The sequence below is a fragment of the Schistocerca piceifrons genome, chromosome 4 (assembly GCF_021461385.2).
Source record: "Schistocerca piceifrons isolate TAMUIC-IGC-003096 chromosome 4, iqSchPice1.1, whole genome shotgun sequence".
Taxonomy (NCBI): Eukaryota; Metazoa; Arthropoda; class Insecta; order Orthoptera; family Acrididae; genus Schistocerca; species Schistocerca piceifrons.
The window spans coordinates 372599845-372744023 of NC_060141.1; the positions used below are offsets into that span (position 1 = coordinate 372599845).

The following is a 144179-nucleotide window of genomic DNA, read 5'->3' on the forward strand; positions in this document are numbered from 1 at the left end:
GATTGGGCTGTTTGGGACATGGATCATCAACTGAGAAACCTAGCACAGCTGGCCACAGCACTGGAGTCGGCAAGGCTTCATATTCCTATCTGTACATTCGGGAACCTCAGTGACTCTCTTTCTATGTGTTTCACAGCAGTCAATGCTCCAAAAGGTGGTTGTTCAGTGTAATGGGCTACCCTCTTCTAACATTAACTTTTTTATGGAAATAACCGATACCATGTATGCTATCGATTCTTGTATAGGAGAACATTATATCAGCTGTCTAACTGAATGAACTTCATGTGATTTTGTATACAATATGTTATGCTTCAGGATAAAATATGTAAAAAAAAATTAATTTGTTAGAATTCTGCACGTACAGTTAACATTACTCTTCTTTTAAAAATATTTGAAATTATGAAATTTCTGGCACATTTAAAATTCATATTATTAATTGTACCATTTGACCCAAATTATTAAATTTGTTTCTGGATTCATTTACAAAATAGTGTTATATCTTGGTGATGATTTTTCTTTTGTTGAGAAAGTTGTAAACTCTTTTGTTTTGTAAGCTCTTTGGAATATGGTGAGTAACACAGAATATAGGTAGTGGTAGGCATGCCTCTGCTGGAAGTAGATGAATTTCTAATCTTATCAACAACAATGCGATTTCATGTTCTGAAATGGAATTGTAAAGTCGGTGTGATATAAAAGGATGGGATAAAATAAAAAAACATCCACAGCAACAGGCAAATCTCCATCAGTTATTCAGTTCAACAGGAACCCACAATGTTATAAGCCCAAGAATGTACCCTAGACACAAGACAACAAGATAATGAAGATAAGTAAAAAGTTTTTCTTTTGTGTATCTTACACCTCTCGAAGCTTTTGGAAACATTGAAGAGACTAAGAGAATTTTAATAGTGATGTGTGGGAGGGTAAAATTATATCAGGCTTTTGGCAGGTTGTTCATTAATGTGACCAGACAGTGTCTGTATGCTGCAAATCAACAACTGTGCTAAGACCCTACAATTAAGGCTAACAGCCCTTATCACTTCTGTCAGTCTTTGGAAACAAGAGAAAATAGTTCCAGACCTCAAACTACAATGTGACAATCTGCAGCAGGCTGCAACCCTCTTTAGCGATGAAATTATTTCACTTGTGGCACTATTTCCCTAAGAAGAGCCTCTACATACCTGATATTCAAATTACCAACAACTAGCTATCTCTTCTTTCCCATTTGTGGCTGGCCATAAGTCTATGAAGCTGAGTCCTCTGTTCAAGTTGAGAAGACATGTCCCACAGCCTTGTGTTATTAGGAGTGAGAGGAAATGCCTGAAATGTATTTATCAGATCTAATCACCTTATGATTAATGGGATGTTAAACCCCTATCTCCCTTCCTGTTTGTCAAAAGTAGAGGAACTGCCAGTTGGCCAGGCATGCTTTTGATTTTTTTCTGATGTAAGGAACTAAAATCTACAGAGTAATAATTTTTATCTTGTATTGTAGTCATGTATGTGGCAGTTAATCTGAAACTGCATTTTATTACTGGCCAAAAATGTCATTTAATAGTAAATGTATTGGTCTGTGAGTCCATAAGTTTCAAATGTCTCTGAGAAAGTTTAATTATCCACTTCAGAAATTTTTATTACTGCTCACTTTCATAGAGGAGTATTTTGTTGAATTTAGCCATATTATTGACAAAGATAATTATAACACTTAATATGCGGTATCAAAAGGAAAATTCAATTAAGGAAACTATAAAATTATGAGTCAGAAAATTCTGGTCAGTACTCTCCTTCAGGTTGTGAAATATTTGGCACTCCTGATAGACATAAGTAAAAGCACACTGTACTATCCTAGCTTTCAAGACTATTATAATAATTCCTTCCTTGTGGATGGCTGAGGGAGGTCAGAAAGGAAGAGCAGACCTCATGATGAGAGGGACTCACCTGTTCTGAGGTTGAGGCGAGACAAAAATCTCTCATCCTCGGATCTGATTTACCTCCATTTCCTTTTAAGCTTCCCTAACATTTCTCTATCCCAATCCAAAGAAGGAACTAGTACCAAAACCTAGAACAGTGTCATGTACTTTTATACATTTCTGTTGACAGTACTAAACATTTCACCTAATGAGGGTGAGTACTAGCCAATAGTTATATCTCATAAGTTTACTCTTACAATAAATTGAGTGTTTTTGTCCAGCTTATCAATGTATTTATTCCTCAGTAATATGTTATGTGTCTGAAAACCAACAAATATTGGACTTGGGGTTTCATTTTGTATGTGGCTGTTTATGGAGTTTCTTGGCCCTGTGTGCCATTCACTATCAACAAAACTTGCATATAGTGAGCTTTTGCAAGGTTTAAACATAAATGTTTTGTTGTTAGTGGTAGAAAAGGTAAGGTTGCACAGCATGTTTGGCTGGGAGACCCCGAGGAGCAAGTTCAGCCTCCTAATTGGAAAGGTTTTTCCTATCCTCCGTGCACATTAGCACTTTCTTTAATGATGTGTGAGGACAGGTGGACTACCATAAAGAGTGTCACATGCCCTCACTCAATGAGTTGCTATGGAGAGGTCTGGAATTTAATCCAGGACATAAGTGCAAAGTCTGATGATCATGAACTCTATACTACCAACTAACCTCTCCTTTGCTGGAAAAACAAAGGGAAAGCTACCGACAGCATGTGCCATACCTAGGCAATTACCCATCCAAGTACTGGCCATTCCTAGTAGTAATTACATCCCCCAGTTGAGTTATAGCTCTCCTAGAAGCAGCGGCAGTGCATCAGAGTAATGTGAGTTGGCACAGCTTCTCGTAAAGAATGACTTACTCTACATTTCGTCAGTATTCTTTAGCTTCAACTCCTACATTTCAGGCCATTTACGAGGACATGTTTAGTATGGGTCGGGGCTGTGATTGCCATGTTCAGATGTGAACTGAGTTGATGACTCTTTGCTCACAGCTCCAGGTGATGTGGACTTCGGTCATGCAGCTTGAGGCTATTGCTAATGGGCATCACTGTGGGAGCCAGACGGAGCAGCCGAAGAGAAGTCCTGCATGTCCCCACACGTCCCCAATCAGTCCACTACTGTGGTCATCCTGGTATTGCCTGTACTGAGGTAGATCCCTTAACGATGGTCAAGTGGGAGGTTTTTCCAAGGTGAGGCTGGTGGTGAAAGACTTTCCAGGGAACCAATTGGAGGTCCTCTCCAGTTCATGTGGTAAATGGTTGCGAAAGCATACTTGACCTCTTAGCAACAAATAATTCTGGACAAATAGGGAGTATCATGGCGAATATGAATTAAATGAAATATAGCGTGTACTTCAATGCGAGATGCTTTTAATAATTTCCACAATGAAACTCTGTCTCAGAATCTAGCAGAAAACCCAGAGAGATTCTGGTCATACATAAAGCACACCAGTGACAAGACGCAATCAATACATTCACTGTGCAGTAACAATGGTGAAGTCACTGATGACAGTGTCTCTAAAGCAGAGTTTTTTTTTTTTTTTTTTTTATCTTACGGCTGAAAACACGTATTTAACATGCATGGGCAATGTTACAGTAATTACATTTAGATTATTGATACACAATATATATATAGATTACACGCTATTAAGTAAAAGATCATTTAAGTATATTTAACACAGCACTCCTGAGGTCAATCATGTCGGCATCATACTGTATGGGCACTTCAATATAAGCCATTTTTTTAACTCATTTTTAAAAATTCTACCAGAAAGCTGTTTCAGGTTGTTTGGCAGAGAATTATACAATATTGCTCCCTTAATGAATGGGGTATTTGTTGTTAGATTCAATCACCATATGAAAGTCTAATTTGTGTCTTGTATAGTAATCATGGATTTCCATATTCCTGTTTGTCACTTTTTTGTCTTTTTTCACCAATAATATTGATTGAAACATATATATTGCACAGATAGTCATAATATTAAAATTAAACATTGTTTTCTGAAAATCATTCACCAAAGAAGATGAAGTAAATATTCCTGAATTCAAATCAAGAACAACTGCAAAGATGAGAAACATAGCAGTAGATAACCTTGGTGTAGCAAAGCAGCTTAAATCACTTAATAAGGGCAAGGCTTCCAGTCCAGATTGTATACCAGCCAGGTTCCTTTCAGAGTATGCTGATACAATTGCTACATATTTAGCAATTATATGTAACTGCTCACTCACAGAAAGTTCCATACCTAAAAACTGGAAAATTGCTCAAGTCACACCACTACCCAAAAAGGCAAATAGGAGTAATCCACTAAATTACAGGCCCATACCACTAACCTCAATTTGCAGTAGGGTTTTGAAACATATACTGTGTTCAAACATCATGAATTATTTAAAAGAAAACGATTTACTGACACATAGTCATCATGAATTCAGAAAACATTGTTCTTGTGAAACACAACTAGCTCTTTATAGTCATGAAGTAATGTGTGCTATCAACAGGGATATCAAAATCTTCCATATTTTTAGATTTTCAGAAGGCTTTCAACACCGTTCGCCACACGTGTCTTCTAACCAATCTGCGTGCCTATGGAATATCAACTCAGTTTTGGGACTGGATTTGTGATTTCCTGTCAGAATGGTCACAGTTTGTAGTAATAGACGGAAAGTCATCGAGTAAAACAGAAGTAATATCCGGCATTCCCCAAGGAAGCGTTATAGGCCCTCCATTGTTCCTGACTTACATTAATGACATAGGAGACTATTTGAGTAGCCCATTAGATTGTTTGCAGATAATTCTGTCTTGTAAAGTCGTCAGATGACCAAAAAAAATTGCAAAATGATTTAGATAAGATATTTGTATGGTGTGAAAAGTGGCAATTGACCCTGAATAAAGAAAAGTGTGAAGTTATTAACATGAGTACTAAAACAAATCCACTAAATTTTGATTATGCAATAAGTCACACAAATCTTAAGGCTGTAAATTCAACTAAATACTTAGGGATTACATTTACAAATAAACTAAATTGGAACAATCACATAGATAATGTTGTGGGTTAAGCAAACCAAAGACTGTGATTCACTGGCTGAACACTTAGAAGGTGCAACAGGTCTCCTAGTGAGACTGCTTACATGATGCTTGTCTGCCCTATTCTGGAGTATTGCTGTGTGGTGTGGGATCCGCATCAGGTGGGGCTTACGGATGACATCAAAAAAGTTCAAAGAAGGGTGGCTCATTTTGCACTATCGCAAAATAGAGGAGATAGTGCCACAGACATGATACGTGAATTGGAGTGGCAATCATTAAAACAAAGGCAGTTTTCTTGTGACAGGACCTTCTCATGAAATTACAATCACCAGTTTTCTCCTCCAATTATGAAAACATTCTGTTGGCATTCACCTACATAGGGAGAAATGATCATCACGATATAATAAGAGAAATAAGGGCTCACACAGAAAAATTTTAGTACTCATTTTTCCTGCACACCATTCGAGAGTGGAATGGTATAGAGACAGCTTGAAGATGGTTCAATGAACCCTCTGCTGGGCACTTTATTGTGAATAGCAGAGTAATCATGTAGATGTAGATCTGACAAACAGATTTCGGACACTATCTGTGACTGATGAAATCCTTGAGCCAGATGAAGTCATTTGCCCTGTTCCAGGGAAATTCTCTCAGCCTGGTATTCACAGATGGTGGGATTTCTGGTAGTTAATAATAAGGCTCCTTAGTGATGTGGCTGCAAAGGAGGGAAATGAATCAAATGTGCACTCTATATGCATCCCAGGAGTCATCCCAGATGTGGAGCAGGTGCTTCTGGATGCCATGAAGAGCACAGGGTGCAGCCAGCTGCATGTGGTGACTCATGTTGGTAGTGACAATGTATGTCACTTTGGATTGGAAGAGATAATCTGTGGTTGGAAAAGAACCAGAGCTCCAAGTGCTAATAGAAAGCACTGAAACTCAAATTGTTGTAAAAAGATATGGAAAGCTGGCTAAAACTGGAAGTAAGTTCAACTGAAATGTTTGCAAATGACCTAACCATGTTCAGAAAGGATAGATTAAATACAGTGGTGGAGTGTTTATTGCTGCCAGAATTAGTTTACCTTGCAGTGAAATGGAAGTAGATAGTTCCTGTGAGTTAGTATGCATAAGGAATAAATTAATAATTGGTTCCTTTTACCAACCCCTCACTCACATGATACAATTGCTGAACATTTCAAAGGAAACTTGAGTGTCATTCAAATAGGTACCACACATATAGTTACAGTTGGTGGTGATTTCATTCTACCCTCAATATGTTGGTGAAAAAAAATGTTTAAATTTGGTGGTGGGCATAAAACATCACCCAAAATTGTACTGAATGCCTTTTCAGAATTTTTTTTTTTTTAACAACTAGCTCAGGAGCCTGCTTGAAGTATAAATGGTTGTGAGAACATACTTGACCTCTTACTTATTTACTTACTTCTTGGCTCTACAGCCCTTGAAGAGCTTTGGCCTGCATCACAATATACTGCCATTCTACCCAGTCCATGGCTTTCCATCTCCATCCTCTGACACCCAGCTTTTCATGTCTTTTTCAGTTCTGTCCATCCATCTCTTTCTGGGACAACCCTTCTGTTGTTTGCCTCCAGCCTTGCTATCAAAAATCCTCTTACATGTTCTGTCTTCCTCCATTCTGACCAAGCGTCCTGTCCACTACTGTTTTCTTATTTTAATGGTGGTCACAATGTCAGATTCTTCAAAAAGTTGTTCTAGTTCTGCATTCATACAGATCCACCAACCCTCTTGATCATAGATCTCATGCAGAATCTTTCTCTCCCAAATATTAAGGATCCTTTCCTCAGTTGCAGTCGCGGTCCATGTCTTGACACCACCACAACTGATCTTCTAATTGTTTTATAAATGAGCATTTTAGATTTTCGTGACAGAATTGAGCTCCTAAGCATGGGTAGTGTGGCAAAGTAGTTTATGTTGTCTGCTGCAATTCTAGCTTTCACCTCACTGCTGATGTCATTTGTCTCTGAGACAGTTGATCCAAGGTACTTGAAGTCTCTCACCCTTTTAAACTCCTGATCAGCTATCCTGAGATTTTGTAGGTCTCATTGGTAGGTCACTGCCATAAATTTGATCTTTCTGACATTGACTGCCGTGCATCTTGCGACTAATGCCACATCGCCTGTTTAGGCTAAGTACTGCAGTGAGCAATTAAAAATGGTTCCACCTCTATCTGACTAATGACTGTTACTAGGCAGAGATTGAATAGCAGTGAGGAGATATTATCACCCTGTCTCAGTCCCTTCTTGATTTCCACTCCTCTAGAGATTTCGCCCCATATATTTATTTTACCATTGCTTTCACTGAATGTCATCATAGTAAGTTTAATGAGCTTCTTAGGTATTCCAGCCTCTTCCATTACATTTTGCAATGCCGCTCTTGAGATGCTTTCATATGCTTGTTCAAAATCGGTGTAAAGCTGGTTTATGTTTATATAATGTTCATAACATTTTTCCAAGTAGTATGCACTATGTGAATATCTGGTTGGTTATTGACCTATTTCTTCTAAAGCTGCTTTGCTAGTCTCCAATTCTCTCTTACAGATAGGGAGTAAGCCTCCCAGTTAGGGTCTTGGAGAACACTTTGTACGTAGTATTTAGCAGGGAGATTCTACAATAGTTCCAGCAGTTTAATTTACCTCCTTTCTCACATGTGGGGGACATTACAGCCGTTTTCCACTCCATGGCATGCCCTCCTCCTGCCAAATGCTCAGTATTACTTTATGTATTGCTTTCCACAGTGCTTCTGCACCATATTTGAGAAGTTCCATCCGGATCTAATCTTCTCCATGTGCCTTATTGTTTTTTAAGGTCTTAATAGGTCTTCCTCCAGTGTGGGTTCTCATGTTAAGACCTCTCATTGATAACAAGTTATTTCTGCCAGTTTTTCTCATTATAGCCCTTCTACTTCTGGGTTCAGGAACTCTTGGAAGTATTCCGCCCATCTGTCATGTATTTTATTACTCTCCCCTATCAAACCCCCTTTTTTACTTCTACACGTATTTATTCTGGTTTGAAACTTAACCTTTCCTTCTTCAGTCTTTCATTTCACATATTTGCTTCTCTTCTCCTAACTGTTCAATTTCTTATTTTCTAGTGTCTTTGCTTCTGTCTGCAAATCCTATTAACAACACAGCACTTCTCATTACATTTGTTCAGGTTTCTCTAGTTGTTATCTGAAATAATTTCATTTGTGCTATGTTTTGCTCATTACTTCTTCTCATACACTCTCCATCAAACCAGTTTGCTTTCTTTTGAGCACATACGTGTCCCAAAATCTCTTCAGCTACCTGTATCACTGCAGTCTTACATCATTTCCACATTATTTCTATATTTTCATTTAACGTGTCTTTACTGTTCCTAACCCCTCTTCTATTTTCATCTGATATGCCCTCCATTCTTCTTCTAACTTCAGTTTCTTAATGCCAAAACTCTTTTGTTTGTGGGCTTTTTGTTTACTCATTAGTGATATCCTTCACCTCTACTTAATTCTCACTAGGTGATGGTCTGAATTGCAGTCAGCTCCATGTTGGCTTCTAGCATCCATCATGTCCAGTCTGTGTCTTGGATCAATCAATATACGGTCCATCTGATTTCTAGTTTGTCCATCTGGTGTTATCCATGTCCGTTTGTCTATCTTTTCATGTGAGAACATGTACTGCTGACAGTCATATTTTTCCTTATTGCAAAATGAACAACTGTACGTCCTTTGTCATTTGATATTTCGTGGAGGCTAGGTCTTCCTACAGTTGGGTGATATGCAAGTCTCCTACTAATATCTTAACATCATGTTTGGGAGCCTGACCATACAACTGTTTTATCTTGCTATAAATCTTAGCCTTCTGTTGTTCATCTACCTTCTGTGTGGATGCACGTACATTTATCATTGTTATGTTGAAAAATTTTCCTCTTAATCTTAACATGGACATCTGTTCATTGATTGTTTCAAAGCACATCAACACAAGTTTCAGTTCTTTAGCAATCACAAAACCTGTTCCACATGTATTCGTGCTCCCACCACTATGGGGCTGTTGGTCTCCATTGGGTGCCTCCCCAGGTGGCAAATAGGAGAATGGTCTACAGATATGGAGGGTTCCAGGGAAATAAAATACCTGGGATGGACCAAAAACAGCAGGTATGAGGGCCAATGGCTTGGAACAAAGGCAGAGGAGCCCCAACCATCAACTTGATCTCTTAGCAACAAATTATCCCAACCAAATAAGGAGTATGATGAAAGATACAGGGATTAGTGACCACATGGTTGTTGTAGCTAGACTGAATACCATAATATCCAAACACACCAAAAATAAATGCAAAATACATCTATTTAAAAAAGCAGGTAAAAATTTGCTTGACACCTTCCTAAGAGACAGTCTCCACTCCTTCTAATCTGACCATGTAATCATAGACCAGATGTGGTTTAAATTCAAAGAAATGTTATCGATGGAAATTGAAAGATATATACGATGTAAATTAATAAGAGATGGTAATGATCCCCCACGACACACAAAACAAGTCAGAACACTATTGCACGAGCAAAAAGAAAAAAACATGCCAAATTTAAAAGAACACAAAATCCCCAAGATTGGTGAAGTTTTGCACAAGCTCAGAATTTAGTGCGAACTTCAATGCAAGATGTTTTTAATAGTTTCCACAACAAAACTCTGTCTTGAAACCTGGCAGAAAACTTTAAGAGATTTAGGTCATATGTAAAGTACATCAGTCACAAGACAATCAATAACTTGACTGTGTGATAATAAAGGTTGATGAAAGCACCACCAATTTAAAGTTACTAATCACTGTTTTCCGAAATTCCTTCACAAAAGAAAATGAAGTAAATACTCCAGAATCTGAATCACGAACAACTGCCAACTTCGAAGCAGATATCCTTGGCGTAGAGAAACGGCTTAAAACACTTAAGAAAGGCAAGGCTTCTGGACCAGATTATGTACCAATCATGTTCCTTTCACAGTATACTGATACAGTAGCTCCATATGTTGCACAACCACTTGTTTGTAGAAAGGTCCATACTCAAAGACTGGAAACTTGCATAAGTCATACCAATACCCAAGAAAGGAAATGGGAGTAATCTGCTGAATTACAAACCCATATCACTAACGTCAGTTTGCAATAGGATTGAGGAACATACACTATGCTCGAACATTACGAATCACCTCGAAGAAAATGATTTATTGACAGTAGTGAACCCAGATTCAGAAAATATCTTTCTTGTGATCCACAATTAGCTCTTATTCTCATGAAGTAATGAGTGCTATTGACAGCAAATGTCAAACTGACACCATATTTTTAGATTTCCAGAAGATTTTTGACACTATTTCTAACAACAGATTTCTAATTAAATTGCATACCTATGGAATATCATCTCAGTTGTGTGACTGGATTCATGACTTCCTGTCAGAAAGGTCACAGTTCATAATAATTTATGGAGAGTCATTGAGTAAAACAAAAGGGATATCTGGCTTTCCCCAAGGAAGTGTTGTAGACCCTCTGTTGTTCTTGATCTACATAAATGATTTGTTTGCAGATGAAGCTGTTGTTTACTATCATGTAAAGGCATCAGACAATGAAAACAAATAGCAAAATGATTTAGACAAGGTATGTCTATGGTGCAAAAAGTGGCAATTGACTCTAAAAATCACAAAAAGTGTGAAGTCATCCATGCCAGCACTAAAAATAATCTGTTAAATTTCAGTTCCATGATAAATCACATAAACCTAAGGCTGTAAACTCAACCAAATACTTAGGGATTACAGTAGCAAATAAATTGGAACAATCACATAGATACAGTTGTGGGGAAAGCAAACGAAAGACTGTGATTATTGGCACAACACTTAGAATATGTAACAGGTCTACTAAAGAGACTGCTCACACTACACTTGTCTGCCCTCTTCTGGAGTATCACTGTGCAGAGTGAGATCCGCATCAGATAGGACTGACAGATGACATTGAAAAAGTTCAGAGAAGGGAATCTTGTTGGTATTATCGTGAACTAGGGGAAAGGGTGCCACGGGTATGATACACGAATTGGAGCGGCAGTCATTAAAACAAAGACTTTTTCACCACGGCAGGTCCTTCTCATGAAATTTCAATCACCAACTTTCTCCTCAGAGTGTGAAAACAATTTGTTTATGCCCACCTACACTGGGAGAAATGACCATCATAAGAAAATAAGATAAATCAGAGTTTGCACAGAAAGATTTAAGTGTTGGTTTTTCCTGCACGCTGTTCAAGAGTGGTATGGTAGAGAAGTAACTTAAGTCAGTTCGATGAACCCTCTGCCTGGCACTTAATTGTGAATTGCAGAGTATTCATGTAGCTGTAGATGTATATGGCCAACATTGCTTAACTTCTGTGATCAGACAGGAACTGGAGCACTCAACAAAGCGAGGTCACTGGCTTGTTTAATAATAACAGATATAATAGTACCCACAGCTAATACATCACTGTTACATGTGTGGTTCAGTTTGGGCCATTTGCCTAATGAACTGAGCCATCAACATACACAATTATACTGGCCTTACAACACAACATTTCAACATTGTATGCTAGAGAAGCCAAGTGAGCAGCAGTCATTCCCTATCACTCACTTTCAACACTGTTTGGTCCCATTCTCTTTCATGCAGGCAAGCACTCACAAGTTGTGACTCAACAGGTGTAGGCCCCCTTCTTAGATACATCACAACACAAGGTGTAGAGGAAATGCTGTGTGCACAGCAACTTCATAGCCTAAATGCATTTGCATGTGTTCTGCATGGCTATGCAAACCACAAAGACTGCTATGTCATTAGACAAGATAGTGTCGGTCATTATAGTAACTTCTGCCAAGCTGAGAAAAGTTTATTCACTGTCTTTCTTGAAAATCACAAACTGAGTGAACACTGTGGATCAGGCACATACCCACACTTCTTCATTATAGAATTTGTGGTACTTGATGACAGCTGAATTGTTTGGCTGCTTCAGTCAGATAAGTCATTAATACTTGTGGTCTCATATTCTGCCCTAAACATTACATGCCACATTAGCAGGTAATGCTGTATACAACCCAGTGCTTATACACTTTAAGGAACATTGTTAGAAGTCCAGAAAGCAAACACACATCAACAGGTGAATTTGATACCAGGTAATGAACAAAAGAACAAACAAGAGTGAATTGTCAACAATACCCCATGGCCTGGTTGAATGTAAACATTGGACAGATCCAAGACCATAAACAAAAGCAATTGAAAGAGACACTATGTAACTCAATGAAAGTCAGTGCATAAAAGTGGACTCGTCAATCTAATTGATTATCCGAAAATATATCTTCTGCAAGTCATACCAGCAAAACACCAGGAATCACATTAATTATGGCTATTATAAATGATGATGTTTTCCTCCTTCCCTGTTACCTCTTTCTTCACTCTTGTGACAACTACGTTATGAACTCAGTCATGTTAGTTCAGCTGAATAATTAGAAGCATAGAAAACTTTTGCCCTCCACTGTTCTATGAATGTATAGCCTCTGTTTTGTGAGTTCAATATTTTTATTCAGTTACGTAATATTATTATTTGAGGGATCAGGCAAGAACCAGTCTACTGAAATCCTAAATGGATATGAAATATCTGCTTCAGTATAATGCCCATGTTTATTCATACCCGGTTATTGGTTGTCATCCTAACCTTGCTTCAGCACTTAGCATCTGAATCTGTTACTTAACTAACTGTGACTATCATGCAAGTACTTGTGCTGAAAGAGTTCACAGCACTAGTATTTGATAAAATTATTTATATGATATTATAAGCTTTCATATAATTATAATAATGCTTGTAGGAAATGCTATGTAAAGAGTAGCCCTCTTGAACAACTTTTTATTCCAAACAGTACTGATACTCAAAATATACAGTCCACTGGTTACATCGATATTTAAAAGTGCAGAATGATCTTCAAATTGCTTGCAGTACATTACATTTTAATATATTATCACAAAGGTGTAAATCTGAACATTAAGAGATAGACAGTTACCTAGAACTGGATACCAAGAACTATATTTACACATATCTTGAATTTTTCATGTATGAAAGACTTAAGGAACTGTTGATAGTTTTACTAAATAGACTACCAAATAAAACAGACTTTTTTTCAATTGCAAGTCCTACTCACATGTGCATAAGAATTCAAATCAAAATCTACCTTTTTGCCAAAAGAGGAATGACTCAGGGAGGTTTCTTACTGTTGCATAGGAAATATTTTTTTCTAAAAAGAGTTTAAAAGAAAAGTAAGAAAGTGCCTTTATCTATATTTCCTTCATGGAACCCCAGTGACATACTTGGGAAGGCCTGACTCAGCAACATGGAGCAATGTTTAAGGCACTGAACACACATTCGGAAGGAACTGGGTTCAAATCCCCTTCCATTCATCCAGATTTAGACACTGTTAAATTAATGAAGGTGAATGGTTGAGTGCCTTATGAAACAATGCAGCTCATTTCTGTGTCTTTGTTAACCCTAGGTCTGTGCTCCATCTCTGATGAATTTACAATCAACATGATTATCTATAAATATGGAAATGCATCAATCACATATGACACTATTCAACACATCTAGGTTATTGAAATGTGACATTGGCATGGTGAAATCTGTGGAAAACAACAATTTCTGAAATGCCAATAAGAGTTTTACTTCTTACACTGCAATCGATTCCCAATACATCTCTGTAACAGACATTAATCTATTCTGTTGAACAAGGGGTCATAGGTCTTTGAAAAAAACGATTGATCATATCTGTGAGAGAAGCTCCATGTAAATTTTGGTTGCCGTTGTAGTAAAAATTCTCTTTGCTCCATTAGACTTCTCAAGGATGGCTATCAGAGTGGGTTCACGGAGAAATTAAGAGACAATTTCAGTTCCTCGTTTATAACAGACAGTAGCCAGAGTTTTATATCTAATGAAACTAACATTAATGCAATACTACATCCTAATAAAACAAATATCTTCATTTGTAATGGAATATTTTGTCTACAGATAATACAGCAAGCAATGAGTACATTACTTCAAAGCTGGTTTCTTATTATGTACATAATGACCCATCCTTCTCCTACATAATATAATATATAACAATTTGATTACCTTAATCTGTAGCTCAAATTAATTTGGAGTATTTCACAATGAAGGTATAAAAACAAAATAAGCTACAACAATAAGAGAGGTATTACCAAATGTCCTGATTAGAAAGTAGAAAAAATTACTGGGGAAAAAAGTGTTGCTCACAGTATTAGTGCCTGTAGAAACAGCATATATATAAAGACAGCAAAAGCACTCCCTATACAAAAGATAACACATCTGTCTGTGAATCATGGCAATCAGCCTGTGCACTACAAAAAAACATATGTCTCAGATTCATGTTGTCTCAACATCTTGCAGTTAGCTATGGCATAGATGCAAATGTGAGTAGGAAAACACCTGCAAAATATGGTAAAGAGGAACTCACTGTATGTACATGAATTCCAGGACAAAAAACACAGTCAGCTGTACCTATAACATTCTTCCTGATAATACCGCACTGCAAATAATCTTATGTTATATGATTATAAAATAATCTTATGTTACATATTATGAAAATATTTTGTAGTGTTAAAACATCGGTATCTGAAGTTTAAGTGTGCGTACATATTAAATTACATATGTTCAGGTACATAAATTTTACCTTATTAAGAATACTCCTTTGATTTTTACAAGAGAAATTTAGCTGACATAAAGCTACAAGAAGTTATAATCTATGTACAGATGAAGAGACACTGTCTAAGATGTTAACCCTGGAGAAATCTTAACAGGATGAAAAACAAATATTTATTCTACTGGTCATATTGAGAATATCTGTAAGAACTTCACTGAATAAGTACAGTTCGATCACAACAAGAAAAAGTTCAGAAAGACATTTTCAAAATTTATGATAAGAAATTCAACAGAAATAAGTGGTTTCCAAATTGAAAAATCTCTGTCACCATCCAAGTAATTTAATTAACACCTGATACCTATCATTGTAGATTGTTTGCATGCACAGTAAGTACTAAATGGTGTATTAAACAAATTTATTTTAAAAGAATGTGATATTATATTTTCTTAAAACTGTGATTGTAGCACAAAACAAAAATATATAATTTCTTGTCATAAAATAAACAGTCATTGATAACCATCTCTTCAGTGTAGGAAGCTTGATTAGAACTATCAAACTGCTAATCGTCATCAACATTTGATAAATTATTGCATGGAGTATGGAATTATTCCATCTGTATTTTACCAGAAATATGTAACACAGTAGCATATGGCAGTAAATATGGAAAACAAAATGACAAACACATCAATCATATAAAAGTTAATTTAAAGGAACAGCTTCCACATGATCCATTCTGAAAGACACTTCAACTACATAAGTTAACACACGCACACACACACATACACAGTACTATCCTCTCAGGTTGGAGGAGCTGAAGGGAAGAGGGGGAGGAAGAGGGGGTGGGTGAGGGAGTGGGAGGATGGATGGATAGATAGATAGAATGTGGGGAGGGAGGGGGGTGGGGGGAGGGAGGGTGGTTGGTTGGTTTGGGGAAGGAGACCAGACAGCGTGGTCATCGGTCTCATCGGATTAGGGAAGGATGGGGAAGGAAGTCGGCCGTGTCCTTTCAGAGGAACCATCCCGGCATTTGCCTGGAGTGATTTAGGGAAATCATGGAAAACCTAAATCAGGATGGGCGGAGGGGGGAGGGAGGGAAGGAGGGAGGGAGGGATGGGGGAGGGGGGGAAGGAGGGACGGAGGGAGAGGAGGGGGTGAGATGCTAGTTTTTCTTAACAAGAAAAATGGATCCTTTTCATACTCCAAAACACACAAATCCTAATTATATTCTCTTCTGCCTTCCCTAACATTCAAAACATTTTGTTTCAAAGCACATTTTTCACCACTTAATGTGACTGATAACAGCCAAAACCTTTTTCCTTTACAATGTCTGCAAAATAACATGCTCCTCCTCCTAGTCTATCTTATGTGAATCAAGAACTCATAAAAAGTTACACATAATAAAATTTCCTAACACCTACCACAGCAGTTCATTGCAAAAAGTTGACCACAACTCTTGGAATAAATCACACAAGGAAATTACTGCAGCAAATAAAGACGCTTTTTTTCAAAAGTACAGTCATATCTATCACATTTGTCCAGTTTCAGGGCATACTCTACCATGAATTGTTTCTGCAGGTTCTACACAATATAATTTAACACTACCTCTAAACAAACAAGCATCATAGTTCCTATTTGAAATGCAAAGAAAGGTATTCAACAATCACAGACTCATTTCTGTTAACTCTTGGTTTTCATCAAGCATTAAGAAATGCTTTACTAAAAAGGAAAATTAAGGGGAAGAGGAGAGAGCAAAAACCCCTGAAAGCCTCTGACATAAGTAAAATAGAAACATAAGGAGAGAAAGAAGACCATTTAATGATAGTTAAAATGCACAGGAAGACATCTGGAAGAAGATTGGAAAGCATGCTCCAAATACAATACACTAAATATCAAGAAAGCACTATTGCTTATTCCACCTGAAAGTGGTTGTACTGTCCAAAACTGAATGCCAGAACATAATGGGCCTAAATAATCATATAAATGGTGACTTCTCAAGTAATTCACAAGAAAAACGAAGGAAGAATGCCATATCTAAACGTCACAGATATAAGTATTGAGTGATTTAGAACAATGGATCAATACAGAATTTAAAGGAAAGAGAAGAGGAAGTACTAGAAGTGATGACTGGTTTTACAACAGTTTAAGTATCAAAGGTACAATTACTGAAATAGTTTGGATCTCTTAACACTCAGCGAAGTTGTGTGTAGAATTTGGTTAGCAACTAAGTTAGTAAGTCTTTTAGTACTATTCAGTGCTATTCGCATAATGGATAGTCAACAAGTCTGGCAAGAGACATCTGTGGGGTCATCACTGATCATAATTCTCAGTTAGTTCTGAGCATACAACAGAGAAAAGGTTACAAATGAGGTTAAGAATTATTTCCTTTCAGCGAATTAGGTTATCATATAGCTGCACCTACATTCCTTTTTTTTAATCAGTTGTTAATAATTCTGACTAGCTTTAATTTTTTATTAAAAACACTTAAGTTTCACTAATTAAAACAAAATGTTATAATAGATCGTTGGTACATAAACAGCAAACATCTTTCAACAGTTTGTTGAAACAAACATGTTTAAATATAATTTGTGCTTGCATGACTACTTTTTCGTTTATAAGTTACTGTACAACAGTATGAAATATAGTACCCTCTGTAGTAAATTACACCATAATGTGTTCCTTGATTAGAATAGCACCCATAAATCTTCAATTACATGCATCAAAATATAATAATAATAATAATAATAATAATAATAATAATAATAATACAATAATCTCAGGAATGTAAAAAAAATCAATCACTAAAAGAAATAACCTTGGGAGAACACATTTTGGAATGGAATGGGTGCATGGAATGGAAAAAATGAAGATACAAATGTTGTAGGAAATTTCTTGTACAATTTAAATACTTTAGGATGAAAGGACACCACTCACCAAAAGAGGATAACTCTGAAAGCTAGCAAGTTTTCCACCTTTTGTGTGTGTGCCTATAGACAACTCAACACTTCCGCTTCTTGGCAAGTGTCTCCTTTAACACTGAAGTATTTGCAAAAATTAGGATACTATTGTTACAATTGTGAGAATAAACCAGGAAAAAACACCACTCCATCAAAAGGAAAATACAGCATAATGAGAGAAAACTAAAGGTATGGCAGTTAATGTTAATCAAATAAAAGCTAATCACAAAATCTATCACCATTATGTTATTAGTATTTTGTGGCACTTTACAGATCCTTCTAAGAAAATCCAAATTTTCAAATGGACATCTTAATATTCAGATGGATTTAAAAATGGCCTCCGCTTAAAAAGAAAAATAGGTTCCACACGTATGTAACAAGAGGTGAAAATATCCTGGTTTAACAATATCTGTTTTCGCTGTCATTCTATTATGCATACTGGTACCTTAACATTTAGAGTCAGTTTTTTATAATTTTACAATATGACTGATTCACAATATATGAACACCGGCAAAAAATTGAACAAAGATACAATTACATCAAAAATGGCTGTAACATCAAACTATTATTTCATCTGACAGTTGTATACGTAATTACAGTAGAAACGTGATTTAATACATCTTCAATGTAGAGATTTAATAAGGTTCTGTCACAGTAACTGTAGCTCAGGGTTTTTAGGTACTATACATGATTAATTTCTCCCAGAAACATAACTCCAGTCTCCCGGCTGGGGGGAATGTGCTTCCCCTTTAATTGCATGTCTGAGTTGAATATGCACTCAGACGAAATATCCAGACATACCGTAGATGATCAACACATGGTAAACCATCGAAGCCATTGTAATAAGAACGGTGCTTTAAATTGTCTAAACCATGAACTGTACTAAATTTCCAACAAAAATGTGTTGAGCAAATGGTTTAGTTTTGACATTACAATGACATTTTCTCAAAACAAAATCATATGAGTGTGTGTGAGGTAGCAATAAGAAACTTCTTTGTATCAACAGTAGTAGAACTTTTATGTATCATGTAGGTGTAATGTAGAGATTTTTTTGTTGAAAAAACAATGTTTTTTTTTTCAATAACAATGTTAAAAACAGCATGAAAGTTAACACTACACCTGTACAAATCACTCTAGTTTAAATGGACAAACTTTTAGATCTAAATTTAATCTTTTGATGTCTTCATTCAGTTCTTTCAGTTCTGCAGATCCATCAGTGCCATATTTTGAAAACGCTAATTCTCTTATGCTTAAGCAGTTCTTAGCAAGATACACAACTGTACACATTTTTATATCACAGCCTAACAGTAAATAAAATTTTTTCAGGTGATGAAGAGGATTATATTTTAGGACATGGAAAAGAATAGGCTCTATTGGATCAAAATGGTTTCTCTTAAAGATGGACAGTTTTTCTATGTGTTTGGCATTAATCAGAAGTAGAGGAATGATGTCTTTAGGTATCCAGTCAGTACCTTCAATTTTAAGACATTCTAAATTACTGAAAAGCACTTGACTGCATGTTGTAAAACTGCTTGGCATCTCACACACTCTGCCTAAATATTTCCATGTATCTTTCTCTCTGAGTGAAAGGCTTTTTAAATTTGGGCAAGTCTCTCCAATTATGCGTACATGCTTAGGGTGTAAAATATTTCCTGATCGCAACCTTAGGCTATGTAGAGCTTTTCCTTTTTCTATCAAGAATTGAACCATCTCATCACAAAATGGGAACTGGTCTAATTCAAGCACAACTAATTGAAGACTACTGTTTGTTAAAGTATTTAGAATCTCAGGAGCAATAATGTCACTTTGCACCCCCAAGCACAAATGATGCAAGTTAAGACACAACCTTGCAATAGCTTGAGTGTGTTTAACATCAGCAATGTAGTCACTGATACAGGTAAGAGGTAGATAGTCAATGTCATCCATTTCTTCACCAAGAACAATACCCATGTAATTGTAGGAAATGGATTGCAACTGAGGAAGAGACTTCACGAGGCCTCTTATACCAGCAGGTGTCATCATTTTGCCACCAACATGACTACGAATTATCTTGTTCATAGTGATGTATTTCAGAAGTTTACAGTTTTTCAAATGATGTAAACCATCATCTGACACAAAGAATTTTAGTTTCAATGCATTAAATGGATAAGAATTTATTTTTCCTTTGTCTGGTTCCAACCTTGACACAATATTGATTTGTTCCAATTTCAAGCAAGTTCTGCCCACAACTTCTAATATCTCATCTGTACAAGCTAAATGCATGTCCAGGACCACAATGTTTTGTAATTTGCTTAACTGTGTTACCCAGAATGAGTCACCCGATCCAATTTTTTTCTCATCAGACGTCTCACTTATGAAGAATTTCCTCATATTTTTGTGTATGTATATGGAGAGACTTATTCGTGGATCATAATTCTGTGTGCTGTGTGCTGAAAACCTTCTGCGGTCGCATATGTCATCCAGTAAAATGCCTGGAATGTTTAGCAGTAAGTAACTCTGCAGCTCCTGGGCAGCAATTCTGCAAAATTCGTCATCATAATTTCCATATCTGTCATGAATATTCTGACAAGAATTTGCTATTAACAATTCTGCTTCCTCCAAGCACAGTTTATACAACGTTTGAGGTAGTTTACGACGTGGCATTGTTGACATACAACTCCTGCAAAAAAATGATTTTGAGTCAAAGCTTCCTGTGTACAAAATACAAATTTATCTAGTTCTATGAATAATAATTAATACTGCATATTCTAATTTTGTAAACAACAGCACATAATAATTACGTTGTTACCACAAATGATTTATGAGCTTTTGAACACTGGAAAAAATGTCTCACCTGACTAATCGTCAATCTAATGGCTGGTACTCAATAAAAAAAAACAACAAATGAGGAATGTGTGCATAACTATTTAGCACATCACATCTTGAACATTTTAAACCATTTACATAGATTTTGATGTGTTATCTGCCTTTCCAGGAGACAACTTACGTGTATCTACACCCTTCATAGTTGCACGAAGCCAGGTTCCTGCAACAAAATAGTATACTGGAGCAAAACACAGCAAAACGGGTAGGCATGAGAATCCGATGATGATTAGTTAAGCATATTTACTGTTACATGGCTTTGTTATATAGCTACGAAGGTTGCAGCGTTTGCCGCTCAACTGCAACGTTAACTTTTATTCCTTTGAAGACTGTCGCATTACAGTCATTGAGTTGTTTGATAGAATGTACGCTTAACACTAGATAATTTCATAATATGGAAGTCACAGAGTTGTTGCCACATACTTGCTCGCATTCACTAGAATACTGAAGCCAGTATTTCGTGACGGAAGATACCACATTACTTCACAATATTGAAGAATAAAGGAAAGCCATATTTCATCCATCATTTCAACGCTCTATTTATTTTTAGTCACAAATCAAAACAGTCATCTGCAATATGGGAAATTGATTTATTAGGGGTCTCTACAGGAGGGGCACATCTTCAGTAATATGTTTTATTTGGGCGTATCCGAACACTGCAGACACAATTCGGACTTTTCATGTAATATTTTGCCAGTCCGCGAACAGTAATTCAAAGCGGCTTAGAATAAAAGCCACACATATCAACATCCCCCCTCCAACAACTTTCAGCAGAATCACGATTGACGATACACAATTTGTTTTTGTTTTGATGTGAGACATAAATATATCTGAACAAAGATACTGTAAATTACCTGTATATGCATAACATCTGTGAACCACACACTCATCCACATGTAGTACTACCAACACTATCTTCATACTTAAACAAAACACCGAGACTACATCTCTTTGTTTATAAACCGTTAAATAGTACTGTTTTATCCATACCAGTATGAGAATACTGCGGCTGTTTCCATAAATATCACAGACTGATTTCAGAGTGAAATAAATCACTTATTCAGAAAGTGCTGTTGCTCGCAGCTTGTTTTTCTTCGGTGAGCCATCAGTAGTGTAATGGACGAGTGATACTATTTTTAATTACTGATTATACTGCAAAATGACTTGTTGGAAATAATAGAACAAGGGAATAAATTTTCAACTGTTTTCCCGTGACGCACTGAAAATGGGGTATTGAATTTCGACCATAGAAGGTCGAAGATACTCGCAATATATATGTAATCTGTGATTATGGCGGGAGATTGTGAGGTTGAAATGGACAAATGGTAATATGAGGGATTGAAGAAGCTTAAAAAATATAGTTGGAAGGAAGAATGTTGTGGAAAAGCCAATGAAGCCCAAAGACATTGATACATTACTGTTGCTTGGGTCACTTGATGTCAATCATTCCATTTTTCTTTATCAGGTTCGGTTTACAAATTTTATATTGAGTCATTTAAGTCTCAAATTACATATAGAAGGAAATTTCCACTACATGCTCTTCTCTTTTCACGTAAAATAAGATGCTGTGTGTGAGTTGACCTGTTTGTTTGCGAAGACGGACAGCGTTAATTTTGTAGTGCAATGTAGTAATTTATTTACTTTTCAGTGCTACACTGTTTTTCGGCTTACTGCAAGAAAAATTCCCACCATGTATATTGACATAAATAAATACGCAGGCTATTAACGAAGAGAGCATAGGTACTTGGTCGTGCCCGTGGTGAAGGAACGATCGCGACATTGGAAAACCAAAATTAGGACGACTGGACACGAGTATGATCTTACAGTATCGGAGGCCAGTGCCTTACCAAATGACCTTGGTAAATGTAGATCCAAATGAGCTCTTGTTCTCTGATCATCTGTCGTAACTATTTGTGGCTTATTCATTGGTATTCACCATAGAGCGTGTAACTGACTGCTAGATGAATACACATGACACAGCAAGGATACCCAGTTGTGTTTTAAAGATTTCCTGAACTTCACCACTAGTTTTGAATTACTTTTCTTATGGCCTTTCCTGGAATATGAAAATTATTTTGTGTTGTGCAGTTGGTCGCCATAAAGCATTGTCATATCTAAGAGTAGTAGAATGTATGCAGGAATGGTATGCCACGACAAGGCACTGCCTCACTATTGGACCCTAAAGGAGAACGTGCTGATGAATTTTTCATTGCAAGCATCTTTGTGTTTATTCCATATCAGTTGCCAATCAATACTCAACCTGAAAAGTTTTTATTTGCGACACAGTTTATAATTTTTTCATTTGTTTAACATGTAGTAATGTACTGTAATTGAGACTCAGTGTATACAGGTATAGGCAGAACTTTTCTTTGAAGAAAATTAATCCATGAAATAATTTACATTGTGTGGATTTTGTCATCCAAAATATTGAAAATTTAACAGCTTGAAATTAATTTCTTACACAGTAATTGATAATGAATTTCCTTTTACCGGAATTATATTTGTTTTTTAGCCTTAGCTAATTATTATTTCTGTATATGTGGCTTGTATAGTACAGAACTTCCTAAAATTAAGTAACCTGTTTTAATTACTGTATAAAAACTTTTATTTTGTAAATAGTCTTCTAGTTTTGTTTTCAAACATCAAGGAAATATTAACCTGCTAGCAGCAGATAAACAGCAGTTACCTGATGTAACTGGGGAAGCAGCAGCATTTTTTCAAAGTAGCAGCTTTCATTCAAATTTACATGATGAAATTTATCCTGCAAATATACGAATATCACTAGACAGTATACTTACATTTTATTTTTGATGAAATAATCCAATTAAGTTTCTGCAATTTCCTTGCCCTTTTTAAATGTATGCCTTGACTTGTTGCACATCCCTGTAGGTTCTGCTCTTTGATGAGGTCTACAGAACATGACGAATGGTTGATGAGTTGTGACATGGTCACAACGAAAATCCACCATTATCCAGAAAATGTATTTATTCCAATTACAGATGATAATATTTTACACCAGAGTTAGGACTAATTTCATTCTGTGAGACTACCTTCAGATTAAATAAAAGCAATTTTCTGATCACGAGGAGTCAGCATATGTAAATATGGTAAAGTCAATGTTATTAACCTAACAACCTTTGCCATTTGTATATGTAGAGAAGTAGGTAACAGATAGGGCACTCTAACAGACAAGTTGACACTTAACAGCATCTTACCACTTCAAAGATATATTGACTCAACATATTTGTTAGTATAGCGTGCACTGGACATATGTATATTGGTGTATAAAAATGACCAAGTTTGTTTAGCATATTATTTACACATGTTGGCTCAATGTGGAATAAATATAAATAAAAAAAGAATCATTAAATAAATGAATGAATGTGACAGAACTGTTTCCCCTAATTAAGCTGAAGTTTGTGTTATTTTTTCTTCATGTGCAATGTTAATTTATTACATGCTGACCTGTAGTAAACACGAACCAATGTTCCATTTGTCTTTTCAAATGAAAGTTCTGGTTTTTCATCAGTGGGTGTAATGTTGCTGTTAACAGCAAAGAGAATTTTTCTTCCTTGACATATGTTACCTAGGAAATTACTTATATATACTACGAACTGCATTAATTGATTCACTACAAGGTCTGATAATTGATTCACTATAAGTTCAACAATGTAGGAAGAGATAGATTGATATGCTAGTTACTGTAAAGGACACATCAGGTTGCCGACAGGCACAGTTAAGACTCTTGCATAAAAAAAAGGGATAATAGTGTGTGGGTGGGGGAGAGACAAACACCCTCTGGTGGAATGTGCAGGGACTAGAATGCAAATAGGTGCAGTATCAGGAGAGTGTGGGGCAGGGTGGTGGTGGTGGGGGGGGGGGGGAGAAAGGAGAGGAGCAGGGAAAGAAAGGTGTGTGTGTGTGGGGGGGGGGGGGGGCAGAGGTGGGAGACAAAAAAGGGGAGGAGATGATAGGACAGAGGGGGTTGAATCTGTTGGGTGGAGGATGTAGGTACAGTGTGTTTCCAGAGGTTGAGGCCAGTATAATTACAGGAGCGGAGAGTGTGCAGTTCAGAAAAGCTGGTGGTGGAGGGAAGGTTCCATCTGTCTCAGGTAGTGAAGCAGCCATTGAAATCAAGTATGTTATGTTGAGCTGGATGTTGTGCCACAGGGTGGTCTACTTTGCTCGTGGCCACATCCTGCTGGACAGCTGGTTGGTAGTCATACTAACATAAAAGGCTGTGCAATGATTGCAGCAGAGCTGGCAAATGACGTGGCTGCTTTCACAGGTGGCTCACCCCCTGATGGGGTTGAGATTGGGAGTGGCATGGGGATAGACTATGCTGTTGGTCGACAGAACACTACTTTAGGAGGGGTGGGAAGTATCATGGGTAGGATGCCCCTCATTTCAGGGCATGGTGATAGGCAATCAGAGCATTGTCAAAGGATGTGATTCAGTTGTTCCATTCTGGGGTGGTACTGGGTGAAAAGAGTTGGAAGTGTGAAGGGAAATGGCACAGGAGATCTGTTCGCGAACTAGGTCTGGGGATAGTGCCTGTCTGTGAAGGCCATGGTGAGACCTTTAGTGTACTAAGCAACAGAGTTCTTGTCAATGCAGATGGCCATCCCCAGGTGGCCAGGCTATAAGAGAGGGTTTTTTGGTGTGAAAGGGATGACAACTGTCGAAGTGTATGTACTATTGGTGGTTGGAGGGTTTAGTGTGAACAGAGTTGTGGATGAAGCCACCAGAGAGGAGGAGGTCAACATCTAGGAAGGTGGGATGTTGGTGTATAGGGAGGTGGCGTCAACAGTGACAAGTAGGTATCCAGGAGGTAAAGGGGAGGGGATGGTGCAGTGTTGGTGAGGGAAGTGATTGCTATTTTTGACATGAGATTCTGGGTGACGGGCGATTGATTGGAGGTGGTGTTCAGTGAGAGCCGAAATTCTTTCAGTGGAGTTACAATAATCAGCCGCAGCGGGGCATCCGCGGTTGTTGTGTTTGTGGATTTTGGAGAGCATGGAGAATGTGGGTGTGCAGGGTGTCATAGAGCTGAGGAGTGAGAAGGATTCAGGGGAGAGGTTCTGGGAAGGGCAAAAGGCCTTAAGCAGGGATTGAAGGTTAGTGGATTTCTGGGATGAGATCACTCTGGTAGAGCTTGTAGATGGAGGAGTCAGATATTTGGGGGAGGCCTTCTGCCAGGTAGCCACTGTGATTCATAACAACAGCGCTTGTCTACAACTTAATGTATCTTCTTTATAGTAAGTAGCTATCTATCTTTTCCTACATTGTTGATATTCCTACCTGGAGTTTCCATTGTTTCACAAAAATTTCAGTACTATCTGAAATTTGATCTGTATCTATCTTTTCATCATATTTTCCAGATACGACTGGAACAACTCATTAGTTGTTCCTTTATCTATCGCTTCTGTCAGTGGAAGACGTAGAATGTAATAACAGTGATATGGAAAGAATAGATTGCTGCTCGCTACATAGTGTGGCAGACAAGACACAATGAAAATTACAATTAGATATTATTCTTCTATCATACGTCAGACATTTGCAACAAAACTGTCACACGTTTACTCAAGCACAGCTCTCTCTCTCTCTCTCTCTCTCTCTCTCTCTCTCTCTCTCACAACACACACACACACACACACACACACACACACACACACACACAAGGCCACTGTCATCTCCATGTGCTAAGACTTGATTGCAACTACATGTGCAGTGTGGAGTGATCTTTGTTAGGGTGGGTGAAGAAGAGGCATGGTGTGGGGAGGGGAGTAACAGCAGGCAGAGGAGGGGGCCGGGGGTGGGGGAGATGTTAGTGCTGCCTGTGGGAGCATGCACACATGCACAGAGACTATGCAGGTGCACTTGCGGGATATAAGGTGTGTGATTATGGGAATGAAGTCTGTGTTGCAGGGAGAATTCCCACCTGCTCCATTTAGAAGACCCAGTGTATTTGATATAAGGAAATATAATATACAAAGGGACATTACACGTTTAGGCAGCTACCCAAATGTGGATATTTCCCATAATTGCTTACTCAACAGTATTTGTATGACTTGACTTCCTTGCATATGTTTCAGTCTTGCTAGTAAAAATTGTGTGGTTGAATAGTTTTAAATTAGTGACTTCTGCTTTAAAGATACATGCCACCATGGAAGTATAGCAACCTGAAAACTGTTAACACGGGAAGAAAATTTTCTGACAATGCATAGCCTTATTGTTTCACCAACTATATGTCAGTGTTTTGTATTGCTTATAAAGTCGGAACATGATTGAGAAGCAGTACTTTCCTTTTCAAATCCTTGACAGAAACTTTTCATAAACAGACTTTCAGTTTGTTGTTTTAACTACTTTTAGTTTTTTGTGGAGCTGAAATTGGATTACAAAAGTAGCTTGCATCTTTTTAAAATATGAGAGTATTAACTATATATATTTTTGTTTCAGTTTGCAGTTCATTGGGCACAGCAAGGGAAGAAAGTTCTTCATATCTCGGTGAGACGGTACTCTCGAATTCCACCACAGATTCATGGCCTGTGCAGTCCAGGAACTGAAGTTTTTAGCTTAATTAGATTTGTGTAAGTTAAAGAGCAAATATTGTTTCTGTAGTTGTTGTCTTCATTCTGAAGCCTGGTTTGATGCAGCTCTCCATTCTACTCTATCGTGTGCAAGCCTCTCCATCTCCGAGTAACTACTGCAACCTGCATCCTTCTGACTCTGCTTCCTGTATTCATCTGTTGGTCTCCCTATACGATTTTTACTCTCCACGCTTCCCTCCAGTACTAAATTGGTAATCTTGTGATGTCTCAGAAAATGTCCTACCAAGTGATCCCTTCTTCTAGTCAGGTTGCGCCCTAAATTTCTTTTCCCTCAGTTCTATTCAGTACCTCCTCATTAGTTACATGATCTACCCATCTAATCTTCAGTATTATTCTGTAGCACCAAATTTCAAAAGCTTCTATTCTCTTCTTGTCCAAACTATTTATTGTCCACATTTCACTTCCATATTTGGCTACACTCCATACAAATTCTTTTAAAAAGGACTTCCTGACACTTAAAACTATACCCGATTTTAACAAATTTCTCTCCTTCTTAAACAGCTTTCTTGCCATTTCCAGTCCACATTTTACATCCTCTCTACTTCAGCCATCATCAGTTATTTCACTGCCCAAACAGCAAAACTCATCTACTACTTTAAGTGTCTCATTTCCTAATCTAATTTCATCAGCATTATCTGATTTGATTCGACTGCATTCCATTATCCTTGTTTTGCTTTTGTTGATGTTCATCTTATATCATCCTTTTGCAACACTGTCAATGCTGCTCAACTGGTCTTCAAGGCCTTTGCTTCCTCTGAGAGAATTACAATGTCATTGGCAAACCTCATAGTTTTTATTTCTTCTTCCTAGATTTTAGTTCCTACTTCAATTTTTTGTTTCCTTTCCTGCTTGCTCAAGACACAGATTGAATAACATCAGGGACAGGCTACAACCCTGTCTCGTTCTCTTCTTGAACACTGCTCCCCTTTCATGCCCCTTGACTCTTATAACTGCCATCTGGTTTCTGTACAAATTGTAAATTGCCTTTTGCTCCCTGTATTTTACCCCTGCCACCTTTAGAATTTGAAAGAGAATATTCCAGTCAGCATAGCCAAAAGCTTTCTCTAAGTCTACAAATGCTGTAAACATAGTACCAGTTTTTCTGTCCTTCTGTAAAGAATTCTTGTTAGTGTTTTGAAACCAATAGTTCGGCCATTTTTCACATATGCCTGCACCTGCTTTCTTTGGAATTGGAATTGGACGTATCACCTGCCTTATATATCTTGAAGAGTTTTGTCAAGGCTGCCTCTCCAAAGGCTCTCAATAGTCCAAATGGAATTTTGTCTACTCCCAGGGCCACGTTTCGACTTAGCTTTTACAGTGCCCTGTCATAGTCTTCGCACAGTATTGTATCTCACATCTGATCATCTACATCCTTTTCCAGTTCCATAATATTGCCCTTTAGTACATCTCCCTTTTGTATACCCTCTGTATACTCCTTCCACATTCCTGTTTTTACCTTCTTTGCTTAGGGCTGGTTTTCCCACTGAACTCTAGAAATACTTACAGGTAGCTCTCATTTCTCCAAAGGCCTCTTCAATTTTCCTGTAGGTGGCGTCTGTCTTTCCCCTAGTGATGTATGCTTCAAAATCTTCACTTTTGTACTCTAGCTTTTTGTATGTAGCCCTTTTACACATCCTGTCAATCTCATTTTGTAGGTGTTTGTATTCCCTTGCTCCTGCTTTATTTACTGCATTTTTTATTACCTCCCTTCATCAGTTAAATTCTGTATCTTTCATGTTGCCCAATGATTTCTACTAATCCTCACATTTTTTTATGTACTTGATCCTCTGTGCTGCCTTCAGTATGTCATCTCTCAAAGCTACCCATTCTTATTCCACTGTATTCCTATACCCTGTTCTCATCAGTCATTCCCTAATGTTCTGTCTGAAGCTCTCTACAACCTCTACAATGTCAGAAACGACAGATTGCTACGTATTGTAAAGAAGACAGGTCAAGTTGCAGACAGGCACAATGAAAAGACACTTACTTGAAGTTTTCGACCACAGCCTTCATCAGTAATGGGAGAGGCACACCATTCACACACACACACACACACACACACACACACACACACAACCAGGCACACCTCACGCACACATGACTGCCAACTCTTGCATCTCGGGCCAGAATGCAACTATCACATGTGATGAAGGCAGCAATATGGTGGGGGTGACAAAGGTGAAGGGATAGTAGTGTGTTGGTGGGGAGAGAGACGAACACTGTCTGATGGAGTGTGCAGTGACTATACTGCCAAAATGTGCAATGTTAGGAGTTTGTGGGGGCAGGGAGATGGAGAAAAAAGGAGAGTAGCAGGAAGAAGAAGGTGTGTGTGTGTGTGTGTGTGTGTGTGTGTGTGTGTGTGTGTGTGTGTGTGTGTGTGTGTGTGGGGCAGAGGGTGGGAAACAATGAGGGTGGGAGACAAGAATGGGGAGATGATAGGACAGACGGGGTGAATACTGTTGGGTGGAGGATGTAGGTACAGTGTTTTACCATAGGTTGAGGCCGGGATAATTACAGCAGCGTAGAATGCTTTTTAAGAATAACTCACATCTGTGCAGTTCAGAAAAGCTGGCGGCAGAGGGTAGGATCCAGATGGCTCGGGTAGTGAAGCAGCCATTGAAATCAAATGTGTTATGTTGAGCTGCATGTTGTGCCACATGGTGGTCTACTTTGCTCTTGGCCACAGTTTGGTGGTAGGTGTTCATGCTGGTGGACAGCTGGTTGGTAGTCATACTAATATAAATAGCTGTGCAATGACTGCAGCAGAGCTGGTAAATGACATGGTTGCTTTCACAGGTGGCTCGGCCCCTGATGGGGTAGGATAAACATATGACACGACTGGTGTAGCAAGTGTTGGGTTGGTGAATTGTGCAGGTCTTGCATCTGGGCCTTTTACAGGGATATGACCCATGTGGCAAGGGCTTGGGATTGGGAGTTGAGTGACAGAACACTACTTTGAGGGGGTGGGAAGTACTCGGGTAGGATGTGTATTTCAGGACCTAATGATAGGCAGTCAGAGCACTGGTGAAGGATGTTGTTCAGCCCTTCCATTCTGGGGTGGTACTTGGTGTAAATCGGAGACTTCTTTGTGGCTGGTTCTTGAGAGTGGTGGGAGAGTTGGAAGGGTGAAGGGAAATGGCACAGGAGATCTGGGGATAGTGCCTGTCTGTGAAGGCCATGGTGAGACCCATAGTGTACAGAGCACTACAGATAGCCACCCCCAGGTGGCCGGGCTATAAGAGAGGGTTTTTTTGGTGTGAAAGGGATGACAACTGTCAAAGTGTAGATACTGTTGGTGGTTGGAGGGTTTAGTGTGAACAGAGGTGCAGATGAAGCCATAAGAGAGGAGGTGATCAACATCTAGGAAGGTGGCTTGCTGGATTGAGGAGGACCATATGAAGCAGATGGGAGAGGAGCTGTTGAGGTTGTGAAGAAATGAAGCCAGGGTGTTGTGGCCCTGAGTCAGATCATGAAGATATTATCAATGAACATTAACAGGATTTGGGAGGCTAGAAAGGTCTCCTCTAGATGTCCAAATATTGGGTTGGCATGGGAGGGTGCTGTGCTGTGGATTTGTTTGTGTATTTTCCCTTCAAAGGAAAAGTGTTTGTGGGTTAGTATAAAGTTAGTAAGGTGTATGAAGAAAGAGGTAGTGGCTTTGGTGTCTGAAGGATGTTGGGAAAGTTGGTTTCAATAGTGGTTAAGACCATGGGTGTGAGGGATGTTGGTGTATAGGAAGGTGGCGTCAACAGTGACAGGTCGGTATCCAGGAGGTAAAGGGGAGAGGCTGGTGGAGTGTTGGTGAAGGAAGTGATTGCTATTTTTGACATGATAGTCTGGGTGATGGGCAATTGTTTGGAGGTGTTGTTCAGTGAGAGCCAAAAGTCTTTCAGTGGAGTTACAATAATCAGCCACAGTGGGGCACCCGCAGTTGTGTTTATGGATTTTGGGGAGCATGGAGAATGTGGATGTGCAGGGTGTCATAGGGCTGAGGAGTGAAAAGGATTCAGGGGAGAGGTTCTGGGAAGGGCGGAAGGCCTTAAGCAGGGATTGAAGTTTAGTGGATTTCTGGGATGAGATCACTCTGGCAGAGCTTGTAGATGGAGGAGTCAGATAATTGGGGGAGGTCTTCTGCCAGGTAGCCACTGCGATTCATAACAGCAGTGCTTGTCTACAACGTAATGTGTCTTCTTTATAGTAAGTAGCTATCTATCTTTTCCTACATTGTTGATATTCCTACCTGGAGTTTCCATTGTTTCACTAAAAGTTCGGCACTATCTGAAGTTTGATCTGTATCTATCTTTCCACCCTATTTTCCAGGTATGACTGGAACAGCTCATTAGCTGTTCCTTTATCTAACACTTCTGTCAATGGAAGATGTAGAATGTAATAACAATGATATGAAAGAATAGATTGCTGCTCACCACATAGTGACAGACAAGACACAATGAAAACTACAATTAGATATTATTCATCTGTCTTACATCAGACATATGCAACAAAACTCGCAGGGTCATTCCATATCAAATCACCCAATAAAAAATAAATTTTACACCCACCTCCTTAGATTTTCATGAAATTTGGCTCAAATGGTTCTAATACCATCCTGACAACACCTGCATTTTTTTTGCTGTATCTCTTACAGTTTTTTTTTTTATAAATTTTTAAAGTTTTTATGTTTTGCGTTTTCTGAACCTTCGGAAATGGTCAGTTTAATTTGTATTCAAAACTTTAAATTTGCTTATCTTAAAAACTCTTTTAGATAACATCATGAATTTTTGCAGCAAGTTTATTTATTATACATATTTGAATATAAAAATGATGCTATTAAAATATATTAATATTTTCTATGAAAAAAATATATGTATATTTTTCTTTTTTTTTTTAACGGATGTTTTGTTTTATAAGAATTGCAATATCTAGAGTCTCAGACCTGATAGAATGCTCAAATTTGTTTTAATTTACTCTTAAACATATAGGCTACTTGATAAAACAAAATAATGATGGCTTTTTAACATGTTTATTAATTATAGTAGATTACATTAGAATTATGTACAAAGATAGTTTACTTACGACACTTATGTATAACCCAACTGATTGCTTGAAACATTGAATTTTTTGAGTAATTTTGTCTTTTTAATAAACATTAATGCTGATTCAAACTGTTTTTCCACTTCATCCAAGAGCTTTCAGTTCTTTTGATGCAGTCTTTTTTGAAGTAACACATTCTCCCAGTGCCGCTTGATTGAGGTGCGTCTACTACACAGACTATGTGCTCCAAAGGCACTATGCAGGAATCTTCTCTTTCAGGCCAATAAAATGATGCAGCTGGTCCTGAAGGATGTAGAAATAGAATTTCTGCATCTTCTTCATCATTGAATATTGTTTTTACCAGTCCAAAGTACCAGTTACCATCATAATTTGCAGCCACAGAGTTATTTATGGATGGTTCAACACGAACCCAATCAGAAGAAGAATGGGAAGAAAAGACTAAGGAGGGTTTTACACTATCTGTAGTCCTTCTAATTTCAAGGTTGTTTGTTGGAAGTGGTTTGAAGTTATGAAAACTTCTTGTTCCAGGAATGGTTCGGGTTGCTGAAAAACGTTTTTCTAGTTTTAACCGTAGCAAATCAGCTTCTTTTTTGTCAATAAAGTGAAAATGAATGTTTTCAATATTTTTTTCACAAAACTCATACACATCGATTGCTGTCATTATTTGTTCTTTGTCTGAAAGCTGTAGACTGGCTTTCCTTAAAATTCTTTTAATAGTTCCTCCTAGGCCATCACAAATTGACTTCCCATGACTTGTTGCAAAAAAAGAGTGTTGGGCCTTCAAATTAAAGTCTCTCAAGTGTTCAGTCAAATTTTTAAAACTGTTTCTATTTTTGTACTGCCCAGCACAACCATCTGTAAAGTAGTGAACTGAGTCAATGTCAGTATGATGTAATGACAGCCACTTTGTAATTTCTTTTTGTACAAAGTTAACAAAACCAGTGTCATGTTCTTGGTCATCACTAATAAAACAGTGGTTGGAAACAAAAACATTGTTTTCCTCATTTCTTAGAAAAACTCCAACTGGGTGTAGAGTACAACCACCTCTATTCCAGTGGTAACTTTGGATCTCATTTTGTATAACAAAGGAATAATTTTCACTGAAATCCATCACAATAATTGCTGTTTTGGGTGGTGGGTCTTCTTTCAATCTTTTAAAGGCTGCTGATTGGGATTTTGCTATAAACGAGTGTGGGGTGAGCTTTTCCAATGACCTAACCAATAAAGAAATGTAGTCTTCAACACTGACAGACTGTTTGATCATTTCTGCCCTGTCTGTGTTAACCCACTGACTGATTACAATTTCTTCTTCTAAATCATAATATTCACTTAGTTTTTCAGTTAAACACTCTGTTAGTGCAGTATTTGCAGGACAGCTGTTGCAATGATGTAGCATGCAGTTTTGGTTTTCTGTGTTGCACACAAGCATCTTAATTAGGTCTTTATAAGATTCTTCAATTTTCACAGCATCCAGTAATAGTTTAACATTCTGGTGGATACTGCATACACATACAGTGTGTGTGCCTGCAGCACCAGCAAGGATACACCATTTAGGTCTCAAGAAACAAAATTTTGAAAATCCTACTTCTACCTCGGGATTCTCCCATTTGAAAGAATAATAGAGTTCTCTCAAGTTACACAAAATGAGTCTTTTTTGCATGTACACATTTTTTTGAACGCTTACTTTGTCTTTTGTTCCAGGTAGCACTCTGGAACTTTCATCCTTTTCGTAAAAATCTGTTACAAGTCTTACTGTATTTTCAGAAAGAGTTTTACCTTTTTTTGGACCAGGAGTTTCCAAAATACCCATTTCAGATTTTAGCTTTCTAGCTTGTCGCACCATGTACTCACTCACATTAAATTCTTTCATCACTTTATTTCGAGTCCAAGAATCTGGAGCCAAGGTCAGAATCTGGATTTTTCTGGACCTCCCAACAGATGAAATCTTCTCTTTCATAAGAGAAATCATTACATCAAAATCCTTTGCTTTCTCAACCACACTTTTATCTTCTTCGTCATCATCAGAACTTGGTGCATCATATTTTAATGCTTTTGAAACCGCCTTTTTTGCAGTCTTTTCAATACTGCTAACCTTCCTTTTAAAATAAGACCCTTTACTTTGTTCTGACAAGCCATGAAGCTTTATCGGTGTTAAACCTAAATAATCAAGAGCAATGTTTGTTTGTGCGAGGGATTCATTTCTGGATTCCAATGATTCTAATTCAACCATGACTTCATCATCTGTTTCACTTTCAGTGACTTCAACTCTTAATTTTTCCTCACAAAAGTTACGGCATGTTGAGCAAAGCTTTTGTCCAGGTTTTATGCTAATATTTTTTGTCAGTAATTGCTTAGAAAGATTCAAGCCTACACTTCTCAACGATTTTTTGATGGGCTTTTTGTGTTTTTTTTAGTGGGTCTACACATGTTGTTTGATACTTTTCAAAAACATTTAAAAAGTAGTAGCTGTGGTGTGAACGTATATTCTTAAGTTCACACAGATTAATTCCAGATCGTAAGTGGATCAAATCTTTTTCTTCCTCACTCAATTCTGATACCAGTTGTAACTTTTTTGAAGGTGTGTAGGTTGTTTGGAAACAGTCAGATTTTTTAAATAACCCTACACTACAGGTTTGAATATCTGACATACTGATTTCACTTTTGGTCTGATTACTGTTCTGGTTACTTTTATAGGATATTGGAAGAGAGTCTCTGTAAACTAAGTAACAGTACTTACTGAGAGTTCGAATAAACTTAATAAAATACCATCCAAGCACTATTTAATACTGTAATAATTTTTTACTTCAAAACACAGGAGTAACAAAACAAAATCCAAGTGTACATTGTTACTCCAAGAAGACAAAAACTTATTTTCGGTGTCTAAGTCACTTGGTATTTTTTATTTTTAAAATATAATTAATATTATTTTAAAAATTAGATAACTATTAAACAGGTTAAAAAGCCAACATAATTTTTCTTTTATCTAATAGCCTATACAATTAAGAATATTTTAAAACAAATTTGAGCTTTCTATCAGGTCTGAGACTCTAGATATTGCAGTTTTTGTAAAACTAAACATCCGTTAGCTAAAAAAATAAATAAAAAACTTGTAAATTTTTTTCATTTGGAAGATTTTAATATATCTTTATGGTAATTTTTTTTAACATTTAGATATAATACACAAACTTATTCCAAAAGTTCATACTGATATCTTGAGTATTCTTTAATATACAAATTTTTTTAGTTGTGAGGAAACGTTTGTTACAATTTCCGACTGCTGAAACAACGCCAAATCTAAAAACTTTAAAAATTTATAAAAAAAAAAAACTATAAGAGATAGAGCAAAAAAATTTTACAAGTGCTTTCAGGATGATAAAAGAAGTAATTGTACCAACTTTCATCAAAATCTGACATGGTTGGTGTCAAGGCCTGCGTGACTTGACATGGAATGACCCCGCATACATTTACTGAGTGTCGAAGTACGGGTACTATTGGCGGTTGGTTGGAGTAGTATGAACAAAGGTGTGGATGGAGCCATCAGAGAGGATGTGGCCAACATCTAGGAAGGTGGCTTGCTGGATTGAGGAGGGCCACGTGAAGCAGATGGGGGAGGAGCTGTTCAGGTTATGAAGAAATGAAGACAGTGTCTTGTGGCTCCAAGTCCAGATCATGAACCTGTACCAGTTTAGGGGTTTAGTGTTTTGGGAAACTAGGAATGTCTCTTCTAGATGGCCCATAAAAAAGTTCGCATTGGAGGGTGCCATACTGTTGCCTGCAGCTGTGCCATGAATTTGTTTATATACCTTTGCTTCAAATGAGTAGTAGTTGTGGGTTAGGATAATGTTAGTAAGTGATATGAGGAATGAGATAGTGGGTTTGGAGTGTGAAGGACATGGGGAACCGTAGTGTTCAGTAGCTGTGAGGCCATGGGCATGAGGGATGCTGTTGTATAGGGATGTGGTGTCGACAGTGATCGGTAGGAATCCAGGAGGTAATGGGGTGGGGATGGTGAGGAATTGGTGAAGGAAGTGGTTGGTGGTTTTGACATGGAAGGCAAGATTACGGGTAACTGGTTGGAGGTGTTGGTCAATGAGGGCTGAAATTTTTTCAGTGGAACACAATAACCAGCCACTGTGGGGTGTCCAGTATTGTTGGGTTTGTAGATTTTGGGGAGCGTGTAGAAGGTGGGTGTGTGAGGTTTCATAGGGGTGAGGAGGGTCCAAATATTGGGTTGGCATGGGAGGGTGCTGTGCTGTGGATTTGTTTGTGTATTTTCCCTTCAAAGGAAAAGTGTTTGTGGGTTAGTATAAAGTTAGTAAGGTGTATGAAGAAAGAGGTAGTGGCTTTGGTGTCTGAAGGATGTTGGGAAAGTTGGTTTCAATAGTGGTTAAGACCATGGGTGTGAGGGATGTTGGTGTATAGGAAGGTGGCGTCAACAGTGACAGGTCGGTATCCAGGAGGTAAAGGGGAGAGGCTGGTGGAGTGTTGGTGAAGGAAGTGATTGCTATTTTTGACATGATAGTCTGGGTGATGGGCAATTGTTTGGAGGTGTTGTTCAGTGAGAGCCAAAATTCTTTCAGTGGCGTTACAATAATCAGCCACAGTGGGGCATCCGCAGTTGTGTTTGTGGATTTTGGGGAGCATGGAGAATGTGGATGTGCAGGGTGTCATAGGGCTGAGGAGGGAAATGGATTCAGGTGAGAGATTCTGGGAAGGGCCTGAGGCCTTAAGCAGGTATTGGAGTTTGTGTTGGACATGTGGGATATGACCACTCTGGCAGAGTTTATAGGTGAAGTAGTCAGATAATGGCAGAATTCTTCTGCCAGGTAGTCACAGCAATTCATAACAACAGCGGTGGAACCCTTGTTTGCGGGTAGGATGACTAGGTTAAGATTTGTTTTGAGATTGTGTATGGCTATTTTTTCCTCTCATGAAAGGTTGGTGTTCTGAGGAAATGAGGTGGGGAAGGATGTTAAGGCTAAGTTGGAGATAAGAAATTCCTAGAAGGTGACCAGTGGGTGGTTAGGAGGGGGGAGGATCACAGTTGAGTGGTTGTATGAACTAAAAAGAGGCAGGGTCCAAGTTGAAATTAGGGTGGTTTTTGTTGGTGGGATTGGCAGCAAAGAACTGCTTCCATCACAAGGATTGGGAGAAGGAGAGTAGGTCTTTGACTAGTTCAGCATTATTAGATTTGGGTGTAGGACTAAAAGCGCGGACTTCGGACAGGACTGAAACTTCTGTGGAGCTGAGGGTTTTGGTGGAAATGTTTACAATAGTGTTATGGAAATGTTTTGGCTCTGGATTTTGTGGAGAGTTGGTAGGGAGTTTTGGGGGCTGTGGCAAGAAGAAAAGGTCAACTACTCAGGGTTTAGCCACTATGAGAGGTGGACGAGGAGGAACACCTTGGGTACAAAAGGGGTTGGATAGTGGTGCCCCGAGGTGACAGTAGGATGTCAGCAGGTTGGGTAACTTATGGAGATGGTGTCTGGAATGCTCCTCCATGTGCTGGAGAGCAAAGGATTTAATTTCAGAGTTATTAATGGTGTATGGATTACAGAGCAGTTGTATCTTGCGAAGAGAGCCGAGGTGGTTCTGAGATGCCTTTGCTATGGAGGTTTGTTTTAGCAGTACCAGGTTTGTGAGGGCCAGGGATTGGTGATTTGGTGATATCAGAAAAGGTGTATGTCATTGTGAAAGGAGGGGTGGGATCCAGAGAAAGGAATCTTTATAGTTAGGCCGTTTAGGTGGTTTCCATGGTTTAGGCAGCATGGCAAAATAGGTGTTGATGGTTGTAAGAGGAGCTGGATAAGCAAAAAGATGCGTAAAGATGCCCAAAAAATACTTAGAAGACACACAGAAACACACACAGACACAAAAATATGTAAAAATACACAAAAATAGGTGAAACCATGTAAAAATACAAATTTGGTTTCGCACTGATGCCTTGGGGTACCACTAACCAACCCCTGACATACTCACAATGTTCCTCCTTGTCCACATCTCTTAGCAGTCAAACCCCGCCCAGTTGCTGTTTTCGACTTGCCACATCCCCCAACACTCCCAACCAATTCTCCACCAAAACCAGAGCAAAACATTCCCATAACACTACTATTACCTTTCCACCAAAACCCCCAGCTCAACAGAAGTTTCAACGCTATTGAAGGGTCTCACCATTTGTCCTACAGCTAAATTTAACCATTCTCGACTCGTCAGAGACCTTTCTTTTTCACCCGATCCTTGCAGTGGAAGCTCTTCTTTGTCACCAATCGCTAATTCCAAGACTGAACCCTGCCTCTTCCAGTTCATACCACCATCCAACAGTGATCACCCCCCCCCCCTCCCCGTCACCTAACCACGCACTGGTCACCTTCCAGGAATTCGTTGCCTCCAACTTAGGCTCACCGTCCTTCCACAGGTCCCATCCTCAGAACACAAACCTCTCAATAGAGGAAAGAACAGCCATACACAACCTGAACACAAATCGTCCTGTCTGCAGACAAAGGTTTCACCACTGTTGTGACTACCTGGCAGAAGGTGTCTGCCAATTATCCGACTCCTACACCTATAAACTCTGCGAGGATGATTCAATCCCACAAGTCCCTGCTTAAAGCCTTACGCCCTTCCCAAAACATCTCCCTTGAATCCATTTCCCTCCTCACTCCAATGACACCCCACACACCCACGTTCTACATGTTCTCCAGAATCCAATAACCCAACAACCATCGTTGCCCCATTGTGGCTACTTATTGTGCCTCCACTGAAAGAATTTTGGCCCTTATGGACCAACACCTCTAACCAATTACCTCTTCACAGGCTCTCCACCGTCCTCACCCCCTTACCTGATGGATCCCTTCTTGTCACTGTTGACACCACGTCCCTATATACCAGCTTCCCTCATACACATGGTCTTACTGCTACTGAACACCACATTTACCAATGTCCTTCAAACTCCAGATCCACTGCCTCATTTGTCACACATCTTACTGACTTTATGCTAACCCACAACTACTTCTCTTTTGAAGGGAAGGTATATAGTCAAATCTGTAACACAACAATAGGCACCCGCATGGCACCCTCCTGTGCTAACATTTTTATGGGCCATCCAGAGGAGACCTCCCTAGCCTCCCAAAACACAAAACTCCTAGTCTGGTACAGGTTCATTGATGATATCTACCTGATCTGGACCTAGGGCCAAGACATCCTATCTTCATTCCTTCACAACCTCAACATCTTGTCTCCCATCTGCTTCCCCCTGCGGGTCCGGGGTAAGAATAGGCCCGAGGTATTCCTGCCTGTCGTAAGAGGCGACTAAAAGGAGTTTCAACCGTTTCGGCCTTCTATGTGATGGTCCCCCTTGGGGTTTGACCTCCATTTTTCAAAATTCTACAGAAGTACGAGCCTTTTGGGGAAGGACACCTTACATGGTGTACCACTGGTCCTAAGTGCACTAAGACCTTGGCACTCAGCATTGCACCGGCGTTGTAACCATACCCACTATTCCTCAAATTGGGCCTAAACGCCTGATGGGTTGTTCAAGTTACGCCCATAGTGCATCTCCATCTGCACCAGCGATCATGATGGACTTTCCATGGCACCAGAAATCCAGCACGGTAGCCAGCCCGTTGTGGTGGGGTCGTCATGTACCCTCTAGGTTGTAGCCCCCTGACAACACAGGGATTGTACTGCCGATACCTGAGCTGCACCCTCCCCACGTTGGCCAAGGAGTAGATGCCCGTCTCCTTGGGGCATCAGGACTCCCGGCAATGGTCATCCTGCCAGGTGGCCCTTGCTGCGGCTGGGTGACGCCCGTGGGGAGAGCCCCTGGTCGGAGTGGGTGGTATCGGGGCAGACGTTTCGCAGATGAAACGTCAACACGTATCAGGTCGCTCTGCGGCCGAGTCTTTCAAAAGAAAAGGTACCGTTTCTAGTTCTGGTTCTCCTGCCCTTTCCCCCTTGCCCACTCCATGGGAGGAGGGACAGGCCCGCCGGCTTGGGGCGAAGTACTTCCCCCGCTATTTGGTCTGTTCTCGAACCGATGGGGGGACGTTCGCAACCTCCAAGCCCATGCTCTTTGTTCAGCACATTGAGGACGTCTTCGGGGAAATCGAGGCTCTCAGCAAGATGCGATCAGGGTCCGTTCTTATCAAGACCACCTCCGCCACACAGTCGGCGGCACTCCAGGCGTGCGACCGCCTAGGGGACATCCCAGTATCCATTGTCCCACATCTGGCACTAAATAGGACGCAGGGGGTTATTTTTCATCGTGACCTCCTGCTACAATCTGATGAGGAGCTCAGGGCCAACCTGTATCGCCGCGGCGTGCATTTCGTCCGGCGAGTCCAGCGCGGCCCCAAAGACCGTCGCATCGACACCGGGGCCTTTATCCTCGCCTTCGAGGGGGACGTTCTCCCAGAGAAGGTAAAGGTGATGTCCTACCAGTGTGACGTGCGACCTTACGTCCCGCCTCCTATGCGCTGTTTTAGGTGTCTGCGCTTTGGGCACACGTCGTCACGGTGTGAGGCTGAGCCCCTTTGTGGCGATTGTGGACGTCCTCTTCGTGAGGACCATACATGCACCCCACCACCTCGGTGCATTAATTGTCCTGGCATCCACTCACCTAGATCCTCAGAATGCCCCGCATATCAGAAGGAGAAGAAGATACAAGAAATCAAAACTTTGGATCGGCTCTCTTACTCTGAGGCCAGGAAGAAATATGACCGCCTTCATCCCGTGCCATTGACCACCTCGTTTGCCTCAGTTGTGTCCCCTCCTTCTGCGGTATCCTCACCCCTATCCTGTCCCCCCTCCGCCTCCTCCGCCCATCAGGGGGCTCTGCCTCCGCCTCCCAAATCCCTCCCTTCCAAATCCTCCTCCCCCGTGGCCCCCACCCCCTCTGCCCCAGGGGCCACCCTTCCTCCTCCTCCTCCCCCCTTGCCACCTGAGAAGCGATCCTCTTCTCAGGCGTCCCTTGGGGAAACGTTCCGGACCCCAGCTTCCGAGGTCCGGCATTCCAAAACGGAGCCCGCATGTGAGGACCTTCTTCGGGTCCAGCCCACCATCCCTGTGCCTCCTCGGCCTTCCAAGAAGGCCTCCAAGAAGAAGTCTCTATCCCCCTCTCCACCCCGGCGCGTTTCGTCTGACGCTTCATCCGTGAGTCGCTGCTCCCGGCCGTCCTCAGTTTCGCCGGGACGCTCTGCTGCCAGGCGCTCCGCCGGCCTTTCGTCGGCAAATGATGCGGCCCCTCCTACACAGTCAGGGACAGCGGCCGCAGCTGGCGACGAGTCGATGGAACCGGATCCGCCTTCCGTCGGTTGTAGCGTTGTTCCCTCGCAACCTGGCCCTCCGCGGCCGTCGAGGTGACCAGCTCTTCCCCCGTCTCGTTCCCCCAACCTTTTGACTAGCGATGGCGTTGTTTCATTGGAACATAAGAGGTATTCGATCTAATCGGGAGGAATTACAACTGCTCCTCCGCCTGCACTGTCCGCTCGTCCTTGGTCTCCAGGAAACCAAGTTGCGCCTGACTGACCGTATTGCCTTTACCCACTATACCTCGGAGTGGTATGACCTCACCCCTGTGGACGGTATCCCAGCTCATGGTGGGGTCATGTTGCTCGTTCGGGACGACGTCTATTACCATCCCATCCCATTGACCACCCCACTCCAAGCAATAGCTGTCCGCATTACTCTTTCTGCTTTTACCTTTTCAGTTTGTACCATCTACACTCCACCGTCATCTGCCGTTAGTCGGGCTGACATGATGCACCTGATCGTTCAGCTTCCCCCGCCGTTCTTATTGTTCGGCAACTTCAATGCCCATCATCCCCTTTGGGGCTCTCCTGCATCCTGTCAAAGAGGCTCACTCTTGGCGGATGTCTTCAACCATCTCAATCTTGTCTGCCTCAATACCGGCGCCCCGACTTTCCTCTCGGACTCTACTCATACCTACTCCCACTTGGACCTCTCGATCTGTTCTACCACTCTTGCCCGTCGGTTCGAGTGGTATGTCCTTTCTGACACCTATTCGAGCGACCACTTCCCCTGTGTCGTTCGTCTCCTGTACCACACCCCATCCCCACGTCCTTCGAGCTGGAACATACTGAAAGCTGACTGGGGACTTTGCTCCTCCCTGGCGACCTTTCCGGACCACGATTTTCCCAGTTGTGACAGTCAGGTCGAATACCTCACGGGTGTTATTATCAATGCTGCCGAACGTTCCATTCCTCGTACTACTTCTTCTTCACGTCGCGTTTCCGTCCCCTGGTGGAACGAGGCTTGTAGGGACGCTATCCGTGCTCGACGACGTGCTTTACGCACCTTTCGCCGCCATCCTACGTTGGCGAATTGTATTGAATACAAACGACTCCGAGCGCAATGCCGTAGAATCATCAAAGACAGCAAAAAAGCTTGTTGGGCCTCTTTCACCGGCTCCTTTAACAGTTTTACTCCCTCTTCCGTCGTTTGGGGTCGCCTGCGCCGGCTGTCGGGCATTAAGGCCCACTCCTCGGTACCTGGCCTGACCTCAGGTAATGAGGTCCTTGTTGATGCTGTGGCTGTCTCCAACGCCTTTGGCCGCTTTTTCGCGGAGGTTTCAAGCTACAATGGCCCCTTTACTATGCGGGAACTCGAACGTGCGCTTGCACTGTCCCGATCCTCTGCTCCGGGGCCAGATGCCATTCACGTTCAGATGCTGGCACACCTTTCTCCGGCAGGCAAAAGCTTCCTTCTTCGTACCTACAATCGCGTCTGGACCGAAGGTCAAGTCCCCAGGCGTTGGCGTGACGCCGTTGTTGTTCCTATACCCAAACCCGGGAAGGATAGACACCTTCCTTCTAGTTACCGCCCCATTTCTCTTACCAGCTGTGTCTGTAAGGTGATGGAGCACATGGTTAATGCTCGGTTAGTTTGGATTCTGGAATCTCGACGACTACTTACTAATGTCCAATGCGGCTTTCGTCGCCGCCGCTCCGCTGTTGACCACCTTGTGACCTTGTCGACATTCATCATGAACAACTTTTTGCGAAGGCGCCAAACGGTAGCCGTGTTCTTCGACTTGGAGAAGGCTTATGATACCTGTTGGAGAGGAGGTATCCTCCGCACTATGCACAGGTGGGGCCTACGCGGTCGCTTGCCCCTTTTTATTGATTCCTTTTTAACGGATCGGAAGTTTAGGGTACGTGTGGGTTCCGTATTGTCCGACGTCTTCCTCCAGGAGAATGTAGTGCCTCAGGGCTCCGTCTTGAGCGTAGCCCTTTTTGCCATCGCGATCAATCCAATTATGGATTGCATTCCACCTAATGTCTCAGGCTCTCTCTTTGTCGATGACTTCGCGATCTACTGCAGTGCCCAGAGAACATGCCTCCTGGAGCGCTGCCTTCAGCGTTGTCTAGACAGCCTCTACTCATGGAGCATGGCAAATGGCTTCCGGTTCTCTGAAGAGAAGACAGTTTGTATCAACTTTTGGCGATATAAAGCGTTCCTTCCACCATCCTTACATCTCGGTCCCGTTGTTCTCCCATTCGTGGACACAACTAAGTTTCTAGGGCTCATGTTGGACAAGAAACTGTGTTGGTCTCCACATGTCTCTTATTTGGCGGCCCGTTGTACACGTTCCCTTAATGTCCTAAGAGTTCTTAGCGGTTCATCTTGGGGAGCGGATCGCACTGTCCTGCTTCGCTTGTATCGGTCCATAGTCCGGTCGAAGCTGGATTATGGGAGCTTCGTCTACTCGTCCGCTCGGCCATCCCTCTTACGCCGGCTCAACTCCATCCACCATCGGGGGATACGTCTTGCGACAGGAGCCTTCTACACTAGTCCTGTCGAGAGTCTTTATGCTGAAGCTGCCGAATTACCATTGACCTACCGGCGCGACGTACTGCTGTGTCGGTATGCCTGCCGGCTGTTGTCTATGCCCGACCACCCCTCTTACAAGTCCTTCTTCGCCGATTCTCTCGACCGTCAGTACGGGTTGTATGTGTCTGCCCTGCTGCCACCCGGAGTCCGCTTCCGTTGCCTGCTTCGACAATTGGATTTTGCCCTCCCTACCACGTTCAGAGAGGGTGAGAACCCGACACCGCCTTGGCTCGAGGCTCCGGTTCATGTTTCTCTCGACCTCAGCTCACTCCCGAAGGAGGGTACTCCGGCTGCAGTGTATTGCTCACGGTTTGTCGAACTTCGTGCTCGCCTTGCCGGTCACACCTTTATTTACACTGATGGCTCCAAAACTGACGATGGTGTCGGCTGTGCCTTTGTCGTCGGGGCCGCCACCTTTAAATACCGGCTCCTCGACCAATGTTCGAGCTTTATGGCCGAGCTTTTTGCTCTCCATCAGGCCGTTCAGTATGCCCGCCGCCACCGCCATTCATCGTACGTACTCTGCTCTGACTCACTCAGTGCTCTTCAGGGCCTTGGAGCTCCCTATCCGGTCCATCCCTTGATTCAACGGATACAGCAGTCCCTCCATTCTTTCGCTGATAATGGTGGTTCTGTCAGCTTTCTGTGGGTTCCCGGACATGTAGGAGTGCCTGGGAATGAGGCTGCGGATGCTGCAGCCAAGGCTGCAGTCCTCCTGCCTCGGCCAGCCTCCCACTGTGTCCCGTCATCTGACGTTCGTGGGGATGTATGTAAGAGGCTTGTGTCGTCGTGGTGGGATGCTTGGTCATCCCTCCAAGGAAACAAGCTCTGGGCAGTAAAACCGCTCCCAACTGCTTGGACAACATCCTCCCGACCATCTCGGCGCGAGGAGGTCCTTCTGACCAGGTTGCGGATTGGGCATTGCCGGTTTAGCCACCGCTACGTGCTCTCCGGTGACCCAGCCCCGCAGTGCCCTTGTGGTCAGGCATTAACAGTGCGCCATGTTTTATTGTCGTGTCCCCGTTTTAGTCAATTCCGTGTTGTCCTGTCCCTGCCATCTACTTTACCGGATGTTTTAGCTGATGACGCTCGAGCAGCTGCTCGTATTCTGCGTTTTATAACTTTAACTGGCTTGTCCAAAGACATTTAACCTTTTTACTTATTTTATCTGCATCTCTGTCAGGTCCTTCTGGTGTCCCCCCATCCCCTTGAGTTTTAGCAGATTCCATGTGCTCTAACACCAGTGACTGGGCGCTAATGACCTCAGCAGTTGAGCGCCCTTAAACCCTACCAAAAAAAAAAAAAAAAAAAAAAAAAAATCCCATCTGCTTTCCATGGTCCTCCTCCACCCAGTGTGCCACATACCTAGATGTTGACCTTTTCCTCTGTGATGGCTCCATCTACACCACTGTTCACATTAAACTCATCAACCACAAACAGTACCTACATTTCAACACCAAAAAATCCCTCCCATAAAGACTGACCACACGAGGATGGCATATGTGCTGTGACAAAAACTCCCTTGCTTAGTATCTCACCAAGGCCTTACAAGAAAGGCATTACCCCCAGACCTAGTTGGCAAACAGATCTCCTGTACCATTTCCCCTCACACGCCCAATCCTCCTACCACCCCCAAGAAGCAACCACAAAGGATTTTCCCCTTCATCACCAAGCACCACACTGGACTGGAACAACTGAACCACATCCTTTGCCAGGGCTTTGATTGTCTATCGTCTGCCCTGAAATAAGGGACATCCTACCTGAGATCTTCCCTACACTGCCAAAAGTGGTGTTCTGTCACCCCCCCCCCCCCCCCCCACATACACACACACACACACACACACACACACACACATCCACCCAACTTCCATAACATCCTAGACCATCCCTATGCCACTCCCAATGCAACCACTTTCTACAAGGATCATATGCTTGTGTAAGACCCAGGTGCAAGACCCAGTACTTCCTATTCCAGTCATGTCACAGGTTTATCCTACCACATCATGGGCTGGGCCACCTGTGGAAGCAGCCATGTCATTTAACAGCTATGCTGCAATCGTTGCACGGCTTTTTGTATTGGTATAACTACCAACCAGCTGCCCACCAGGATGTGTGGCTACTGCCAAACTGTGGCAAAGAGCAAAGTAGACCACCCTGTGGCACAACATACAACTGAACATAACGCTTCATTTCAATGGCTGCTTCACTACCTGAGCCATCTGGATCCTTCCCTCTACCACCAACATTCCTGAACTGTACAGATGGGAGTTATCCTTACAACACATTCTCCACTGCTGTAATTATCCCGGCCTCAACCTATGGTAACACAATGTCCCTACATCCTCCACCCAACAGTGTCCACTGCCTCTGTCCTAGCATTTCCTCCCTGTTCTTGTCTCTCACCCTCATTGTTTCCCACCCTGTGCCACACAACCGCCCATCTTTCCCTGCTCCTATCCATTTTTGTTCCTTTTTTTCCTTCATCTCCCTGCCCCACAAGCTCCTGAAGTTGTGCCAGTTGGCAGTGTAGTCACTGTACACTCCATCAGACATCTCTCTCCTCACCCCACACACTACTATCCCTTCCTCTTGTCACCTACTTCAGATTGCTTCTTTCATCGCATGTGATTGTTGCATTCTGGCCCGAGATGCTGGAATTGTCAGTCGTGTGTGCGTGACTTGTGCCTGCTTGTGTGTGTGAATTGTTTGTCTTTCTCTTTACTGATGAAGGCTGAGGCTGAAAGCTTTTGATTGTGCCAATCTGCAACTTGACGTGTCTTCTTTATGACAAGTAGCAATCTGTCTTTTCCTACATTGATGGTATTCCTGCCTGGAGTCTCCATTGTGTGAGCTCTAGAACCTCTGGTTTTTCCAATTTATCCAGGTACCATCTCCTTAAATTCCTACCTTGGGTTTTTTTTCAGTTTTAATCTGCATTTCATAACCAGTAAATTGTAGTTTGAGTCCACATCTGCCCCTGGGAAATGTCTTAAAATTTAAAATCTGCTTACAACATTTCTGCAATACTGCTATATAATCAATCTGAAACCTTCCGGTGTCTCCAGTTCTCTTCCTTGTATACAACCTTTCATGAGTCTTAAACCAAGTATTAGCTATGATTAAATTATGGTCTGGGCAAAATTCTACCAGGTGGCTTTCTCTTTCATTTTTTCGCCCCAGTCCATATTCACCTAGTATTTTTCCTGCTCTTCCTTTTCCTACTATCGAATTCCAGTCCACCTTGACTATTAAATTTTTGTCTCCCTTAACTATCTGAACAATTTCTTTTATCTCATTGTAAATTTCTTCTGTACTTTATCATCTGCAGAGCTAGTGGACACACAAAATTCTTTTACTATGGTGAGTGTGGGCATCATGTTGATCTTGGATCCAATAATGGGCTCACTATGCTGTTCATAGTAGCTTATCCACATTCCTATTTTTTTATTCATTATTAAACCTACTCCTGTTCCTTCTGCCAATGAAGTTCACTAATTCCCACTATATCCAACTTTTACCTATCCATTTCCCGTTTTAAATATCCTAACTTACTTGTAAGATTAAGGGATCTGACATTCCATGCTCCGATCCGCAGAATGCTATTTTTGTTTCTCCTGATGACAACATCCCCCTGAGTAGTCCCTGCTTGGAGATCAGAATGGGGGACTATTTTATTTCCGGAACAGTACAGTAGAGCTGCAGCCTTCAGAAAAATTACAGCTGTAGTTTCCCCTTGATTTCAGCTGTCCACAGTACCAGCACAGAAAGGCCATTTTGGGTGATGTTACACGGCCAGATCAGTAATCATCCAGACTGTTGCCTCAGCAGCTACCAGAAAGGCTGCTGTGCCTCTTCAGGAACCACACATTTGTCTGGACTGTCAACAGATACCCCTCCATTGTGGTTGAAACTATGGTATGGCTATCAGTATCACTGAGGCACACAAGTCTCCCACCAATGCCAAGGTCCCTGTTTCGTGGAGGGGTCTTAATTGTATATTGTATTAATGGTGTGCATTTGGGTGTTGAGTCTAGTTTTTTGTTCCATTTTTTTGCACAACATTTTGACAACCAAACCAGTCATCTTGATCAGGAGCTGCTAGCTGTTTTGTTATGTGTTCTCTCTGCATGGACTACAACCAGACTGTGAAGAATTTTTGGTTTTATGCCTCTATTTGTATCAGAGATGGCTTCTGGCATCCAGTATGATCTCTGATTATCATTTTTTACTATTTTCTTATTGTATTTTTTGAAGACACACTGTTTTCTGAAACATCCATTCTCTCAGTATTTTCCAGCTCTAATACGTAGGATGGTTGATGAGATCATAATAAATTGAGTGATGGGTCCAAACTGTTGCTCAAATTGAAACTTCTGTCCTGATTTATTAGTTTTTCTGACAGCTTTACATAGACTCCTTAATTGTGCTTTCCCAGAAAGTTGGCATTGTTTTTGTTGTTATTGTTGTTGTTGTGGTCTTCAGTCCTGAGACTGGTTTGATGCAGCTCTCCATGCTACTCTACCCTGTGCAAGCTTCTTCATCTCCCAGTACCTACTGCAACCTACATCCTTCTGAATCTGCTTGGTGTATTCATCTCTTGGTCTCCCTCTACGATTTTTACCCTCCACGCTGCCTTCCAATACTAAATTGGTGATCCCTTGATACCTCAGAACATGTCCTGCCAATCAATCCCTTCTTCTAGTCAAGTTGTGCCACAAACTTCTCTTCTCCCCAATCCTATTCAGTACCTCCTCATTAGTTATGTGATCTACCCATCTAATCTTCAGCATTCTTCTGTAGCACCACATTTCGAAAGCTTCTATTCTCTTCTTGTCTAAACTATTTATCGTCCATGTTTCACTTCCATACATGGCTACGCTCCATACAAATACTTTCAGAAACGACTTCCTGACACTTAAATCTATACTCAGTGTTAACAAATTTCTCTTCTTCTGAAACGGTGTCCTTGCCATTGCCAGTCTACATTTTGTATCCTCTCTACTTCGACCATCATCAGTTATTTTGCTCCCCAAATAGCAAAACTCCTTTACTACTTTAAGTGTCTCATTTCCTAATCTAATTCCCTCAGCATCACCCGACTTAATTCGACTACATTCCATTATCCTCGTTTTGATTTTGTTGATGTTCATCTTATATCCTCCTTTCAAGGCACTGTCCATTCCATTCAACTGCTCTTCCAAGTCCTTTGCTGTCTCTGACAGAATTACAATGTCATTGGCGAACCTCAAAGTTTTTATTTCTTCTCCATGGATTTTAATACCTACTCCGGATTTTTCTTTTGTTTCCTTCACTGCTTGCTCAATATACAGATTGAATAACATTGGGGATAAGCTACAACCCTGTCTCACTCCCTTCCCAACCACTGCTTCCCTTTCATGCCCCTCAGCTCTTATAACTGCCATTTGGTTTCTATACAAATTGTAAATAGCCTTTCGCTCCCTGTATTTTATCCCTTCCACCTTCAGAATTTGAAAGAGAGTATTCCAGTCAACATTGTCAAAAGCTTTCTCAAAGTCTACGAGTGCTAGAAATGTAGGTTTTCCTTTTCTTAATCTATCTTCTAAGATAAGTCATAGGGTCAGTATTGCCTCACGTGTTCCAATATTTCTACGGAATCCAAACTGATCTTCCCCGAAGTCGGCTTCTACTAGTTTTTCCATTCGTCTGTAAAGAATTCGCGTTAGTATTTTGCAGCCATGACTTATTAAACTGATAGTTCAGTAATTTTCACATCTGTCAACACCTGCTTTATTTGGGATTGGAATTATTATATTCTTCTTGAAGTCTGATGGTATTTCGCCTGTCTCATACATCTTGCTCACCAGATGGTAGAGTTTTGTCAGGACTGGCTCTCCCAAGGCTGTCAGTAGTTCTAATGGAATGTTATCTACTCCCGGGGCCTTGTTTCGACTCAGGTCTTTCAGTGCTCTGTCAAACTCTTCACGCAGTATCATATCTCCCATTTCATCTTCATCTACATCCTCTTCCATTTCCATAATATTGTCCTCAAGTACATCACCCTTTTATAGAGCCTCTATATACTCCTTCCACCTTTCTGCTTTCCCTTCTTTGCTTAGAACTGGGTTTCCATCTGAGCTTTTGATATTCATACAAGTAGTTCTCTTTTCTCCGAAGGGCTCTTTAATTTTCCTGTAGGCAGTATCTGTCTTATCCCTAGTGAGATGAGCCTCTACATCCTTACATTTGTCCTCTAGTCGTCCCTGAATAGCTATTTTGCACTTCCTGTCGATCTCATTTTTGAGACGTTTGTATTCCTTTTTGCCTGCATCATTTACTGCATTTTTATATTTTCTCCTTTCATCAATTAAATTCAATATTTCTTCTGTTACCCAAGGATTTCTACTAGCCCTCGTCTTTTTACCTATTTGACCCTCTGCTGCCTTCACTATTTCATCCCTCAAAGCTACATCTACATCTACATTTACATTTATACTCCGCAAGCCACCCAACGGTGTGTGGCGGAGGGCACTTTACGTGCCACTGTCATTACCTCCCTTTTCTGTTCCAGTCGCGTATGGTTCGTGGGAAGAACGACTGTCTGAAAGCCTCCGTGCGTGCTCTAATCTCTTTAATTTTACATTCGTGATCTCCTCGGGAGGTATAAGTAGGGGGAAGCAATATATTCGATACCTTATCCAGAAACGCACCCTCTCGAAACCTGGCGAGCAAGCTACACCGCGATGCAGAACGCCTCTCTTGCAGAGTCTGCCACTTGAGTTTGTTAAACATCTCCGTAACGCTATCACGGGTACCAAATAACCCTGTGACGAAACGCGCCGCTCTTCTTTGGATCTTCTCTATCTCCTCAGTCAACCCGATCTGGTACGGATCCCACACTGATGAGCAATACTCAAGTACAGGTCGAACGAGTGTTTTGTAAGCCACCTCCTTTGTTGATTGACTACATTTTCTAAGGACTCTACCAATGAATCTCAACCTGGCACCCGGCTTACCAACAATTAATTTTATATGATCATTCCACTTCAAATCGTTCCGCACGCATACTCCCAGATATTTTACAGAAGTAACTGCTATCAGTGTTTGTTCCGCTATCATATAATCATACAATAAAGGATCCTTCTTTCTATGTATTCGCAATACATTATTTTTGTCTATGTTAAGGGTCAGTTGCCACTCCCTGCACCAAGTGCCTATCCGCTGCAGATCTTCCTGCATTTCGCTACAATTTTCTAATGCTGCAACTTCTCTGTATACTACAGCATCATCCACGAAAAGCCGCATGGAACTTCCGACACTATCTACTAGGTCATTTATATAAGTTATGAAAAGCAATGGTCCCATAACACTCCCCTGTGGCACGCCAGAGGTTACTTTAACGTCTGTAGACGTCTCTCCATTGATAATAACATGCTGTGTTCTGTTTGCTAAAAACTCTTCAATCCAGCCACACAGCTGGTCTGATATCCTGTAGGCTCTTACTTTGTTGATCAGGCGACAGTGCGGAACTGTATCGAACACCTTCCGGAAGTCAAGAAAAATAGCATCTACCTGGGAGCCCGTATCTAATATTTTCTGGGTCTCATGAACAAATAAAGCGAGTTGGGTCTCTCACAATTGCTGTTTCCGGAATCCATGTTGATTCCTACATAGTGGATTCTGGGTTTCCAAAAACGACATGATACTCGAGCAAAAAACATGTTCTAAAATTCTACAACAGATCGACGTCAGAGATATAGGTCTATAGTTTTGCGCATCTGCTCGACGACCCTTCTTGAAGACTGGGACTACCTGTGCTCTTTTCCAATCATTTGGAACCTTCCGTTCCTCTAGAGACTTGCGGTACACGGCTATTAGAAGGGAGGCAAGTTCTTTCACGTACTCTGTGTAGAATCGAATTGGTATCCCGTCAGGTCCAGTGGACTTTCCTCTGTTGAGTGATTCCAGTTGCTTTTCTATTCCTTGGACACTTATTTCGATGTCAGCCATTTTTTCGTTTGTGCGAGGATTTAGAGAAGGAACTGCAGTGCGGTCTTCCTCTGTGAAACAGCTTTGGAAAACGGTGTTTAGTATTTCAGCTTTACGCGTGTCATCCTCTGTTTCAGTGCCATCATCATCCCAGAGTGTCCGGATATGCTGTTTCGAGCCACTTACTGATTTAACGTAAGACCAGAACTTCCTAGGATTTTCTGTCAAGTCGGTACATAGAATTTTACTTTCGAATCCACTGAACGCTTCACGCATAGCCCTCCTTACGCTAACTTTGACATCGTTTAGCTTCTGTTTGTCTGAGAGGTTTTGGCTGCGTTTAAACTTGAAGTGAAGCTCTCTTTGCTTTCGCAGTAGTTTCCTAAGTTTGTTGTTGTACCACGGTGGGTTTTTCCCATCCCTCACAGTTTTACTTGGCACGTACCTGTCTAAAACGCATTTTACGATTGCCTTGAACTTTTTCCATAAACACTCAACATTGTCAGTGTCGGAACAGAAATTTTCGTTTTGATCTGTTAGGTAGTCTGAAATCTGCCTTCTATTACGCTTGCTAAACAGATAAACCTTCCTCCCTTTTTTTATATTCCTATGAACTTCCATATTAAGGGATGCTGCAACGGCCTTATGATCACTGATTCCCTGTTCTGCACATACAGAGTCGAAAAGTTCGGGTCTGTTTGTTATCAGTAGGTCCAAGATGTTATCTCCACGAGTCGGTTCTCTGTTTCATTGCTAGAGGTAATTTTCGGATAGTGCACACAGTATAATGTCACTCAATGCTCTGTCCCTACCACCCGTCCTAAACATCTTCAGTGTCCCAGTCTATATCTGGTAAATTGAAATCTCCACCTAAGACTATAACATGCTGAGAAAATTTATGTGAAATGTATTCCAAATTTTCTCTCAGTTGTTCTGCCACTAATGCTGCTGAGTCGGGAGGTCGGTAAAAGGAGCCAATTATTAACCTAGCTCAGTCGTTGAGTGTAACCTCCACCCATAATAATTCACAGGAACTATCCACTTCTACTTCACTACAGGATAAACTGCTACTAACAGCGATGAACACTCCACCACCGGTTGCACGCAGTCTATCCTTTCTAAACATCGTCTGTACTTTTGTAAAAATTTTGGCAGAATTTATCTCTGGCTTCAGCCAGCTTTCTGTACCTATAACGATTTCAGCTTCGGTGCTTTCTATCAGCGCTTGAAGTTCCAGTACTTTACCAATGCAGCTTCGACAGTTTACAATTACAATACCGATTGCTGCTTGGTCCTCACATGACTTTGCCCCGCACCCGTTGAGGCTGTTGCCCTTTCTGTACTTGCCCAAGGCCATCTAACCTAAAAAACCGCCCAGCCCACGCCACACAACCCCTGCTACCCGTGTAGCCGCTTGTTGCGTGTAGTGGACTCTTGACCTATCCAGCGGAACCCGAAACCCCACCACCCTATGGCGCAAGTCGAGGAATCTGCAGCCCACATGGTCGCAGAACCGTCTCAGCCTCTGATTCAGACCCTCCACTCGGCTCTGTACCAAAGGTCCGCAGTCAGTCCTGTCGACGATGCTGCAGATGGTGAGCTCTGCTTTCATCCCGCTAGCGAGACTGGCAGTCTTCACCAAATCAGATAGTTGCCGGAAGCCAGAGAGGATTTCCTCCGATCCATAGCGACACACATCATTGGTGCTGACATGAGCGACCACCTGCAGATGGGTGCACCCTGTACCCTTCATGGCATCCGGAAGGACCCTTTCCACATCTGGAATGACTCCCCCCGGTATGCACACGCAGTGCACATTGGTTTTCTTCCCCCCTCTTGCTGCCATTCTTCTTCTACTGTAGTTCTTTCCCCCATTCCTGTCAATTGTTCCCTTTGCTCTCCCTGAAACTCTGTACAACCTCTGGTGTTGGCAGTTTATCCAGGTCCCATCTCCTTAAATTGCCACCTTTTTGCAGTTTCTTCAGTTTTAATCTACAGTTCATAACCAATAGATTGTGGTCAGAGTCCACATCAGTCCCTGGCGTTAGGACCATGATATTAGTCTCATCATATATCAGGAAATTAGTTAATGTGAGAATGTGGTAAAAGAGTCCAGTTTCTGCAAATAGTTCCAAGGACACTTTTTTAAAGAGGAAGACCACGTCAAAACTGACCATAATATCCATATTCCATGACTTGGTTGACTGAGGCGGTGCACAAAGTGAATGGAGGTGCTAATGTTGGTACTCACTCCACCCCATTTATTTTCTGAGAATGCATTTCAGTTATTTTGTCTGTTCATGTATTTGTGTGCCAATATTAGTAACTATGGGACTAAAGGGTACCTTCCTTGGTACCTCAGGAAGCCCATATAGTCCTGATGACACTGCTGCTCGTGTTCTGTGTTGTGTCTAGACAAGACAGCCTAGACACAATGAGAGGAAGCCGAAAGGCACGCGGTTAAACTCACGCAGGCTGGCGTGAGGTCTGAAACAGGATACGTAATGAATGCTATAAAGAAAAGTACGTAGCTTCTGGAATACTTAACTTTAATCCATAATTGTAGAACATCGCTCTTGATGATACATGCTTCATATAATAAATATCAATTGAATACGGCACCTTGCTAGGTCGTAGCAATTGACTTAGGTGAAGGCTATGCTAACTATCGTCTCGGCAAATGAGAGCGTAGTTGTCAGTGAACCATTGCTTTGAACGTCGGCTGTACAACTGGGGCGAGTGCCAGTACGTCTCTAGACCTGCCGTGTGGTGGCGCTCGGTCTGCTATCACTGACAGTGGCGACACGCGGGTCCGACGTATACTAATGGACCGCGGCCGATTTAAAGGCTACCACCTAGCAAGTGTGGTGTCTGGCGGTGACACCACATTCTGCATTCCCCAGATTTTTCAAGGCAGGGGCCTATGTGTTAAATTGAAGTTTTTCAGAACATTAAAGCTGCCAAGAGGGAAAGGCAGTACCAGGTATGGAAACATCAAAGAAAGGAGGGACAGGGAGACATTTTGAAATGCATCAATGGAAGAACCAATTGATTCTCTACCCCAAGGCATTTAGACATTGTCCATCATGAAGGCATTAGGCTGTCAGTAGATGCCTGTCAGACCCACCAAGTTCTTAGTAATAGCACTGCCAAAATCTCTGGCATTTAGTGTGGTCAACTGCCAAAAATTTGATCATATATTCAGGAATTGACACATGCAACCAAGACTTTCTGGGGTAGCTTTGTTATCAGACTTCTTGCTACTGCAGCACAGCAAACTTTACAAAAGAGGATGTATTTTGGAGAGATCTTTAATGCGCTCTGTCACTGAAACTGCATATTTTCAGTATACACAAGAATAAATACAAAATCCACCAAATACAGCACTGTAGTATCAAGAACTGTGAAACAGATTGCGGTGGACAATGTGCTTCTCTTGGGCAGTCAGAACACAGGACACTTGATCTTATTAGCCAGTCACAGCACAGAATAAGAGCACATGACACATGATGTGATCAGCCAATCACATTTTTAATTGCATGACCACGCAAATGATGATGAAACCTAAAGCGTGAAACATGAATAGAGTATATGTCCCAAAGCAATACACAGAAGTGTACAGTAAGACACAAAATGATGCTTTGACATGCCTGTAATGGTGAGGAGTCCAGTTTCCATGGAAGGCACGGAATTGTAGATTATGTTTCTGCCGGGTGGGTGAATATTATCCACCTCAACAAAATAGTGATTTAATATTTATTTTGTGTGATATGTTCTATAGAACATGTTCTCAGATAGGTAACCCACTAAATGTTTGATCTTTCTAGCATAGTGTGAGATGACACCTCTGACATTCTGCCACATTCTCTCCACATTTTGTATGTGAACAGAACTATCTTTCAGAAGAAGTAAGCAAAAGGAATATTGGGTTCAACATCCCATTGACATCAAGGTTATTAGAGGCAGATGATCTTTCAGATCTACGAAGTTCACACTTTGGTTCACTCCAAGGTGCCGAAAAACGTTCAGTACCTAGAGTGTCACATGAACTGAAAGAGTTGCTAATGATTTTTGTCTCAGGAAAGATGTTGTCTTTTATTATTCTTACAAAACTTTGTTGGTCTGTAATTCAAAGGGCTCACAGAAGCATTTTTTTACAGCTTGTGTGTTGTTTTCATTTCCCAGATTTTGTGTCGCCTGTTTCAATGATGATTCCTGTTGTGAATTGATGTTGTCCACTCAATACAGTCTTCGTGACAGAAGGAAGACCATACAGTCACAATACATGTAGACATTTGTGACAAGTCTCAGAGTATTCAGATAACAAGTGGAGACTCAAGTGCTGCAGAACTTCGAGATTTTTCGACCATTGTTGGTGAATCACCAAATCAAGCACCAATTTGGGGAGTCGACTTGAATGTGCATTGTATGTTGACCATGCGACTACCCTTCCCAACGGAATGAATTCTCATTTCACAAAAAATTAGCTTGAACATGGCACTTGTGTTAATCTGCACTGTCTGGTAAGAAATTGTGGACCACCATTCATGGCCATAACTCATTCTATAGGAATCCCCAGCAAACATTAGTAACACTCCATTTTCAAGACTATACGGAACGCCCTATGCTTACAATGTTAAATTGAGCTAAAAGTTAGGAACATTTTCTCATTTGTTATTTGGACGATACTCTTGATTTTTTCACAGAATGCTGAGATATGTTCTGCTTTTATGCTGAATTATTAATTTTGAAAAAGTAATGTATAGTTTTTCAGATATTTTATTTTTTGTAAATGTTAAAAAAGTTATACATTTTAACAAGTATTTTAAAATTTACATCCATTAATACAAAGTAATTCCACATATCTTTTAATTCAGATATATTAGAAGGTCTTAAGGAACAACTACAGAAAATTTCATCTTTCTACTATAAATAGGTCCTGAGAAAATGTACCTTATACATAAAAAAACTAAAGTTATGGGAAATTAGCTTCAAAGTTTTTCCTTCAGTACAAGCCTGCTCCATAGCTTGTATCATCAGAATCGTCCAACAGCTTCCTCTTGATGGCTCTGCTATGCTGTCTAGCCATCTTTGAATATACTTTTATGTCATTATCTCAAGACCTGAGCCGTTCCTTGTCCAAACAAAGCATAGCTGCGGCAGTTCGTAGTCCTACACAGAGCCCCAACTTCTGCAGAACTTTGCACTTTGTTATATTGCCCTGATTGAATGATGAAACAGCATCATAAACGCCAAAGTGAAGTGTGTTTATACCCACAAACACAGTTTTAGGTAGTTTATTCCGTATCACATGGTTCACACACTCATTTGGATTTTGTTTCCGGCCATGAAGACATTTCTTTAGTAGACTAATATCTGCGAGGTCTCGGAATATTGGTTTTATTTCATCCATTATGGCAGATGGCAGGTGATGAGGGTGATTGTATTGTTCCTTAGTTACCTCGCCTCTGTTGTACTTGCACCAACTATCGTCTCCTTTTGGACGTAGCCCATGTTGGGGATTCTCATTGTTTGAAGCTGTATGAAAAAACAGAGCCCAGACTGCTCTTCTCATTAATTCTGCATCTGCTGTATTCTGTCTTATTGCTAGACCATAGCACTTCTGAATATGATCTCTTGTAGCATCTGTCAGTCTATTTTTCCCATCTAAAGTTTTTCCATCGCTCAATTTCTTGCCTTTCATGCTAGCCTTGAGCCGTCGAAATCTTGATCCCTTCCTTTTCTGAACATGGCCAACACACTCCAGTTTGGAAATTTTCACATCATTACCATAGGGTCTCAGTTCCTCAGTTTCTTTGAAAGCCTTTGAGTCACCATCTCCAAGATAATTTATGTGTGGTGTCACCGCCAGACACCACACTTGCTAGGTGGTAGCCTTTAAATCGGCTGTGGTCCGTTAGTATACGTCGGACCCGCGTGTCGCCACTGTCAGTGATTGCAGACTGAGCGCCGCCACACGGCAGGTCTAGAGAGACTTCCTAGCACTCGCCCCAGTTGTACAGCTGACTTTGCTAGCAATGGTTCACTGACAAATTACGCTCTCATTTGCCGAGACGATAGTTGGCATAGCCTTCAACTACGTCAATTGCTACGACCTAGCAAGGCGCCATTATCATTTGCTATATATCTTGTGATGCATGTACCGTCAGACCGATGTTCACCAATTATGGATTAAAGTTGAGTATTTCAGAAGCTACGTACCTTCTTTTGCTAGTATAATTACTTTACCTGTTCCAGACCTCACGCCAGCCTGCGTGAGCTTAAACGCGTGCCTTTCGGCTTCCTCTCCTAGTGGCTTGGCGGTCTTGCCAAGTCACAACATTATGTACCTAACGTTGTACCATTTTACCAAGCGTTGATAAATACTTCTTACACCAGCAACTTCCGTACCACCACTTGACCCATAGTAATTTGCCATGCACTCCTCTTCATGTTTATTTTTCATTTTCTCCTTGCATCTGCAATGCTTGGAAAGTATTGACACATCAACTACCTTACCAGTGTCCACACTTGTAGCTGTTACTACACCATTCAGAGATGTGTGGCCTCTCTTCTGCCAGCTTCCATCAAAAGCTATGGACAAGTCTCTGCTCCTCAACAGAATCTTTCATGTTTTCCTGTGCCACATCTTCTACACCAGAGCCTATTGCAATTATGTGTTTGTTAAATTTTGAAGGTGGAGGAGGGAGGTTCATCACACCACACAACATGGCACCTGCAGCCCTGCCCTTTCCTATACACCGTAATCCATAAACCAGTCTAATGTTTATATCGTATAGTTTACCTGTATCTGCAGTAACATGTGAGGAATTGAAGAAAGTAACACTGTGTTTGCAATAACTGCACATCAACTCTAATTCACAAGCAAGTCCTGCATGTAAGTTTGTTTTCAATGAAACACCACATTTTCCACGTTGTTTGCAGCACACATTGTTCTCCAAAATGTCTGATAATAAAGAGACGTTAATTACCTCATATTTTGTAGTCCCAGCATTTAGTTTCTTGTATTCTTCTTCAATTCCAGCTAGTTTTCTTCTTGAAGCACTTTCCGGTGTAGTGGCAGCAGCATCACTCAATGTATCACTACCAGTGTTGAGGTTAGTCGCTACTGGGACATCAGATACCGATGAAGATGAATCGGACAAATTTTTAGTGCACTTTACTTTCTTGCGCCAATGTACATGCTTTCTAAATACCTTCAGACTAGGTCTTGGCATGTTGAAGGAAAGAAAACTCAATGACTTCTCCACATACGACTTTCACAACAATGACATGGATGTACTCACAAAGGAAACAATACAAATGGTGCAGAATCTATTGTCAACTGTCTAGCAGTGTAGCCAATGGAAAATCTAGCTCTGTTGTGCTCAATTATATCTCTGGCAAGGCTGTCTATATCAGGTATATTTCGCATCTCATATACAAGGTGCGGAACATTGTGTGTCGAAATTATTTTAAAAAAATTATTTAAAATAGTTCTATTCATGTCATCCAAATATTTTATACATGGTATTAAATGGGAGAGTCTAAATGTTTCGAAAATGCAGTTACCCAAAAATCAATTTTTTCATCGAAAAACTCATTCCGTATACACTGAAGGAAACAATACTCAACTTTGAATGGGCTCATATTTCACAATTTGTCGCAGTGCTCAATATAGTATCAATATTGGTTGTGCAATAAAGTCACACCTGACTCATAGTTCGATCAGTAGGGATAGGCTGAGAACTAGCCACAAAAAGCTAGAACTGTGTTCAAATAACTTACGGGTTTGCTGCCGGGTGACGTCGTCGAACACCACCGATATTTCGACAGGAGCGACAGGAACACACCCTGCTATTCTCAAGGCACAAATGCAAGGAAGAAGAAATGTGCAAGCAAATTTAATACCTCGGTTACAGAGGAGAAACAAGGAAGACACCACACACAGAACAAGTGTCAACACAAACAAAGATAACCAACATCAGAAATATCGATAGTTACTATTAATCAACAGGTGAGGTAGCACTAATTCTGTCCCTCTGTTTTTTGATGAGAGGCAGAACCAGATTCCAAGCAGCATTTAAACAAAATCCACCATCTCTGTTAATAAGGTTGCTTGATAGTCTGATTTCAACAGCTTCCTTAATAACATTATCCCAATAGCTGGACGTGCAAGCCATAATCTCCATGTTGTTGTATTCCATAGGATGACCCGTGTCAAGGCAATGTTCTGCAATAGCGGATTTGCTCGGTTGTTGTAAGCGTGTGTGTTGTTTATGTTCAATACACCGGTCTTCCACAGTCCTGATTGTCTGAGAAATATATGACATACCACAACTGCAAGGAATACGATAGACCCCAGCCTTACGCAAACCAAGATCATCTTTTATGGACGCCAACAGGGCCTTAATATTAGAAGGTGGTCGAAAAACACATTTCACATCATATTTCCGCAAAATAAGGCCAATCCTGTTGGAAATGCTTCCTGCGTAAGGCAAAAAGGCTGTAGACTTAGGTGCCACTTTGTTGCTATCGTCACTCACCCGTTGCACAGAAGGCCGATGACACACGTTTGATCTGCCTCTCACTATAACCATTCTGACGAAAGGTGACTTCGAGATGTGATAGCTCAGCTGCCAAACTTTCAGGGTCTGAGATTACGTGGGCCCTGTGAACCAAGGTACGAAGTACTCCTTCACACTGAGCTGGATGGTGACAACTATCAGCTTGCAGATACATGTCAGTGTGAGTAGGCTTCCTATAAACAGAATGTCCCAACGTACCATCAGTCTTCCTTCTGACCAACACATAAAGGAAGGGAAGGCATCCATTCTTTTCCACCTCCATAGTGAACTGAATATTCGGGTGGATTGAATTCAGGTGTTCCAAAAACCGGTTTAAATTCTCACTACCATGAGGCCAAACAACAGAAGTATCATCTATATATCTGAAAAAAAAACACGCTGGGGAAAGGTTTGAATTTTGCACCGATGCCTAAGAGTTTGCCAGTCTTGATTTTATTAGTTCTATTGAACAGGCTGTTTATAAACTACCTTCAGAGTCTGCGGAAGAGGTTAGGAGGGAAGCTTGTGTGTTGTCTGGGGCCCGTCCACCCAAGTGTAACATTACAGCAGCTAAGGCGGCTGCTTTACGTTTACTCAGAACGGATCCTGATATTGTTTTATTTCCTGTGGACAAGGGAAATGCCATGGTTTTGTTGAAAAAGCACGATTACATTCAAAAGATGCAGGGTCTACCTTCTGATTCGGCATATCGCAAAACTGATGCTGACCCTACTAAGAGCGTTGAGAGAAAGACTAATAACCTCCTGAAGAAAAGTTCTTTGTCACAGGAGACTATCAAGAGTCTTAATTCTTACTGTGCTGTACCACCTAGATTATATGGCCTCCCTAAGGTCCATAAAGAGGCTGTCCCGTTGAGGCCAATTGTTTCTAATATTGGTGCTCCGACATATCGTGTAGCTAAACAGCTTGCTAGTTTGTTGAGCCCACTAGTAGGTAGGTGAGACACCAGATTAGGAACTCTGCAGATTTCTTACGTCGATTGCAGGGATTGTGTTTGAAAGAATGATATTTTAGTCAGTTTTGATGTGGTTTCTCTTTTCACTCTAGTTCCTCTCTCCGATTCGTTGCAGCTAATTGAGGTTAAGTTTGGTGTCGAGTTAACAAATTTGTTTCGACATGTGCTGACTTCCACTTACTTTTTATTCAGTGGTCAGTACTACGAACAGATTGATGGAGTTGCAATGGGACCCCGTTGTCACCTATTGTGGCCAATTTGTTTGTGGAGAACTTTGAGGAATGTGCATTGTAGTCAGCGACCTTGAAACCTGCGTGTTATTTCAGATATGTAACCCATATTGCATAACAGATCTAGAAATTAAAATAGAATCAGGAAGCTTAATATAAAATTTTCTTTTTTTTTAGTCATCAGTTGTGTGACTGGTTTGATGCAGCCTACCATAAATTCCTTTCCTGTGCCAAGCTCTTCATTTCGAACAGCACTTGCAACCTATGTCCTCAGTTATTGACTGGCTGTTTTCCATTCTCTGTTTTCCTCTGCAGTTTTGACCTTTAACAACTCCCTCTATCCCCATGGAATAATTTCCGTATGCTATCACAAGGAATGATAATTGATTCTTTAAAATTTCTTTCTTAATTGTAATTAAGTTACTTGGCAGGAAACTAATGTGACTTGAATGCAAGTTGAGTATCTCTATATCTAATTTTAAAAAATCCAATAAATTCTCTTTCACACAAAAATTGAACGATGACTTAAAATTGATAATCCTTAAGATTGCACCATATCATGTCAATGTATAAGAAGTGTGAATAATAGTACTAACAATAGCACAGCTACAGTTTCAGAACACCTGTGAAATTCATTTAGTCAATTTCTGCATGCTGAAGAAGAGCCTGTTGGAGGTCTCTCCAATGAGGCTGCAGACCTGAAACTGTAAATTGTCTGTACTCTTCTTGCATTGGATCCACCAGGGTCTGTACTTGCACAATGACATCAGCTTAATGATACATGATTCATCATCCCATAGATTTCATAATTTCAAATAAGAGAGCAAAATTCCTCATGCTATAGTCGTGGCTGCATGCAGGCTCTTTTACCAGATCAGTTCTCATTCATTCCAATGGATGTGGGCAACACCTCATATAAAATTCAGGGGATCACTGAGAATGATAAATGAAAGTATCTTAGTATTCATAAACTTCTGGTATATTCTCAGATCAATACTTTTCTAATACATACTTTTAGATATAATTATTTGGTCAGAATTCTGACTTAGCTTCCTCAGATTAAGATTTTGTCTAGTGGATGCCTTCTGTTATGTAATGAATTACAAAGACTTCCTCCTTTAAGGTTAAATTACAAGACATTGCTGCTTATCTACATTTACATCTACTTAGATACTCTGCAAGCCACCATATGGTGCATGGTGGAGGGTACCATAGCTCACTGCTAGTCATTGTGCCCCCCCTCTTCCCCCCCCCCCCCCCTCTACCCCATCCTCACTCCTTGTTCCACTTGCAAATAGAGAAAGGGAAAAATAGCTGTCTATATGCTTCCATATGAACCCTAATTTCTCATATCTTAACTCCCCAGTCCGTATGTGCAATGTATGTTGGCAGCAGTAGGATCGTTCGGCAGTCAGCTTCAAATGCCAGTTCTCTATATGTTCTCAAAAGTATTCATTGTAAAGAATGTTGCCTTCCCTCCAGGTATTCCCATTTGAGTTCCTGAAGCGTCTCCGTAACACTTATGTGTTGTTTGTACCTACCGGTAACAAATCTAGCAGCTCGCCTCTGAACTGCCTCGATGTCCTCCCACAATCTGACTTGGTACAGATCCCCAACACCCAAAAAATACTCAAGAATAGGTCACACTAATATCCTATATGCTGTCTCCTTTACATGGGAACCATACTTTGCTACTCCCAATGAACTGAAGTTGACCATCTGCCTTTCCTACCACAGTTCTCACATGTATGTTCCATGTCATATTGCTTTGCAACGTTACGCCCTGACATTTAAACGACTTCACTGTGTCAAGCAGAACACTGCTAATATTGTACCCAAATATTACAGGTTTGTTATTCCTACCCATCCACATTAACTTATATTTTTCCACATTTAGAGCTAGCTGCCATTCATCACACCAACTAGAAATTTTGTCTAGCCATCTTGTATCTTCTGACAGCCACTCAACTTCGACTCGTTACCATACACCCAACATCCACAGCAAACAACTGCAGATTGCCATCCACCGAACTCACCAAATCATTTATTTATGTAGAGAACAACGTTGGTCCTATCATACTTTCCTGGGGCACTGCTGACGATACCTTTGTCTCTGATGAACACTCGCCCTTGAGGACAACATAATGGGTTCCAGTAGTTAAGAAATCTTCAAGCCACTCACATATAGGTGAACTTACTCCATATAGGTGAACTTACTCCATATGCTTCATTAAAAGCCTTCAGTGGGACACTGTGTCAAATGCTTTCTGGAAGTCTAGAAATATGGAATCAGCCTGTTGCCCTTCATCCATAGTCTACAGTGTATCATGTGAAAAAAGGGCAAGCTGAGTTCGCATGAGCGATGCTTTCTAAAACCTGATTCATGGACATAAGCTAGTCAGTCTCAATAAAGTTTATTTTATTTGAACTGAGAATAAATTCAAGACTTCTGCAACAAACAGAAGTTAGGGATATTGGTCTGTAATTTTGTGGGTCCCTTCTTATATGCAGAATAACTTGTATGAATATTGAAAGCTCATATGGAAACACAGTTCTAAGCAAAGAAGGGAAAGCAGAAAGGTGGAAGGAGTATATAGAGGGTCTATACAAGGGTGATGTTCTTGAGGACAATATTATGGAAATGGAAGAGCATGTAGATGAAGATGAGATAGGAATATGATACTACGTGAAGAGTTTGACTTAGCACTGAAAGATCTAAGTGAAAACAAGGCCCCAGGCCTAGACAACATTCCATTAGAACTACTGATAGCCTTGGGAGAGCCAGCCCTGACAAAACTTTACCATCTGGTGAGGAAGATGTATGAGACAGGCTAAATACCCTCAGACTTCAAGAAGAATATAATAATTCCCACCCCAAAGAAAGCAGGTGTTGACAGATGTGAAAATTACCAAACTATCAGTTTATTAAGTCACAGCTGCAAAATACTAACATGAATTCTTTGCAGACGAATGGAAAAATTGGTAGAAGCCAACCTCAGGGAAGATCAGTTTGGATTCCTTTGAAATGTTGAAACATGTGAGGAAATACTGACCCTATGACTTATCTTAGAAGATAGAATAAGGAAAGTCAAACCTACGTTTCTAGCATTTGTAGACATAAAGAAAGCTTTTGACAATGTTGACTGGAATACTCTCTTTCAAATTCTGAAGGTGGCAGGGGTAAAAATACAAGGAGCGAAAGGCTATTTACAATTTGTACAGAAATCAGATGGCAGTTACAAGAGTTGAGGGGCATGAAAGGGAAGTATTGGTTGGGAAGGGAGTGAGACAGGTTTGTAGCCTATCCCTGATGTAATTCAATCTGTATATTGAGCAAGTAGTAAAGGAAACAAAAGAAAAATTTGAAGTAGGAATTAAAATCCTCGGAGAAGAAATAAAAACTTTGAGGTTTGCCGATGACATTGCAGTTCTGTCAGAGACAGCAAAGGACCTGGAAGAGCAGTTGAACTGAATGGTCAGTGTCTTGAAAGGAGGATATAAGATGGACATCAACAAAAGCAAAATGAGGATAATGGAATGTAGTCGAATTAAATCGGGTGATGCTGAGGGAATTAGATTAGGAAATGAGACACTTAAAGTAGTAAAGGAGTTTTGCTATTTGGGGAGCAAAATAACTGATGATGGTCGAAGTAGAGAGGATACAAAATGTAGACTGGCAATGGCAAGGACACCGTTTCAGAAGAAGAGAAATTTGTTAACATCGAGTATAGATTTAAGTGACAGGAAGTCGTTTCTGAAAGTATTTGTATGGAGTGTAGCCATGCTTGGAAGTGAAACATGGACGATAAATAGTTTAAACAAGAAGACAATAGAAGCTTTCAAAATGTGGTGCTACAGAAGAATGTTGAAGATTAGATGGGTAGACCACATAACTAATGAGGAGGTATTGAATAGAATTGGGTAGAAGAGAAATTTGTGACACAACTTGACTAGAAGAAGGGATTGGTTGGTAGGACATGTTCTGAGGCATCAAGGGATTACCAATTTAGTTTTGGAAGGCAGCACAGAGGGTAAAATTTGTAGAGGGAGAGCAAGAGAAATACACTAAGGCAGATTCAGAAGGATGTAGGTTGCAATAGGTACTGGGAGATGAAGAAGCCTCCACAGGATAGAGTAGCATGGAGAGCTGCATCAAACCAGTCTTTGGACTGAAGGCCACAACAACAACAACATGCAGGAGTAACCTGTGCTTTTTTTCAGTCACTTGGAACTTTGTCCTGGGCGAAATATTCACAATAAATGCAAGCTAGGTAAGTAGCCAGTGCCGTAGAGAACTCTGTGTAAAACAGAACTGGGATTCCACCCAGACCTGTTGATTTATTTGCTTTCAAATCCTTCAGCTGTTTCTCTATGCCATAGATGCTTATTAGTATGTCATCCACACGGAAGTCTGTCCAGTGGTCAAATGATGGAATGTTTGTGCAATTCTCCTATGTGAATGATTTCTTGAATGTGAAATTTAAAGCTTCAGCTTTCGGTTTACTACCTTCAAATGCCACATCAGACTGGTTAACAAAGGACTGAATGGAAGCCTTAGACTTGCTTAGTGATTTTACATATGAACAAAGTTTTCTTGAGTTCTTTGCCAGATCTTTTGCTACTTAGCACTGTATTCTACCTGTTTACATATCTCTGCATTTGAATATGCATGCCTATACCAGATTCTTTGTCACTTCAATGTATAAAGTATATTAGGTATGACAGTGGTAGAGGCCACAACAACAACAACATGCCTATAACAGATTCTTTGTCACTTCAATGTATAAAGCATATTAGGTATGACAGTGGTAGAGGCCACAACAAAAACAACATGCAGGAGTAACCTGCGCTTTTGTCCAGTCACTTGGAACTTTGTCCTGGGCGAAATATTCACAATAAATGCAAGCTAGGTAAGGAGCCAATGCCGTAGAGTGATAGTTGTATGCTTCGCACATAGGTCTTTCCACAGACAAATGAAGCTTGTCATTATTTGTGCATTCTCTTTCGACCTGTGGGTGCAGCAGCTTCTCCTTCCTCAGCATCTTATAGATTTTTGTTATTAAGCCAAGGTAGATCTTTTCCATCCCTTGTCCACATATTAGGCACATAATGCTCCAGACCATTATTTACAGTCTGCATAAACTTTGACCATAATTCCCCTATGACCATGTTACTGGAACGAAGTGATGTCAGTTCACTGTCTTATCTGCTGTATCTAGCACAAACACTCTCATAACCTTCTTGACTGATTCATTAACTTTTGTAACTATAGTTGCTGTAATGACATCATGATCACTAATTCCTGTTTCTATACTGACACTGTTGATAAGGTCTAACCTATTCATAGCTACAAGATCTAAGATATTTTCATTGCGTGTGGACTGCTGAGCTAGCTACTCAAAAGAGTTTTCAGAAAAGAGTTCAAAAGTGCTTCGCCTGGCTGTATGTCTGTACCCCCTTCAATGAATCCATAGGCATCCTGGTCTGTACTTTGTAGGTTAAAGTCACCTTCAACTAGTATTGCATGATCTGTGTGTTTATGCACTACTGAACATAGACTATCTTTGAATGACTGTCTGCATAAGACTAACATGGTATATTCCAAGATTATTTATGAGCATATCAGAGCACTGAAAGCCCTCACAGGGAAATATTACTGTTTATCGTTCATCAGTAATTATGTTATTTTCAATAAAGTCAATATTTTCTTGCACAAGAGGCAATGAAATCATCTTACATCATTGCTTCAGTGAAACTTTGTATCCTGATGTCTTGATATTTGTCCTATTATCCTGTCCCTTCTTCTTCTCAGTGTTTTCCATGTATTCCTTTCCTGACATTCAGTGGAGAACCTCCTCATTCCTTACTATATCAATCCACCTAGTTTTCAATGTCCTTCTGCAGCACTATATCTCAAATGTTTCAATTCTCTTCTGTTCCGCTTTCCCACAGTCCATGATTCACTACCATACAATGCTGTGCTCCAAATGTACATTCTCAGAAATTTCTTCCTCAGATTTAGCCCCATGTTTGATACTATTAGACTTCTCTTGGCTAGAAATGCTCTTTTTTCCAGTGCTAGCCTGGTTGTTATGTCATCCTTGCCGCTTCCATCATGGGTTATTTTGTTGCCTAAGTTGCAGATTCCTTAACTTCGTATACTCCATGATCCTCAGTTCTGATGTTAAAGTTTCTTGCTGTTCTCATTTCTGCTACTTCTCAGTACTTTTGCCTTTCTTTGTTTCACTCATAGTTCATATTCTGTACTCATTAAGCTGTTTATTACGTTCAATGGGTCTTGTAATTCTTCTTAATTTTCACTGAGGATAGCAATGTCATTAGCGAATCTTAATATTGATATCTTTTAACCTTGAATTGGAATCCACTCTTGAACATTGTTTCTGTCAATGCTTCTTAACATCTATTTCAGTCCGAGCACTTTGTTCTTGGTCTTCTGGTCTTACTGTTCCCTCCCTCCCATGTTATGCCAGCGCAAGTTCCTCATGGTATGGCATGCATTATGCTGTGGTGAATCCCCTAATCCATTAATCTTCGTGACCAATCATCAACAGAATGTATGTATTTAAAAGGCAGAAGAGCAGGAAGACCATTTGGGAGTAGAAAAACTTCCAGAGCTTGTTATGGTGAACCTGAATGGTTTCTGCTTTCTGTTTAAAGGTAATATTCGACCCATGCATGAAGATTTCAGTAATACCATATCTCTTTAGTTTGCTGAGGAGAATTTTTGTGTCCCACTGGATAATTTTTCTCGTTTAGCTCTGTTTCATTATGAGGCCTAGTATCACTCTCTCCACAGAGAATGCAGCACGAAAGCCAAACTGAAGGGTAGTTAACAAGTTGTGTTCAATTAAATCATTGAGTATTCTATCATAGGCTACTTTCTCAAATACTTTTGAAAAGGCAGGAAGGAGCAAATCAGGTCTGTAATGAGATGTGCTTTTCTGTCTCCATTTTTGTGAATGGATGTTACTACAGCATATTTAAGTCTGTCACAAAATTTGCCGTGAGTCATAATTTATTAAAATGTAGCTCAAAAGTAACCCTATCAAATTGTATAAGATTTTTATATTCTGATTGAAATTCCATCATTGTCAGCAGAATTACTACTTTCTAATTATCTGATGATCTTTTAAATCTGCTTAGGGGCTGTATTTTGAAACTAATGTCTGGTTGTGGTTCATGTAGTGTCTGCACAAACAGATCAAATGTATCTGTATTTGGTTATTTGCAAGTGGGTGCAATGTTTGTGCCTCGGTGGAAAGTAGTCATTGAAGTTGATGGGCATTGATTTGCAAGTGTCGCAATATCTGCTAAAGCTGTTCTCTGGGGATCAATTTCATTCAGGTTCCTATATTTGTGTATTTCTTCTTTAATGTTCTAAATAGTTTTTTGCCTTATTCTTGAAGTACAGGGCTATTACAAATGATTGTAGCGATTTCATAAATTCACTGTAGCTCCATTCATTGAGATATGGTCACGACACACTACAGATACGTAGAAAAACCCATAAAGTTTTGTTCGGCTGAAGCCGCACTTCAGGTTTCTGCCGCCAGAGCACTCGAGAACGAAGTGACAAAATGGCGACAGGAGACTAGAAAGCGTATGTCGTGCTTGAAATGCACTCACATCAGTCAGTCATAACAGTGCAACAACACTTCAGGACGAAGTTCAACAAAGATCCACCAACTGCTAACTCCATTCGGCGATGGTATGCGCAGTTTAAAGCTTCTGGATGCCTCTGTAAGGGGAAATGAACGGGTCGACCTGCAGTGAGCGAAGAAACGTTTGAACGTGTGCGGGCAAGTTTCACACGTAGCCCGCAGAAGTCGACGAATAAAGCAAGCAGGGAGCTAAACGTACCACAGCCGCCGGTTTGGAAAATCTTACGGAAAAGGCTAAAGCAGAAGCCTTACCGTTTACAATTGCTACAAGCCCTGACACCCGATGACAAAGTCAAACACTTTGAATTTTCGGCGCGGTTGCAACAGCTCATGGAAGAGGATGCGTTCAGTGCGAAACTTGTTTTCAGTGATGAAGCAGCATTTTTTCTTAATGGTGAAGTGAACAGACACAATGTGCGAATCTGGGCAGTAGAGAATCCTCATGCATTCGTGCAGCAAATTCGCAATTCACCAAAAGTTAACGTGTTTTGTGCAATCTCACGGTTTAAAGTTTACGGCCCCTTTTTTTTCTGCGAAAAAAACATTACGGGACACGTGTATCTGGACATGCTGGAAAATTGGCTCACGCCACAACTGGAGACCGACAGCGCCGACTTCATCTTTCAACAGGATGGTGCTCCACTGCACTTCCATCGTGATGTTCGGGATTTCTTAAATGGGAGATTGGAAAACCGATGGATCGGTCGTGGTGGAGATCATGATCAGCAATTCATGTCATGGCCTCCATGCTCTCCCAGCTTAACCCCGTTCGATTTCTTTCTGTGGGGTTATGTGAAAGATTCAGTGTTTAAACCTCCTCTACCAAGAAACGTGCCAGAACTGCGAGCTCGCATCAACGATGCTTTCGAACTCATTGATGGAGACATGCTGCGCCGAGTGTGGGAGGAACTTGATTATCGGCTTGATGTCTGCCGAATCACTAAAGGGGCACATATCGAACATTTGCGAATGCCTAAAAAAACTTTTTGAGTTTTTGTATGTGTGTGCAAAGCATTGTGAAAATATCTCAAATAATAAAGTTATTGTAGAGCTGTGAAATCGCTTCAATCATTTGTAATAACCCTGTAATTTTTACTTTTGTTTAAAGTTAAGTACACAATTTTTTCTGATGGCAGACTGGAGGATTTTACAATTTTGATGATGATCTAGTTTCAGCTCTTGACTGCTGCTTGTCTATTAAATTAGATAGAGCTCTTTCTTCTTAGCACAAGTACTTTAATCCTAAGAGTTAGCGAACCGTTTCTTCATTTTTGTTTGATTTTGCCCATATTTGTGTTAGGGGAAAATGAGACTCAAAATGCTGTAGCAATATGTTTAAGAAAGAATTAAATTTTCTGTCAACACTGTCTGCTTTATAATTTTTTCCTGAACATTCTTCACATAATTTCTCTCTAAACACTGATCATATCATGTTTTGTGATTCTGTGATACAATACTTCTCTTATGTGATATTTAACAAGCTGGTCAGTATATTTTATTAACATTCGACTATCATGGTCAAGTAAACAAGTGGCTATTGTTTTACAGCTAAGCCACAACATGTTGTTGGATCCAAAAACAAATTGTCGATAGCTGTTATACTATGCCCTTCAGTCATCATAGGAAATTGTGCTATACAAATTAATTAAACACCTAAAATTCTGTGCAGGAATTTCAGCAAACCTGGTAAATGGTTGCTTTCACATGTCCCTGCCTTGTATAGCGTAGGATAAACCTTTACAGGGCTGAAGTAGGATGTGCTGGGTGGTTGCATCAGACAGATTTTGCATGTGGGTGTTCTATAGGGGTGTAACCCATGTGGCAAAGAGATGGGAGCTGTTGTGACAAAAGTATGGACTAGGATGTTGTGAAGATATGGGTGGGCTATGGAATACCAACTGGAAGGATTGGTATCAATTGTGGGTAGCATCATCGTCAAATCTGGGTACAGTGATACCGTTTTTTTTACAGATTACAAGATGCACATTTTTCTTCAAAAAAATTTCCTCCAAAATTCAGGTGTGTCTTATACTCGATGGTGAGCAATTGTGACACTCATCTTGCGCACAGCTTCTTCAGAACAAATTCTTTGTTCAGGATGTTATGCGCTTGTTCAGTTGAGATGCCTACAGTCTCAGCAGTTTCATGAATTTTTATTCTACAGTATTGCATTACCATATTGTGGATTTTGTTAGTGGTTTTCTTTGTGGGGATATCAGATGGACAGCCATAATTTGCTTCATTTCCAGTGCTTGTCAGACTAGATTTAAATTCATTAATCCAAAACTGTGTATTGATTTGTACAGCACTCCAATGTTTAATAATAGCATGGAACTCGGTTTTCTCCATTTTCAATTGCAGCTGACACACTGACTAATTCATTGCTACCTTGCATATTTGCAAAGATGGAAGGAAGAGAATACGATATTGCAATGCCTGTGTTATTCTGATGACAATGCTATGTGGTGATCACAGCCATTATGAAACACATTAGATGAATTTGCAAATGCAAATAATGACTACCATCAGGTGTAAAATGGAAAGACGACAATGAAAATTTGTGCCAGACCGGGACTGAACCCAGATTTCTCGCCGGGACTCAAACCTGGATTTTCCGCTTACCGCAAGCAATTGCCTGGCCATGAGTCTTGCACAGATAGCCAAATGGTAAGGCGACTGCACGCGAAAGTGGGAAATCCGGCTTCACGTCCGGTATAAATCCTCATTGTCAGCATTCTATTCTAGAGCTGATGGTAGTCATTAATTGCAATTGTGAATTCATCTACTGGGAAGAGAATACACCTACACATTCTAGTAGGAAATCAATTCAGTAATGTTAATTGAAATTAGCTGAGCAGTGCTTGTTGATTCCTGCTGTGATTTCCCTTTACTCCAGAGTGATATTGGAGAGAAGTGCAAAGTCACTGATGTGGTCCAACATAATTTTGAAAAGGCAAGTGCATAACATGATTGGTCAGTTGTGTTATGTTTTATGGTTAATTCAGTGTTGAACTTCATTTCTGAGAGACTGCCAGTTCATTGGTGCATAATAAAGGATCTGATAATTTTACTATTCAGTATTTGGATCATGGCAATCTTGAACTGCTGCATGTCTGTACTTTTGCATTTCTTTAATGAACAGCTGCAAACAAAGCTGATAACTACAAGAGATTCCAGAATGAAATTTTCACTCTGTAGTGCAGTGTGTGTGCAGACATGAAACTCCTTGCAGATTGAAGCTGCTAGCCGGACAAGACTCAAACTTGGGATCTTTGACTTTCGTGGGCAAGTGCTCTACCGACCGAACTACCAAAGCATGACTCACGACCTCTACTGGCAGAAGTAAAATTGTGAGGGTGGGTCTTGAGTCATGCTTGGATAGTTCAGCCAGCAGAGCTCTTGCCTGTGAGAGGCAAAGGTCCTGAGTTTGAGTCTGGGGTCTGCCGCACACTTTTAATCTGTCAGGAAGTTGCAAGAGAATAGTGCAAAGGATAAATAAATCTGAAAGGTATTAATTTATATATCCGTAAATATATTCATGGGTCTTGAGAGCTAACCTGATAGATGCTAACATAGCAAAAGAGTGAGGAATCTCCCTGCTGGCCACAGAAAACTGTGAAGGCTGCACCTTCCTTTATTATCATAGAAAACATTACAAGTACATATTAACATTTATGGACTCTCTGGTCCATACATTTTATACTTCACAAACATTAAGAAAGAAAAATTTTCTTTGGGTCTTACACAGACTTATCAAGCAACCTTTGTATTATTGTGATGCCACATCTGTACATTATATTTTGTCCTATGTCATCTGCTGAATAAATGTTTCTTTTGAAAAGAATTGTTAACCGAATGTGAATGTTACGCAACAGCTTCCTTTTACCATAAGTGACATAATTTTGGAATTGGCTAAGTGAGTGGGTCCCCCATTAAACTTGTCATCCTACAGTGGTCTGTAGTTGTGATTGATCCTCTGTTCATGGTGACAAAATATGGGGTAATGTATTAAAGTGGTTTCAACTGTCAGAATATTGATTTCTTACATGACTCCTATAATACAGGTTTTCAGTGATAATGTACAGATATTATAAATAAGTCTTATGTATAAAACGAATCGAATTCCTGGGATATAAAAATTTTGGTTAGGTTCAAAATGTCTGTTGTTTTAGATGTCCTGATCGACTTTGGTTTGTCGATTATGAAACTGTATTACAACCAGTGGCGGATACATATGGGGGCACCCCATCCCCCTTGTGGGGCTGCTCACATTGCCTATTGTCCTATTGATGATGTAATTAACCAATTTGCCAAGAAGAATAGTAGCATAGAATTTGTCATTTAAGAAAGAGAACCACAATTGTAACTTTTTTACATCATAAGATTGCATTGTCTTGTATATGTGTATAATCAGTTTAAATAAAACTTTCTGAGACTTTGCATGTGACTTGATTATTTTTTATTGTGGTAAAAGTAAAGGTAGCTCAAGATATCTTTAGCCCCCTGTCCTTGAGATTTTTCTGTATCCAATACAACATATAATGAATGTATTTTGCTTCCTTGGTTGTTTGAAGATGAAGTTCTGTTTCATTGAATAACAGCATCTTTATAAACACTGTAAATGTTTAATTAAAAGTAGTGAGAAAAGCTGACTTTTTGATAAATTAAATTAAACTTTGACATAATTTTGCAATGTCATATTTCAGGTACCTACCAACATGGCAGGATCTTCTGAAGTTCCTTTACACTATCCACACACATGCATCCATTCCATATGTTATATTGTTGGAAGGATTGGAAGATTATTGTATTATGAATGATCGTTCTCATCCATCCACTGAAAAACATGAAAATGAGATGCTGAATGCACTGATCTGTGGATCTTTGCTGGACGCTGCTTCTGTTTGTGCAAAGTACTCTAAAGATAAAGCTGTATTGGTTGTTTCAGTTAAACATGATAGCCCGCAGGCATCTGTAGTTCAGACTCTTGTAGACACATTCTTCTTCAATTCCGTTTGGTTACAAAATGTTGAGGGTGAAAATGGAGAAATCATTCGTATGAAAAGTTTGGTGTCATATCCTAGCCAAGAACAAAGAACAGTTCTTGAATTTGAGTGTAAGTCTGAGGGTGATGTGTTTTTGAAGAAGATACTAAAATTTTTCAAGCAGTGAGTAGCAGCTGATGTTGTTTTTGCTGCTGCTGCTGCTGCTGTTACTGTTGTTATTATTGAGAATATGAGTTATTTTAAAGAGACAGAAATTTAAAATGTCAAATGATTTCCTCAGTATTTGCAATATTGAAATATTAGCAAAATTTTTTCCTTCTGAACCTGAAAACAACCAATGCACATAAAGGAAATGAATTGTATTTAAATTTATTTATAAATAAAACCCAGTTGATTTGTTCACTTATTCATTCATCACATTTTGTAGATCCCATCAAGAAGGAGAACCTTCACAAATGTGGAACTGATCCACGTATACATTATCAGAAGACTAGCAACTCACAGAAACTTAATGTGGACGCTGTATCCTATTAATAATAAACTATCAGTATCCTGCTTAATGTGATTTGTGATTATCATAGCTAAATTTAACCTAGTAAATTAAAAGGAAAGTTATTACTTGGGGGGGTTCAAAAAAATCTGTTACCTACAACTGTAACAGCAGTGACCTGCTCACAATTCACTATACTTCTGTTGCTGTACACCGTGTGATCAGAAAGTAATGGGAATTTTTTAATTCCACAGTATTTATACATCCAATGGTCAAATCTATTTATATTGTTGGTACACACATTCCTGATGTATGTTTGCATTTTCACATATATTGAATATTTAGTGTATTGTAGATGGCCGAAAATTCGATACACATTTTTGCATGCTCGGAGAATTTTTTCTTTCAAAAAAGATGGCTCTGAGAATCTGTTTGAAAAATGGAGTAAAGTGCAGCACCACATTCAAATGTTGACTGTGGCTTTTGGCGAATCTATTATGAGCAAGACAGGACTTTACAAATAGTATAAAAATTTCAAAAATGGACAAGAATATGTTAAAGATGATGACTGCCCTGGATGTCCTAGCACATCAGTTACTGATGACAATGTGGAAGAAGTAAAAAAAAAATGGTTTAGAAAATCACCATCAGATAGATTGCTGATGATGTGGCTCATGCCAAGCAATTTTTGGCATGAAACATCTAGCAGCAAAGTTTGTTCCAAAATTATTGAATTTCAACCAAAATCAGTATCACATAGACATCGTCAGAAATTGTCATATGAAGTCTATGATGAACCAAAATTTCTTTAGAAGGTTATAACAGGAGACCAAAACATGGATATACATGTATGACATTGAACCCAGGGCTCAATAATTCCAGTGGAAAGATCCTGGACAAAAAAAAAAAAAATTCGACTAGTTCGATCAATGGGAAGTTGTTCTCACTCTTTTCTTCGACTACAAAGGGATAATGCACCATGATTTCGTGCCTTACAGTCTTACTGTCAATAGAAAATACTACCTGGAAGCTATGTGCCATTTGCATGAAGCAATCAGAAGGGAAAAAAAACCAGAACTGTGGCAAAACTGCTCATGGAAATTTCCTCACGATAATGCTCATGCTCACACCTCAACAATTGTTCATGATCTTTTGGCAAAAAACAAAACTGTTATGTTGTCTCAGCCACCGTATTTGTCAGACATGGCCCCTTGTGATTTCCTTCTATAGTCTCTGAAGGGACCCATAACAGGAGATAATTTTGCCACCATTAATAATACAAAAGCACAATCACTGAAGGAGCTGAACACCATAACGAAAAGCGAGTTCCAGAAGTGCTTCCAAGATTGGAAAAAGTGCTTGCACAAGTGTATTACGTCCAAAGAGGATTACTTTGAAGGGACAAAGTTGATATTGACAAATAAATAAATAAATATTCTTTATGAAAAACAAAAATTCCTGTTACTTATTGATCATAACTCGCATAATCAGCTCTGCTACCTGGTTGGTTACAAGCTGTAACACAGCTGCTAGATGGCATGGCTACTTTTGCGTGTGGCATTGCCTTTGACTGATTAGGAAATACTTTGACATGACTGCAAACAGAGTAGTGTGTGGTTGAATGGCACAGGTCTGACATCTGTACTGCACACAAGGGAAGTACAGGACAGTAATCATTTGTAGGAAGAATGCTGTTATAGGACATTACCTGACATCGAGGTTATCAGTTTATCTCAAGACAGAATGAGCAATTAACAACAATTCTGAGTTGAAGGAAAAGTGTAGAGAGACTGCCAAAGATATTACTAAATTTTGAAGACCCAGTGCTTGAATTAACAGTTTCCTTGTGACAAGTAAATTAGTATCCAGTTTGATCGTTTTCTAACAGGCCATGCACTGGAAAGGTTGACAGTGTATCTGAGAAGCCTAGATCAAGAGACACTGTGTGACTGTGCTGAATAGATCACCACCCACATAAAATTAGTGGCCCAGCCGCTAGGATAATGGGTGAAATGCACACTGCACCATGCAAGGGAACTACACGAGCATGGATAGATTGATGTTACTGTTTGATGATGCTCAATAATATCTTTTGTTGTGGATTTATAGTAAATATCAGGGTATGGGATCACAGATGACACGGATATAATCCAGATGAAGTTCCTACCCAGCAGTTTGTATGTGAGCCCACAATACATCAGCAGTAGTCAGTGGGGGATGGTAATGAACAAGATGTTACCCAGTTGTTTCTAAGAATTGTTAGATGGGCTGCATGTCAGATGAATATGCATGGAAGCATTGGTACTTGTCATTCTCTAAAGATGATTTGTACCTCATGTTCTGTGTGTTCTGCTGAAATATGGGATATGAAGTTGCCAGAAAGCAGAGAAGTGCTTCAGGCCTGTATTCACGGAACTCGAAAGTGCATATTGTATCTAATGCTGCAGGAAATGATCAAACTTAATGTTTGTTTGCTATGCCATTTAACAGTTTGGCTGCCGAATGGTGTCATCATAGTAGTATCTAACATGCAAGCTGCCATCAGTGTAGGTCAGGTTGAAGCAGGACTCGTACAGAAATGCTACCTCGTACCACTCAGCATTCAATTGATGGCATTCATAAACCGGCTGCAGACCAAGATATTTGTAGTGTCTATTGCAATGGGAACAAATGCAATGGCATACATGGCAACATTCCAGCACGCAGACCATGGGTAGATCCACTCACCTGGTATGATCCAGTACTGAGCTAACAAAGTGGGAAAAGTTTTTCACTCTATTACTTCTGTACTGTTTTGTGGTCACACTCTGTTGTCCTGTAGGCTACTTGCTTTCGCTGTGTACAGCCCTCTCCTATCTGCCAGCACATCACACACATCACTGTGATAGAAATATGCCATGTGCACTTGACGGCACAAAAAATGTCTGTGGCTGAAATTTTAATTGCCCACCATGTTATGCAGAACCCAATCACATTATGGGGTGCACATATCTGCTCATGAAAGCAAAGAAAACTTGTAGCTAAGAGTGTACTAAAAGGATTAACTCCTCTTTGACACTTAGCATAAAGACACACCTTCTCAAAACACCCATGAAAACTGCACCACGTCATTTATAGCACTGCGGAACTAGTAAAGTCACTTCATTGTGTGATGTGATTTCAAGAGTGGTAAGTATCTAAATGTTGGCACATGTAGCATAATGCATCATAGCTCAGTACCATATTCATCAGTGTAGTAGGTAACAGCCTGATGACAAGATTTGGATCATGTCTGGCTAAATACATTTTCTTCCATTAAGGCAAAATCAAACAATGGAAAATCCAGGATGGATTCTGTTACTCTGTTAATTTGTTTAACATTTAGAAATCATGAAATTAACAGAATTAATAGTTCATGGTTTAAGATATTTTCTGCACTCAAAAGGGCTCAGCATGTGGCTTCTTTAGCACTTGAATCCTATCCTAAGGTTTTCAGCTTCAATAAGTGTCTGCAATCTGTTAGGAAGGGACTCTGTGAGATGGGTAATAAAGTTCTTATTTTGTGCCACCTCCTGCCAAGCAGCTAGGGTAACATTCCAAAAGTCATCATGAGTTCTTGGCACAGAGTTAGGCCAGTTTTCCCACATGTTTGATTTTGTCTCTGTCTATATGTTTTTATAGGATGTAGGTTTGGTGCAGAAGGCGGCCAACTGAGAAGAGAAATCTCATTCTCTTCTGCAAAACACTTCTGCACCATCACTTGTCCTGCTGGAAATGGATTACTTCTACAGGATATAGTTGCTGCATTGGTGATATCATAATATTACTCATGCTATGGGTTTACTGAGAGCATCAAGACAACCATTTATCCTGTGAAGCATTCCAAGACCATCAGTACACATCCAGCCACAAACCGTCACAGGCACACAGCCACTGCAAGATGACTCGTGGATGTATTTGATGTCGAAACAAGTAACCTGTGGCCTGTATACTCGTAATGAACCATTATTTGCTGAGGACAATACCAATTCATTGGAAAATATCATGTTCCACCAATCATGATTGACATTGTCCTTGACAAATGCTAATCAGCAGATTTGATAACCAAATTGTAGCCAATGCATGGCCACAGTAGTATGTTTCAACTGCATTGCTTTTTAAAAAACAGTTTTGCTGTAACATGTTTACAAGCTTATTATCCTGGGCAGGTGTTGTTAATGTGCCAAATTCCAGTTCCGACTTGCCTACTGGACTCTCCAGAATCTTGATAAAGTTTTATCCTTTGTTGTACAGAGCACTCAAGAATGCCATATTTTACCCCCTCAACTGACCTCATCAAATTCCCTTCATCCACAAGACCAATGACACTGTCACAAATAGCCTGTTGATCATGAGACATGGCGCATGAATGATGTGACTGTAGAAATCACAGTGATAGAAATTGGAAGAGAACATATAAATTTTATGAAGATGGCAAGACTAATAAAACAGCAAAACTTGTTTGAAAAAACAAACCAACAGAAAGTGACATTGTGTGATTAGTGATGTGTATTGGAAACTATAAGTAAATATTGTTAAGCAACTTTTTTTTTTTGTTCAAGTAAATATACCACTTTACAGCAGCTATAACTGATGACACTGATGATGACAAGTAGAAGCATCAAAGGGACTGCCTTGAAGCAAATAAGGCTAGCATCAAAATTCCATGTTTTTGGAGTGAGAAACCCAAAATTTGTTTCTGTGAGGTAGAGGCACAGCTCAACATTTGCAAAATTGTTACGGAAGAGACTAAATTTAACTATCTAATGTCACAATTAGAATCAAAGTATGTTGAGGATATTAGGGGCATTATTTGCAACATGGAAGTAAATAAATATTCATTATCTAAGGAGTGTCTACTGAATGTATTAAAAGAAAACAAAGCTAAACATATTAAGAGACTAGCCATTGGAATTAATTTGGGAGACTAAAAGCCTAGCCAGTTATTACTCAAGATGTAAGTCTTGGCCATAGTAAATGTCTCGGAAAAGGTCCTTAAGGCATGCTGGCTGGGAAAACTGGATCTATAAGGAACATTTTAATTGCCACTGGAGAGGAATGTGAAAAGGTGGCTACAATGGATGATAGAATAATAGAAGTGAATCCCTGTAATGAATTGTTCATCCTGAAAAGTGATGATTGTAACCTACAGGATGTCCCAGTAACAATGAGTGACATAATGACAAGAATTTTGAGGCTAGAGCGACAAATAGCTACAGTGTCTACAAGTTATCGAGGCAGGTCTTGCCATAGAAGCCTCAACTGCCAATGTAATAATTGCCACAGTAATAAATATGAAACCAAAAGCAAGCACCATTATTACAACTTTCACTCTGGACAGCAACATGAAAAATGGTCACCTCCATTTAACTGGTGTGAACAACGAGCAACTGAGTCACTGGCAAATTCTACTGCCCAAGGCAATTACCGCAGAAATCACCTATTTGCAACCGACAAGAAAGGTGATTGCAATTTTTAGTTCACAATGAGGCTGATGTTTCTGTAATTCCAAATAACTCAAAGCTTGATGTTGAATCACCGTATAAACTGTCAGCTACTAATGGTACTGAAATTGCTACATTCGGGATTAAACTTTGTACCATCATTTGGAACTGCAACATCAGTTTCAATGGCCATTTATCATTACGAAAGTCAATAAAGCTATATTGAGAGCTGATGTTTTGAATAAATTTCAGTTATTATTAGTTGTCCATAATAAGAGATTAATAGATGTAGTCAAGCTCAGTTCTGTCAATCTAAGAGAGAAATTTCATAAGTACTAAGAGACTAAATACAAAATTTATGGACCTATTGTTGCAGTGTCCACATATACTTAAACCTAATTCAGTACCCAGTGAAATTAAACATGATTGTCATCACAAAACTACCACTAAAGGCTGTCCCGTTTTTCCTAGAGCAAGGCAGTTAGACACAAAGCACATAGGAGTGGCAAAACAAGAATTTAAAGTCATGTTGGACAGTGGCACCACAAGGCCGTTTAAATTTTCTTGGGTTAGCCCTCTCCACACTGTACCCAAGAAAGGTGGATTGATATGCCCATGTGGAAATTAAAGATGCTTAAATGAAAGAACAGTTCCTAGCCGTTATCCTGTTCCTCGAATAGAAGGTTTCCTTTGTATTCTGCAAGGCAAAAACATATTTTCTAAAATGATCTGATTAGAGTTTATTATCAGATATTCATTGCTGAATAAGATAAACTCAAGGCAGCTATAATCACACCATTTGTATTATATGAATTTTCTGTAATGAGTTTTAACCCACAGGATACACCTTCAACATTTCAGCGATTCATTAATGAGGTTATGTTTGGACTGGATTTTGTGTTTCCTTAACACAACAACATTTTAATCACCTCTTACAGCATTGGAGAAGACCAAGCACACCTCAAACTTATCCTAGAGCGATTGATGAGTTATGGAACTTGAATCAACATCACAATATCTGTCTTGGAAGTAAATGAAATAGAATTCCTAGGTATCACCAGAGAGATCCCATCTGATATCTGAGAAGATGCAAGAAGTTTAGGCATACAAGTTAGGTGCCAAACTCCACAAGCTCTGTAAGTTTCTTGGTATTGTCAACTACTATCGTTGCTACCTCAAAGATGCAGTGCAAACTCAGGCTGTATTGCATGGCTATCTTAAGGGAGTGGAAGGAAGGATAAAAGATAAATTTAGTGCACTGAGAAAGTGAAAACTGTAAACATGATATTGCAAATGCTGCATTACTTGCTTTTCCTAACTCAGAGTTAGAGTTTCCTACCACTAAGCATAGATGCATCAGATGTTACTGTTAATTCTGTACCCCAGAGGAAACAGGCAACCAGTTCCACACTTTTCAGAGAAACTGAATCAATCACAAAAGGTGTCTATGATTGAGAATTGTTGGGTATTTATCTTTCTGAAAAAAAAGTTTAGGCATTTACTGGAAGGAAGAGACTTCATAATCTTCACTGATCATAAGATACTCACATTTGCTCTTAATCAATGAAAAGATACCTCCTCGACAGATGAGATGGCTGTGGTGCGTTTCACAATTTTCGAATGATATTCATCAAGTCAGTGACCAGACAGTATTGTCGCAGATCTGGAAGATGATCTTGGGTGTGCTTCGCCTAATACTCTGATCACACGCTTTTGTGCAATGAATACTTCTTATGCTTAGTAATGAATTGCCCCAAAATTTCATGCTGTACAGAAGCAGTGAATGAAAACGGGCATAATAAACTAATTTGCTGATATCTTTGCCCCTAAAATTTGCAATAACCCTAATATCATAAGTAGGCGAACTCAAACATTTCAGCAGATATCAATGTGTTTCTTCCAATTCAATCTCTCGTGAATGCACACACCCAATTCTTTTTAATATTCTTCCTCAACTACATACTTCTGTTCATAACCTGTATTTGTTAATGGTTTTATACCATTTACTGTGGTGACCTGTATTTAATGTGTTTTGTCAAAATGTAATGAGAGTCCATTAGCAGAGAACCACTTAATAATTTTCTGAAAGACATCGTTTACAATTTCCTCAGCTAATTTTTGTTTGTTGGGTGTGATTACTTGCATCATCAGCAAAAAGAACAAGCTTTGCATCTTCATGAATATAGAATGGCAAGTCACTAATATATGTTAAGAACAATAAGGAACGCAAGACAACCCTGTGGGACCCATTCTTGATATCTCCACAGTTTGAGAAATCTGCTGATTTGTGCACATTATGTGAACTATGTCAGGATTTGTCTGTAATTCGGGAAAGCTCGCTGGCTCTGCCACCGTCAGAGTCGTAGGGCAGTGAGGAAATAAAACACTCACCATGAAAAAGTAACTGGACTGGTCCTCCAGGTTGGGGTTGGGCACTGGGCTAAAAAATCGTCTCATGAAAAGGAACCTGTTATGAAACATTAAGATCATGCTTCAGATGAAAATGGAAACAAGGAATATCAAAAATAGGTTATGAACAAGGACTTACGATTTGGAACATGGGGTATTAGAACTTTAACAGAACCTGGAGCTCCTACTGTTCTGTCAGAACAACTTGACCGATATGAAATGGACCTAGTTGCACAACCAGAAACCCAGGCACAGGGAAGCTGGAAACAGACCAACACATTCTATATTACAGTGGGTTGGAAGATGGAAAATACCAAAATGAGGTAGATTTTGTGCTCAGTAAAAGAACAGCAGTGGCAGTAATTGATTTTCAATCAACTCATGACAGAGTAGCTCTTATAATTCTATGAGGTAGACTCACAAATATGGCCATAATTGCCCTACATGTCCTAACTGAGGTAGGAGAGGATGAAATGAAAGACAGTTTCCATGAAGTATTTGAAGAGGTAATCAATAAGGTACCAGGATGTGACATGAAGCTCATTGTTGGAGACACCAGTGCTAAAATTGGTAGGAAGACCACTTGAAAGGGAACAGCAGAGACAGAAAGCTTACATGCGGAAAGTGATGATAATGGAGTGTGACTTAATCGCGCAAGCACAGCCAGTCTAAGGACTATTAGGGCATACTTTCCTTGGAAGGACATTCACAAGGAAACCTGGGTTTCATCAGATGGTAGAACAAAAAACCAAATAGACCATGCCCCGGTAGACAAAGGGCACAAAAGGAGTGTAATGAATGTTAGAACCATAATAAGAGCTGAGGCAGGCACAGACCAGTACTTAGTCATGACAGAGATACAACAACAACAAGTAGGTGTAGAAAAACCAGATGGAGGAAATAGCTTAAAAGAATAGAATACTGACAAACACACTGAAAGGTAATGAAGTGTCATGGAAATTTTTCACTGAGCTTCAAAACAGATTTGACTTTCAAACAATGAAAGACAGCCTCGATATGGAAGGCCAGTGGAAACAATAAAAACAAGTGTGGAAGCAGCAGCAGTAGAAGTGTGTGGAAAAAGAAAATAAAAGAGAGAAAAATCTGGGACCACAACAAAGCAATGACAGTATTCTTTGTTTGTGAAATTAGTACACAAAGTCCTAGTACACAAACTTGTGACTAACATTTGGAATGAAGAAAGAAGTGGTTACAGTACTAATCCATAAAAAGAGTGATAAACAAGAATGCAGAAATTGTAGAGGCATCTCACTAATGAGCACAGCATACAAAAGTGTTCTCCAGAAAAGACTGGAACCATATTTAAACGAGATAATAGATGAGAAACAAGTGGAAATTGGTCCATCACTGATCAGATATTTACACTGAAAGAAGCCATATCAAAATACTGGGACTGCAACAAAACAATGGCAATATTTTTTGTTGATTTTAAGAAAGCCTACAATAGCATAAACAGCAAAAACTTGTGGAAGAAAGTACAGAAGTTTGGAATACCCAAGAAGACTACAAATCTTGTAAAAGTTTCACTGCAAGGCTCAAAAGGGATAGTGAAACTGAATGGAGAATATTCGCTGGATTTGGACTTAAAAATCCTAATATGTTTAGATATGACTCTGACAGGTGACATGTACATAAACATCTTGTCTGATCACCTGCATCCATTTATGTCCCCTGTGCATTCCAACGGGCTTGGGCAATTCCTGCAGGATAATGGGACACCCCACAAGCCCAGAATTGCTACAGAGTGGCTCTAGGAATATTCTTCTGAGTTTAAATACTTCCGCTGGCCACCAAACTCCCAGACATGAACATTATTGAGCATGTCTGGGATGCCTTGCAACATGATGTTTAGAAGAGATCTCCACCCCTTCATTCTCTTATGGACTGATGAACAGCCCTATAGGATTCATGGTGTCAGTTCCTCCAGCTTTACTTCAGACATTTGTCAAGTCCATGCCATGTTTTGTTGCAATACTTCTGCATGCTGATGGGGACCGTACATGATATTAGACAGGTGCACCAGTTTCTTTGGCTGTGTCAGTGAATTTGTTTTGATTTAGTGGTCTGTTGACCTTCACCACCATGTATTGTATGAATTCAGAACTTTATTGTCTGCCTGCTTTGCTGAATGGTAACATGTTTTCCTCACATGCAGCAGGCCTGGGTTCGATTCCCGGCCAGGTTGGAGAGTTTCTCCACTTGTGGGCTTGGTGTTGTGTTGTTCTCATCATCATTTCATACTCATCACCAGCACGTAAGTCGCCCAATGTGGCATCAACTGAACTAAGACTTGCACTAGGTGGCCAAACTTCCCCAGATGGGGCCCCCCAGCCAACAATGCCGTACACTCATTTCATTTTGTAACTTTATTACTTGCGAGGTCATAGTGTAGAGCTGACAGTGATAGAAATTGGAACAGAACATTTAACTTTTAATAAGTTGGAAAGAACAATAAAACAACAAAAGATTTTAAAGATGCAGGTGATATTGTATGGTCAACAATGTGTATTGCAACCTGTTAATAAATATTGTTAGCAACATATGACTTGACTGAAAGGAATTTGGTGCAGGTATTTTACCTTGCTCATGGTTCGTCATTTGCTGTTATAGAATAAATGGTTCCCTTAGAGGCCTAACTTGCCCTGACAGACTATCAGTCTATTCCCACGTAATATCCATGAAACTGTGTGAATTATTTCTAGATATTATGTCAAACAGAGGTAGTAAATTTAGGTTTTCGACTCCAGGGAGGTCACTCTCCACCAGAAATTACGCTCATTGATTCATAGCAAAAATTCCATCACATCTTTGGCGGGCAATCGAAATGCATTTCATACATTACGATGTAGGGCTTCATAGAGACCAAACTGTTGAACTATAAGAATGTGTCTCATATGATGGGAGGAAAAAAATTATCTCATGGATTTGAACATGAGACACTTTATGTATAAAGCCTCCACACTGTTTATTCAGCTACAGTGATCATTTGTGAACACGTATCTATTCTGTTAACATGCACTACATCTATATATAACACCAGCGTAGGCTATGTGCAGAAAGTATGTTGTGCCTGTTTGGAACAGCTCTAGACAAGATCAGTTTTCAGTAATGTCTAAAGTAATCTTTCTACCTCTCCATGTTCCCAAAGTAAATAGAATAAAATGAAATGTTACAATTAATTCATGTCAGTGCTGTATAGACTTTAGCTCTGGCTGTGTTTCCTGCTGACTAATATTTGTGTTGTCAAGTGTACATCCCACAGTGTCACAATATAAGAAATCCAATTTTAGAAAGCAATCAATCTGCTCCATTTGAACTCTCATGCTGATACTGCTCCCTACAACATTTCTTGTTTCCATTCCATTTGACAGCTCTGCAGTAACTGTTCTTGGTGTAAGACAGACCTTTCTAATCACCAAAAAGATGGCACTGCCTTGCCTATGTGTATATCATCTCTTTGCAATATTAATGACTTTTTTTGCTAGAACACTGTTCCACAGATCATTGGAGTTTTGATTCATTTTGGCTATTCATTGTGAATGTTGGGATTCCGATAAACATCGGTGTATTCATTCCTCTTGTGGTACAAATAATAATTCTCATATTTTTTAATGGTATGTTGAGTAAGTAGATAAATAAATCTTGTCCTTGACTACCTCTTCTTTCTTGAGATATGCTCCACTCTTTAATTTATGTTAAAGTTTTATGGTAAACAAAGTGTTTGGATGATGTTTTATGGTAAATAGATCTGTTTGGATACTGATTTGTTTCACAAATATGCAACCAGCCTCCCACTACCTTTTACATTCATCAGTATGATTCACAAGCAAGTGTGTGCCATGTTTGTCAGTTGCAGAACTGTTAACTCATCTCATTGACAAGTGAGCATCTCATCTCATCAACAACAAGAGTGTGTCATTACACACTGTTGTTCTCACTTGGAATATCTCAACCCACTTCTCCATTAATTTTGCGGCTTCCTCAAATCATACCCTGTGTTAGTGGGCAGCCTTCCTTTTCCATGAGCCCCTCACAGCTGCTTGCAACTTGCAGAGATTGGTTAAGACAGGGTCCAAAGTGTGCACAATTCACTCAGTGACATCCCAGATGTCCTTAAAAGGATCATGAGACTGTGTGGACACCTTCATGTCTGTGGAGTGTTTCTCAAATCATCTTGATACAATTTGGGAACAATAGGAAAATGAATTGCCTCAGTTGAAGTACAAGTGTCCTGTACAATGCTGTAGGCAACGAATGAATGTCCATGATTGCACAGTATGTTCCTGTATTATTTGCCAGTGAGAGATGATGACAGGCATACCAGGAGCCTCATTACATCCCATATAAATACCCTCCACATAAGATTGTTTCCACAATCTACCTGAAAAGTGCCCCGTTGGCAAGTAAAATGCATTGGTTCATGTGGTTTTTGATATACAGGATGATTATAATTAAAGTTAAACTTTCAAAACGTTGTGGAAATAACACCACTGATCATAATGATGTCAAATTGCAACAGAATATTATCGGAGAATGGGGAAAGCGTATGGGACAAAAAGAAAAAATAGTGCGAAAATTGATCAATAGATGGCGCTGTATGTGTCAGAAAACATAAATGAAAATACCTGTCATGTGCACTACCCTTTGAAGTTGGTATTAACACACCAGGTACACGGTTTTTCCTCCTTTCGCATCTGCAATGTTCGCCATGACTGTCTCAATGCAAGATCATGCTTTGCTTGTAAAGCTGAATTACAAGAATGATGACTGTGCACACATCATTCTGCAGAAGTTACAGACACTGAAGGACTTGAAAAAAGGCGTTGTTCCGATGACTGGCATTGGTGTGGAGAAAATGATTTGGAAATTTGAGGGGACGAGTTCTTTTGGTATGCAACCTGGAAGAGGGAGGAAATGAATTGATTCAATGTCAGTGGAAACGGGGGCCACAGCAATGGAGGAGGAGATGATTGGTGATGTGCAAATGTGTAGTGTATGGAGAATTGCCGTAACATTGGACATACCCATGAGCACAGTGTGTAAAATCCTACAAAACATCCTTCTTTGCTATCCATTCAAAATAACCCATGCGCACAAGTTGCTTCCTGTTGACCTGCCAGCAAGAGAGACCTTTGCTTCAGAATTTCTTGCTCACATGGAAGTGGACAATGACTGGCCGTGGAAGATTTTGTGGACAGACAAGATATGTCAGGACACAGAATTGTCGAATATGGGCAACAGAAAATCCACACGCAAATCAACCAATACCACTTCGTCCTGAAAAGGTCACTGAGTGGTGCGGATTTATGGCATGAGTTATCATACAGCCATATTTTTCAAAGAGAGAGATGCTTCGGATCCTGTTACCTGTACCATCACTGGTAAGCACTATGAGTGTCTTTTGTGCAACCAAGTCATTCCAGATCTCCAACACCATGAATGCATGGATGGGAGCACTTTTATGCAAGATGGCACACCTCCACACATTGCAAATCCAGTTAAGCAGCTGCTGAAGTGCCATTTCGGAAACACTAGAATTATCAGCTGCCATTTGCCTACAGCCTGGCTGTCCCGATCACTTGATCTTAATCCATGTGACTTCAGGCTGTGAGGCTACCTGAATGATGTTGTGTTCAGTGTCCCAATTGTAAACTTAGCTGCAATGAAGGCACATGGACAACAGTGCATCAAGCCACTTCATACTAAACAACAACTGGTGTGCAACTGTACTATCCAAAAGCAACCCTACATGTGTAGCTGTACTTACTACAAATCAGAGGGTAGAGAAATAAGCATGAGCATAAGAACACTGCCATTTGACATTCAAAAGTAAGGTAAATGGTTATCTAGCTTGATTAGTCACAATACACATTTGTGTTGATGATTTGATACAAGTACAAGGTGAAGATAATTTAAGTTAAACTTTCGAACCTCTGTAGAAATAACACCACTGGTCACAATGACATCAAATTGCAATGCAATATTATCGGAGAAGGGGGAAAACATATGGCAGAAGAAAACTAAATAGTTACAAAATGTAGCAACAGATGGCGCTGGAAGCACCATAATTTAATAGTGGTCAACTACAAATGACAAATGAATAGTACAACAATGCCTAAGGTATACATTTGATGTCTGTACTATTCAGTGTGCAAGCATGTATAGGTGTGATACTGTTAGTTATGTAAGCCCATCCACCATGGCTAAATTATATCACATTGCAACAGAAAAATCGGTTTTTAATTGTCCTGAGGCCGAAAACTGCATAAGAAGCATCAATCAAAATAAAATTGGAATATTATTTTCCGTGTGACTGACACAAAGCATGAAACTTCCTGGCAGATTAAAACTGTGTTCCGGACTGAGACTCGAACTCGGGACCTTTGCCTTTCGCGGGCAAGTACTCAACCAAGTGAGCTACCCAAGCATGACTCATGCCCCGTCCTCACAGCTTTACTTCCGCCAGTACCTCGTCTCCTACCTTCCAAACTTTGCAGCTCCAAATTCTTAGTGAATAGCTATTTTCTTGTACTCAATTTGTGACTGTTAACTTCGTATTTGAGGCAATCCCATGTAAATGAGAACTTAACACAAACAACTCTTGTCATGCAAAAGAACTGAGGTGCATACCCATGTGACAATTATGTTTTGTGAATATCTTTTCAACAACTTCTTTTGCTGTCCTTACAGTGTGGGTGACAGGATTTTACCTACTGTCGCTTGCAGAAGAGGAAAAAATTTGCATAGGTTAGATATGTTTCACTTTTTTCTGTGTATTAATTTACAATGATGTCATTTTTATAAAGATTTATAAATTTGCAGGCGTAAGAAAAACTGCAGGATGTACACCTTACATAGTTATGTAAACGAAGGGTTTTTGTGACTCTTGTCTTTTATATCCCTGCTTTGTTTAGCTTCTACTTGGATTCAATTGGAATAGAAAAATATTTGCTTCTCTGTTGTTACTTTATTGAATCATTCGATTACTTGCATAATCATGCGTGTCCAGGCTAACAGATGAGGTTATTGTTAGTAAATTCATATTTGCTGTATTTGTTAGTTATTTCTGAGTACTGATATTTAGTTTACTATCAATTTTTGAAGTTCAGTGCAATCTGCAATGAAGTTTGAAGTTCTGCGGCTAGTTACAGATATCATGAACTAGGTGTGGGGTACAATGATTTTAAACTGATGAACATGAAGACAGTATCTTCTAGAAATCAGATTTCATTGTTGTAAAACTTAAGCCTTGAACTTCTAGATCCCAAAAATTGTTTAATATTTCAAAGTAGCGTCCAAAAGTCATTTTTACCACAGCTTTCTCTTATTCAAAGAATTAAGGTGAAAACATTGGAAACTATGCTTCAAACTGGAAACAAAGTACTAGGCAAGACCTGTCATCTAATTCTGGTATGTTTCTGTTTACCAAAACTGACCCTTTTATGTATTCACATTACCATTCTCTTGGAAGTGTCCCATTCCTCATCATTAATGCAATACTGTCAAAGAGAGAAAGCCTTCCTTCACAAAATAGCAAGGGCCAACGAAAATTGCCTTCAAAGTAGTTTCTGGACAAACATTATAGTGATATTGTGAAATTTCAACTTGTCAACCAGCATAGCAAGTGACATGGCATGCTATATCATGATTCCCCTGCCAGGCAACTGTGTTTTGAAACAGGATGATCCTGTTACGGTGAACACTGAATTTTTCACAGAAAATGCATATTTTTATTTAGCGTATGGCTAATACAGACATATCATAAAATTAAATTACATATACGTATGTACTTGCTCACGTCCTTAGGTTTAAACTTAAAATACCCTATACATGCCTCCTGGGTGGTGCTAATTGAGCAACAGTGATTACAGGCAGCCAGACTATCCACAGGATCTCCTGGCAATGACATATCAACTAAATAGCAGAAACAGTTCTTTTCAGAAAATGCGTACATAGCTACACAGAAAGAATTCTACAATGGTAATAACAGTCTGTAATTTAGTACTACAGTTTAACACCTGAATATTTTGAGTACCGGTAATGGAATTTATTTACCCAATGAAAGATAACAAAAATTGTTTACCAAAAATAAGATTAATATGGTTAGTAAGTAGCTCAATCAGAAGAAAACGCACCATCAAACATATGAACAATCATTGCCACTATATGTTGTGTTCTGTAAACAAACCTTTGTCTTTACATCCATAACTCATTCCATATCCCTGAAGATTCCACTCATTACGAGATTTACAGAACGCAGTGTTTGAATAAATGAAAAATATATGAATCTGCCCAGCACTTCGTTTCCCATCATTTTCTTGTGATCTTCAAAGTAATTTCTCACAGGTCTACCGCTTTGTCTTTTTTCTAGCACTTTTAATAAACATAGAAAGTGTGATGTGTCAGGGAGCATGGCCGGTTATTTTCAGTTTTTCTGCTCCATTTCTTTAAAGTGTTTTTTTTTCACATACTTGTTTCAAAGCTTCTACATGGGATTTCTTTTGTGGACAATTCATTTTGGTTGCTTTCCTCAATATCCTTTGTTGCTTCCAGGTGGCCTTTGCCCTTCTTCATATCAATCAGCATTCAGTTAGACATAGGAGTACTCTCTGTTCACAAAAATTGGCGAAAGCATTTCTTATTTTAGTGTTAGTGTTCGTGTTCTTGCCTGTAAACTACCGGTCCTGTAATTTATTTTGTCCTGAAAGGTGCACTTGGCAAAGGCACTCTTGTTTCAAATTCAGAACTGCATCGTTATTTCCGGGAATGATGCTTCCTGAGGAAATAAAAACTGTTTCCTTTGATTAATTTTTGAATTAACCAGTTTAACATTTGTAGTATAGTAGTTGTTTGGTGCCTCATGCTTACTATCATGAGTTTTGACTTCTCATTTATGTTTGACAGAAGTAATCTGTTCATGTCTTACTCGACAACTGTTGACAAAACACGCTAATGTTCGTTGCAGCAGTGGACCAAATATTTCTTCTTCTTTTTCTGCTCCTCCTTCTCTTCCCCTCTGAATGTCTGCTTCTTTTTTACTTTATTATTACTTTGTTACTATATCTTTGTCGTTTACCAGCCATGGCTGGACAGACTGCGTCACAAATACAATGTTTATCAACTAACATTTATACAACACCATATACAAAATTTATATTACAAATAAAAGAAAATATTTATGCAGTGCACAAAAATACATAGAACATAGAGAAAATGAAATATAACTAAACAGGAAAGTAAAACTTCATAGCAGCAAATGAAAATACCATAAAGCAAAATGTTTACAAGACCATGTAGATCACACACATAAAGTTTCATTTTGGCAAAATATGTACTTTAAGGAAAACACAAAATTAAATGTGCAGTTAACTGAGAACATAAAAAGAAGATTAAATTTAGGCAAAATTATATATAAAACATAACAATATTTATTATTTTGTCCATTCACTAGAACCACTGTTGAAAAACTCTTCCAAGGAGTATAGTGGATGTTGTTTCAAGTCCTGAGCAATTTTTTTCCGAAATAATTCAGGTGGCAGGGATTTCACTTCTGGAGGCAGTTGATTGTACATTTTTAGGGCGACTGATGGAAAGCTGTCTTGTGTACTTGATAGGCGACACCTTGGCACTTCAATGTTCCTCTGCCTTCCCGGCCAGTTGTAGCTGGAAATTAGATTTTTGGTGTCCTGAATGCATAAATTAGTTTACACAAAAAATCAGATATTTGCCAACCCAAAAAAATAATTTTTGGGTTGCGTTGCTTTGCTCATCGACTCTGAAACTGAAAGACTCGTCAGAATTCTTTTCGGCCAAATTTTTAGTTTCTACGTGCTATTACCCACGGAACCCGTTATATTTAAATTACAGAAAATCTGGTGCCTCGTGTAATGCCTACAAATCATAGACAATCGAAGAGTAGAGTAGCTGATACTGTGAAATCATTCGGAACTAATATAGAAATAAGCGGCTCAGATTGACTCCTAAGACTACTGAACGCTATTTCTGTGGATATAAGGCAGGGGCGCCGTAGTAGAATGGAGAGATAAGCTGTTCATGAAAGAATAAGAATGGAGCTGTTACATAGGTCATTGAAACGTCTTCAGAAATACTGCTAAAACCCCCTTTTATCTCTTTCGCCTTTCTAAGAGGGCAATAGCATATCATTTATTACTCCGCACCGTGCCATTTGGAATATCTTGTACTTCGTGGTGATGGCCTTCCATATATATTACGTTGTGAGGGGGGACGATTATATGAAATATCTTCGAGGAACTTTTTCCGGGACCACTGTGTTCTTGGAAGAGTCGAAAACGCGATAAATCGCCCAACTGAATTAAAACACGGTAGCTAAGTAGTCTGCAATTGGCTTCTTCAAGGCAGTTTCGGTAAAGTGTCGTGAATACTTGATTTGTTGGCGGTCGGTGGGAAAGGGAGCGTTTCAACGTCACGAGCTCGTCAAGTATTCATTGTCCGCCATCAATAAGTGATGGCAGCCGTAATTACAGGCAAGGAGGGACAGAAAAGGGGGGTGGGGGGAGGGAGAGGGGGGCAAGAGCCAGCATGCGCCCGTCCGTGCTGCCGCCGCCACCGCTCTACTGGAGGATTGCTGTCGACACCTGTTACTTTCGTCTGCTTTACCCTTTCGCAAATGTGGAAAACGTGGATCCTTCTCATTTGACAAAATCCATACTATTTCACTTTAAGCTTATTGGCGTGGTCACTATATAAAGAACTGGTTTCTGTTGGTGAATAACCATCTACGTGGAGAAAATCAGACAAATCCAAGCCCGTGCGGAGTGGCTGCGTGGTTTGAGGCTCCATGTCACGGACTGCGTGGCCGCTCCCGCCGGAGGATCGAGTCCTCCCTCGGGCATGGGTGTGTGTGCTATTCTTAGTTAAGTTAGTTTAAGTAGTGTATAAGTCTAGGGACCGATGACCTCAGGACTTTGGTCCCTTAGGAATTAAAACCCATGTGAACAAATCCTAGTGTCTAAAGGCTTCATTATTAAAATCTTAATAAAAACAACTTATTAGAAGACTGCATGAGATTTCACTTTTATAATAATAACTTTTATTACATACTGTACTGAATTTGTTAGAAATTATGCAAGAAATTACACTGAAGCGATAGTGAACTGCACGTACACAGATGGCGAGAGCATCGCGTACGCAAGGTATAAAAGGGCAGCGCACTGGCGGAGCTGTCATTTGTACTCAGGTGATTCATGTGAAAAGGTTTCCGACGTGATTATGGCCGCACGACGGGAATTAACAGACTTCGAGCGCAGAATAGTAGTTGGAGTTTCACGCATGATACATTCCGTTTTGGAAATCGTTAGGGAACTCAGTATTCCGATACACAGAATGTCAAGAGTGTGCCGAGAATTCCAAATTTCAGGCATTACCTCTTACCACAGACAACGCATGGCCGACGGCCTTCACTTAACGACTGAAAACAGCGACATTTGCGTAGAGTTGTCACTGCCAAAAGGCAAGCAACGCTGCGTGAAATGACCACAGAAATCCATGTGGGACGTACGACGAACGTATCCGTCAGGACAGTGCAGCGAAATCTGGCGTTAATTGGCTATGGCAACAGACGACTGACGCTAGAGCCTTTGCTAATAGCATGATATCGCCTGCAGCACCTCTCCTAGGCTCATGACCGTACCGGTTGGACCCTAGACGACTGGAAAACTGTGACCTGGTCAGATGAGTCCCAGTTTCAGTTGGTAAGAAATGATGGTGGAATTAGTGTGTGGCGCAGACCCCAGAAAGCTACGGTACCCAAGTTGTCAACAAGGTACAATGCAAGCTAGATGTGTTCTGTCACTTGGAGACGATTTGCAGTCATTCATGGATTTCATGTTCCTAAACAAAGATGGAATTTTTGTGGATGACAATATATACCATGTCACCGGGCCACAATCGTTCGCGATTAGTTTGAAGAACATTCTGGGCAGTTCAAGCGAATTATTTAGCTGCTCAGATCCCCCGCCCTGAATTCCAACGAACATTTATGGGTAAAAAAAAATTGGTGCACAAAATCCTGCACCCACAACACTTTCGTAGTTGTGGATGGTTAGAGAGGCAACAAACAGGGCTCAATTTTTCTGTATGGGACTTCCAGTAACTTGTTGAGTCCATACACACCGAGTTGTTGCACTACACTGGGCGAACAGAGGTATGACGCGGTATCAGGAGGTATCCCACGACTTTTGTCGTGCTAACACTTTGTTTAGGAATCATGAATTAAGATTGTGCACATCGAAGAGACCAGAAAGAAGGTTTCGAATAGATTATGTAATGTTTAAGACACAGATTTCGAAACCATATTTTAAACTGAAAATTTTTTACAGAGGCAGATGGAACTCTGGCCATAATGTATTGGTTATGAAACACAGATTACAACTGAAGAAATTGCCTGAAGATAAGAAATTAAGGAGATGAGACCTGGATAAATTGAAAGAACCAGAGGCTGTTAAGTGTTTAAAAGTGAGCATGAGGCAACGATTGTCTGAAGCAGGGCACAGGAGTAGAACAGAAGACAAATGGGTTGCTTTGAGAGATGCAATAATGAAGACAGGAAAAGGGCCAAATAGTCAAAAAGACAAGGCACATAACACAAAAAAGTATTGAATGTAACTGACAATAGAAGAGAATATAAAAATGTAGCATACTAAGAAAAAATACAGAGTCTAAAAATGAGATTGACAGAAGCGCAAAATGGCTAAGCAGGAAAGGCTGTGAGACAAATGCAAGGCTTTAGAAGCACGCATGGCTAGGGGAAATGTAGACGCGACGTACAGGAAAATTAAGAGAGACCTTTGGAGAAAAGAAGAGCGGCTGCATTAATATCAAGAGTTCAGATACCAGGCCAGTACTAACCAGAGAAGGGAAAGCTGATAGCTGGAAGGAATATGTAGAAGGGCTGTATGAGGGAAACGAACTTGAAGACTATGTTACAGAAAAGGCAAAGGAAATAAATAAATAATGATGAGGTGAGAAATACGGTACTGCAAGAAAAATTTGACAGAACACCGAAAGAACTAAGTCGAAATAAAGCCCTTGGAGTAGAAAAGATTACCATAGGATTGCTAAGAGCTTTGGGAGATCCAGCTACAATAAAAACTATTTCACCTCGTGGGCAAGGCATATTAGCAGGAGAAATACTCTCAGACTTCAGGAAAAATGTAATAATTCCAATTCCAAAAAAGTCAGGCGCTAACAGGTGTGGACATAACCGAACCATCAGTGTAATAAGTCATGGCTGCAAATTACGGCCACGAATTACTCACATGCTAATGGAAGGACTGATAGAAGTGGACTCGGGTAAGATCTGACTTCAGTTCTCGAGAAATGTTGGAACATGCAAGGCAATACTAATCATATGACTTATAAGTAGGACATAGTTTGAAGAAAAGAAAATCTACGTTTGTAGCACTTGTAGATTGGGGAAAATTTTTGGCAGTGTTGACTGGACTACACCTTCTGAAAAAATTCATAATTCCAAAAAAGTCAGGTTGTAACAGGTTTGGAAATGACCGAACCTTCAATATAATAATTTATCGTTGAAAATCATAGACACGAATTATTCACACAGCAATGGGAAAACTGGTAGAAGCGGACACGGGTAAGATCAAATATGCTAGAAGTTCTGAAGAAAAGTCGAAACATGCAAGGCAATACTAACCCTGTGAGTTATACTTATAAGATAGGTTAAAGAAAGGAAAAATGTACGTTTATAGCGCTGGTAGGTTGGGGAAAAGTTTTGAGAGTCTTGACTGGACTATACTCTGTGAAATTCTGAAGGCAGCAGGAATAAAATACGGGGAGCGAATAATTATTCATAACTTGTAGAGAAACCAGGATGATGTTATAAGAGTCGAAGGACATGAGGAGCTTCGAAAAGCCCATTGATACAATGCTTATGAAAACGCAAAAGTTGTGTAGTGTGTCAAAAAAGGGTTGTAAAGGAATTTTGTGTGTTTAGTTCAACTTCTGGCTACAAGACAAGTGTTTAAAATTCATATCGTCAAACTACTATTGTTCCACACAAGCTATTCAAAGTTCAGCGAGACTAATGCCTAAAATTTTATGAGTATTGAAGAAGTTGAGAACATCGATGATATTTGTGAACGTGGCTGAATCGCCGTCCAGACCACTACCACTTCCGCACAGGCAACTCTACTGTTTCCACAAACTAACTGGACATGAGTTCTCGAAGCTTCCTGCCTGTATACTAACCTATTCTCTGGCATCGGACGTCATAAATGTCCGTCAGAACCGGTGTTACCAGTACAATTCAAATTACACTCCTGGAAATGGAAAAAAGAACACATTGACACCGGTGTGTCAGACCCACCATACTTGCTCCGGACACTGCGAGAGGGCTGTACAAGCAATGATCACACGCACGGCACAGCGGACACACCAGGAACCGCGGTGTTGGCCGTCGAATGGCGCTAGCTGCGCAGCATTTGTGCACCGCCGCCGTCAGTGTCAGCCAGTTTGCCGTGGCATACGGAGCTCCATCGCAGTCTTTAACACTGGTAGCATGCCGCGACAGCGTGGACGTGAACCGTATGTGCAGTTGACGGACTTTGAGCGAGGGCGTATAGTGGGCATGCGGGAGGCCGGGTGGACGTACCGCCGAATTGCTCAACACGTGGGGCGTGAGGTCTCCACAGTACATCGATGTTGTCGCCAGTGGTCGGCGGAAGGTGCACGTGCCCGTCGACCTGGGACCGGACCGCAGCTACGCACGGATGCACGCCAAGACCGTAGGATCCTACGCAGTGCCGTAGGGGACCGCACCGCCACTTCCCAGCAAATTAGGGACACTGTTGCTCCTGGGGTATCGACGAGGACCATTCGCAACCGTCTCCATGAAGCTGGGCTACGGTCCCGCACACCGTTAGGCCGTCTTCCGCTCACGCCCCAACATCGTGCAGCCCGCCTCCAGTGGTGTCGCGACAGGCGTGAATGGAGGGACGAATGGAGACGTGTCGTCTTCAGCGATGAGAGTCGCTTCTGCCTTGGTGCCAATGATGGTCGTATGCGTGTTTGGCGCCGTGCAGGTGAGCGCCACAATCAGGACTGCATACGACTGAGGCACACAGGGCCAACACCCGGCACCATGGTGTGGGGAGCGATCTCCTACACTGGCCGTACACCACTGGTGATTGTCGAGGGGACACTGAATAGTGCACGGTACATCCAAACCGTCATCGAACCCATCGTTCTATCATTCCTAGACCGGCAAGGGAACTTGCTGTTCCAACAGGACAATGCACGTCCGCATGTATCCCGTGCCACCCAACGTCCTCTAGAAGGTGTAAGTCAACTACCCTGGCCAGCAAGATCTCCGGATCTGTCCCCCATTGAGCATGTTTGGGACTGGATGAAGCGTCGTCTCACGCGGTCTGCACGTCCAGCACGAACACTGGTCCAACTGAGGCGCCAGGTGGAAATGGCATGGCAAGCCGTCCCACAGGACTACATCCAGCATCTCTACGATCGTCTCCATGGGAGAATAGCAGCCTGCATTGCTGCGAAAGGTGGATATACACTGTACTAGTGCCGACATTGTGCATGCTCTGTTGCCTGTGTCTATGTGCCTGTGGTTCTGTCAGTGTGATCATGTGATGTATCTGACCCCAGGAATGTGTCAATAAAGTTTCCCCCTCCTGGGACAATGAATTCACGGTGTTCTTATTTCAATTTCCAGGAGTGTATTTAGATAAATTGTCTTTCACTTAAGTTAAAAGCTACGTTGCATGCGCACTATCAAAACAAGATGGATTGATAGATTCTATGTCAATTGGTACATGAGATTGACTGCTTTTAATGTTATCTGCCATTATGCAATTTTATCATACAAAAAAGTATCATGTATGTAGGTGCGTATTATGGCTATTTTTTTAACCTCCAGTCGATCACGAAATGGAAACCACAGGAAAAATAAAAATGTTTTATTTGCAATATTTAGCTACACCTTCCAGCTACTTCTCTACATATTTTTATTTATTTATTTAACCTGGCAAGATTAGGGCCATCAGACCCTCTCTTACATCTAATCAGGCATTCTACTTATTTTACATTAATATGTTTTAGTAGGCACGTTAAACTACATCTAGTACAAAAAGTGAAATAAAACAAAGGCACACTTGGAAAAATACGTACATATAGAGTTTATTTTCGTAGGTGATAAGTACTGTTCTAATTAGATATTATGAAAGAGACAGATTTTAGATAGGAGTGCTAGCAGCAGGGAGTATGAGGGAGACTGATGGTGGAGGGAGGAGAAGAATAGAGACATAATTAAGGAAATATAAGCGAAAAGAAGATTGCGTGGTTAATGGAGATAGGTTAAGAGGACGAAGTGAAAGGAGCAAGATAGGAGACATTAGCTTTGCTATTTGACAGAGGAGAGGATTGGCCTTGTACATTCATTTTGTGGAAAACGTTATGAGGATGATAGTAGGAAATGCTTCAACTTCTTCTTAAAAACAGCAGGGGATTGAATTTTGCACAAGGTAAGGGACAGTTTGTTCCAGAGGCTGACAGCGGCAACTGAGAAGGAGTTTGCAAAAGCTTTTGTTTTTTTAGTGGGCACAGTTAGCATACCAAATAAGAGTGACCTCGTGTTTCGATTATGATGGCATGAAAGGTGTTTAATCTCTGAAGCAATATACTGGGTTGCTTGCGCGACGAGGAGTCGGTGAAGTAGACATAGGAGTGTGGTAGTCACGCAATTTGTCAGGCCGCAGCCACCCTAGCTGGGGGTATGAAGCACTAACATGATCATATCGGCGAATGTTGCAGGTGCAACGCACACAGGCATTCATAGTTAGTTCTAACCGTCGGTTGTTTTCACTACTCATGCCTTGTTGAATTACATCACAATAATGGAGGTTGGTTAGGTCGAGTGCTTGCACGAGCTGGCGTTTCAAGTCCTGTGGAAATGCGTTCCGAAAGTTTTTGAGAGCATAGAGCACTGCGGCTGTATTCTCCGCCCAGTTGAGATGCTCATCCAAAGTTACACCCAAGTTCTTAACTGTTTTCTGGTATGGTATTGGAATACCGTCGAGCGGAACAGGAGGCAGCCGTTCGCGGAAATCTGTCATCACTTCAACTTTGGCATTTGTCGTAGTGTGATATCAGCTTTCCAATAATCTCACTATAAAAAGCGGCCACTTGTGCTTTCTGCCATTCCCTTATTTGATCAGCAGCTCGTTGTCTATGCCAAAATGTTGTCCTCATAGCCAATGGTTAATGTGAGCGAAGAGATTAAAATCAGACGGAGCCAAGTCCAGGCTGTATGGTGGGTGATGAAACACTTCCTACCAAAAATACTGCAGGAGCTTCGTTGTTGCTCCTACAATGTGGAGCCGAACATTGTCAAGAAGGAACACACGCATGACAGTGACTTTGTGCGGGCTGCTTGAAATCAGGCTGAACCCCGCAGCATGCACTTCACACTTGGCGGGAGACACTATTTTCCTAAGTATCTTTGGTGTGCACTGTGCTTGCAGCATTGAAAAGTTCGACGTGATGCAGTCGATGGGCATTCCAGACATGTGTAAAGCTTCATTGGATTCTCACTGTGGTTTTAATTTCGCGTCTGATGAAAGGTTTGAAAAAAAAAGTCCTGGTATGTATAGTGTCCCTCTTATAGGAAATTATCTCCTCTTTCCACACGAGCATTAAGAGGGGTGATAACTCTGAGCTTTCTTTCATAACTTCGATGTTTTAGTATTATGATTTGTCTCTTTTTGTAGATAAACGCCTCTATATTACGATTTTTTAAAATGTTTTATTTTAATACAAGGCTCTTAGCTTCTGTGCCAATACATTTCTTACCGCTACTCCATTACAAACTAATTAAATATGTAATTAACTGAAGCACCAAAGAAACTGGTATAGGCATGCGTATTCAAATACCGAGATATGTAAACAACAGGCAAAATACGGCGCTGCCGTCGGCAACGCCTGTATAGGACAAGTGTCTGGCGCAGTTGTTAGATCGGTTGCTGGTGCTACAATGGCAGCTTATCAAGATTTAAGTGAGTTCGAACGTGGTGTTATAGTCGGCGCACGAGCCATGGAACGCAGTATCTCCGAAGTAGCGATGAAGTGGGGATTTTTCCCATACCACCATTCCACGAGTGTGCCGTGAATATCAGGAATCCGGTAAAACATCATATTTCCGCCCTCGCTGCGGCCGGAAAAAGATCCTGTAAGAACGGGTCCAACGACAACTGAAGAGAATCGTTCAACGTGACAGAAGCGCAACCCTTCCGCAAATTGCTGCAGATTTCAATGCAAGGCCGTGAAAAAGTGTCAGCGTGCGAACCATTCAACGATATGCGCTTTCAGAGCCGAATGCCCACTCGTGTACTCTTGATAACTGCACGACAGGAAGCTTTACGCCTCGCGTGGACCCGTCAACACTGACATTGGACTGTTGATGACTGGAAACATATTGCCTGGTCCGACGAGTCTCGTTTCAAATTGTGTCGAGCAGATAGACATGTACGGGCATGGAGAAAACCTCATGAATCCATGGACCCTGCATGCCAGCAGGGGACTTTCAAGCTGGTGGAGGCTCTGTAACAGTATAGGGTCTGTGAAGTTGGAGTTGTATGAGATGTTGGTACGTCTAGATACGACTCTTACCGACGACATGTATGTAAGCATCCTGTCTGCTCATCTGTATCCATTCATGTCTATTGTGCATTCCGACGGACTTGGGCAGTTCCAGAAGGACAATGCGACACGCCAAACGTCTGTAATTGCTAGAAAGTGGATCCAGGAACATTCTTCTGAGTTTAAACACTTCCGCTGACCACAAAACTCCTCTGACATGAACATTACTTAGAATATCTGGGATACCTTGCAACGTGCTGTTAAGAAGAGATCTCCAGCCCCTAGTACTCTTACGGATTAACGGACAGCCCTGCAGGATTCATGGAGTCAGTTACCTCCAGCACTACTTCAGACATTAGTCGAGTGCATGCCACGTCGTGTTGCGGCACTTCTGCGTGCTGTCATGGGCCCTACACGATATTAGGCAGGTGTAACAGTTCCTTTGGCTCTTCAGTGTCTAATACTTCATGTTTTCACGTCAGCCTGGTATATCGTATCGGAGTTCTGAGTAGCTGAATTGATAACGCATACCGGCAGTTTCCCAAAGGCACATTTATTATTATTATAAGATTGTTCCCCTTTAGTAGAGCGATTGAACTTGAATTCATAATTTCATTTGCGGACGTTTTTCTTCTTTGCTTCCCAAAATCTCTTCATCCTCTCAGAATGCTCCTTCTTCCGTTCTTCTGTCCATTTTTTACCAGTCTGGCGCGATGTTCTTTCCTCAAACTTCACATTTTCGATTTTATTCCAACAATCAGTGCGGTCTTCGAGATTTTTTATTTTGAACTCCTGCAGATCCCTCTGGACTTCTCTCAGCCATTCTGTGCCACATTTACTCTTTGTTATAATATTAAAAAGTTTCCTTGCTGTTCTGCAGTCTTCCATCCTGTAGATATGTGTATAAAATTTAGCTCGCCGTTTTCTGATTTCGTCTGTTGCTGTGTTGGTCTTTATAGAGCTCGTTTTGTGGTCTCTTTATCCAAATGCCGTTTTTGTTGATAGCGCCGTAAATCTTCCTGAGAATTTTTCTTGCCTGCTTTTCTATTTCCCTAATTTCTGAATGACCATCCATCACCATTGTTTCAGCTGCGTAGATTGCTTCTGGGAGAATCACTGTTCTATAGTGCCTTAATTTTAAGTCTATCGAAATGCCCCTCTTGTTGTAATGCGTCCACGTTAGCTTGTAGGCCTTCTGGAACTTGGTGATTCTTTGTTCACTGGCGATTCGATTTAATCCTGAGGACTGTATAGTTTGCTGGCCGGTGTGGCCGAGCGGTTCTAGGCGCTACAGTCTGGAACCGAGAGACCGCTACGGTCGCAGGTCCGAATCCTGCCTCGGGCACGGATGTGTGTGATGTCCTTACGTTAGATGTTAAATCCCATAGTGCTCAGAGCCACTGTATAGTTTCTCCGAGGTATTTAAAATGACAGACTTGTTCAATTTACCATTTTTTGTGATTAAAGGGTATTTATCTTCTGGCTGTCTTTCCATACATTTGATTTTTTCATACGATATCTGTAGTCCGTTTATTTTGTGAAATTTCACGTAGTTTTTCCACTGCATGAATCGCTTCTGTTCTGTTATTGGTGATAATTGCAATGTCGTCAGCGAAAGCAAGACACTTGACTTTAATTCGGTTCTCTTTATTGATACCAATTTGGACGTCCTTTACATGAGATTCCCATTCCCTGGTGATCTTTTCTAGAACAATGTTGAAAAGCATTGGGGATAGTCCGTCCCCCTGTCGGACTCCAGTTTTTATTTCGAAGGGTTCTGATATTTCTCCCATGAATTTCACTTTGGATGTTGTTCCTGTAAGTGTCTGTTCTGTGATTTTTCGTGTCTTTCGGTCGATCCCAAATTCTGCCATGATTTTAAACAGGGTTTCACAGTCCACTGAATCGTATGCTTTCCTGAAGTCGGTGAATGTAATTACTGTGTTTCTGCATTTCCTCATTTGTAATATCGTTTTTAAGCACCAGATCTGTTCCGCACTTGATCGTCCCTTTTTGAATCCGGCCTGGTATTCACCAATTACCACTGCTTGGGATTCTACCCTGTTTTTTGGAAAGGATTTTGTAAGCGACTGGGAGCAGGGAAATTCCTCTGTAACTGTTGATGTCTGTCTTGTCGCCCTTTTTGTATAGCGGATGAATTAGAGCGCATTTCCAGTCCTCTGCTATTTGCTCTGTCATCCATATGTCTGATATTATATGATATACTTTCTGCATGAGTACAGGATCGTTTAGTTTCCGGAATTCAGCAATGATCCCATCTTCTTCTGGTGCTTTGTTATTTTTCAAATGTTTGACTGTCTCCATAATTTCTTCGAGATCCGGGGCATGTGAGTCTGGATGTGTGGATACTGGTGAAGAGCAGACAATTTTGTCTTGGGGTGGTTCGCAATTGAGGAGGGAACTGAAATATTGAGCTAAGATTTTGCAGTTATTTTTCGTGTTAGTTTCCAAAGATCCATCGGGTTTTTTTGAAGCACAAGTTAGGCGCTTGGTATCCCTGTAAGTTTTCTCTGAAAGTCCTGTAGAAATTTCTTGTATTATTTTTTATTAAATCTTGCTGGGTTTCGCAGAGTCTGTTGTTGTTATATCCCCGTTTTTCTTTTCTAATTATTTTTGAGGTCTGTTCTTGAGTTTTAAGAAAGTTCTCCCAGTTTTCTTCAGTTTTGTGACTGCTGAAGTTTTTCCACGCAGTTATTCGGTTGTCGACTGCCTGATCGCAGGTTGCATTCCGCCAGCGATGTTTTCTGGTGCCAGGGGGTTGTCCTAATTTGATGGCTTCCTGATTTTCTCTGTTTGTTTCTTCCAGTCCGTTAACTTTTCCTGATTGATTTGCCTGATGATTTTTTCTTTGTTGAGATTCAGATATTCCGTATCTGGTTTGGTACTTTTGGGTGGCTTTTTTTAGCATTCTGTTGAGTTGCAATGTTGTCTTTATTTGGAGAAGATGATGATCTGATTGAAAGACACCTTTGCGGGTTCTGACGTTCAGAATTTCTTTTATATTTTCCTTGGAAATTACGACATGGCCAGTTTGGTATTCACCTTGGGCGATCTCCATGTGGTTAATTTATGTGCAGCTTTTTTGAAATTGGGTATTCATGATTTTAAGTTCGAAGTTTCTGCAGAAGTCGATTAGTATTTCACCATTCTTGTTTGTACGTTTGTGTTTGATATGGGGTCAGTGATATCTCTGAAATTTTTTTTCCTAACTGTGCGTTTAAATCGCCTAATAAGATTTTCACATGGTGCCTTGGTATTTTATTTGTTGTTTCTTCTAGTGTTTCCCAGAAATTGTCCACTGTTTCAGGGTCGATTTTATTGTGATTATTTGTGGGGGCGTGCACATTGATAAAAGTGTAGGCTTTATTAGCTGATTTTACTGAAAGCAGGGAGACTCTTTCATCGGGAGACGCAAATTCAATAACTGAGTCGAGTATGGAAGTGCGTACGGCGAATCCAGTTCCGAAAAGTAGTAGTCTGTCTCTTACTTTTATGGCAGGTTTGCCCTTGTAGATCCTGTAATTCTCTGTGTTAAAGTGTCCTTCATCTATGAATCTTGTCTTTTGCAGAGCAGTGATTTTCAGGTCGAATTTTTCCATTGCGTTGGTGAGTTGCTTTAATTTGCCTGTTTTAGTGAGGGTGTTCACATTAATGGTACCAATAAAGTTTTTACGTTTCGTTTTGAGAGTGTGAGTAGTTTCTGAGAAGCTCCGATTCTTCTCCGCATGGTGTCTCTGATCCCCCAAAATCCGATGATCAGGTGAAATCAGTCTATCGACTGGTGCCTGGGGTAGTGACTCTGTGGTCGTCTTTTTCATCATGCGTTCAAGTTCAATTTTGGTTTTTATGGTGATCTCTTTTGAGACCAAAGGTATGCGACTCGATTTTTGAGTTTGAGAAGATTTTAGTGCAGCCGCCTCAACTAGAGGAACAGACGCTGACCACTGGCCGCCAGATGCTGAACAGACACCATTGGGTTTGTGTTTTTTTGTTGGTTTTTGGTTCTCCCTGGGTATTTCATTTCCCCAGTACCACCTATATCTTGGAAGTTTTCCCCTATCCGCCACCCGGGGAGGCGCCCGAAGGGGGCACATTGATTGTGATACTTAAAGTTATTAATTTTGCAGTTTCTAATGGACTTTCTGGTTTCCATTGTGAGTATGTTTCAATATAAGTGTCATATCGAGAAGCTGTTATCACTATTGATTTTGTTTCTTCATTCACTATAAGCTGGTGTACTTGCTGATTATGTATGTTATCGGTACCCCTAGTATTATACATATTATTTCGCAGTGCTGTCCGTGTTCAGGTCGGAAGCAATTATCCATCTCCAACGTCGAGTACCTGTTGGATTTTGCGCTACATCACTGCTGTTTTCCGCTACATCACTGCTGTTGTGTTATTTGGTACCTGCTCTCAACAGTCGCGGCCGCTTTGCGATCTGAGTGCACCCTTCCAGCACGCAAAAATATTCATCAGCTTTAGCGCGTGCTTGGACGAGGCGAGAGCCCCGCCAAAACACACTACCATCTGCCGAACTCGACTCTCATTTTCGCAGCAAGTCCTACACGGTTCATGCAGGTGGAAGTAAAATGTGCTTTATAGGCGAAGGACGAAACACACATAACCACAGACTGTGTCACTGAGGTGACAGTCATAGGATAATGATACGCAAGTATACAGATGGCTAGCCGAATAGAACATTTCATTTCGGAAATCGATAGGGAATTCAATATTTCGAGATCCACAGTGTCAAGAGGTGTACGAGAATACCAAATTTCTGGGATTACCCCTCTCCAGGTGACCCTAGATCTTAATATGTGACATAAATTTGAGCTTGATACGTCTACCGTTCCTGAGAAAAAGGGTTCTCAACAGTTGGACAGACAGACAGACAGAGAGACGAACAACAAAGCTATCCTATAAGGGTTCCATTTTTACAGACTGAGACACGGAACGCTGAAAACAATCTGAGCTTGTACTCTGTCTTTAATGACCTCAATGTCGACGGTAGGTTAAACCCTAATCTTTCCTTCCTTCCGGTTATTGTTTCTTTATATTACAACCAGCAGAAATAAATGTATAGCAATATTCTTACCTTACTTTACAGATTAAATCACGACAGTGATTTTAGCGGAGATGTACAGGAAGACTTTTTTCTGCTTGCAACGTGTGTGCCACTACGAGATGATATCCAACATTTTCTATATCGAAGTACAAGTACCTGCTTCGGCTTACGTATGTCGGATTCACAGTCCTCACATTATTCCTCGATTTTAGCGTTACTCATAATACTTAAGCATTTTCTAGGAGACCTGTCTCAAAATGTCTATCACAGTTTGCATTAGGGGAGACCGGGGGTAAACCGACGTACCAGGCGTTGCCGAACTAACGTTTTCTCAGCAGTAGTCAATTGGAGAGAGCGCTGGAGCATAGCGGATGGTGCCAGAAGTAGGGTGCACAGGGGACGAGTTCATGTAACTGACGGTCTTATCGTGGCGCTAAAAATTATTTTTAGTTTATTTTGATCTTATTATTGGTTTATATTTAAACTGACGTAAGCGTTTCAATACTTTTTGAAAGGTAATAACTATAATGTTGGTGGATAGTATGTTTTCTAGTGTAAGCTTTAGCATGGGTATAGTGACTTATCGAGGACTAGCAGAGTTAGTAAAGTCTTGTCTCAACCATGACGTCTTAGTGGGGTAATATCGACAGATGAATATGGGGCATTGTCTTTCCCATGTTCTAAGCTTAAGAAAAATGTTGTCTACACGTAAGCAGGCTCTTTGCAGTACTTAAGTTTTTTAGTGACTGCTCTGAGTTTATTACCTGTAAAAGCAGTTAGTGGCATAATTTCTCTTAAGACGATTTCGTTAGTATCACTCTCATTACTACCATAAATATTTTTAAGAAACAATAGGCAGTCACGGTAGCAAAACGGTTTTTTATGGTTTTAATATAAATAAAAGACCATTTTGCAACCGAGACAGCCTATACTTTCTTGAACATCTCAAGAGGTTGCTGTACCATTAGCCGAAAGATGGAGCAGTGTGATTTTCATAATTGTATTTATCAAAAGCGCTATTTGCTAAGCCCGAGGCAGAAGAGTCAAGGTCTGCAGTAGAGCACTGCCTTTTTTAATCCACCTTTCCATCCTGCAGCAAAACATCGAAAACGATTTTAAGACAAAAAATACAAAGGCAACTACCATTTTAGGGCGAATGGATACTTGCGTTGACAATATTGTTAACAGCGGAATGTCCCAGACTATTAATACAAACGTATTCCCTTTTTATTAAGGAGGTGGGAAAAGCGGAGTTTATTTTTTAGAAATATTGTACAGATGGTGACTTTTCCCAGTTTTTTGGGTCAAGTGTACAAAGTTTTATCAAGTTATGAACAATACTATATTCTTTTACAACAAACAAACGCACACACAAACTCTTCTTTACACGCTGTTTTATCAAAAATAAGCGTCACTGCTTTGTATGAAAGAGCTTCAGAGTAGTTAGGTGCTACATTGTTAACTCTCATTAATTGTGCATCATGATCAGATAGTCCATTAGCGATCTGGTACACGTTGTTTCAGCCTGAGCAATGTTTATAACATGTTATAAGTGTCCTGCTGTCTTGCTGCGTACGAGTTGGAAAATTAACTACTGACATCGGTTTGAGAGGTGCAGAAATAACGATACCAGTTCGTCATTCTTGTTAGTATTTTCTAACGAATTCAGCAGTAAGAGCTCACAAGACCATGCTCACAGGTTCTGATCTTCACAAAAACTGCTTGTCTCAATATTTTTGACTTTATGTGCAACTCATTTTTCCATGTTAACTCTACACGATAATGATGCTAACCTATAATTAATCCCTTATCAACAATAAGGGACTGTGGGCCCGCCTTTATGCAGAACACTTTTGTTATTTTAGCTTCAGCGACAAATATTGCCATCATCAGTGGGTTCTTTGATTCTAAAATATGCAAAAAATAGCATACTTATAAAACATTATTATACAGCTCACAAGCACATGATCATAGCTTCTGATCTACAAAAAGACTGCTTGTCTCAGTATTTTGGCTTAATGTCCAACTTTAACGTATGTTGCAACTCATTTTTCCATGTTAACTGTACACGAAAATGATATTTGTACTGTTTTGTTCCAAGTATTGTTTCTGCGAATAATTTCGTAATACGTTACTTACTGTACGTCACAGCATGATTTTATAATAGTTGCCGCTGTTTTCGGCATCCGCCGTATTTTCTGCGTTCTTTCTTTTTTTTGCCGTTTTTCTTGGTACACGTCATGTCATCTGCAACTGTATGAATGACGTATAGTAAATAAGGTATTATGAAATTATTCACAGAAACAATATTTCGAACCAAACGGTACACATATAGTAGTGTTTTACAATGTTTTATAAGTATGCTATTTTGCATGTTTCAGAATGAAAGAACCCACTGATGATGGCGATATTTGTCGCTGAAACTAGTTTGGTGGCAATAAGTAAAAAAATAAATAACTGAAGTGTTTTCCATCAAGGCAGACCCACAATCCCACATTGTTATTAGTCTGCGAACGCGTGTCAATGGAAGAGTTTCAAGTGTAATTATTGTTAATCCGTGATATTCAACATCTCTATCCCTTTCGTTATATGGTAATCAGAGGCGCACAGAACATCTATGGTGTCAGAGTCTTACACATCTTCTGGACATACAAGAAACTCATCTATCTTGTTGTTCTGATGAAACAAACTAATTTTACTCTTCTGGAAACTGTCACATCTATAATGGTCCTGTTTTGTTCTAGCTTCTTTCAAAATAGTTTATGTATAACCTAATGTAACCTAAAACATGTAATCATCTGACTTCCGTAATTTCACGGATTACCCTCCCCCTCCCCCTTACATTTTCTGCAAGATGCTCAGCTCTTGTGCCCTTCTCGCTCCTATTCACGTGCAGGCCATGACTTGTGTATCCCCATCTCCCAATTGCAGCAACAGAGACAGCACCCATACGAGACTATTTCGGTCAAAAGCAATCCGCTCAGCTCTTTTCTTACACTCCTGCGTTAATTCAGGACTGGTCACTGCGCTACAAAACTTCCACAAATCCCACGTGAGTATGTGTTGTTGGTGCTCCTGTTTGTTTATGTCACCTTTAATACTATGGTCTAAGTTGCTAGTCAGGCTGTTTCCCGCTCCTCCTACTTTAAGTAACCGATCTTTATCATCAAGATCTTTGCACAAAGCTCCTACGTTCCTTGTCCCGAAAAACACTGACACACATTTAAAATACAATAACAGCTATTAAATGCATATCTGCTTATGAGTTGTGTGGCTAACCTTTTTCTTTTCTTTTTTGATCTCATTTTGTTCGTTATAGTTAGCTGCATTTGTTCGGGGCTGACGTCCCGTACACCCGTTCAAGTTCATCGCTGAGCCACTTAGTTTTTTTATTTTTTAACAGAGGGCAACTAACCCTCTGACGGACATGCTGAGCTACCGTGCCTATCACTTCTAGGCGATAGGCAGGCGCAAACAAGGCAATGTAAAGATCACAGAAGAAGTGAAACGAATGAAAACAGAAACGAAGCAGTATATTTTTAACAACAATATTAAACAGGAACCATCCAGAAATTATGAAAAGCGCTGCAATGTATCCAAAACAACACATTGCTTTTCGCATCTGCTCGTACTGATGTCAGAGCGCTTAGAGTGTGCGACTGACTGACAACTGCCAAGAAGGACTTTGGACGTCGATCCTCACAAGCGGCTTTTGATCCAATTGCGTTCCTACGGAATATCGTGTTACACATAAAATTAAAGGTTGTAGATTCAGGTAGCTACCTGGGAATTACGATTAAGAGCGACTTAAATTGGAAACATTATACAGGAAACGTTGAGTTGAAGGCAAACTAAAGAATGCCCTTTAATGGCAAAACACTTGGAAGATGCTACACATCTGCTAAATAGGGTGGCTTGTCCGTCCTCTTCTTGAGTACAGCTTTGCAGTATGGTGTTCTTACCAGATAGGATTGACAGAGGACATCGAAAAGGTACAAAGAACGGCAGATTCTTTCGCATTATCGCGAAACAGGGGAGAGATTGTCACGGATATGACAAATGAGTCAGGGCGCCAGTAATTTAAATAAACTGCCTGCTGGCTTCTGTCTCGGGTTCTTCGGTCGACGTTCATCTAATGATTTTTCTGATGTTTCGCCAGCACGAGTAGCTGGCATTGTCAAAGCTTCACCCTCCATTGCCGGTGGTGAACTGGAGCCGAGCTCGCGGGCGCAGACTATATGTACCTGGCGCGCCAACGTCCGAGGGCTTCTCCGCGGTCATTTCCGGTGCGGTTCTCCTCTTGCTACCTGCGACGGTCCTTCGCTGCAGTACGGGAAGCCAGGATCCGTTTACATTAAGGCTTTCCTCCTTGTTCAAACTATTCTCGTGTTTTTGTATTTCCACAGCTTCTCTGAACAAGCGCGTGTGATAGTGCTTCTCTACAGCCAGAACTTCCGTGTCGGCGAATTTTACTATGTGATCGGTCTCATTCAGTGCGTGCTCTGCCACGGCCGATTTCTCCACCTGCCCCAACCTGCAATGTCGTTTATGCTCTTTGATCCTGGTGTTAATGGATCGTCCATCTTCCTGCGGTTGCCAAAATATTTTTTTACTCCTAGCTACATAGGGAGAAATGACCAACGTAATAAAATAAGAGAAATCAGAGTTCGCAGAGAAAGAGTTAGGTGTTTGCTGTGCCCTCCAGAAGCTATACATTAATGTGACCACCGTCAATGTTTGACATCAACGTGAAGTAAGCAGTCACAGACGGCACGTGGCAGCCCTAGCAATGGAGAGTGTGTAAAGCGTGTCGAGGGGGGGAGGGGGGGGGGGGAGCGCAAAATAGTGCAGTCTTTGTCGTAATGCGGAAACGAAGTGATTTATCTGACGTCCTAAAGACCCTGATCAGAGGCTTTTTGTCGAAGAGTGGAAACATTTCCGAAACTGCTAAGCTTCTATAGTGTTCGCTTGCCGCCGTGGTTAAAGTATACTGTGTGTGGCAAAATGGCGCTATCCAAAACTGCCGTGGAAACAACAGCGGTGCACGAAGGGCTATAAATGACAGGGTTGAATTCGAAGGCTGTGGAGATGTGTACAGGTAAATAAACGTGCAACCGCTGAGCAACTGACCGCCCAGATGAAATAACGGGCTACCAACAGAGTCTCCTCAACGAGCGTTCAGCGAACGTTGATGCGTATGGACCTCCGCAGCAGGTGCCTGGTTCGTGCACCCATGCTGCCTACCGTTCATTGGCGACGAAGCCTGGAATTTGCACGACAGTACGGCAGCCGGACGTCCACTGAGTGGCGACAGGTGGCCTTCTCAGATGACAGTCGGCCGTTGGTGTGTAGGACATGAAACGTCTGAAAGCAAACACCCTGAAACAATCTTTGGAAGGGACCAGGCCGGAGGAGGAAGCCTTGCGTCCGGGGAATGTTTTCGTGGCATTGCCTCGGTGATTTTGTCACTCTGGAAGGTACCATGGACGAACAAGGTATGCATCTCTCCTTCGAGTTCATGTTCACCCCTACATGCAGTTTATTTTTCCTCGGCACGATGGCATCTACCAGCAGGACAATGCAACATGTCACACGGCTCACAGTGTACCTACGTGGTTCGGAGAGCACAGAGATGAGTTTATCGTACTCCCCTGGCCACCAAACTACCCGGATTTAATCGAGAATCTGTGGGACCAACTCGATCGAACTGCTCGCGCCATGGAGTCTCGTCCGAGAAACCTAGCTCAGCTGGCCACAGCAATGGAATCGGCACGGCTCCACATCCCAGTCGGCACCTTTCAGAACTTCACTGACTCTCTTTCTGTACGTCCGCGCTGCGAAAGGTGGTTAGTCAGGCTTTTGACAGATGGTCACATTTAAAATGTAAATGTCTTGTGACCGTTCGCCAGGTGCAAGTCTTTCGATTTGACACCACTTCGGTGACTTGCGCGTCGATGGGGATGAAATGTTGATGATTAGGACAACACAGCACCCAGTCCCTGAGCGGAGAAAATCTCCGACCCTGCCGGGAATCGAACCCGGGCCCTTAGGATTGACATTGTGTCACGCTGACCACTTTTCTTTTTTCTTAAAAAATCTCATTTTGTTCGCTTCATCTGCTCGGGACGGACGTCGTAAGACATCCGTTTGAGTTCGTTGTTGATCGATTATCTCTTTTTTTTTTATTACAGAGGGCAGCTAGCAACACGCTGAGCTACTGTGCCGGCAATCCACTCAGCTACTTGGGGCGGACATGGTCACATTAATGTGCCTGTACGATGTAGAAGAGCAGCGAGCTCCCTGGTACCCAGCTAAGCTCAGTGGCCGCTAAAGACAAGGGCTATTTTGTGCTTCCGCCGTAGGTCATTCAAGTAATTTTCAAGAGGACATCCCTCCGGCAAACTCGGATATAAGCGAACGCACAGCTGTTCTCAGTCAGTATCAGCGACAATATCCAGGGTACATACACATTATCAACAGCGTCGCTATCGAATCTACAGTCCTCACAAAGAAAGGCCGAAGTGGACATTCTGCAAGAGATTGTAGTAATCGTTCTCTACATTCAAGCATTTGTAACATTTGTTTTAATAAATTATTGTAAAATGTAGCTAATCTGTATTGCTGTCATTTTACACCTGACCCTATTTTGCCCTGTGACGAGGCTGTGTAGTTGGTGCATGCAAGCACGCCACCTGGTAACAGGAACGACTTTCGGTATGTGGCATACTCTTCCTGCCACCTTCTTATGGCTTATGGCTCTGAGCACTATGGGACTTAACTTCTAAGGTCATCAGTCCCCTAGAACTTAGAACTACTTAAACCTAACTAACCTAAGGACATCACACACATCCATGCCCGAGGCAGGATTCGAACCTGCGACCGTAGCGGCCGCGCGGTTGCAGACTGTAGCGCCTTTAACCGCTTGGCCACCACGGCCGGCCACCTTCTTATATTTGACAACAAGTATACTTGGTGAATACAACCGTGTTCATTTCACCTGTGTGTTATTCGAGAGTGGAACGGTCGAGGAATAGCTTGAAGGTGGTTGTATGAACCCTATGCCAAAAACTCAAGTCTAAATTGCAGAGAAACCATCTAGATGTTGATAAAAAGACCGATACATTGACTACACCATGAACTTTTCTTTTCCCTAAATGCAACAATCGTGCGTTGAATACATGGTTGAAGTAAGAAAAATGTTGTTCCATGTAGGCGTCCATTTTCTGCCTTCAAAGAGAAGGCTGTAGGTGGCAAACACTGAGGTAGGATACCACTTGGTAACTCGTTCGCTCGCTCGTGTATAGGCGTGAAAGCACGGACGTGCGTTTTTACCCTATCCAGGCAGCTGTAACACCCCCCACTTGGTGCGTATTTATCTTTCTCCCTGTCCGCACGGCTCTCCCTCCAGCATGGCGCTCTTAATTTTGGAGCCAGCCATTACGGAACATGATTTGCGAGTCGGGCGCACCCGACCTTGTCACCGTGGCGCCAGATGGCAGCACCTGCAGAGGCACTGCACTTCCGGTGGCCGCGCAATATTTCAGCGCTTCGCCCGGCGCACCTGATTGACGGGCGGCTGCGTGTCGCGTCGGCTGATGACGCGCAGGGGAGCACGGCAACGTGCACTCAGCTCCACTCCGCTCCACTCCACTCCACACTACTCGACAAGTCGACTCGTGTCAGGGCGCGACCCAGCGCGTGCGTGCGCCACAGCGGCGGCCGTGATTCACGGCTGTCTGCTGCCACACTGACCGTGCGTGGACGCCGGCTGGGGCACTCTGCCTACCGCATGTAGAGTGGAAGCGTCAAATGTTCCAAGTACCACGTTTTCGCAAAACACGTTTTCAGTGGTACTGAATTCTTAGTAGTGATACGCTAAAAAACACGAAAACAAAAGTTAAGATAGGCAGTAAAATGACAGGAACTTTCCAGGTAGAAAAATGGCACTCAAAAGGGTAATGCGTGGTATTCAAATCGACAATAAAAATATTACCCATCTAGAGGGGGGGGGGGGGGGGACAGGATGACAGTCTCCTAATAGCATGCACACAAGAAGTATTCAGACCCTGATATTAGTGACATCGAGCTTTGGGCTACAAATTAGCACTGAAAAAACTGGTACATGACCGTTGGAAGATAGCTCCACAATTCCCTAGATCTGACAATGAACTGTACCAGGTGTAAACATGTGAAGTACTTCTAATATCTTGCATCAGTTTTTACTGGGGCAACATCGACTGAAGCAGAGATTAACGCAAGATTGTAGTGTGTTAAAAGTGTCTCACACACATTCGTCTCAAATAGCTATCAAAACTTCTTACACTAAAATAGAAGAGTGGAAAAAGTCAGTATATTCAAAAGGGGCAAGACCATGGCTGAGGTATACTATGCCACACTTTATCTAAAAAGACCAGCTATGTTTATAAACTGCAAAACAGAAGTACCATTTCACGATGTTTCCAACAACTGATGTCAAGAATGTAGTTGTGTAAGAAACAGAACTCAGTGCTGTGAAATTTTTCCTGAATCCCATTTATTAATGTCATGTATAAATTTTAAAACATATGAGAAATGGTTTTTGTTGACTAAAGTCCTATAGTTGAAGTATTACTACTGTATTTCTGTACTTGGGTTATCGCAAATGAAACGTTGTGCCTCTGCATTAACGGTACTTCAAACATGAGCTTCCTTACTGGCACCTAGAATCAGCCAGTTCCCTGGTGTGGTACGTAGAATATTATTAATAAATTGTTTATTTTCTATTTTTTTCTCCTTGTTTTTTGCTGTGATGAAGTGAGCAGCGTAATTTTGTTCTATTAGAGTACCTTCCTAATTCTCTGTATACAAATAAGTTATGCGCAACAAGTGCTACATTGTTTTTTGATTATCCTGACAAATGTGAGATTTTGCACTTAGAATGTTTGACACTTACACTTTTCATATGAGCTCAGTCACACGACTCGGCTAAGGAACTGCTAAATGTAGTCAGCTCTCAATAATCAAAATTCAAGGAACATAACAAAAAGCGCAAATGACTGAGAGTTTGACTCAACAACAATTACTTATCGAGCTGGAACCAGGAAAAAGTCTAAATAAGAGTATAAATTTAAAAAAAATGGTGCTGTAATTCCAGTAACATTTGTATTTCTGTACAAACGGAAACAGAAAACAACAATTAGAACTCAAATTGAAGTATAGTTGATTATCACCTACTTAAATAATTTTTTGATTTTAACATTGCAGACGATAACAGCATAATAATTTTCCGAGAATAGGTAAACTTGTTTTCTTCATTTTTCTATGCTGAACAGTCATCAACGCTCGCATTTTCTCCACAAATCTTCTTAAAAGCCAAATTATGTCCTTTTCCACAGTTAGTGGACCACCCTTTAATAACGACGTGCCCTTCAATGCCCGGACTAACCAGCAAGTGACAGTCTTTTTCTAAGCACCTAATTTACGACGCTGACTAAGCCATTTAAATAAACGTTCTTCAAGATGCGGGAGCTCACTTCGCGGGATTGTTCCACGAATCATATTCTGCCTCAGGATTTTCGACAGTGTGTGTGACAGAATCCTGAAAGCTTTTGCTGTAGCCTTTTTTTCCACTGCACATCCCACTGCCTCAGTAATCAGCTTCTTTTCCATCACAGTGAAACAATTTTTCTTAATCAGTGTAAACAGCTAAAAGCAACCAATTTTATAACGCCAAACGCCCCACTATCAGAAGTAGGGAAGGTAGCACAATCTGCTGAATGTGCAAACCTTAATCAAAATGATTTTGTTGATCTGTTAAGGGGATCGAACGCTCTAAATAAAAATGAAACTAAGGAGGCCACACAGAACCTGAAAAGATACCTGAGTCACCATACCCATACAAACGTAATACTTAGCAATTTACCACACAGGCACGACCTACCTCAATGGTCCTGCGTTAATAGTGAAATCACAGGGGCAAATAAACAATATACGAGCATTTGCAAACCTTCAGAAATGTGCAAATCATTGACATAAACAATATTGGTCGTAGATTTTATACAGAACATGGGCTACATCTAAACAAGTTGTGAAAGCAGGTAGTAGCCAATAAATTAGCTAATACTGTTTCAGAGAAACAGAATAAAACCTCTGAGAAGAAACTGGCACGTAATTGGTACTACCCAGCCAATCAATATAGTGCTACACCAACTGTTGAAACACCATCAGATCAAAATTTAGAAGCAGCTGAAGCACCATCTTCAATAACGATGGCACCAACACCACCTTCAAAAACGATAGCAGCAAGGTCATTTGCAGCACCTCTAACAACGGCAATAGGAGAAGTTGAACCAGCAGATCAAACAGAAACGTCAACAGCAACAACTGTAGTACCAACATCAGTGACAATAGCAGCAACAACAGCATCAACAGTAACTCCAGCAACAGCAATATTAGAATATACATCAGCAGAATCAACGTCAACAACAGTGTATACAATAAGAAGCAGGGAAAAATAAAATGTGCACATCTTGCCAACCAAACGGAAAACAGTACCTCACCCTCATCTGAGTGATTTTTTAGTTGGAAGCAGAATAGGGAGGAAAACCAGAAAAAAAGAGTAGAAGTTGCCCTGAGGTAAGTCATGGGTCAGAAATGAGGAAGACGTGTCAAAATCACAGACAGTCAGTGCCAACTGTCAATGAAAATTATCTACTCTTTTTGCATATTAATTTCCAGTCAATGAAAAATAAGCTCTTGGAACTGCAATATTGGCTGGAAAAACTTAGTTGTACTGTGCTTTTGGTAAATGAACATTGGATATCTCATTCAGAAATAGATTTGAGTGCGCCTAATGGCTACAAACTAGCTACAGGGCACTGTAGAACTAACATGAAGCATGGCGGTGTAGCCATATATACACTCCTGGAAATGGAAAAAAGAACACATTGACACCGGTGTGTCAGACCCACCATACTTGCTCCGGACACTGCGAGAGGGCTGTACAAGCAATGATCACACGCACGGCACAGCGGACACACCAGCAACCGCGGTGTTGGTCGTCGAATGGCGCTAGCTGCGCAGCATTTGTGCACCGCCGCCGTCAGTGTCAGCCAGTTTGCCGTGGCATACGGAGCTCCATCGCAGTCTGTAACACTGGTAGCATGCCGCGACAGCGTGGACGTGAACCGTATGTGCAGTTGACGGACTTTGAGCGAGGGCGTATAGTGGGCATGCGGGAGGCGGGGTGGGCGTACCGCCGAATTGCTCAACACGTGGGGGCGTGAGGTCTCCACAGTACATCGATGTTGTCGCCAGTGGTCGGCGGAAGGTGCACGTGCCCGTCGACCTGGGACCGGACCGCAGCGACGCACGGATGCACGCCAAGACCGTAGGATCCTACGCAGTGCCGTAGGGGACCGCACCGCCACTTCCCAGCAAATTAGGGACACTGTTGCTCCTGGGGTATCGGCGAGGACCATTCGCAACCGTCTCCATGAAGCTGGGCTACGGTCCCGCACACCGTTAGGCCGTCTTCCGCTCACGCCCCAACATCGTGCAGCCCGCCTCCAGTGGTGTCGCTACAGGCGTGAATGGAGGGACGAATGGAGACGTGTCATCTTCAGCGATGAGAGTCGCTTCTGCCTTGGTGCCAATGATGGTCGTATGCGTGTTTGGCGCCGTGCAGGTGAGCGCCACAATCAGGACTGCATACGACCGAGGCACGCAGGGCCAACACCCGGCATCATGGTGTGGGGAGCGATCTCCTACACTGGCCGTACACCACTGGTGATCGTCGAGGGGACACTGAATAGTGCACGGTACATCCAAACCGTCATCGAACCCATCGTTCTACCATTCCTAGACCGGCAAGGAAACTTGCTGTTCCAACAGGACAATGCACGTCCGCATGTATCCCGTGCCACCCAACGTGCTCTAGAAGGTGTAAGTCAACTACCCTGGCCAGCAAAATCTCCGGATCTGTCCCCCATTGAGCATGTTTGGGACTGGATGAAGCGTCGTCTCACGCGGTCTGCACGTCCAGCACGAACGCTGGTCCAACTGAGGCGCTAGGTGGAAATGACATGGCAAGCCGTTCCACAGGACTACATCCAGCATCTCTACGATCGTCTCCATGGGAGAATAGCAGCCTGCATTGCTGCGAAAGGTGTATATACACTGTACTAGTGCCGACATTGTGCATGCTCTGTTGCCTGTGTCTATGTGCCTGTGGTTCTGTCAGTGTGATCATGTGATGTATCTGACCCCAGGAATGTGTCAATAAAGTTTCCCCTTCCTGGGACAATGAATTCACGGTGTTCTTATTTCTATTTCCAGGAGTGTATTTTTAAGAGATTGAAATTAATATATGAAGCTGAAGATATGAGTAGTTTCTGTACTGAAACATATTTTGAAGCAGCAGCTGTATTGTTTCCAAATATTGAAAACTGTGGTAACTGTGTATTGCACCCCTAATCAAAATGAGGTTTTGTTTATACATAGTCTCGAAAAACTCATAGTATTCCTACTTAAGAAGGAAAAGTGCAGAGTTTTGATATTCGGTGATATAAATACAGACATTAGAATTAAAAGCAAAACTGCAGACTATCTGCTTAACACTTTAAGAGCACTTAACTTTTACTGCACAAACTATACACCCACGAGACAGAATGCACGTTTTGACAACATAATCAGTAATTTTCAAATAAATGAATGTCAGAGCAACATAACTAAATTAGGCGTTTCAGATCACGATGGGCTATGGCTTAAATTCCCACTCCATAATAAAATAGGAATCTATTCAGATGAGCCAGGTAGAACAATAAGAGTAAATGAAAAAAAAGCTATTCTATTTAAAATCCAGGTTAAAACAAATAGACTGGGATGAAGTAATCACAGAAGCTATGAAAGCTAATGAGTCAACCATTAAATTCCTAGATGTAGTAGTTAAAATATTTGAAGAAACCTACCCTAAACAGTACCGAAGAACCCACAGGAATAACACCCACCACAAAACCAAAAGAATGAAAGAGTGGTACACACCACAATTAAATAATTTAAAAACAGATATGCTCATGTATCGTGACAAGTCTCGCCATAGTGAAGCAGATAAAAATATGTACAAAGTAGCCAGAAAACACTATAGGTATGAAATCAAGACAGCAAAATGCAATTCCACAAGTAAATGCAAAGCAGCATGGAAAGCCATTAAAACAGAATTAAACTGCCAAAAGAAAGAAAACAGAGTACAAATTCCTCCACATATATTAAATGCGCATTTTGTCAGTCCTGTCTCTGACATTAAGATAGAGGAATATGTTAGATAGGCAGAAGCACTGTTACCTACAGTACATGGAAAGCTGAGTGATAAATTTGAATGGGCATTAGTAACTCCTAGACAGGTCAGTGAATCAATAGCCAAGCTCAGTAACGTAATTTATCTAATTACGTTATAAAAAATATAAGAGAAGAAATAATAATCCCATTAACAAGGGTAATAAATAAGATATTAAATGAAGAAGTTTATCCAATTGTTTAAAAATTTCTGTTTTCATACCTGTGCATAAGAAAGTTGACAAAGATTTACTAGACAGTTGCTGACCCCTCTCGCTAGTTCTCATAATTTCAAAAATAATAGAGTGCTGTATCCACCAGCAAATGAGCCAGTATTTTGAATCGAATAAACTGCTATGTTCCACACAGTATGGGTTCAGAATTGGTCTCTCAACCGTGAAGGCAGCAGAGAGCATTATCACTGACTCCTTTGAGAATAAATCTATAATTAGTGCAAGACTGTTGGACCTTGAGAAAGCATTCAATACTGTATCCCACAATATTATTATAAGAAAGCTACAGTATTGCGGAATACGGGAGAGTGCTCTCCAGTTATTACAATCTTACTTATGCAACAGAAAACAAACAGTGGCTGTAAATGAAAAAAGAACCAGTTTCTTGTCAGTTACCAAAAGAATACCACAGGGCTCCGTAACTGAACCTTTTTTTTGTAGTCTACATAAATGATCTGCCTTCTTCATTATCTTGTGACCCATCGCTGTATGCAGACTATACAATGCTAATTACTCAGTGAAACAACTTGGATGAATTACAGAACAGTGTAACAATGGCAGTGGACAAATGCACCAGCTGGTTTCAGGCAGATTCGTTTGACTGCCCCAAACATGAAAAAATAATCTGTAAAACTACTAGTGTTCCATATAGACCAAAAACTTAGCTGGGAAACTCACACAGGCATGCTACGCAAAGAACTTTCATGTGTAATCTTCTTGTTACATAAACTGAGAGACTCTGTTAGTAGAACACTCCTACTATATGCGTACTTTGCCTTCTTCCACTCTCATTTCGCTTATGGGATTATACTATGGGGAAACTGCCCAATTTCAAAGACTATGTTTAAATGGCAGATGCCTTGTAGGACTACCACCCAGAGACTCATGCAGGCAGCATTTTAATGAATTAAATATAATGACAGTTCCTGGCTTGTATATTTATAGTTGCCTGATATATGCCAAAGAAAATTTAAATAACTTTGACCTGAGGATGGCAATGCATTCACTTAATACAAGAAATGGACATTCAATTTACATCCCATTTGTCAGACTATCTAAGATTCACTGCAGTTATAAGTATCTAGCACCCACATTTTTTAAAAAAGAATTCAAAAGTGCACATTCTATGCCCACAGATAAATTTAAAGTAAAAGTAGCAAAGTGGATAAAAAGTAAAGTACTTTATACAGTTCAAGAATTTCAAGAGAGTGCAATAAATGATATTGAATTTTGGTGGTACATTTTGAAAAAAAAAGGAGTGTATATTACAAAATTAGAAATATAATATTATAAAGGCAATTTGTCTTGTCAAATATATGTATATAATGTATCAAATGTATCTATAACCTTTATTATATGACACTGATTACATGTAAATGTTTAAAGGTGAATAAATACGAATATGAATAATTCTTTGAAGTCATTCTTACAACTGATTTACGTGCTTTACGAAGTTATGCGTCCAAGTATACAAACACCAAAGAAAACTACTTAAGTCCATCCTAAATGACGAAAATACAAAATTTACAAAAGTATCATCTCTGTTTTTAACAGCAGCGTATGTTATTAAATTTGTGCGCATCCCTCCCCCTCTCCCCAACATGCACACACTAATATAACATAGTCTACCTAATATATTTCCGAAATGAAACAAAATGTGAAAAATGCAGTTGACTAGGAATGGCCGGCCGCGGTGGTCTAGCGGTTCAGGCGCTCAGTCCGGAACCGCGGGACTGCTACGGTCGCAGGTTCGAATCCTGCCTCGGGCATGGATGTGTGTGATGTCCTTAGGTTAGTTAGGTTTAAGTAGTTCTAAGTTCTAGGGGACTGATGACCACAGATGTTAAGTCCCATAGTGCTCAGAGCCATTTGAACCATTTGACTAGGAATGAATCCTGTCAGGGGCTCACACAGTAGACAGGAAAGCACAATCTATAAAAGTAAGCAAGTATCACTTTCAAGACGAAGTTGGGCCGAGCAAGGATCGGTCTAATAGAGTGAACAGTGTAGCTAGAGAGTGCGTACTGATATTGGTCTGTGTACAGCAGGCTCCAGTACAGTGCGGGCAACCCGGACTACGGCAGAAACTGCGGAGTCGTTGCCATCGTTTAAAATCTAACTATTTCAGAAGATATGAGATTTAAAACAGTGAAAACAAGTCTGTCTTCACTAATTATACCTCTAGGTTTCATTTCGGAAGGGAAAACATACATATTCCATTTAAATAAACACAATTTTATGTTGAAAGTGATATTTGTTAATTTTTATGGATATTTTCACGATTTGGTCATTTCAGAAGTATATGAGGAGCCGAGTTAGGTGGGACACCCTGTGTATAGCACTTTACTTATTATTACTACGTTACATTGGCACTATGGGTAGGAGGGGGGCAGGGGGTGGGGGAGGAGATGCGTGTCAAATTCTATAATGTAGGGTGCTGTTAAAAACAGAGATGATTCTGTTGTATTTTTGTAATTTAGGATGGATTCAAGTCGTTTTATTTGGTGTTTGTATATTTGTAGTGTTCCAAGCATGTCTAATTTTTGTCTTTAGATTAAATGTGCAGAATGATGATACTTTGTGTTATTAACGTGGTGTACAGGTTCATGCAGTGGTTACTGCTGGTGTGTGGTATGTGTGTACTTTGTTTCTTAATGCTGTGGCGTATTCCTTGAATCTGATCTCAGATAATCTCCCTGTTTGACATATGTAAGAAAAATGAAAGCCCATTTTTGCATACACTTGCACTTCCTTGTGTTGTTGCCCAATCTTATTGTCAGTGGTAAAAGATATGATCATGCCTTTCCATTGCCTTTTAACATTATCACACATTATTAAACTTACATACTCACACGCAATTGACAATCGACTGACCTGATAACAAAACCCAACAGGCCTATCCACAGTCCAACAGTTCATACACTCCGGCTGCTTGAGAGTGTGTATACCTGTTTGGATTATTAAGAGTATATCTATCTACATATATCATTTAAATTACAATGCATGTGTTACTCTAATCATGTAATAAGTATAAGCTTAACAACCCACCGGTCTGTCATAAGCAAAATTTTGCTCTCCTTCTCTCACTACCTTCATTCTCTACCTCACAATCTTGGCCCCCCCCCCCCTTCCCACTCCCCTCACCCCTCTGTCTGTCTCTCTGTCTGTCTGGCTCTCTCTCTCTCTCTCTCTCTCTCTCTCACACACACACACACACACACACACACACACACACACATATACACTCACACACACACACACACACACACACACACACACAGACACGCACACACACACACACACACACACACACGCACGCTCACAGTTTGCGCTTTGTTTCTTTTCTCCAAATGAGACGGGATTCACACAAAGTGGGGCAATAAATTACCACATTAACGTTGAGTAGATAGATGAATATCTTCGCGTAGTAATTGAAGCAAGATAATAAATTACCACATTAACGATGAGTAGATAGATGAAAATTATCGAGTAGTAATTGAAGCAAGGCAGTAGTATCACTTTTTTAACAATTTGTGGGCTGTAATTGTGGGTGACTGTCTCATAGTTCCATACACTTTGCTGTAAAGATAAAGAGGTGCTGTTTATCACAAATTTCTTTATAACAAATTACCCCAATTAGAGAGTGCTGCACTTGCTGAAAATCAACGGATGTGGCTTATGCACGGTATGGTATCAGCCGTTTTTTGCACTTCGAACGACGCTAACTAACTCATGTGTTTAATGAGCGATGGATTGGTGTAGGAGATCGAGTAGCGAAGCCTTCCCATTCATCAGGCCTTAATCCCTCAGATTTCTGGCTACGAGGGCATTTAAAGGCAGCGGTGAATTGCACACCCATTTAAAATGTGCTGACGTTACGGTAGCATATGACCGTGCATGTCACCAAATCCGAAGGCAGCTCGATTTCATGAGAAGAAAGGGTGAAGGGTGTGTGATAATGAGCAGTAATTAAATTGAGCACCTGCTGTAGTGTCAGTAAACAGATGGCTGTCCTACGTCTCAATGACTCATTTTTCAACAAACGTTTGATTCTGGTTATATGACTGGAAGACTTTTATAGTTTTGACTAGGACTGTTGATATTTTTAAAAATATCGGGAATCCGATATATCGATATTTTAAAAAATATTACTATCGGCGCCCAATATAGCGAGAAAAATATCATTATATCGATATATAGACGGAAAAAATGTCGTACCGGCCTATGAAAATATCGACTGCACATTGAAAATACATTGCCGATTTTAGGGCTGTATATTCAGGTATTGATTTATTATTAGATATTTTGTACATCAGTAAGCTAGCAGCCTGCCTATCCAGCTTAGAGCAAGAATTGAAAGGGAAACGATGCACGTTCACGTTTGGCGATAACCACTTTGCGAACAATGGTAACTGCAGGTAAGTGGCGCAATAAAAGGTGTCCCATGAGTCCCTCGTTCGCTTTCGTCACGTATCGGACTTGTCAGGAACACTTCATGTCGTCTTCCCTGTCTTTTCATTTCTGCAAAACGCGAGCGACGAAGCAGTTTTAGTGTCAAAATTGTTTGGCGAAATTAAACGTTGCAGTTCCTGTTAGTTGCACCGAGCGGCGATTACGTCAGCATTTCCCCTCACACGTCTCCGTCTACCGCAGGACCAGTCCTGTCAGTTACATTTTTGATCATAATTTTCAGCAACTGTTTCTGAAGAATTCCGATGTGAAGAAGTAGCACACTAATTGCGATAAAAATTGTGCTATTTCTTCAAATCGGAAATCTTGATATTCTATTCAGCCATCCCCCATCTGGCGTAAGGAACTTGCTTATTCTGTATAAGAAATAGTAGTAAATAATAATAGCGATGCTGTAACTGTTGGTTGGTAATATTTAGTGACAAAATCCAGCCTAACGCTAGATTGCGTACTTAGGGGCTATCCTGTGTGACCGTTTTTTAGTACGACTCAAAAAGAGAGAGAGATTATTAATTGATCACCGATGCGTCAGTTCTCGATTGTGTTCGGGAGACGTACGGATTGATTGCGCGAATAACTTACCTTTTGACCCGGATTGCCTTCACGCAATAAGAATCTTCGATGAAAATGCCTAAGGGCCTAATTTGAATATAAGAATGGAAATGAAAAAAAATTAATGGAATTTCGTAAGAGAAAGATTAACAAGTCGGAAGTTGAACACATCAGTGGTCTCCCAAATACAATCGAAACTCCGCGATAAAGAGCGAACCTGTAACAAAGCTCATATACAATTTCAACATCATTCTTGGTTAGTGAAAGAAAAGAATAAGAAGAAAATTACTGCATCATAAAATATTAATATATTTTGAACAAATTGGCTTTTACTTTCCAGACATTGACAAATACACAATAAATACATGACTTACATCTGATATTTCTTTTGTGGATGGCACAGTCCAATAATCGGTGCTCTTTCAGTCCGTTCCTTCTTAAAATTAAATGTCCTTGCGTGTGCGTAAGTACATTGTATCCTCACCCGAGTTACCGAAATGTTTGTTCGTTGTTTCACATAGTTTTTACACAAAATAAAAATACAACTCGTAGCAGTGCTATGTAGTACGTCTTAACATTTCGGCGACCAAAACTACAAGTGGTAATGAAGTCTCTAGAATGAAACTTCCTGGCAGATTAAAACTGTGTGCCCGACCGAGACTCGAACTCGGGACCTTTGCCTTTCGCGGGCAAGTGCTCTACCATCTGAGCTACCGAAGCACGACTCACACCCGGTCTCACAGCTTTACTTCTGGCAGGAAGTTTCATATCAGCGCACACTCCGCTGCAGAGTGAAAATCTCATTCAAGTCTCTAGAATATTTCTTAACAAAAGGTAGAGTGTTCTTTCGTCTGTTTCGCAGCTTCTTGCTATCGAGAGCTGCGGCAGTGATTTTAAATACCTGCGCCCGCCGGGTCAATGTGTTTATTTAGAGTGTTTAAACGCTGGACGCGCGTCTTGGTACAGGCCCACATTAAAAAAAATATATATTTCGTCTCTTTACTCTCGCGCTGTGATGCCTAGCATTTTTACGAACTACTGCTCGTTGGATGTCCTTTTCTTTTATGACACATATCTCATATGCAAAGTATCTGAAATCCAACAATATTACACCCAGTGCAAATTGGACTTCTTCTATGTGCCACGTAAACATGCTTCACACAGTCAAAGAGGAAGACCGAACCTGATGAAACCTCAAAAAGTAGTAAGACTTCTTTTATACAGTGAAGTAAAATTATGTTCTACTACAATTTCAAAAGAACAATTTCAAATGTTTACCGTAAACTGTGAAAAAATATAATATAAAATAAAAATATCAGCACCCATGATTGCCGCTTCGATATCGATGTATCGATATTTCTTGAATAATAATATTGGCGACCTCAATCGATATATTTGAAGAAACGTCGAATATCGATATTTCATCGAAAGCCCGCCGGTTCAAGTGGTCGTGCGGTTCTAGGCGCTACAGTCTGGGGCCGAGCGACCGCTACGGTCGCAGGTTCGAATCCTGCCTCGGGCATGGATGTGTGTGATGTCCTTAGGTTAGTTGGGTTTAAGTAGTTCTAAGTTCTAGGCGACTGATGACCTCAGAAGTTAAGTCGCATAGTGCTCAGAGTCATTTGAACCATTTCATCAAAAGCCCTAGTTTTGACCAATACTATTTGCTGCAAAAATACGGGGTTTCAGTAGATGACTTTGCGCTAACTTAAAGGCACACGAAAAAGTGACACATATGAGTGGATAGAGCACTTCTCCAAGTACCGATTTATTATACGTGCCATAGCGTAGTAGCACTCCAAGATGCTTCTCCAGGCGGGTGTAAAAATGAATGAGCGCAAGAGAAAATACTGAACGCGAAAATGAAGATTTGGCCCTGTCTGACTATCCCCTGAAGCAAATCTTGGAATCTCTTAGTTGTGATATTATTCCCCCCTTCTTGCTCTTAAACATATAAAGTACATCATAAACATAAATGAATGATTAAGGGAACTAGTAACTACTAAATGATAAATGTTGTTTCTGTTTACACATTTATTGTAGATTAAAACCCCTTTACATATTACAAATGTTGGGACATAAAGAGATAAAAATGAATTTTCTAACTAACATTAATGATCAGTTGCCCAAAACTGCCCTCTTTTATGGCGATTTAATATAAATAACGCAAGATGACTGATATCGTCTACGTACCAAACACTAGAAGACTATACTTTCAAAGATGATCTACAGTGGTGTGAAACCTCAGTGGAAATAAAACTTACGTGATCACAGCTGTTTAGCTTTACAGCCCCAAAAAGCTGAAGCAGTTAGCAATATCACTGTATGTTCTGCGTCTGGTGCGGCGGAGTGATGGTTCCCATACACGTCTGCGATGATGGAAGAACTCCAGCCACAAAACAAAAAAATTCTTTCAAAAACTAGGACGGCAGAAGGCGGTCTTATGACTAGTATAATCTAACACTGTCTTCTCCTGTGTTCTACAGACAAGAAACACGAACTCTCAGCCAGTAGGACAGAATTAAGATATCGTCTCTACGAGAGTACAGACAAAATAAGTGCTCTCAATCACTGAACGCCGCGTGCTCAATGACGACTCCCTACCCGGAGGCATAGTCCAGAATCGTATAAGTTCGCAACAGTATAGTGCCTAATCGTTCTAACTACAAAATCTCCTGAGAGCAAAGACAGCAAGTCTGTACCAACAAAAGCTGATACTCAGCGACTGTCAAACACAGGCGCTCAAAACGGAAGACTACTTTCTGTTCGCCGCTGGCTTCCCAGCAAAGCTAGGCTCCCCTCCCTCGTGACTGCAGAAACCGAATCATATTCTTGAAATCACAGAATATTCTCCCTCTTTACAGATTCTTCCTAACGCCGACCAACCACATATTAGTCTTTTATCGTCCAGCGCGGAAAGTTTGCGAGGAAATACCTATCCCCATTAATTAGGAATACATAGAATGGTACGCTTCTCAGAGTAAATATCATCGGAAATAACCCAGCCCGCGTGATTTCTGAGGTAACGCTTCCTCGTTCCTCTCTGCTGCGTGCAAGATTTTCAGAGTTTGCAAAGTATTATCAGGTTATCCTTCCGGCCCCTCTACAACACCGGCAGGCCGCCGTTGTATTGTGCTTCATCACTCAGGTACCCCGACCGTCCGTCTTGCCTACTTCCTGAGTCAAGCAGGACCAACACACCCGTGCGGGCTTTTCCACCTAGGGCTTGAGTTACGCTTGCCGTTTCATTTGCACTGGCGTTCCAGCCTCTATTAGTATAGGCAATCATTCATTACGCCGTTTTGATAATAAAGACACTCTGTTATATTTCATGCAATAAGCGTTAACAACTATTTACAAGGTGTATGTGACAATGGCAGTCTTCTTTAAATATTCATATATATAATGTACCACCTATCAAATGGGACCTAATTCCGGTTGTAAATCACAGCAAAGTACGTAGATGAGTGCCTGTAAGGTGCGAAATTATAGCCACCTCACAGCACTAGGGGGAGATGGGTCAGAACATGCAGTCAAATCATCTGCTGCGTATTGTCGCTGTTGTACGTGGTGGAACAGGAGTACCCAATGTATCCGGACTCGAAAGCTTCGTTGATCGAGACATCATAGCATACCGAACATATCATGTTACTGAAAATGCTAATAAAGACTTTGGCAAATCAACATATATGTCACCCTCACCCTTTTCCTTGTATACACGCTTGCAGATAGGCAACACAATGAACAAATTTCCAAGCAGGTTGCCATCGCATCTTGCTGGCAATTTGTGTCAACGGCTTCAATGAACTGCATGTGTGTACAGACGTTTGCCGCATCAGTAATGGTGCCCATACTGAGCATCTGTAATCCGAGTTAAAAGCTTTGAGAGATGCTCTATCCAGTAATATGTGTCTGTTGGTCTCGTACTTTTCACGCAATTGTCTTGTATAACCCCAGAGGTACTTATGAAGAATGTATAATGAGATAAACTTTTTAAACGTCGTGTATGTTCCAACAGTTCCGTGTTATTAAACGAAATATTAATATTTGTTACGCGACTTCGTCTGTAAACGATTAGCGTAATAAAAATTACAATAAAAATGAACTTAATAATCTGTAATTTGACTGGTTCCTTGTCATCATGGTATATTATACAATAAAAATTGAATTAGTAAGCTACATTGATTGGTTTCTTGTCATTTCGATATACTGAAGAGCCGAAACGTTATGCCCACTGCCCTCTGCAAGATCAAATGCCGCTGGTGGCGTTGCGAGCGTGTCCGCGGAAAGGAGAGTATATAATCGGAGCAGAGACGAATGGAGAATCATTCCATCTACGGTATCAGGCAAATCTATTGATATACGCGACTTTAAAGAGGAGCAAGTTGTTATGGCCCGGCCCTGGAAACCACCTTCTCGGAAAGGGAGAAACTCGTCTACAATTCGCGTGCTGATGTCGTAAACTTCTATGGAAAGTGGCTGAAGGACGGTGAAACTACGAGAAGGCGATAACGTGTTGGACGTTTCTGACCCACTGTTCAGCGTACACTGTTGAACTTGGGTTTTCGTAGCAGACGACTCCTACACGTTCCCATGTTGATCCAACAACGTAGTTAGTTACGGCTGTAGTGGGCACGGGATCATGGAGATTCGACCGTGTATCAATGGAAACGTATCGTTTGGTCAGATGAATCACATCTCCTGTTACACCAGGTCGACGGACGTCTCCTGACGCTCAGTCATGCACAGCGCTAGGGACAGTATTATGCTATGGATGGCATTCACCTGGTCTTCCACGGGTCCTGCGATAGTAACCGAAGGCACGATGACAACTGTGGAGCACCTCTGTTCCTTCTTGCTAGAAGTCCTCCCAGCCGGCCGAAGTGGCCGTGCGGTTCTAGGCGTTGCAGTCTGGAACCGCGAGACCGCTACGGTCGCAGGATCGAATCCTGCCTCGGGCATGGACGTGTGTGATGTCCTTAGGTTAGTTAGGTCTAAGTAGTTCTAAGTTCTAGGGGACTAACGACCTCAGAAGTTGAATCCCATAGTGCTCAGAGCCATTTGAACCTTTTCCCCAGCGGCAATGACACTTCCAGCAGTGGCGGCCGGTGGGCTGTAGATTGTCTGTCCAAACAGTCAAAAATGGTTCAAATGGCTCTAAGCATCAGGTCACAGCCCTAGACTTAGAATTACTTAAACCTATCTAACTTAGGTACATCACACACATCCATGCCCGACGCAGGATTCGAATCTGCGACCGTAGCAGCAGCGCGGTTCCGGGGTGAAGCGCCTAGAACCGCCGGCCTCCAAACAATCGTGTGCAATTTTTTATCTTTTCAGAACGTTTCCTGAACTGGGGAAATGCGGCATTTAATGTATTAGCAAGTTACGGTGATTTAAAATTTCATCTAACATAACTCTTTACTCTGATACCAAAATATAAAAAAATACTCACAAATACATACAGCTTTTAATATTTTATGCGGATACGACAGTAATTTATGGAATAAAATTAAAATGACATACTTACTTTAATTAATAGGATACTACACGAAGTCCATTCTCCTCACCTTCCCTTCAGGAAAGTGGGCAGTTACAAGTTCATTAAAATTATGCACGTTCAAAAGTGCTTTTTTTCTATAGAGCACGTTGCTGATGGACTCAGTCTCTCTTCTTGCATTAGCACCTCTATCCCTTCTTGCTTGATGTCATTAGTATTGCACAAATAATACGTAAAAGTTTTACTGATTCCGGTAAAATAGCTTCTAAATTATTCTCGCAGATACAATTCAGCAGTGTTAATGATCCGTTTGCAGTTTCGAAATCGTTTATACTGTATGTGACTGTCTATTATCGTAGCTAATTCTCGTCCTAGCCAAATAAGTTAACTGTTATGAAACTTCCTGGCAGATTAAAACTGTGTGCCCGACCGAGACCCGAACTCGGGACCTTTGCCTTTCGCGGGCAAGTGCTCTACCAACTGAGCTACCGAAGCACGACTCACGCCCGGTACTCACAGCTTCACTTCTGCCAGTACCTCGTCTCCTACCTTCCAAACTTTACAGAAGCTCTCCTGCACAGTTTTAATCTGCCAGGAAGTTTCATATCAGCGCACACTCCGCTGCAGAGTGAAAATCTCATTCTGGAAGTTAACTGTTGTCTGAAATTCTTTGTTGGGATTAACAGCTTGTCTTTTGGACACAAACTCTCTTTCCAAGCATTAATCCCGACTTACGGGGTCCGCTGGTTACTCGGATGTGGCATGTTAATTTGAACGCGTGGCCGGATGCCCTTCCTATCGCCGGACTCAAACTGGCCTGTAATAATGTAGCTGCTGACAAGTGATGCCTAAATGCGAAACGCTCGTCAACGTTATCCATAACAAGATCACAGACTTGCTTTGCAACAGTTTTCGTGATTCTACAAAACGTTTTGGGCCGTCGATCTCTTCATTTCCATTCCCATTACCCCAATGCTGATCGAGATCAAGAGAATTTCTCGTCAGTTGTGTCGTTGAATTGAAATCAGAGACGTTCGTAAGAGCTTCCACGCTATCAACATCTCTACGGAGCATCTGATTAAACAAAATGTCGCTGTGGGAGAGGACCTATCGGAAAACTAAAGCCAAAAGAGAAATTCTTAGTCGTTTTTGAGAAATTTTCGAAGTCCAACTGTTTTCCAGGTTATTGAGTAATCATTACTATCATCATCCTCAATGATCCAAAGACACTTAGCTATTTCTCTCTTATATTTAAATGCGGTGTTCGCACATTGTGCTTTAAAATTCATCTTTTGTCAGCATTTCTTGGAGTAAGTTTCTTTACATTATCCAGTAGGGCAGTTCTTTTCACTGACTTTGAGAAGAAAGTAGAGAATCCCCGTAAACTGCTAAGAAATACTCTGTTCCATGAATGACACTCTACTATGAGGTTGAGTTGCTGGGCATAACAGCGTAAATAATTTACTCTTTCATACACTGCTTTCACTTTTGATGCACCCCGTTGTGCCTACTGCTCGTAACTGAAGTTCCATTGAATCTCTGAGCTATTAAATTTTTTTGGGGAGTCGGCAATCTGTAGTTTTCAAGTTTGTTAAATACTTCACTACATATTCACGCAGCTGTATGATCTTTGAGTGTTATGAAATTTATGAATATACTTCCTCCTTTAATTCATATCGACCAATAAATACGATCTGAGACAAGGTTGCACAATCAGTCGTTTCATCAGCTTCCCGGGTTCGATTCCCGGCGGGGTCAGGGATTTTCCCTGCCTCGTGATGACTGGGTGTTGTGTGATGTCCTTAGGTTAGGTTTAAGTAGTTCTAAGTTCTAGGGGACTGATGGCCATAGCTGTTAAGTCCCATAGTGCTCAGAGCCATTCATCAGCTTCATTTGTGACGTAACCCGTTGCGATATTTCTTTGCAACTCAATTCATGGCAAACACCATACACCGAGTCCAGCAGCGCGTCCTGAATTGTTTTGGAAAGCCCCAAAAACACACGATGATTGGTTGTTTCAATGTTCCTTCAACGTGGAATCCATTTCTGTCACCAGATTGGCCGAACCCCGAAAAATACCCGGATTATCTGAAGTATCCGTATCGTTGTCTCCCCTTAATGCAAGTTCAAACTTCCCACAGAACTTGACGCAGTCAGTCAATTCTTAGAAACATCTTATTAAACTTCTTAATCCTCATTCTGTAAGTTGTAACCAGCTGACATCTTATATCGACGTTGCCAAGCATAGCAAACACGGTGCTACTGTTTATGTATGGCTCACTCAATTTATGTTTTTTAATTTTGTCTACTTAGTGTTTAATGTCCATTACCCCACCTGTGGTTCAAGTACGTTCTGCAACATTACATACATACATAAATTAATGCTTGTTCCATAGATAATGAATACAACATTTCGTAATGATATGGAATGTGTCACTTTAAAATAATTTTCTTTACACAAATTATTTATTTATTTATTTATTTACAATTACCTCTTCATGTCTAAAAATTCTTCTATTTAGTAGAAGGAGTTGTCATTTAGAAATTCTTTTAATTAGCTTTTAAATGCTGATTGGCTATCTATCAGACTTTTAGTGCTATTTGGCAAACTACCAAAGATTTTTGTGGCAGCATAATTCACCCCTTTCTGTGCCAAAGTGAGATTTAATCCATAACAGTGAAGATCATCCTTTTTTCTAGTGTTGTAGCCATGCACTTTGCTATTGTTTTTGAATTAGGATGGGTTATTAATAACAAATTTCATAAGTGATATATGTATTGTGAAGGTACTGCGAATATCCTGAGTTCCTTAAATAAATGTCTGCAAGGTAATCTTGGGTGGGCTCCAGCAATTATTCTGATTACATGCTTTGTGCAATGAATACTTTCTCTCTTAAGGACAAATTTCCCAAAAATATGATGCCATGTGAAACCAGTGAATGAAAATAGGTACAGTAGGCTAATTTACTGATATATTTATCACCAAAATTTGCAATAACCCTAACCGTTTCAGCATATCATCGATGTGTTTCTAATTCAATTTCTCATCAATGCACACACGCAGAAATTTTGAATGTTCTCCCTTAGCAACAGACTTCTGTTCATAATCTATATTTATCAATGATGTCATGCCGTTTACTGTACAAAATTGTATAAACTGTTGTTCCTCAAAATTTATGAGAGTCCACTTACAGAAAACAACTTAATAATTTTCTGAAATACATTATTTACAATTTGCTCAGCTGATCCTTGTTTGTTGGGCGTGATTACTGGTATCACCAGCAAAAAGAACTAGCTTTGCATCTTTATGAATATAGAATGGTAAGTCATTAATATATATTTAGAACAATAAGGGACCCAAGACTGAACCTCATGGGACACCATTCTCGATACCTACCTAGTCAGAGGACTGATGATTTTTGCAGACTACCTGTACTGTTAATTTCAACCTTCTGCGTTCTTGCAGTTAAATATGAATCAAACCATTTGTGCACTGTCCCACTCATACCACAATACTTAAGCTTATCTAGAAGAATGTCATGATTCACACAATCAAAAGCCTTTGAGAGATATCACAAAATATCCCAATGGGTGACGTCCAGTTATTCAATGCATTTAGTATTTGGTCAGTGAAAGCATATATAACATTTTATGTTGAAAAGAATTTCTGAAAACCAAATTAACATTTTTTAATACTTCATTTTTACAAATATGTGATGCTACTCTTGAATACACTACATTTTCCAGAATATTGGATAAAGCTGTCAGAAGTTAGATTTGGTTGTAGTTGTTAGCATCAGACCTATCCCCTTTTTTTATGCAATGGTTTAACAACAGCATATTTCAGTCCATCTGAAAAAATGTCCTGTTTCAGTGAGCTACTACATACGTGGCTTATTTGTTGGGAACAAGCTTTTAGTACTCTGTTGGAAATGCCATCAATTCCATGTGAGCTTTTACTTTTGAGTGAATCTATTATTTTCCTAAATTCAGCTGTAGAGGTGGGATGAATTTCAGTTTTATCAAATTGCATAGGTATTGTCTCTTCCATATACTGCCTTGCATTTTCTAATGAATAGCTGGATCCTATTTTCTCTACAACATTTAAGAAATGATAATTAAAAATGTTTTCTACTTCTGACTTCTTGGAAACAAACTTTCATTGAGTTTGATAGAAATATGGTCTCCTTGTGCTCTCATTTACCCTGTTTCCCTTTTAACAATATTCCAAATTGTTTTAATTTTATTATCAGATGTGCTAATCTCAGACATAATGCACATACTTGTGAACTTTTTAATAACTTTTCTTAATACAGTCCAGTAGTTTTATAATGTTTCACTATTTCGGGATAATTACTCCTCCTGCCTATAAGATTCACCTCTCTTTTCTAAGATATTTTTATCCCTTTAGTAAGCCATGGATTTTTACATGGTTTCTTATATTTCACTGTTTTCTTAGGAATACTGTTTTCAAATATAGTCACAAAAGTATCATGAAATAGGTAAAATTTTAAATTAGCTTCAGGTTCCCTGTACATCTCATCCCAATCTAACTGTTGCATACTTTCCCTAAAATTTTCAGTTGTTAGACCGTTAATTGAACGGACTATTTTGGAGGACTGTTTTGCATTACTGTATGGAGCTATGTCATATACTGTACATAGCTGTGCATCATGATCAGACAGACCATTCTTAACAGGAAAAGTTACCAGACATGTGAAACAGAAGAACGCATTTCTTACTTCACATCCACACAGCCAGTCGCCATGTTTATAATTATAAAGAAGGAGTAAATTTTCTGGTAAAATTACTTTTGCTTTTGTACGCATTTTGTGTCTATACAATGTTTGACTCAGCTCTTGGCGGTCTTAACCTGAACAGTTCCAACTTTCTCTCAAAAGTAAGAGTTGGACTATCAATAGTTAAAATACTGTTCACGCTATTTACACCATTCATTTTAAACAGGAAATTAGCACATAAGTTAGCCACTAGATCACACTTTCAGCGTCATTCACACAGGCGCGGCACTACTCGTTTACTTTGCCCGTTTCGCATGGACGCTGTCCCAAGCAGCCCCAACAGAACGCTCTGCTCCTATCCAACTCTCAATATCCTTACTTTTCTACAGGCGTCCATTGCCTGCCTTTAAACCGGAGTCCGACAGTAAACCCATTACGAAAACGTTGAGTATTCGCTTAGAGGGGCTAGTAGCCTATTCATTGAAAAAAAAAAATTGATCATTTCCATACACGGGTCGGTAGTATACAAAAACAAAAGAGGCGATTTTTGATTCACGATTCGTACTTTTCACGTGATAGATATTATTTGGAGGACGTCGCCCTGGAGTCCACAAGGAATAACCACCACTGCCTTCCAGCAGGATAATTGTCAGTATCACAAGACCAGAATCATGCTGCAGCGGGTTGAGGAGTATTATAGTGAACTTACGTTGATGTCTTTGCTACAAACTTTGCCAAATTTGAACCTATTGGGTGTCATTTCCGAGCCATAAACCACCTGTCCGTAATTTACGGGCATTGCATGACCTGTATGTAGACATTTGTTCAGAAATTTAGCAAGGACTTTTCGAATCTCTGCTGCATTGCCTTCCTACAGTGGACCATCACGCTATTGAGCGGGTGGTCATAAGGTTTTGGTTCATCAGTGTGTTGTACAAGGTGTCAATAGTTTAGAAAGGTCATCAACACGCAGAAAAAATTTTCATCATTTGTTTCATAACATGAAATGTCTGACAGGTAATTAGCAAGTTTTAAATCTAACCAACTATAATTCCTTCTGGATAAGATCTCCAATGCCACAGACCAATTTTTATCTAATACAGGTAGCCTGTAAATAAATTCTGGTGTTAAGAAGGCAAGTGTGCCATTTAGGATATTGCAAATGCCCATCATGTTGCCATCCAGCACAATTAATCATCCACACATATCCTGTAAACTGACTAGTTCTGCATCGTTTCGATAAACAAATCCTTCAAATGATCTATGGGAAATATAACTAACTTACTAATTAATTAACCTACTAAATAAGGTACCTCGAGAACATACACCGACGAGCCATAACGTTATGATCAGAGCCCTGTTCGAGACTGAGTGCTATCCTGGGACGATGCGGGCACATGACGCAGTAAGGCAAGCATACAGGCTGTTTCACGAGGAATGGTAAATGGTTTAGGAGGTGGTAGTATAGACGAACTGCAATAACAAATGCCATATAACATGCGTCCAATTTTTATTGAGTAGAGAGATACAGCTGAGTTCAGCGCATTTTCGTAGTATGCTGGTGCAGCTGTTGCTACGGGTGTATATATCGAACGTCAGTCGTAGAGTGTCAATGTTTATGTCGTGAAGTTGTAATTTACTTTACATTGAAATTTTCACTGTGATTTGTTGGCCAGGTATACTGTACTGTAGCGTGTAAACATACCGCACGTATTTACACATGCTGAGTATGCCTGTATGGTATTTGTGTATGCGATTTGTGAAGGAAACGCTGCTGTTATTTGTTGTGAATACGGCATACGATTTTCTAACCACAGACTACCAGATACAAGAGTGTTTACTCGTGTGTCCAATACACTGTGTGACACTGGTGCAGTGCCCAGCAGTCGTATTCCATTTGAACGTGTAAATGAACGGACTGTGGATGACGTAGAAAACATTATTCAGTCAATATAACGTAGTCCTTCAACAAGCACACGTAGAATTTCTGCACATATCGGTGTTATACAGACTAGAGTATGGCGGACATTACGTATGCACGGGTTCCACCCGTATTATTTACAGGTCATTCAACAATTTCGAGCAGGAGATGAGGATAGACGATTAGAATTTTGTTATTGGATACTGGAAAATCGCCAGGTAAACCCATTTTTGCTCTTCACTGGCGAAACCACTTTTACTCGTGACGGTATCAATAACACTCATAATTCACATCAGTGGTCTGAAGGAAACTCACATGCCACTGTGGAGATACATTTGCAAGAACGCTTCTCTGTAAATGTGTGGTTTGACAGACATACGTGGTTTGATAGACGATCAGTTGATTGGGTCTGTTACATTACAGCATCGTGTTACAGGACCACATTTTCTACACTTTCTTGAAAATGAGCTTCCATCTTTATTGGAAAAGATTCCTTTGCTTATAAGAACGTGTATTTTCATCCAGACTGACGGAGTTCCTGCATGTTGTAGTCGTCAGGTGACACATCATCTAAACCTGACTTTCCCTATAAGATGGATCGGTAGATATGGGCACTTTTCTTGGCCACCAAGACCCCTGGACCTCATTTGGATTTTTACCTGTGGGGTTGGTTCAAATGTGAAGTCTACAATGAAAAAGTAACCACAAGAGCCGATTTGATCGTTCGGATTATGAGTAGTGCAGCCCTCATAAAAGAACGCAGAGACTGACACAGAAGAGCTACATGTTGTGTTATCAAGAGACGTCAAAAGCGCATTGAAGTTGGCGGTGGAATTTTTGAAACTCGACTAAGAACGTCCTCATTTGCCTTTACTTTAAGTTTGTTTGGGTTATATTCGAAAGCTGTATCTCTGTATTCAATAAAAATCGGACACATGTTATACAGCATTTTATATTACAATTCGTCTATACTACTACCTCCTAAAATATTTAGCATTCCTCATGAAACACCCTTTATAAGTGCGTCAGAGAAAGTAGTTTAATCATTATAGCACTGATACGGGCCTCAAAGGGGGAAATCCACTGACGTAAGCGACTGTGACAAAGAGCAGATTGTTAAGTCCTGGTGTCTGGAAACGAGCATCTAATGATATGGTGAAACTGGTCAGCTGTCCGCATCTATGGAAACTGTTTGATGGGGGGAAGGAGGGGAGGGGGGTGAAGAGTAGGCGACAAGGCGTTGGACGTCCAGGCCTCGTTACTGAATGTCGAGTTCAGAGTCCTGTTCACTCTCTAATACAGGGTAGGTGGCGATTTGTGGTAGTACAGTACAGCGCTAGAGCAGCACATATATCTCAGAGCTCACGGATTGGTGCACATTGTAGAACATGGGACCCTGCAGCGGACGAGCCCGACGTGTTCCCACGTTGACACGACTTCACAGCTGAGATTGCAGTGGGCATAGACTCAACGACCTTGGGTCAATGAAAATCCGTCACATTGTCGGATGAATCACGTTTCTTGTTACATCAGATCCCTGCTAAAATATTTTGTTGATGTCCACCTACACATCACAATAAAATGAAAGAAATAAGAGCTTGCTCGGAAAGATTTAACTGTTCATTTCTCCCGCGAGCTGTTTGAGAGTGGCACAGTAGAGAAAGTTTGAAACTGGTTCGACTAACCCTCCGCCAGTAATTTATGTGTGAATTTCGGAGTAGTCATGTAGATGTAGATGTTCGTGACTGCATAACCATCACCTAGGCGAGCGGCTGCTCGAAATTTTCACTGTACCAGGGAAGCAGGCCATTATGGAAGACAGTCACTTCAGGTTCCATTGGGACCTTTGGTAGTAATAAAAAGTGACATGACAGCTGTGGACTACGTCAACATTATCATGGACTATCTGCATCCCTTCGTGCTTGGTGTCTTCCCCGTGGGTAATATCGTCCTCCAGCAGAATAATTATCCATGTCACGAGACCAGAGCCTGATGGAACTCATTTGGGATGCTGTCGAGCGGCAGCTCGGCTCCCGGAACCAATGCACCTAATTTACTGGGACTGTATAAGTTGTGTGCAGACACTTCGTGCCACATACCGTGTGTCTGTAATTAAAGTCTCAGCTATTCACGGAGGTACGGTGAGGACTATTATTATCGTATGGCAACGATACTCGCCAGATATGCTAATGCGTTAATGCGGAACCGATTTTCACTGAAAAAAAATTTTGGTCACCAGGTGCAAATCAGTCGCTGTAGACTGTCTGCACGATAGGATGACATCTACTATGTCATTTGACAAGCGATAACGTGAGTGAGTAGTATGGCTATCAAGAAGACAGATATGCACTGCTAGTGAAACTGTTTTATGTGAACGGCAACAATGACAGTGCTGTATTGAGAATGTATCTCCGGCTGCAGGGTCTAATAAAAGGCCCGATGTCATTAAATGATTTAAATAAGATGTTAACGAAATTCTAAAACAAAGGTGAGCTCTGAGTGTCACTTGTAAGAGAAGACTTCCTATCCTAGTTGAAGTTATTGACGAGGTTGTTGCTGCTGACCAAGCAGCACCTGCTCCGGGCGGTGCTAGTGCTTGTGCAACGTCAGAAGAATTATCTGTCCAATTGACAACACTACAGGAAGTTTTGCAGTCTATTTTACAGTGGCACCCGTACTAGATTCAGATGGTGCAGCAGCTGAAGCCTCACAATCAAATGGTTCAAATGGCTCTGAGCACTATGGGACTTAACATCTGAGGTCATCAGTCCCCTAGAACTTAGAACTACTTAAACCTAACTAACCTAAGGACATCACACACATCCATGCCCGAGGCAGGATTCGAACCTGCGACCGCAGCGGTCGCGCGTTTCCAGACTGAAGTGCCTAGAACCGCTTGGCCACCACGGCCGGCAAACCTCACAATCCACAGCAACATTCTGAATCTGCTCTCAGCTCCTGGCATGGATCAAAGTTGATGACATGTGACCAGACAATATTCTATCTATTGACAAGGCACATTTTACACATCAAGCTGCAGAGAATACACAGAACTGCCGAATTCGGGGTACTATTAAACTATGTCTTGTGCAAGACGCGCCTTAACACTCACCATATGAGACTGTATGATGTGGATTCACAAGCACCTTTATTTTCAGCCTGTCAGGAGTACCATGACGTCCGCACGTTATCGAGACCTTCTTGTACAGCATCTGATTCCGGCATTGGAAGAGTGCAACTGAGTGGAAATCACTGTTTTCATGCAAGATGAGGAAATACCTTATGTCATTTGCATATGTTATCTCTAGAGGTTTTCTAGATGCATGGCCTACAAGAATCCATGTGACTTTTGCCTCTGTGGATATCAAAGAGAGCGAGTTTACCAGGGCCATGTTTGGTCTCTACTTGCTCTGGAGGCCTGTATACACGAACATGTTGCTCAGATTCCATCAGAACTATGAAAGGTGGCTACACTGAGCCACAGCGCCAGAGATTGCGCCAAAGAGTATTATTCAACCGCCTCCACTGGCAGTTCTTATTGAGAAGTAGCAGTAGGCAGTGCTTGTTGAGATGTAGCAGTGGTGAGTCGTTGTTGAGAAGTTCCCATGGAGAGTGCTTGTTCAGAACTTGTAGTATTGTTTTGATGGGCTAGACACCAGATGTTGTTGAATTAGGGATGCTGTAATGTGCTTTTCGTCAATATATATGAAGGTAAAAAAATTCCTTTTTTTATTTATTTCAATGTCTTAAACAATAATGCCTCTTGGTCACAGGTTCAGTCAACAAAGCATCTGGCACGTGTTCTTGTGTTAGACTGTATTTCTGGTTTCTATGTGCAGTTATAGTATTTCTGTTTTTTTTAATTACTTCAGTATAAATGGTGTTTAAAATATCTGGTCTTATTGAGGAAGAACCGTGCCAGATGTGTACGTTGAATCACACTTCCACACGCAGAACAGCTACACTTGTGTTTTGTTGTTTCGTAGGTTTTATAGTTGCTGGGGACTTAATTAATTAATTGTGTTAACGGAAATTTCCTTTCATTCCTTGTTGTTGGGTGGCTACACTGAGCCACAGCGCCAGAGATTGCGCCAAAGAGTATTATTCAGCCGCCTCCACTGGCAGTTCTTGTCGAGAAGCCGTGGTGGAGAGTGCTTATTGAGAAGTAGCAGTAGGCAGTGCTTGTTGAGATGTAGCAGTGGTGAGTCGTTGTTGAGAAGTTCCCATGGAGAGTGCTTGTTCAGAACTTGTAGTATTGTTTTGATGGGCTAGACACCAGATGTTGTTGAATTAGGGATGCTGTAATGTGCTTTTCGTCAATATATATGAAGGTAAAAAAATTCCTTTTTTTATTTATTTCAATGTCTTAAACAATAATGCCTCTTGGTCACAGGTTCAGTCAACAAAGCATCTGGCTCGTGTTCTTGTGTTAGACTGTATTTCTGGTTTCTATGTGCAATTATAGTATTTCTGTTTTTTTAATTACTTCAGTATAAATGGTGTTTAAAATATCTGGTTTTATTGAGGAAGAACCGTGCCAGATGTGTACGTTGAATCACACTTCCACACACAGAACAGCTACACTTGTGTTTTGTTGTTTCGTAGGTTTTATAGTTGCTGGGGACTTAATTAATTAATTGTGTTAACGGAAGTTTTCTTTCATTCTTTGTTGTTGTTCTATGCAGTCAGATTGCGTACAAATACTAGTCAGGGCCAACCGTTTACGAGGCAGCGTAACCGGACAGTCAGCTACTAAAATTAAATTATTTGCATATCAAAATTTAATTAAGCCCCCATGCAACTACTGCGAACAACTGTCCATCACGTCGTTTTATGGATGCAGTTTATCCTCGACGTCTCCGTTGCTCGTACTGAATGATACCTCACAACTGGGGTTGAGATAGTTTCAAGGAAAACACATGGAAGGTGGTCTCACATCTTTCGTCATCTGTTTTTTCATGGAATACACGTCATTATTTAACAACAATATTATCATTACAATTCAAAACAATTTTTTCAAAGAATCACAACTCTCACAATCTTAGAAACTTGAGCAGGCTTAATTCATTAAAAACAAATTTTAACAATTTGTATCACTAAGATCAGGGCTTGAAACCGGAAGTATACAGTTCTCAAAAACAGGAAAAGGCACACCAATTGATCGTGGCTGCAAGCAAGTTCAACAAAAATTTTATCAACAAAATTCATTACAATGACAGCTGTTAAATGTACTAACGATTTCGAAATTTAGGTAACTGTTACACAGTACGATACCAGCCATCCAAAACAGAAAGAATCACAAGTCATGCCACTGACTGCGGCTGTTGGAAGGCTGCTTGGCAGTGTATAAGCCTTAATAAAAAGGAAGCGTTAAGCAGTAAAATACATAATGCCCCAAAACAGACAAACCGTGAAGGTATAAAATTTAAGTATAAATTCAACCCGCACACTCGAACAAAACATTGAAAATGACCCTTAAATAAAAATACAATGTCCCAAAATACAAGGTACGTTGGGAGTACATGCAATTTAAATGTAGCTCCCAACTGGTATAGATCAGAAGAACGTTGATAGTGACCTTAAATAAATATACAGTTGCCAGAAATTTAAGATACGTTGTGAGAACCTGCAATTTACACTTACTTCCTAACTGGTAGATGTAGAAGTGATGTCAAGTGTTCCCCAGGGAAGCGTCCTGGGACCTCTGCTGTTCCTGATTTATATAAATGACCTGGGCGACAATCTGAGCAGTTTTCTTAGGTTGTTCGCAGATGATACTTTAATTTACCGTCTAGTAAGGTCATCCGAAGACCAGTAACAGTTGCAAAGCGATTTAGAAAAGATTGCTGTATGGTGTGGCAGGTGGCAGTTGACGCTAAATAACGAAAAGTGTGAGGTGATCCACATGAGTTCCAAAAGAAATTCGTTGGAATTCGATTACTCGATAAATAGTACAATTCTCAAGGCTGTCAATTCAACTAAGTACCTAGGTGTAAAAATTACGAACAACTTCAGTTGGAAAGACCACATAGACAATATTGTGGGGAAGACGAGCCAAAGGTTGCGTTTCATTGGCAGGACACTTAGAAGATGCAACAAGTCCACTAAAGAGACAGCTTACACTACACTCGTTCTTCCTCTGTTAGAATATTGCTGCGCGGTGTGGGATCCTTACCAGGTGTAATTGACGGAGGACATCAAAAGGATGCAAAAAAGGGCAGCTCGTTTTGTATTATCATGTAATAGGGGAGAGAGTGTGACAGATATGATACGCGAGTTGGGATGGAAGTCATTAAAGCAAAGACGTTTTTTGTCGTGGCGAGATCTATTTATGAAATTTCAGTCACGAACTTTCTTTTCCAAACGCGAAAATATTTTGTTGAGCCCAACCTATATAGGTAGGAATGATCATCAAAATAAAATAAGAGAAATCAGAGCTCGAACAGAAAGGTTTAGGTGTTCGTTTTCCCCGCGCGCTGCTTGGGAGTGGAATGGTAGAGAGATAGTATGATTGTGGTTCGATGAACCCTCTGCCAAGCACTTAAATGTGAATTGCAGAGTAATGATGTAGATGTAGACCAGCAGAAACGTTGACAACGTCCTTTGATAAACATACAATTGTCCAAAATTCAAGGTAAGTTGAGGGCTACAGCAGACCGTTACTACAGCCAACAAAGAATGAGCAGCCAAGTTTCACAATGAATGGAGATTGCTAATGACAGTGGATCAAGGCAAGATTTGACAGTTTATATTGACAAGTAGCATGCCGTAATCTTAACACGCTGAGAAGTGGTAATAAGGATGAAGGTTTAAACGAGTAGTTAAGGCGGTATAGTGAGGAGGACCGTCGGGCTTGCCAGAGATGCCTTAAACCTGCAGTCTGGAACCGC

At 40.7% G+C, this 144179-nt stretch overlaps 2 protein-coding genes across 5 annotated transcripts; one reads left to right on the forward strand and one right to left on the reverse strand.

Annotated features, from left to right (window-relative positions):
- Positions 1-15807: 15807 nt before the first annotated feature.
- On the reverse strand, positions 15808-21285 carry LOC124795304. Of its 2 annotated transcripts, XM_047259274.1 has the most exons (3): positions 20920-21285; positions 20468-20659; positions 15808-20293 (listed from the first exon to the last, which is right to left on the reverse strand). In XM_047259274.1, the coding sequence occupies exon 3, from the start codon at positions 20284-20286 to the stop codon at positions 18763-18765; it is 1524 nt and encodes a 507-aa protein (XP_047115230.1). In that variant the 5' UTR covers positions 20287-20293; positions 20468-20659; positions 20920-21285; the 3' UTR covers positions 15808-18762. The 2 variants fall into 2 exon arrangements, with proteins under 2 accessions (XP_047115230.1, XP_047115229.1); XM_047259273.1 differs by having other exon boundaries at positions 20468-21285.
- Positions 21286-21767: 482 nt separating this feature from the next.
- On the forward strand, positions 21768-74838 carry LOC124796261. Of its 3 annotated transcripts, XM_047260369.1 has the most exons (4): positions 21828-21961; positions 22145-22355; positions 26956-27086; positions 74142-74831. In XM_047260369.1, exons 2-4 carry the CDS (start codon positions 22311-22313, stop codon positions 74605-74607), a joined length of 642 nt encoding a protein of 213 aa, XP_047116325.1. In that variant the 5' UTR covers positions 21828-21961; positions 22145-22310; the 3' UTR covers positions 74608-74831. The 3 variants fall into 3 exon arrangements, with proteins under 3 accessions (XP_047116324.1, XP_047116326.1, XP_047116325.1); XM_047260368.1 differs by lacking the exon at positions 22145-22355 and having other exon boundaries at positions 21768-21961; positions 74142-74815; XM_047260370.1 differs by lacking the exon at positions 22145-22355 and having other exon boundaries at positions 21800-21961; positions 26956-27003; positions 74142-74838.
- The last annotated feature ends 69341 nt before the right edge of the window (positions 74839-144179 follow it).

Coding starts and splice junctions, on each gene's coding strand:
- LOC124795304 (XM_047259274.1), bottom strand. CDS start 20,286: ATGTCAACAATGCCACGTCGTAAACTACCTCAAACGTTGTATAAACTG.
- LOC124796261 (XM_047260368.1), top strand. CDS start 21,887: ATGAAGCCCAAAGACATTGATACATTACTGTTGCTTGGGTCACTTGAT. Junction 21,962..26,955: donor ATTCCATTTTTCTTTATCAG/GTTCGGTTTACA, acceptor TTTTTGTTTCAG/TTTGCAGTTCATTGGGCACA. Junction 27,087..74,141: donor TTTAGCTTAATTAGATTTGT/GTAAGTTAAAGA, acceptor GTCATATTTCAG/GTACCTACCAACATGGCAGG.